Below are 121,896 nucleotides of genomic sequence, written 5' to 3' on the forward strand. Positions count from 1 at the left end.
CATCTTCATCCAGCTCAGAAATGGGCTCTTGATTCCTACCAGACAAGTCAGTTCTCAGCTTCAGGCAAGATTTGGTGGTGGTATCTCTACTGTTGTGATGAATGGTATGTAGCATTCAGTACAGAAGAAAAAGCTGCGAATGGAAAAGCCCACGCTTTTTCCCCATTCAACATCTTCAGTGGCTTCAAATCCCCCCCCCCACTCCCCATCTCAGGTATGCACCCCTCCCTCTTGTGTGAGTTAGTGTAAGCATGTGCAGCTGTCTCCAACACTCCTTGCAAATGACCTTGGGAGTCCAAGATAGTCCAAACAAAACGATTTCACACTCCAACAATGTTCCCCTCCCTTTCCTTTAACTTGCAAGAAGACGACACATGTTGACTGAAACACACGTGTGAGTCCAATCAAGTGTTCTGAGAACATTTGATCTGGGAGCATGACAACTGTAGAGATGCAGAATGGGATTGCCATGCCCAAGCTTCAGCTCTCTATGGTCTATAATGCAAAGAGAGATCAGAGGCACTAGCAAGGAGTCAGAATCCTGGAAACAATTCACCAAGCAGCCAAGCAGTGGGATGCGGAGAAGGAAAAAAATCAGCAACAACTAACCAACAGTCCCACAACAATGTTGCTTCAACATGGATTCACAACCAATCCACCCCTTAAACACAGCAGCAGCCCATTGACTACGCCCCATCTGCAAGCATTTGGGCCTTAAAAAGTTGGCATTTTTAGCTTGCAGGGAGACTGGCTGGGTGTGGGCAAAGTTTGGATTGGCTCGATTTCTGTTTTTCAATCTGAGTCTAGGAGGAAGGATGTCTCCATGCATTCTGGGGGTGGGAGGTTCTCCAGCAGGGAGTCATTGGCTCTGGGAAGGAAACCAGGGATCAGGACAGAGGTTATCCAAGGCAGTCCAAAACTGCTAGATGAATCCATTGGTAGTCTCCAATATGATAGGCATGACTTGAGGGACGTGTCTCTTACTGGACTGTAATCTCAGCCTTCTTTCCCCCTGTTTTTCTTTCTCTGTCTGGTCCTGGTTTTGCTGAAGCTTTGGGAGCAGGGAGGGAATTCACCTCCGGTGAGGACAGTAGCTGAGATGGGTTGTGTGAGGAGGCCAGTGGCTAGTTGTCTAGGCAATCACTAGCCACGTGGAAGATGGCTGCAGCAAAGAAAAGGAGGGGTCCCTGTGCTCATTAAACAGCAGGCAGTGGGCATGTATATGTATATGTATATGTATTTTTAAGCACAGAACGATGTAGTGGTTGGGGGGCATGGACAGAAGGTGCAAAATCCTTTCCCATCTCTGTATAATCTCTCCACTGAACAGCTAAATTCGGTATTTTTTCCCAACATGCAATACACAAGTTGCAAATATTCACATCCCATAGTGAAATCTTTTTTTTTTTATCTTGCCAAGAAAACCACAGGGAATAATCCAGGTACTCACCAGGAGTCAAGGCTGACTTGAAGGTGTGCGTGTGCGTGTGCACACACACACACACACACAATAAATAATTGGTTATGCTGTTATTTTCTATTGTTTTAATTTAAGTTTACAAACAGAATGGTATTCTATGTCTCTGTCTCTGTATAATGTTGTATTTTATACTCTGTTGGATTGTTTTTCACCCCCTAGTTTGTGGGACACCTTATAAATAAAAATATGTATGTATGCCAAAAAAAAAAAAAACCCAGCAGGCAGTGGGAAAAGAAAAGAAAAGCTGGGGTTGGGTGACCAGATACTATGCTGCATTCAACAAGAGAACGGGCTCTTTTTAGAAAGGACTCTCCTTTAATCAAAGCACAGCTTTGCTCTAATTCCTATTATTTAATCTGATCACACTGTATCGACAGCTCCCTTTTCTTTGGATTAGGCATCCATTACCAGTACTCTCCTCGCCCCCACCTCCACCCCCTCTGTCTCTGCGCATGGATTTCTCTCCTGTTTTCCCATCAAGTGCCATAAGCAGTCCTTGGGAAAGGGGGTGACCTAAAAGTCCTCCAGGCTGAGGCCTCCATTTCCCCTGGTTGCCCCACTCCTCCAGGGTGAAGGAGCTAGTCCCAGGGAGCATCAATAAGCAACCTTTATTGGGGGACTTATGGTGAGGCAGGGAAAAAACAAGACAGAGAGAAACCTTCAGACAAAGGAGCCTCTGTTTGGTCCTCCTTGTTTCTAGGACGTTCATGGGATGGTTCCAGCAAAGTCTAGAGTTTCCTCTGGAGAAGAGAGTGTCAGAAACTTAAGTTACCACCGCGTCACAATTTCCTGACTGTGAGCCACATGAAACACAGCAGGGCTTGCTTTTGACTAAGCGTGCCTCGCATTCGGCTGCTGAGAACTCCCACCAGTAATAAGCTCAAGGCAGGCATGCTGGCAGCAGAGCTGGTGAGAAGTTAGAGGGCGTGCTCATTCCAACGCATGGGAAGGGAAGGCAACACCGCCCAGGCTTAAAGAGGTGTAAAAATTCTGCTCCTCATTGTGGATTTGAGTTCTATATTCCACCCTTGGATGCCCTGGAGTTCCCAAGGCAGTTTAGAAGGTGTGGCCAAGCGGAATGGTCTTGGCCCAACCCTGCCTTGGGACAGGAATTCAAACTATAGTGCCCAGAGAAAGGCAACCACTGTTTCCTTTGCTTAATCAACTCCACAGTCAAATTGCCCACACTATTAGGATGTTCCTCCTAACATTCAACTGGAACCTGCTTTCCTGTAACTTAAGCCCATTATTCCATCTCCTGCGTTCCAGGACAATAGAGGACAGCCTGGGGATGTCTTCTAGGTTGCATTTCTTCAGGTACGGAAGTCCCTGCCCTAGTCCTCTCCTTTCTCATTCTCAAGACTATACATCTTCAGATCCAGTCTTCAAAGGAGTTAGCTCCCAGTGCTGTGGTCAAATGGATTATCCTTCTTTGCTCCTCTTCTGGTTTTAATGAGTCCTTCTTGAACGCTGATCCCCTGGGCCTGAGCAAGGAAATGGGGTCCAAAGCAGAAGAGGAAGTTTGAAGAGGCAGCTGGTCCACCAATGTTTCTGAATATCTCTGATGGGTAACAGAGAAGGGCTACTGACTTCCTGTCTTACTTGGCATCAGGTTAGCTGTTGGTTATTCTGAGAAGCAGGTCGCCTTTGATCTAATCCAGGACATTTCTTTTCCATCCTTTTCTGCCCTGATAGGAAAGATCAGCTTTATCTATCCTGGTATTTTTCTAGATCTTTTGTGCTACTGTAGACCATATCTGAAGGCTGGGTTTGAAAACTTCATTTAGCATAAGGTAAGAGTGATGTTCACAGATTGATAAAGATCCAGGAGACTGCAATGTAACCAGTCAGCTGAAAGCTTCTCTGTTATGAGCAAAGGGACCTGCCTTCACAGAAAGGTTGTTAGAAAGAAAATCAAGACGCCAACCCACCCATTTCAATAAATCTTGCTAAAGAGAACTCTGTGAGACAATGCTTGGAAAGCATCATGATGTTTTAGGGTGTAGCCAAACAGCCTGATGGGTATTTCACTCATTTTAGTTCAGTTCCACATTGAGGCTAAGAATGGATATAAGCTCAGGATTGGAGTAGTACTTCACAAGGCAAATCTTCTCAGATGCTCTTCTGGCTTCAAGAGTTCTCCATTCTGTGCCTTAAGAAGAACTGATTTGATCTGTCCCAATAAGACAAAGAATTAATAGATGCTCGGAGAGTTGTGGACTGTTTGATAAATACTTCATTAAGGAATTGTTGAAACACCGACTGTTCCTCCTACAGGGGCTGCTCGTCACTCAAGTATCAATGCTGTCCATTGAATGGAAGAGCTAAAATTTTCTGCTTAAAGCTGGGGGAGGTTTGCTTGCAAAGAGTTTTTGGCACCACAGCATCTTGCTGTGGGTATTTGTTTTTCCATCTGCCAAACTTGCCCGCCTGTGTTTTAAATCATGTTGTGCCAGCAAATAGGAAGCCTTGGGTGGCTGGTGCAATTTAACCATGATCTTTCTTTGGTCCTCCTTCCAGAGATGCTGAAGCATGGCTTCAAGACTGGACTGCGATGGGCAGTTGCTGCAGGAGGCAGACCAGGAGGCTGCAGAGGACTTGAACGTTGTCAACAAAATAGCCAACCTCACACTAGCACTCTTGGCTGCCTTGTCCATTATGGTGAGGCATATACCATTACATAAGTGGATTTTTGTTGTATAAAGGGTTGAGAGAACAGAACAGCATGGAAATTCCCTCTGCAAGCTTGCTTTTCAGGGCTTGCTTGAAGATGGATGAGATCAAAACCTTTATCTGAATCTACTTATCAGAGATCTGCCAAACACAGAAGGTAGCTTTTGCTACTCTAAGGCCCCCTACAGACTGATTAAAGAGCCAGTTTGCTGTAATGGTGAAGGCACCAGGCTAGAATCCGGGAGACCCTGAGTTCTAGTCCCGCCTTAGGCACAAAGCCAGCTGGGTGACCTTGGGCCAGTCACTCTCTCTAAGCCCTAGGAAGGAGGCAGTGGCAAACCACTTCCAAAAATCTTGCCAGGAAAACTACAGGGACTTCTCCGGGCAGTCTCTGGGAATCGGACACGATTGAACGGATTAAAAAAACAACAGATGGATTAGGACAACAACTGAAAAGTGGGAAATGGCTGATAGGGGACAACTTGGAAGCACAGGAATGCTGAAATCTGGACCTTCTAGAATTTGTGATACGCTCCACTGCTCTAAAAACGACAATGCGTAGAGGGAGGGAAGAAAAATGCACCAAGAGGAAGGTGTTAAAACATGCACAGAGGTGCATGCATTCAAGGTTAGGTGTCTTTGTACCAGGGGTGTCCACTGGATATGGTTAAGAAGGTCAGGAAGGTGCCCCTGACCATTTGAAGCAATGCAAACACACTGCAGACATGATGCACATAAAAACTGACGGAGCTTCAATCACCCCTTTGCAGCAACCACATTGACTTTTTGGACCATGCTGTGCAGACGCTCCTGGTTTGCAGCCATGATGTTTAATTCTTGTCCTGTTTCCGAGACGGAGTTACGAGGTTGGGGAAGGCAGTCGTTCTGCAGTAGTGAACAGGCCCACTGATGACAAACACGGCCATCCCTGCCTGCAGGCTTATAATCTAACCCACTTGGCAGAAAAAAGGAAAAAAAAGTGGGGGGAGGAGGAGAGGAAAGGAAAGAGGTTAAAAAACACGGATTGTTTCTGAGCCAGCAATATACCTACTTCGGGGTGCCGGCTGTTAAATCAGATCCCCTTGCTCTGTGCTGGAGGGGCACTAACAATTGGCTGGAAGATGAACAGATCATTTGCAAAGGTTATAGAGAGGGTGCATCGGAACATGTGCGCGCACCTTAACACATTGCTATATCTTGCAAATGATTGTGATGAATTTCCTCTCATAAAGGTAGGAGACAAAAGGGGCTCGCTGATTGGCTCGCAATGATGTCATGCCAGAAGAATAGAAGGGTATTAATTCTCTGCCCCCTCCTTTTCTTTTATGTGTACATGCACACACACACTCACACACACACACAGGTTGTTGTTAACTTATGCATAAGGAACCTTTTGCAGCCCTCGTTTCCAGCATTCAGTACAGGAAAGGATTTTGCCTCCCCCGAGTGAGTTTTTGGTTTCCTTTCTTTTGTGGGAACATAATATTCACTTTGGCACATCCACAGTCTTTTACAGACCAATTTCCAACAGGAGAGAAAGGTGCAGACTGTAATTTGGGGGTGGGAGGGGTCAGGGTAACTTGCAATAAGCTGCTGAGAGCATAGGAAAGGAAAACAGGCGTTTGCTTGTTGCCAAGTTTTCTAAAGCTGCAATCTGCTACTCACTTACCTGAGAGTAAGTCCCATTGAACTCAGTGAAGATGACTTCTGTGTAAAGGCAGGTATAAGAGTATAGTGTCCTTCTTACCAGCACATATGTGCATGTATGTTTGCATATGAACGTACATGGGCAGCAAAGTTTCTCTGGCACAATAGTTTCCCATTGTGGTCTTCCTTCATTGGGTATGGACATCCCATTTAAGGGGATGTTGTTTGCTTGCCTATTTGCCAATAGCTTGAAACCACTGGATGACTTTGCACAGGGAGGGAGTCTTTGGTCCTCCTTGAGCAGTTTAAATTGTTTGCAAGTCTTTTTTCTCCAAAATGGTTATGGCTAGTGTGGAACCCAGGACTGCACAAAGCTTGAGTTTGGACCCTGGAATCTAAGCAATGCAACAAAGTCATCTCTTTCTACACACTGAACCACTGAATAAGTCCCACGTATCAAATCAAGTGCCTTCAAATCAATTTGGTAAGCTGGTGGGCTTTTGCACATGTGTGCATATATGCTTTTATCCTTTCAGGTCTCCTTTAATTTGGGCAGAGCTGCGACTTGGCCTTTAAAATCTGGGACCCTGATCCTCCTCCTCCTCCTCCTCTTCCTCCCCTGATGTTTCCCCAGCAAGAATTCCACAAATCAGGATACACACGGCTTTTCATGCAAGCATGTTGTAGGGGTTGGTGCCCAAACTAATAAAGATTCAGAGGATTGTTACATGAACAGCTAGCTGCAAGCTTCTCCCATTGTCCATGATAAGGCCTGCCAAAGCAGAGGAAGCTGTTAGAAAAATCAAAAACTCTCAGCCCTTAGGTAAATGAGAATATATCAGTTGTAAATAGGAATTCTTGTAACACCATCTCTTTCATTTCAATAAATCTTGTTAAAGAAGACTCCGAAAATCTTGCTTGCAAAGCATCTATTTCCTTTTGAGGTAGCCTGACATGTGTAAGCAAGCAATCTGGACAGGCTTTCATAAAACATGGGACAACGTAAGATACTTCACTTGAAGATGGTAAGTCCTCCTATGACCATCCATCAAAACCCACCAAATAACTCTGCTATATTAGTTCTCAGTTTCTACCCCCCAGGATCTCTATTTAAAAGGACTGAGTCACCGTTAAGGTCTGGAAAGACTTCTGTCAAACTTGAAATGGACAAGAGTGAGGACCTTGGATCTGCAGCAGCCTTCCTGAACCCAGTCCCTTTTAGATGAATGGGCTGGGAAACTGGAGTCTATGGCTCCAACATTTCTGGTGGGCACCAGATTGGGCATAGGCCAAGCTCCTATGAATTTGAGAGCCTAGCTTAGGAATTCAAGGCTGGCTTCATGGATAACAAATCTCTCAACTAATTCCTTGATGCCACCTCCAACGTCTACCAGGTAAGGCCACTAGTTCACTCTGCCTCACTGGAGGGCTGACCTTGGCCAAGACAAGCGGGACCAAACAATCACGTTTGGTGGCCTCTTGACATCTCACTTCTCACCTTGACCATCTCTCGCCCTCTGCAACTTAATTGTTCTCAGAATGCAACTGGCTGTCTCTCCCCGACTTCCTGGCAGCGCTTAGCAATCTCGGGCCTCTAAAGAGGAGAGACTTGATCTCCCATTAATTCCAAGCTGCTGGAGTGGCTCCTCTCAATGCCAGGACAGATTGATTTGTCTTAAGGGGGCTCAGAGAAGGCACACGGGCTGTTAGGAAGATGGAGCGTGCCTAGCAGGCTCCCTTGATGGCTGCATGGAAGACTTCTGGCATCTGGGCTGTCAGAAGAGGCTAAAGGTGTGAGCGATCTCTCATCCTCTGAGTCTGGATTGGGATTTTTTTGACAAGTGTCTGTGAGGCTATTCCTAGCTGTTGCCTAGCACCATGTTGCCGCCGTGTGTGCCTGTGTGTGTGTGTGTGTGTGTGTTTGGGTATTATTCTCCAGTTTGCTTCCTCTGATTTTGCAGAAGCAGAATGGGATCTGATGCGAGCGGAAAAAAGTGCGGGGGGGCAGAATTCTCCCATCTGTCCAACACATTTTTTAAAAGCCTTCTTCCCATTTGCAGAATCCACAGGGCAGTTTTCAAGCAAATGACAAAAATGACAAACTGGCAAGCGGCAGTCCGCTGCAATATGTACTGGTGCCTGCTCAGTGGGGGTGGGGGTACAGATCCAATTCACACACGTGCGCACACATGCACACACAAAATAAGTTCTACACTCTGCATGAAAGGGTTGGATCGATCCACATCTCAGTTCCTCCGGTTGCACAGGGCAAAGAGGAGGAGAAAGCAAGTTGTATTTAAAACTAATTTTGCAGGCGAGAGAAATGAATGGGAGTAAGCTAGGAACAATGTGCAGGGATAAATTTCCATCACTCCACTCATGGCATAGGGCTCATATGTGCCTTTGGTTTGCTGGGCAATGGAATACAATTTTGGCACTACAGAATCTGTCCTTGTCTACATTTACCACTCTCTCTAAACATGGGAGTTCTTTAGATTCTTAATTAATTTGCGTTTCATGTGTCAGCCATCTTCCCCTTCACGTTGGAAGGCATTATGGGTTTATGATGCACAGTGGAGGCTGCTTGGAGAGTGAAATGAATCAATTCCCCAAGTGGAGGACTGCTTTTAATTAATCAGGGCTGTCAAAGGAGGACATTGATCCTCACCCCTCACTTAGAGGCCTTGCGCTGCGTGGAGAGGAGAAACAAGGAACGGTATCATTTCAGGGTGTTTTCAAATTCCGGTTGACACTGCAAGAAGAGGCGATGGAAGAGTAAATAGATGAAATTAAAATAGTTTCTCTCTGAGTATATGTGCAGGTGTGCTTGGGTATGTGATTACTTGGTCTGAATAATCGATCGCCCAGCAATCAAATAGTTCACCACCAGGCAGAAATCCAAATAACCCAAAGATTAAGGATGGGTGATCCTACCAATTCTGATTTCCCCCATCCTCTTGTTTTTATGAATATCAACATCAATTCATCAAAACATAAGAATTTATATTTGGGGCCCTTTCAAATGAACTTGAACACGCTTGAAACTATGGCTCTTGGTTTGGGTGTGTGTGTGTGCATCATTAACCACAGTTAAACAAATCAGTATGAATGCAGTGTAACTGATACACCTATTATCAGGTGTCTACTGAAGCCAATAGCCTTGTAAACAGGAGTCTGCTATCTGCTAATATATATCCTAAATACCTTCTAGAGTTGTATTTTAATGGTTTAGTTTTACTACCCTGGATAAAAAGGAATCCTCCTTTTCATTCACACACTGGCTCATGTTTTCAATGGGGCCGCACTCCATCCATGAGCACAGTCTGGTGCAAGTGACCCCTGTCTTCTAAAAAAAACTGGCTCTGATTTTTTTCTCCCATTTGTTTCCAACTAGCATGGTCTGTGATCAAAGCTGGTGGAGCTGGCCTCTAGAAGAAGGCACTGTCTGGACCCATCAGTGAAAGAGGCAGGATGACTACCCAGTGAAATCCTTGTGTGAACAGAACTTATCTCTGAATCGGTACCATTTCTTGCCCTAGGTTATTCTTGCCAATAGCCCCTGTTATCATGGCTCAGCTCTGTATTGTATCCAGCATGTAAAGCTTTCTGGAGTCTCTCCACTGCTAATCTTCCATGCCACCTCCTGTTATGCCAAAGACTTTGTTTTTAATCTTGCATTATATCATCACCACCACCACCACCACCAAGACCACCAGCATCATCCAAACACCCTTTCAGTTTACTGAACTTCATGATGAATCCTTCACTCCTAGTTTCTGCCTATTATTGCCTGGTTTATGTTGTGTGTTGTCCCTAATCCATGAAATATGTAATGTGGCAATAAATCTGCTAGAAAAACAGGATTTGCCATGCCATGAATACCAGAAAGGGAGTAAAAAAGGGAAAGGGCAGAGCGCCCTCTAGTGTTTGCCCAACACCCTGCAGGAGAGCTCTGAGAACGCACGGAATCTTCAAGAACCTGTACTTCCCATCCATGTTCTAAACACGCCTTAAATATGTTTGTTGTTTTGTGTAATCAGGCATAAAACTCCTTCCTTAAGCTGCTAGGTTTCCTCAGAAATGTATATGGAGAACTGAACAAACAATCCAAAGACATTTTTGTTGCTCTCATCAGGCAATACTTGCAAGAAGAAAGCTAGAGTTCATACAGTAGATGGTCCAGAACCCAACATAGTCTGGGATAATCCACCAAATCCCTTACATGTGCAGTTTATGGTGACATACTTCCCAAATCCATTTTTTCCTATAGTGAAGACCAGTGTTTTTGAAACTTAGCAACTTAAGACGTGTGGACTTCAACTCCCAGAATTCTGTAGACCAGGGGGGTTTGCAGTGACAGTCATTGGCATCCACACACTGCATGCTTGTAAAAATGAGTGGGGCTTGGATCACTTGGTCATGCCTGCCAATCTGAAGCCTGTGACCATTGCTGCAGACACCCATCATGTCAACAAACTAGCTATAAACTAGGGCTATGTAGTGCTTTGGGTTTAAAAAATGTGCTTCATAGTATACCTGGGCACACATGTTGTCCCCCACCCCATAATGCTGCAGATGTCAGTAGTAGCTGTGCAATCCCTGGAAAAGATACAGCTGCTTTAAGAGCTGTGGCTTGAATGCCTTCAGATGCTCCAGCTCATCATTTTCCCTTTGAATCCACCATCCTTCTATAAACACAGAGAAATTTGATTTTTGCTACTGGTCAATTAAAAGTAAGCGCACACTGTTTCTGGATCCAAATCCTAGCCTAATTAATTTCTGCTGGTCAGTTTCATTGAAACAGATCCAAATCCTAGCCTAATTAATTTCAGGCAAAGAAAGCATTTCCTAAGGTTGATCTCTAAGTCACTTCATGGACCTTTTCTCTGCAAGATGCTTTACTTCAGCACGTTGGAGAAAGCATGAGGGGACATTGATGGATCAATAGAGAAGTCGTATCCAAGGCAAGGTTGTCATCTAGCTGGATGGATCCAGTTCATGCAAACTAGTTATTCACTTTTTTCCAAGTAATGAGCAAGAGTTGAGTTATTTATAACTATTTCTACCTACTCAATAACTTGAGTTATTTATAAAAATAATAAAGGCAAGATAAAAAATTCTAAAAAAGAGAGAGCAACAATCTGGCACCTTTCAAGATCAGTGAGCAGGATCCAGCTGCAAGCAGACTCAGGCTCCCCATAAAAATTGGGGGGTCCCTCTGCTTGGTTTTGAATGGGAAGGGATGGGCAAAGGGGGAACAGCATTGCCCCATCCAAGGCAATGTAAGGGATCAATCTGAGTTTTCAGATTCAGAGGCTAGAGAGCTTGACCAGGCTGATCTTCAGCTTACACCACAGAAATCAGCTGAAGAAAGCATACTTGTCAGCCTTACCAGGTAGACCAGACAGGAAACACGACCAGATAAGCTAATTCTACTTTATTGTAAAGATATATTAACAGAATCTTGCAAGTCTGAAAGTACAATTCTCCCGCTGTCTCCTTTAGGGTTTCCCTCGACATAAAGTCCAGTCGTGTCCGACTCTAGGGGGCGGTGCTCATCTCCGTTTCTAAGCCTTGGAGCCGGCGTTGTCCGTAAGGACCCGTCCGTGGTCATGTGGCCGGCATGATGACACGGAACGCCGTTACCTTCCCGCCGAAGCGGTACCTATTAATCTACTCACATTTGCATGCTTTCAAACTGCTAGGTGAGCAGGAGCTGGGACTAGCAACGGGAGCTCACCCCGCCGCGCGGATTCGAACCGCCGACCTTCCGATCGGCAAGCTCAGCAGCGCAGCAGTTTAACCCGCAGCACCACCGCGTCCCGCTGTCTCCTTTACAGCCCAAGAAACTAAGGAGGGTCCCTTCTGAGTCTCTTTCTCCACCCATTATGCAGCTGTGGGCTAAGCTGTCTCTTATCTGACCATTCCCTTGGCAGCATCTCTTTGCCCCATCTCCCAAGGTCTTTCCCACATGCCATTACACTACCCGAAAAGATACATGTGGAGTCAGCGGATTCAGAATTAGGGTGAGATGCTTCACAGGGAAAATATTCTAAAAATGGATTCAATAATAATCAGTAAATTTCATTAAGTGGGGGAGAGATCTGAGGCAGACCAAATTGAGGAGTAAGAATATTGCTTATGATTTATTTATTAGTTTTAAAGCCACCTGACTCCAGGACAACCCTGGGGGGCTTACATTATAAGGGAATAAGAGATAAAAAATAGAAGGAGGAACCATGTATGTCCATACAAGAAAAACTCCATAAACGACACAAAATACAAGCAAAGGGGGCTCAGCAGCCAACCCACTCCAGGCCTTGGGAGAATAGCCAGGTTTTTAAAGACTTCTGGAATGCCATTGGGGTGAGAACTACATGGATTTGGGGGAGCTTATCCCAGAGATCCTGCGCCACAAGGAAACTCCTTCGACTGACAAGGGGAAACATTTGAAAGGATCAGTTCATCTGCACGCAGTTGGGATGATCAGCCCTTCCAAAGCAAGGGCGATTCCAATTTGTTGGCTGAGCTCACTCCCATTTTAGTCCTAAATTCTAAATTCTGTCAAGTGTTCAGTTACTTATTGCATTCATTTAAAAAAAGAGACATGCCTTGTCCTGTATGATATGAGTGACTGTGGAACTGTCATGCATTTCACAGTTGTAGCTGTCGGTGGCTCGGACGCGCGCTGCCATTAACACCTTGCCGTATAATTAGAAGCCCAGTAGGAAATAAAGAAAAGAGTTGTTCTTTGCAGCTGACAGCCCATTTGCAAAAGGAGGGTTGTGTATCCTGTTTAGGTGACAAGTGAAAATTAATCTGGCAATTCAAATAAAATAACTTGGCACCAGTTTCCTCTGGCTGGTGCTATCTGCTCAGCAAAGGCCAGGAACGAAATTCCTAGAAGTCAGTGCACAATATGGAAAAATGCTGGATGATTTTTGTATCCTGTGGAGCAGATACGCAAATGTGTACATCACTTACAAGTACTCTAAATTTTCCCCTTTGGCAGGCATTTATATATGAGAAAATCTTCCCAAAACAACAGTTCATCCCATTTGTCTTGGGGTTGGGGGAACCCCTTGATTGTTTTTGAAAATCCAAACTCTACTCCCCAATCCACTTTTGATGAAGAAGTTTCAAATCCTCCAAGGGTGATTAATATCCAAACCTGGGGAACCACTGGATTCTGCTGGGGAAGGGGTCCCTGTTCCAACTAAGCCTTGCTTGGGCAAGAAAGTTCTCCTGACACTTGATCTATTTATTTATTTACAGAACTTATATAGCTGCCTATCTCATATAATGATCCTAGGTGGCTCATAACAATCCATAAAAGCAAGATAAAAACCAAAATACCCTTCTCCCCAGGCGCCAGATCAGCCTCCCAGCTCAACCCTCATCCTAGCCAATGCTTAGGTGAAGAACCAGGTCTTCACGGCCTTCTGGAAGGCTAAAACGATAGAGATGAAGATGTCTTTGGTTATTCTTCTGCCTTCTGGTTCATCCTTTGATTCTGGCTTGCTCTGAAATGTTTGGTTCTGGCACCTACTTTTTCAGGTTGCCACAGGCATGAAACGCTGACATATTCATATGAACCAACAAATGAATAAATAAATAAATATTGATTATGGAGTCTTGCAGAGGGCTCCCCTCACTAGATAGCTTCTGTTTCTTCTATTCTTTATGAGTTTGTGTTGGTTTTTATGTTTCTTGTAAAGCTTTTAATACAATTTATATAAACTAGAACTCACAGTCTCCTGGCTTCTAGCCTGGTGCCTTAACCTCTAGACCAAACAGGCTTTCCAGATCTAACCTACCTTCATGCAAATGTTATTGTTATGCAATAAAAGTCCTAGCCTTTTATCTGCCCCAGTTAAGAGTGCTAGAAGGAGACAGGCTAATTGTTATGATTGCTGTCCAACATTACTGAGAATGGTTTGGTGACTGAGGAAGGACATTCCCTCTCCTGCAGCTGCTGGAAGAGAACACATGGCACGGTGCATTGCTGGGCATTCATTGGTGATATGCCCATGTATCACCTCTCTTCCACTTCCACCAGGAGGGCACCAGTAGTGGCAACCCTCCTCCCTGTCGCTTTCTAGCTCACAGCTGCCCTCCCTACCCTCAAGCACAGAGCTGTTCTCATCCACATTTACCACAATGGCCGATCGGATGCCTCTGAGAGTCACCCTCCTGGGATGTAAAGGCTGCAGCCCTCCTTCTTTATCGCTGGCATCCATTTGCCTTGACATTTGATTCAGCAGCCCTGTTTCTTTAAATTATGTATTCTTTTAAACACTGTGAGATGCCCAGAGTTGTGCAGCACCTGATATTTTGTGGTGCTGGTGTTCAGTGGAGCATTTGCTTGTAGGCTTCCTTGGCTGCTGTAAGAAGAGAATGTTGCCGTAGACTAGTGTTTCTCAACCTCAACAACATTAAGATGTGTGGACTTCAACTCCCAGAATTCCCCAGCCAGCATGTCTGGCTGGGGAATTCTGGGAGTTGGAGTCCACATGACTTAAAGTTGCTGAGGTTGAGAAACACTGCCCTACCCAAGCCATTGGGCCATTCCAGCAAATTTCCAGCCTTATCTGTGACAGTTGTTTATTCTCTGGGCTGGTGGCCATAGATAGGCAAGCCTCTGCTCCATGTCACTAATCTGCCACTTGTATATCTGGGGATAAAATGGTTATGCAAGAAATGCATTGAAAGAGCTCTGTTTTGCAGCAACAGTATAAAGCCCCTGTTTTTCCTCTTTAGGGACTTGGTTTTCCATCTTCGCCACTTCAGTGAAATTTACTGTAGCTTATACTAAAAAAGATTGTGAGCTTTATTAAGAGTTTCTCGAGGGCAATTTCCCTTCCCAGGTGTTATATATCTTTGATTTTCAGGAGCTGCAAAGGGGGGGGTGTGAGTCTTAGAAGAAAACCCAACAGCTAATAAAAAGCACCGGGATATTTCTTAACATGCCCTTTGCTTCATTTTTCTTTACAGCTATAAAGAAGAAACACAACAATTCAAGCCCCGAGTAGAAAACATCACAAAAGGGAAGGAAACGCTGAACCGAAAAGCAAGACTCTGCAAACAAAACAGAGGTGAAGCTTTTTGGATGACTGATCTTTGCAAACGTAAAAGCCCAAAATGGGGGTTTTACATTTGGAAGAACCCCCTTTTCCTTACACATGTGGCTTTTTTATAGGCCATGGTTCCTTTAACAAATGCTTATTGTATATAAACCATAATTGGCTGGGTTCATACAACATGATAGAACAGAAAGCCTATTACCCACAGTGGACAAGTTCACTAAAATATGGGAGAATGCGTGGGGAAATTATGGAGGAATGCAGCATGCACTGACTTATGAGGAACACGTGGCTCACAAGCGACCCCCCAGGGATCCCATTTGGAGAGACCAAGCTCATGGCACTAACATTTGGCCTTTGAATGGTTGAATATTGCCAGCACACTTTTAGGCTCCTTTCCCCAAGCCCAAATCACCGCTCAAAATTAGGAGAAAGTCTTCTCATGCCCCTTTTATGAGGAGGATGTATTATGTAGTCCCCAAGCAGAAAAACATGGCCACCCCTGGGCTAAACCCAACCAAGCAACATAGATGATGGCTTAAGTTGGAATGCAGCATTGAACCAATTGGTAGTCCCATTCTCCCCCCCGTTCCTCCCCTAAACACTTTTTTTTTTTTGGCCCTGCCAATTTCTGTTAAATAAATTCACATTCATTGTGGTGGTTTTATGGCTGGAGAAGATTTGAGGGAGTAGGTAGTTCGAAGGAGATGGACTTATGTAAAAAGGAGACTGGCTGTAAAGAGGATGTGTGTCTTCTTTAATATGCTGGCACCCAGACACCCCCTACACACAGGCTTTTAAAGGCTGATAGCATATGATATGGCATTCTGGGTTTTGTCCCCTTGCTGTACAGCAGAACAAATACCAGTATGCAGGATTATGGCATGCAGGACACTCTCTCACGACAAAGGGCTGGTTTTAAAGATGTCGGTTGGTTTCAAGATGTTGGCTGGGTTTAAAGATGAAGATGCCTAGCCTGGCAATGAAACACCTGCAAGAAAACAACAAGGCTCAGAGAGCACCAAGGACTCCACAGTTCAACCCTGAGCTATAAATTTTCACTGGTTTTATTGTCTATACCAGAGTTTCTCAACCTCGGCAACTTTAAGATGTGTGGACTTCAACTCCCGGAATTCCCCATCCAGCTGGCTGGGGAATTCCGGGAGTTGAAGTTCACACATCTTAAAGTTGCCGAGGTTGAGAAACACTGGTCTATTCAGTAATTGTACAAGCACTTCTACTGATCACTTTAAAAGACCGACAGATTGCCCTCTCCCCAAATTTCTAAGCATGGGAGAACAGAGAAATCAAGCTGAGCTGTATAGAATGCCTTGTAAGATGATGGAATATATAAAGAGAAGGTAAAGGCGCCCTTGAATTGTCTTCTCTAGGATGCCTAACTCTGCGATATTTTAACAAGTTTTTATTTAACAGTTGGGGAAAACAGGAATGCTTTTGCCCGGCTCCAAATTGAGATTTGACTGAAATATTACATGGGGCGAGTCAAGACGGGACGCAGGACTTGTGTCAGAATCCACGATCAGATTGTGTCAGATTCTTACAACTTATGAGAATTTGAGATGCTGAATTCTCTGGGTCAGAGGCAAAGAACGTCCCCCAAAATACGTACAAAGCGTGTTTCTATCATCGATGCAACCCAGTCGCAGGCTTTGGCTTCGGGATAAAAAGTGAGAAAGGGTTTTCAACCTGCTGCCTTCCAGATTTTGGACTACAATAACCCTCACCCTGAGCTCTGGTCCTCATTCATCGCTGTAACCCATTCTTCCCTTACCAGCTGGGTTGGCCACCTTGGCAAGGATGATGGGAACTGAGATCCAACTAGCAGACGGGTTGCTCCTGGCCGGGGAGGCTCCTGTAATCTCTGAATATTTTAAATTAAATTAAATTAAGAAATTAAACTAAATTATGAAATTAAATTAAATTAATTAAGCTTAAGCATATTTTAAGCCGCCCACAGCCCTTGTGACTGGGCGGGGCACAGAGGTGTATGACTCATGAATACATCATGCAAATATTGATCTTCCCACTAAGCTGCTTCATTCAGACCTAATTTTCACTGATTCCAAACTTCCACCGCTGCCTTTGGCTGAATGATATTCAACATCAGCAAACGCACGACGCACACACGTCCTAACTCTCGCTCCTTTGGACCGAGAGCGATAAGATCTGTGATAAAACCTATTTCGCACACGCAGGCCGGCAAGGAGCAAAAGACGATAAAAGCTGAACTCCGTCCGGCTGCTTCGCTCTTAATACATCCCACATTTTATCCCCCCCCCCGCCGCTTCCCAATGGTTTCTCCGAGAGAGGCGGGGCGGTGCTTCCCTTTATTCGGGGCATCCCATCGGCGCATCGTTCTTGCTTTGCTTTCGTATCGTTCCCCCCATTTCTGCCCAAGGTTGGTACGTTCCCTTCGAAGGCCGGCGCAGGCCGAACACTTTACGCTTCCGTTGCCGCATTCTGGAAAGGCCGCTGCGCCCTAGAAAGGCGCCGTGCGGAGCCAGCTACGCTGCCTCCGTAGCGGATTGCGCTTATTCGCTACCGAAACTTACGGCGGCGCGCGTCGGGCGGCGCGGCCGGGGGGACGTGGCGGCGGGCCTGACCGCGAGGCCGGGAGGGCGCCGGCAGCCCAGCCGAAAGCAGCCCCGGACGGTAACGCTGCCTGCGGCTCTCCTCCCGCCGCAGTCTCCCCGGATCGCTTGGCGGAGGGCGGCCGGGCCGGGGCGGCGGAAATCCGGGGTCCCTGATGGCAGCGGGGTGAGGCAGGGCCCTGTGATGGGCCTCGAATAGTACTCCAGCGCCCATTATCCCTGGCCCGCCCGGTGCCTTCCTCCTGCCCTTCCCCAGATGTGCTGGGGCCACCCCCATCATCCCCAGCCGCTGAGCATCTTAGAGCGCCCTCCAGATCCGTGGGGCTGTAACGCCCATCATCCCCAGCCAACCTGCTCCCTTCCCCTTGCTCCAAGGCATGCTGGACTACAGCCCCCATCATCTCGGGCCCCTTCCTTTCCCCATCACCTTTCAGGCCTGTGAAGCTACAGCTCCCATCATCCCCAGCCATCACAGCCTCTTAGCAGACCTGGCAAAATGCAGATGTGTTGGACTAAAAGACCCATCATCCACACGCCTCGCACCTGAATAATAACAACACTCATTCAGAGTCATGCTGTGTGTTTCTGTGCAGGGCACCAAAGCTAATGCAATAAAAAATAAAGCAGGAGCGAGAGGTGCTCTTAAATTTGGTACCTGCCATTCCAAACCTGGTGGGGATCAATCTTTGCTCTTTGAAGTTTTCTTCTGCTTTTTTTTTTTTCCTTTTTTGGGGTTGTTATTTTTCCACCAGCCCATTCCTCTGAGCCTCTCTCGCCCCGTAATGCGCTGCAGATTGTTCTGAAGTTGCCGGAGAGCCCAGCGAAGCCACGATGCTGCAGTTGGGAATAGAAAAATCTGGGAGGAATTGCCCCCCCCCCCAAGAAGGGGTGAACAACCCACCACGAAGTGGGCTTGCGGGAGGCTTCATCTGGGTCGCCGTACAGACTCCGCTATTCATGTTTGAATCTTTCTCTTTAGATTGTGGCCTGTTTTGAAGATGGTGATCCCTGACCCCTTTTCGGCAGCTGGCAGGCTTTGAGAAGTCACCATATAAGCCTCACCCACCCTCAGCCTTGGCACCAAGACCCCACCATGTGGCGCCAGGCCATGTGTGTGGCCTTGCTGGCCGTGGCTACCGGCTATGTCTTCTGGCTGGACCCTGCTCTGCCAGACCTCTTGTGGGAGTCTCTCTCGGGTTCATTCCTGTACCAACTCGGGGAGGATCCTGGGTCCCCAGAGGGCAGCATGGCAGCAGCATGGGATGCCCTCATCACCCGGCCAGCTAAGCAGTGGAACAAAGTTGCTGTGGGGTAAGGCTTGATCGACCGATCGTTCGTGTGACGTAGATTTGAAGAACGCACGACTCTTGACGACTCTTGAGCGTTTTATGTTTTTTAAAAAATCAGAACAGTGAAATGAGGAATGTGAGATATTGTTTGGATTATCCTGAGCTAACAGAAACATCCAGTGCTTGCTATAAAGGAACTCTACAGCAGTGTTTCTCAACCTTGGCAGCTTGAAGATGTGTGGACTTCAACTCCCAGAATTCCCATGGCTGGCTGGGGAATTCTGGGAGTTGAAGTCCACACATCTTCAAGCAGCCAGGGTTGAGAAACACTGCTCTACGGACAGGAAGCTTCCCATCTGGGTATCTTTGCTGGGGTGCGTCTCCCTGGCAGAATCCATCTGTGGCTGCCTGCTTCTGTGGCACATGGGATGTGGACTTTTTCCATGATGGAGAACTGTCTGGGGGGGGGGGAAATGCCCAGGCTTCATTTTTCCACAGCAAAATTGCCATCCCACGTCCCTCCTGATGCAGAAGGCCCTGTGCAAATGGAAGGGATTTGCACGGAGAATTGACGTGGGGTTCTCCCTCTCCCTTCGCTTGCTTGCTGTTCAGGGTCAACGCCTGCGTAGATGTGGTCCTGTCTGGGGTGAAGCTGCTGCAGGCCCTTGGCTTCCACGGCGAGGATGGCAAAGACCACCCCATCTTGCATTCCCCTGCGGCTTTGGAAGAAGCCTTTGTCCACTTTATGGGGAAGGGAGCTGCGGCAGAACGGTTCTTTAGTGACGCGGATGCCTTCCACCACATCGCGCAGACGGCTTCTGATTTTCCTGGTGCGCAGGTAGGTTCTTCAGTTGGAAAGGAGATACTGGTGGGTGTCTTCAGTTGGTATCAGGAATTGAACGCCTCTTCTAGAGGTGTGCCATATTTGTACCCGAAGCAGGCACACTAAGGATCCAAAGCCCTCTTGCCCTGCACGTTACTGGCACTTTACTAGCTTTTACTGCACATTGCTAGCTTTTTTGTATTACCAACAGTCATGTCCAAAATAACCAAGTCTTGGTCTCTGGTTAGATTATTGCTGTGTTTTTCAAACTTGGCCACTTTAAGAAGTGTGGGACTTCAACTCCCAGAATTCCCCACCCTGAATTCTGGGAGTTGAAGTCCACATACCCTAAAAGTATGAAAAACACTGAGGTAGATGATGAAGTGTTTTCTTACAAAGCTTACACTACACAAGCTAGTTTGTGTCTAGCATCCCCCAAGTTTTGTTTTGTCGTGGGCTTAAATGATGAAACTCTCCCATTTTCTAAAAAAGACCTGGTCTGCATACAGTACTGTATTTTTAAAAAGCATTTTTGGTCTCGGCAGGTGACAACACCTAGCTGACCTTGAAGGACAAGCAGGATCGAGGCTGGTCATTACTTGAATCACTGGGAAATCCAGACTGGGTTTCAACTGGGAAGTTGAAGAAATATTCCCAGATGCTTGCTTGCTTGCTTGCTTATGTGCCATCAAGTCGTTTTCGACTCCTAGTGACCACATATATAGTTTTTGTCCGTGTTGATCTGTCCCTAAGCTGGTCCTCAGCTCTTCCAAAGGTGCCCCCATTGCCACTGTAACTGAGTCCATCCCCCCTTGCTGCTGGTCATCCTCTTCTTTCCTTCCACCTTTCCCAGCATTATAGACTTTTCAAGAGAGCTGGGTCTTCACGTTGATAAACTGATTATGGGCCATCAAGCTGGTGTCAACCCTTAGCAACCACATAGATAGATTTTCTCCATGACAATCTGTCCCTGACCTGGTCCTTCAGCTCTTCCAATGTACTGAGCCTTGTTGCTGGTTGTCCTCTCCTCCTCTTTCCTTCCACCTTTCCCAGTGTCAGAGCGTTTTGCAGAGAGCTGGGCCTTCACATAATGTGTCTGAAGTAGGATAATTTGAGTCACAATCCCAAAAAGGCAGTGGCAAATCACTTCCAATATGACGCTGCCAAGGAAACTGCCTGGATGTGGTCAGCAGGAGTTGACTTCTGCGTTTTCCCCTTTTAATTTTCTTTTAATAAAGGCATTAGGGGATAGTTATAGATCTCTCTCTAACATGGGGATGAAATTGGTATCAGGCTGGCCTTGCAAATCAGTCTTTGTAATTAAACTTCCTACAGCAGTGTTTAGCTGGCTTAAAGAATGAAGACGTGCAACATTGCCCAATGCTACAGAACACACTGGTTTTCCAAAGCCATCTCAAGCCATTGTTTCTTGAATAACCTGTTTCAATAATTTCAGGTGGATAGTGAATCTTCTGGAATTTGTAGCTGTGTAAATTTCTGCAAAGTCACGCCAGTTCTTTGCTGCCAGCAATGCAAGAAGCTCTAAATGCACTGTGAGCTGACAGCTTATTTTATCCTTCATCAATCTCACTTTAATTTAGGAATTGATTAATAGCTTTAAAAGTCTTCACATTTGCAAGAGGTTTGAGAGGCCAGAGGGCTTTCTGAATGAGCTCAAGGAACTGTGGGTCAATTTTTCCGGTACAAACAAGCACAACCCTAAATTATTTGTACTGATTTTGGGAGGTATAGTAGCAGACTAGCACTTGCGATATCCGATGTTCAGAATGTGTCTGTGGAGGCAGAAAGACTGCTGGTTCTCCCTGGGAGGTGAAGTGTTGCTTATCAAGATTAGCTGTCATTTTTTATTGAGTTTGCATTCTGTTCTTCACTAAAAAAAAAAAAAAAATATGCCCAGCAGATGAGAGAACTAAAAACTGAAAGCAATGAAGAATTGAAAATGTCTGCAAGAGTCAGAAGCAAATATGTCAAGGAACCGAAAGCTTGGATAAAGAGAGATGTCCAGCAACTGAGAATCCATAATCAAGACAGCTCCACAGACTGCCTGTTCCCATCATCATCGCCATCTCTTTTTCCCCCCTCTCTCTCCAATTTTACGTACTTACAAAATTGCTCCCACAGAAACCTGCAGTGTTGGAAAATGCCATTGACCCATGACACCGTATGCTTGAACGTAATTGCTTGGGGCGGAGAGGGGAGTAGTTCCCCATGGGGATGGCTGGCATCTTAGACCGCTCCTCCCGCATACGGGCCGTATCAGATTCTTCTGCCACTTGGACTTTTTTACTTTTTTACCTTTATTGTTATATTTGTTTATTATGAGTCATTTTATATTTACATATTTTATTTATTGTTTTAATCGATTATTTTACTGTAAACTGCCCAGAGTCCCCCGATGGGAGGAGATGGGCAGGGACAACTTAAATAAATAAATAGATAGATAAGTTGGTTGGTTGGTCTGTAAAAGGCTACCTCTCCCTCCCTCCCTCCCTCCCTCCCATATTGGCAAAAGACTTAACAATGTTCCCTCATTGGAAAGTGGATTCAATGAATTCTTACTTCCTTGCAGTTATATGTTGGAGGAAATGCTGCTCTTATTGGCCAGAAAATTGCGTCTCATCCTGACCTGAAGGTAAAGCCTCAAGCCCTGAACTTTACAGGTAGTCCTTGCTTAACAACCACAATTGAAACCGGAATTTCGGTTGCTAAGCAAAGTGGCCATTAAGTGAATCTGACCTGACCTTTTTTGCGGCAGTTATTTTGCAGACGTTAAGCAAACCACACAGTCATTAAGTGAATCATGCGGTTCCCCATTGATTTTGCTTGCCGGAAGCTGGCCGGGAAGGTCAAAAATGGCGATCATGTGACCATGGGACACTGCGACGGTCATAAATGTGAACCTGTTGCCAAGCACCCAAATCATGATCATGTAACTGTGGGGATGCTGCAACGGTTGTAAGGGTGAGCACTGGTTGTAAGTTGGCTTTTTCAGCACCGTCGTAAGTCTGAACCTTCACTAAACGAATGGTCATTAAGTGAGGACTACCTGTATTCTTTGCCTGTAACTGGAAACTATATTGTCCCATTGGTTTTTGTGTTAAAAGCCTAGCCCATAATATCACATCGTTCTCTCTCTCTCATCAAATGCTCTTATAGCCGTAGCAAGAGGTGACTGATGTCCTGCAGCTCTCATAGAGGTACATGTGTTAATAGCTTAAAGCTACCCATCAGAAGCCTCCCATTTTTATTATGTTTTTGCAATCCATAAAGGACAGGTTGCAAAAGGGGAACAGTAGGTGAAATATATATTTTTAAAAGCATGAGTAAAAGCAGTTGCGCCCGTCCTTCTGTTTTTCTTCCACCATCTCTAGCCAAGAAAAGCCTGCTTGCTTCTTTATCTATTTTTATGGAATTTATACACTATCTTAATCCAACTGGACCCTAGGACTCCAGATGTGATGGATGCTACTCTAATGAAACATAAAAACAGCCCTCTGGCTACAGAAGGCAGTACGTGGTGAAAATAAACAGCAGGCCCTCATCGTAGTAAGGGGAAAATAATACGAGTAGGTGAATCGGGAAGTTAAAAAAAATAGAGGCAAACCCCTGATAACTTTGCAGTAATTATTTGTAAGAGGACTTATTTCTTCCCGTTTGCATTGTGTATTACGGTTCAAGATGCACTTGGCACATCCAAAGGGATTTATGGATTTCATCCTTAGTAACATAAACCAGGCTTAGTAGTAGTTTACTAACTGAATCAAACAACAGCATTTGTGTTCATAAATATGAGTGGGAGATGTTTGCTGTTCTTCAGGAATTCTGCATGCAGCTGCTGTCTGTACTGTGATGTCAGCATAATGCAGTTTAAGATAATATAAGCAAAGATACAGGTCTGTTCCTCAGAGCTTTCAGTCTAAATTTAGATCTTGAGCAACAGAGAGGCAAAAGTAATCAGGGACGAATATGAACAAATGTGGCTTCACAAACATGTCACGATCGACCTTTGCATCCTGTTTTGAATTTATCAATCAATATGGAAATGTGTTGCCTGCATAGGCTACGCATCTGTAAGTGACCAGGATCAAAAATGGAAAATTCATTGAGAATGTAGCTCATTTGAGAGAAGCTACTATCTGTCTGTTCGCTTGTAGGTTCTGCTTTGTGGCCCAATTGGCCCTAAACTCCATGAGTTGCTTGACGAGAATGTAATGGTCCCTCCAGAGTCTCTGCAAGAATTAGATGAATATCATCTTATTTTGGAATACCAGGCAGGTATGTGCCATATGAAGATACAAAAAGCTCATTGGTGAGTAGTGTAAAGGACTATCATCGTTAATACATTGTAACCACTAATAAGTCCAGTGATTAAGAAGGTCCTGGTTGTCAACCGGTCACCATCACAAACCCACTGGTTAGCCATTATAACTTAGTTTTAGATTTGTTGCAGGGGCATCACGAAGTTCTTTAAGAGTTGATTCATACGTTGAACTCCGATAGAGAAATGCCCAAATTGCAAAAATAGCAGAAATTAAAAAAAACATACTTGTCAACATTGTAGAAGTTTTTAAAATAGTTGCACTGCCCTGCTGCCTGTCTGGGAGCCATATGCAGGAAGCATCGCTGTCACTTGCAATTGATTGCAACCTGTAATGGATTTCCCTTTGAACTTGAGTTCAGAAGCTTAAGTGTGATCAAACTGGAGAATGGGAGGCAAGCAGTGAGCATGCTCAGTAGAAGTCTGACAAAGGTAAAAGATTTGGCAGTGAAACTAATTCACGAGACCTGTTCTTTCACAGGACTTTGATCTGCCACATATCGTTTTGGCTTCAGCAATATTTTGAGTCCACCAAGGCCTGAAATTTCCAGTAACGAATAGGCACAGGTCTGCTTTAAAAAGAGAAAGTACAGAAAACTAAAAATGATGATGATGATGATGATGATGATGATGTTGTTCTCTTGGTGTTGCCATGTTTATTTAGACGTTGGGAGCTGATCTCTGATTCATCCAGTTAAGAGTTTGAATTGAGGGAATTTGAAGGATAAACCCAGAAGTGTGTTTATTTTTTTTAAAAAAGGACTCGAATCTGTCAAGGTTATGACAAAGTGTGCAGCTAAAGGGACAGTGTCAAATGAACAGGGCAGTTCAGAATGTGAAGCAGCACATTCTTAAATAGCCTTTGGCAGAAATGGCTTGGTTTGCGCATTACCTGGTACCATTCTGCATGGGCGGAATGGCTTAAGAAGCAGACTTCTTCACCGCCTCTCCCCGATTTCGTCTGCCTGTCCTACCAGATCCGGCAGACAGGGCCTGTTACGGGTTCTGATGCCCAGGGAGCTACATTTGGTGGGCCCTAGGCGGCGGGCCTTTTCCACTGTAGCACCCACGCTGTGGAATCTTCTTCCCCCCAAGGAGAGGTTGGCCTCATGAGCTTCTGAAGATCCCTCCAGACCTGGTTGTGTCAGCAGGCCTGGGGACCCCAGGGGACAGGTGATCTCGTGAGGGGTCTCCTGTATTTTTAACATCCCTTCGTCTATTATTCTCTGTTTTAGTTGGGCTTTATATATTTCTTATACTTTTTAATGTATTTATTGATCGTTTTTTAACCCTGTGGTACGCTGCCTGGAATTGCTTGGAAAAGGGAGATGGGCGGCTAAATAAATAAGCTGTAGAAAGAGCCTTCTTCATTTCCCCCCCTTTGTCATATTCTACTTATTTTATCCTGCAGAGTAGCCCCTTTGACTAGCAGGGGTTCCAAAACGATGAGGTTACAGCCTGAATATTCTTAGAAGATGAGAGGCCTAAGGGCGCACTCTCTACAGGGGAAGTTTATTCCTCTCCTGATAACAAAAGATCAGGAGAAGCCGTAAGAGCTGTGATGAACGCAAAGATGTATCTGCACGAGCTCCATGTAATTGTGGGCTTTTGTGCGGGGGGTGGGATGTGCTTCTCAGGTGAAGAATGGGGAGAGCTGAGAGCCCCCAACGCCAATCGATTCATCTTCTCCCATGACCTGTCTAACGGGGCCATGAACATGCTAGAAGTATTTGTGTCCAGCCTGGAGGAATTTCGGCCAGACCTGGTGGTGCTTTCAGGGTTCCATATGATGGAAGGACAGGCCAGAGAGCTACGTCAGAAGAGACTCCTGCAGGTAAGATCCAAAGTGCTTTCATTCCCTTTAAAAACTTCCCTACCACTATTTTGTTATTTTAAAAGACTACAGATGTAGCTTTATTGTCAGGATGCTGGGCATGGGATACACTCTGGCCCGGAGGTTGGCAAAGCACAGTCCGCAGGCCAAATCTGGCCCACTGAGTTTTTGTACGGCCCATGAGATAAGAATGTGGGCAGGCAGCATATCGTCAATCCCAACCCTCGGCCAAGCTCCTAGGGTGAGGAGAGGGGCCAGAGGTGGGTCATCCTGGGCAGCGGCCTATCAGTGGCCTCCTTGCCAGTGGGCCAGTGCCATCCAATAGCTGCCTTGCTCCTTGGCCCACAGACCTGCCAGCCATGCCGGCAGAGGCAGAGGAGGGACTGGATCTGGCCCTTGACAGGTAAAGCTTGCTGACTCCTGGCCTACTCCATTATCCTCCATCTTGGAGCATCTCCCCAGATTGCTGGGCTAGTAATTCTGGAAGTTGGCATCCAGCATGATTGATGCAGAATTGTCTAGGAAGATGGAAGCAAACTCTCTCTTTCGCACTGCAAGGAGATACGCTTGGACGTCCACCAACCACTCATTTACACAGCAGCCATCCAATCAGAAAGACACTGGCTGAATTCAGTGGTTCCCCTCAGCTGTCTTCCTGTGCATTTGCTTCTCCTAATCTGTATTTTTTTGGGGGGTGGGGTGTTTCTGCAGGCTGTAACTTCCATTTCTGACATACCCATGGATGTCCCGATCCATCTGGAATTAGCCGGTATGACTGACCCAGATCTCATGAGGGAAATAATTCACCAGGTAATCACAATGGTGGAGTGTGTTATTGAATTCAGAATAAATGGGAGTTGTGAGATGCATTTAAATTATCCGGGATGCTGTAGACAAGGCAGAGCTAACTATTTAACGTGGAAGAAAGACCTTAGTCAGAGATTAGCACCTGCCTATTTTACATATTATGAGGCAGGAACAAGCATCTTCTGCTCCAGTTCAAGATCCAGATGCACCAAAATGCCGGTCCCTGCAGATTCCACAGGCCAAAAGTCAATTATTTGAGGTGGCAGGGATATCCAGCTGTCTTTGGTATGCTCAATTCAAAATTTCGCTTTAATTTCTGGTATAATTTATGCACATGAAAATCTAAAAAAATTAATTTGAGAAATTTTAATCTGAGAAATAATTTCAGTATTTCTGATACCAAAACTTCTGAAAGATTTGTTTACACAAGGTACAGGTTCTGTGTACAATGCTGAGCCAAATGTCCCTACAAGCAGATAGTCCAAATTCTATAGTTCTGCAGGGCTGAGAGAGAAGAGGTGTGTTTAGTATCCCTGATTTTTGAAACTGGGCTGCTGGTCATTAACAACCTAAGTCAGGATTTCTCAACCCTAGGGTTCCGCGAGAGGTCACTAGGGGTTCCCTGGGAGATCACGATTTATTTTTAAAAAATTATTTCAAATTCAGGCAACTTCACATTGAGGTCAGTTTCATTCTTTATTTTCACTTTAAGAACACTCTTAGCGCATACATACAGGCCTACACATGAAACTAATATAATAATTTTGTAACTTCTGGCCTAGATTTGAGCCTGAATGTGCAGGGGTTCCCCGAGGCCTGAAAAATATTTCAAGGGTTCCTCCAGGGTCAGAAGGTTGAGAAAGGCTGGTCTAAGTAATCTTTGAACATGGGCATACATTAAGTTAATCCTTACCTTACTTAAGAATGGAACAATCAACATCTAATCATGGTTTCTCATTTGGAGAAAACGATCTACCTTTTCCTAGTGATGTGTATGTTCCCCAGGAAGCTGTCAACATACAGTTGCAGTGGGGCTGCTGCTCCCTTGGTCTGAGTTGCACTACTCCGTGAGTTTTGCTATTTGCATATACTCACAGTATCTATCTGTTAGTGAAACCCTAATCTTTAGATATTGGGCTCCTCCAAAGCCAACCCATCACTTGGTCTGTCTGTTAGCAGATCTTCCTTCTTGTGAACTCCATCGGCTTGAATGAACAGGAGCTGCTCTTCCTTACCCAGGCAGCCTTGGGGCCTCATGCCTCATTAGCTTCCTGGGATGGCGTTCCAGATGTGGGTGTGGTCAGTGACATCATTTTCTGGATCTTGAAAGAACACGGGAGGACTTCAGCAAAGGCTTCAGGTCTCACCCGGATCCACTTTCATACTTTGGCCTATCACCTCCTGGCTACCGTGGATGGGTATTGGGCCAACCAGGTGGCAGCGGTGGCTGCCGGAGCACGGGTGGCAGGGACGCAAGCTTGTGCCACCCAGACCATTGATGTTAGCAAAGTCTTCCTGAAAGCACCCCTGGAGTTCGCCACTTCCAAAATGGAGGGGGCCCCAAGAGTCTCCTTAAATCCGAAGGAGCCTGTATCGGAATGGCACAGGAATGGCATCACTTTCCATTACACTCCTGTGCTGGTGTGTAAAAGTCCTCTGCGGACTGTTGGCCTCGGGGACGCCATTTCTGCCGAAGGACTCCTTTATTCAGAAATCCATCCTCATTAACCACTGAATTAAAAGATCACTCCAAAATTTATACCGAGCAGATACAGACTGGAAGTTAGGATTTGCTCAAGAACCAAAGGGGTGGGGGTGGGGGAAGGGTGCTATACAAAAGCTGGATTATTGCCACAGGAATGTTTATAGCACAATGTAAGGAATGAGTTGTTCATCAGAGGGGAAGCCTTTTGGTCAGAGCAAGAAAGCAACGTGGCCTGTGTTTTAATTAAGTCAATTGAATTTGCTGTAATTTCTAAAGGGGCATTGTAAGAGGAGGTGGTGGTGCCTGATTATCCCAGGTAGGATATATGGATCCTTGTCATAGTCATACCAGCCAGGCAGAAGTAAAAAAAATCATCTTCACATTCTTAGCAGGCAAGACCCAACCTTCTACTTGTTCTGTGGTGGGATGACCAGTGTATTCATCCTTCAGCTTTCCTACTTCCAAAGGTTCACCAGCCTATAAACAGGAGTCAGGGAAAGGGTTCTCCTCTCAGGCTCACGAAGTTACCAAGGCTGCTGTCAGAATATCAAGAGTATTTCCTTGGCTGTATAATGCTAATTTTTTCTTCCTTTTTCTTTCGTTGTTGCTACTTTCAAAGGCATTTTACTTCTCTTTTATCGGCAGGGTGATTCTTAAATGTGAGGCAGTTTATTTTATCTCCTAACAAAAAATGTAATGCGTATGCAAAGGCTGGGGGCTAGTACTAGAAAGGAGGGTGTACAGTACAGTGGCTGCTGTCTTCTTAGCATAACGCAGGACAAGTTGCAATAAATCTGTGCAAAATGCCGAAGTATCTCTTGCTTAAGCCTTAACGTGGCTCCTAATAAACCACCATAAACAACATTTTTAACAGAAGTTTGATTAGGAAAGCTGGGCTTCTGGCATTCTTGGCTTGCTACATTAGCATAAGGCCCTGGACTGTCATGAATATGGACTTTAATTGTTCATTCCACCTTTTTCTTTGCAGTACAGCAGAGCAACAGTCCCTGCTGTGAGAGAGTCAGCCATATGAGTCATTTACATAAATAAATAAAATACAAAATTTGCCAGTATCTAAAGCTGGGCAGAAGGTGAGGGCAAAAGCCAGTGGAGATGCGAGACATGACTGCAGAAATTCAGATCTAAATCTATGCTCAGTAATTCCCACTTAGACTTCAGTGATTATAATATATATGGTTGCTGTGAGATTAAGAGGTGGGTTTAAGTCCCGGAGAGGAAGGGCAAGGTAAAGGTACAACTAAAGATGGAGCTGAAATCTTCAGAATGGCATTTGATTGTGATAGAAGTAAACCAGAATGGGATTAACGCCAGTAGACCTTAACAAGGTCTGCTGTGTTCCAGGAACTTTAGCATTCCTTTTTTTTAGTATCATTGTAAACTTATTCAGACTCAAGGAACGTTAGAAAGATAGCACCTATTGAAACATTTACATGTTTTATTTATTCGTTTTTTAAAGTGGGGCACAATCTCTCCCCAGTTGGAGAAATCATTTTGCATTACTGTGATATTGACACATTTTAGACTTTTCCCATCCTTTGCGACAGAATAAATGTAATTTTAAATGCTTCTTTGGATCATATTCTGGAAAACTGCCCGTGTCTTTTCACCAAAAGCAACGATACGGCTTGTATCAGGCCTGTGGTGGGAAGAGGGATGCTTTAATTCCTCCCATTTCAGGATGCGCTTTTCTTTGGCTGAATGTAATTAGACACTTGGGTGGGCTTCTGACAGAAGACAGCTTGGAAGAGCGAGCAGCAGGATGGTGTCATTGATGAACTAGCAGCTAAACACTGTGAGACTTGAGTATCTTTTTGTACTTGCTCTTTTTATACGAGAAATCATGGCCGTTAAACGTGCAGCGTCATTCTACAGGTTTTGTACTGCTTACAATGCTGCACTGCTTTCATTCCACAGTGGCCACTGTGTCATGGCTATACAGGAAAAACACTTGATAGTTGTTGCTTTTATCCCTTATCTTAGTCCCTTTTAAATTTCAAGTTTATTTCATTTTGTTCAAGACTAGCAATCCTTTGAATTTTAAACAATTTAATCCCAGTTAGAGTCACACATGCTACATTACGAGATGCTAACCATGCTAATGTTCCATTCACATATTTCCTTATCAGTGGCCTTTCTATTTCATTGTGTTCCTTGGAATAGCCAAGTTTAGTTGAGATCTTCTAAAACGTATTGTTCGTATCCAAATTGGAAAAAAGTGCACATTTTTGGCAGATCCTTGATAGAAGCTTTCCCTACCCATTCCATTAGAACAGTGTTTCTCAACCATGTCAACTAAGATGTGTGGACTTCAACTCCCGGAATTCTGAGAATTGAAATTCACACATCTTAAAGTTGACAAGGTTGAGGAACACCGCACTAGAACAAAGCAGCAGCCTGAGCTGAAGGCTCACACACCTTACTTTGTCCTGCTTAATGTGATCTCCTTCAGGTGGGTGTGGGTTAAAACTCCCAGCTGACACATGGGGTAGAAATTCTGTAAGTAGTTGCCCAACTTTACTTGAAGGGGAGCCTGGTCAAGGTGACTGCTTCTTAAGGCTACTGCTAAAGAAATTAAAAACATGAACCTGTGTGCCTTTTGGTATCCCTGGAGGCTTCCTCCCGTTGCTCCTTGCACATAGTGTTTTCCTGATCTTTTTCATTTTTAAAAAAACAACTTTGGCCCCAGTTGTTCAACCTCCTTTAAGAACATAGCTGCTGAATTGGTCTGCTTTATCATAGGCCTTTCCCCATTTTTGCAAGGGTGGTGGGACTGCAGAGTACCAGGGCTTTTTAATCCCAAGAGAAATCTCCCTTGCAATTTGCCTTGCCTCCAGTTGTTTGGTTACAACCATCCTGTGTTGTAATCAAAAGCAAAATTAATTAATTGTAATCAAATTGCCAAAATTCTCAGGGAGTTGTTAGCTTGAGGACCGAATGCAGGATCCAGTGCTTTAAACTGCATGGTTTAAATGGGCAAAGCATCAGCATCCATTTTCTTGGTGCCAGGCAGTTGCAAAACATACAGTTGCAAAAGTCAATTGTGACATGCAACTTCCTTCCTTCCTTCCTTCCTTCCTTCCTCCCTCCCTCCTTCCCTCCCTCCCTCCCTCCTTCCCAAATAAAGGCAGGGATTGAGTGGACCATTTAAACAGCATTCTCTGAAGAGATTTCTTGAATTGCATTTCTTGCCAAAGTGTTCTGCCTGCATAGTTCCTATGAAATAAGTATTTTTAAAATCATGTATGATGTCTCAGTTGTATGGTTATAAAAATCCGATGCTATACAGAAGAGGTTTCAATAAATGTTGTTTTGCATTTAATATACAAAAGTGGCCTGTACTGTTTTTATACCTCACATGTTGGAATAACTGAAAAAGCTAAGAGAACAGGATGCCCCTTTTGCCAAAACGGATAGCTCCCTAGGGTTTCAAAGAAAGGGACTTTAGTTTTCTAACTTACCAAGAAATGCAACTGAAGCTGGGACCTTGTCCATGCAGCAAATGGCAGACTAGTGCCTTTCACAACTTCAGCTTTGTTCCTGCTTATATTGAAACTGCTGTTTAGTAAATGGAGGGCTACTATCCACTTCGGTGACACCGTATATAAAGGTCCACGTGGTTGCCTTGTCTTCAGTGTTCAAGCTTCCGTTTGCTCTACCTGAGCACAACTGTCATAAGCTGGACAATTTCTTCCTTGCTAATATGGGCAATTGGGCATGTGTGTTGAGGTCAAGCTTACTGCAACAAGATACATGTTCCTAGTTCAAGGCAGGACTTTCATGAAACTAAGACAGTCTGGTCCCTGTGTTCCCCTTCAAACAAGACACCCCAGATCTTCCAGGAAGGCTTTGCTCAAGGTAACCTACATGAAACTCTCTTTGTTGCTTTAGCGGTTGTAACTAACTTAGGTGGGTTGGTTCAAATGGGTTCATTTTCCAAGGGGAATTTCACTGTCTTATTCTGTTTGCTATCGAATTTAGTCTTCTGGCCCGTTTATATTCTTCTGAGAGAGTTGTGGACAGAGACATCCGCAGGATCCAGTCCTTTTGTCAAAATGACAAAACGAGTGTTGTGCCCTAACACTGCAAGTCCCACTCCTTTGGTACCTCCATGCAACATGATGTATGTACAAAAGGGGTGGGAATTATGGCACAACCCTTGTTTTCTCATTTGTCACACACAAACACTCCGCAACTGCCTCTGGTTGTGGACCAGCCTAACAACCATATTATATTCACAATATAAGAAAGTTCAATAACATGGGAAAAGTAATATATAGAAGGTATTTTAGTCAATTCTTTACTTGTTTATTTATACAAAAAAACTTAACCCATCCAACATATGAGCTTCTCTGCTATGTTGTCTGTAGTAGCAAATTCCACCACCAAGTGGTTGGTGAAGGAGGAAGGAATCTGCGCCTCAGGCGGTCCCACTGGGTCCCAAAGCAGTGGCAGCGAACATAGAAGTCCTGCAAAAGCATCTGCAGCAAAAGCAGCTGGATTCTACCCCAGTTCAACAATCCTAAACAAGTTACTCGTTTGAGGAATATACAAGTAGGTACCTCTGGTTACCATTCAACAGAACAGTTTGGTGATGGGTTCAGAAATGCTACCAAAAAGTAACTCAGCACCACTAGAAAAAACACTAGAATAGGAAGGGCTATAATCTCAAAATCTAGAGCAGTGTTTCTCAACCTCAGCAACTTTAAGATGTGTGGACTTCAACTCCCAGAATTCGCCAGCCAGTGAGTTGAAGTCGCTGAGGTTGAAAAACTGATCTAGAGACATCCCTCTGATAGTGCCTTCCTTAGTAGAAACTTAATATAACAAACTCACTCCTCTTCCTGTTGTGAAGGTCCAATTGCTTCCCAGGAAAGCTATTCAAACCTTGACCCTATCTTGACGGCATCTTTAATTAGCCTACGTGTGGAGTGTTAAGGAAACAACAACATTTCCAAGCATCTCATCAGCTAATTGTGTGTGAGAGGACTGTTGCACTCTGGCCGGGTGCAAAGTTTGTAGGATACTAAATGCACCTTGTGCCTATGCGTCCAATATGGTGAATGCGCCACTCTACAAGCTGTCCGAAATGGCCATCTCTTCAAGATTCCTTGGCTTGTTCAATGGGCTGAATTTGCTCCTGCCGTTTTATAGTAGATGTAAGTTCCTCAGGAGTAGGCTCATTGGGTTTAGGCTCCAATGGTAGGGAAGGAACCTTTGCCAGCTGAGTTGAACTTCCAATAGCTGAAGAAGGAAAGAGCACAAATTAGTGATACAACCTTTCTTCTCTTCCAGTTAAAAAGCAGTGAAATACACATTGACACTGATTATGTTTCAAGATTGCTTCCTTTATGGTGCTGGAAGTTCAACGCTTCTGTACTTCATTCTTCCCTTTATCTCCTCCACTTAGTTGATTTTGTTGATCTGTTTTGCTGTCTCCTTACCAAAGGATCTGAAGTGTTGCAAAGAACCTAAATATCCACAGATGGTTGAGGCTTCTGGAAGCTCCTTTAGGATGATAGTAGGGCTTAGTCAGTCAAGAATTTACCACTTTTCCATTCTCCCCCCAACCAATTGGGTTTTTTTTTTAACCCTTGTATGGTGTTGAGAAACACTTTTGTGAGAGGGGGCAATACTAATGGTTTAAACAGATAAATAAATATCTAGTACGAATGAGAAGACACAGCAACGGAATCAACATGATGCTCTACCTAAATCTAGTTATGGTCACCCTTCCTTTTAATCTGGACAGGTGCAACACTAGACATAAACATCTGGCTGAAGCCAACAAACTACTACCCAAGACATGTCAGGGGCCACTGAACTCAAGCTTTGTTGAGTAGTCCCAAGCTCTTTGAGTTCTTCCCCAATATTCTCCCAACAGAGAAGGCAGGCCTGATTCTGCTTATGCAAATGGGCACAAGGAAGCCTACCTTGACTCATGGTCTTTGCATACCCAGCTGCAGAAGACATTGCCTGCCCCAGAGCTTGATTAGAACCCAGTGGCTGGGTGCTGGATGCAGTCCCTCGTGGCTTTGATTTTGAGTCTTTACCAGGTTTAGCCCAGACTGCAACCTCTCCAAGCTGTAAGGCAGTGCCCAGTTTCTGGGCTATATCCACCATCTGGCCGTGCGAGAGAAAAAAGAAGGAAGAGTGAATGCCTGGTCAAATCCTGCAGCAGGTTTTGCCCAAGTCCCATACCAGGTTTGCCTTCACATGAAGAAAACAAGAGAACCTTGACAGAGAGAGAGAGAGATTTGGAAAAATGTCTCCTCAATCTGTCAGCTGTTTCCAGAAGCCATTTTTATATTTGAGAGTGACACAAATGGAATCCTCTGACTTGAGTAAGGTATAAGTTTAAGAAGCCTACTTTCAATCATACAGATATCTTCTCTCACAGAACACCTTTGATTAACTCAACCACTCGGATCCCCTGTGTGGAAGCTCCCATTAGTAATTTAAATCAACATACCTCAGGGTCAAATTCCAGTGTGCTCTCTTTTAATGCATGGACCTTCCTTTTCATCTCATAGTACTGAAGAACAGCCCCCTTTTTATCTCCTTGATTGTACAGCAGAATTGCATAATTCAGACTTATGAGAGGGTTGCACCTGTAACCCAGAAGACAAACAACGAGTGGTAGTCTTAACCTGGAAATACCAAACATGGTATTGGTCAGTTAGTGAAAAAGAACAGACAGATATGACTAGTGGTGTGTAGTCAACAAATTCTTTAATATAGAAATGATTACCAGAGGCTTGCTTTTGTGGTCAGGTTCAAGTCAGTGAATCAGGTTAAGGATAGGAACAGAGAGCATTTGTGACTTTCAAAAATCGATTTAATTGGATTGTTGTGCTTGACCTCTGCTTGATCCATGCTTCTAGAATGGGACAGAAACTCAGGTTGTTGGGGCTCAGGGTCCACTGCTAAAGGTCACTCTTTGGGAGTTTGCTCCCAGGCTGAAGTGGGGTGAATGGCACAGGAATGGGCCTTTTCAGTGGTAGCCCCCCCCCCTTCAACTTTTGGAATATCCCCCCCATTAAGGGCCACCAGGTGCTGGTCTTATTGTAATTTCAGCACCAGGCAAAGATATTCTCATTTTCCCAGGCCTTTTCATAATATGTTAAGTCTGCTGTGATTTTTAGCTTTTTATTGCTGCTTTTTTACTTTCTTACCCAATAGTTTTTAACTGCAACTGCTATTTTTAATGGTATAACCACTAAGATTTCTGTTACTAGGAAGCTGTATAGAAAAGCTTTAAATCAATCAATCAAATAATAGAGTCCTGTCACTTTTCCCCGCCTTAGCATGCTTTTGTGATTACCCGGGCTAATCATTCTGGGGCAGGGATGCTCCAGAATGATCTAACCCCAAGCCATAATGTTTACAGAGGAAATATCAATGGCAAGAAAGGCACAGATCTACTTTTTGATCAAGATCATGGTCACAGTCTTCTGGGCCTGCTTTTCATTTACAAATACGAGTTTAAAAAGTTGTATATCTAACACCAATACGTCCAGCCTCATGATCCAGCTTTTAGCTCTACAGCATTACTTTGCCTTGAGTACAGAGGACGCACTCCCTAAAATTAAGTAAGCAGACATACGTGTCCAGGGCTGAAGCTTTCTGATAGGCTAGCCTGGCATTTTCAGCATCTTCAAGATTTGTCAGGGCAACTAAAATAAGGAAAGAAAAAAACAGAAGGGTTTATCTTCCTAAGGTGGAGGAACACTGAATTAAATTTTACACTTGAACCGTTGTCATTTTCATTTTAAAGAATGAACGTCCTCATTCTTAAAGTGAAATCATCTTAGCCTAGGAAGGAGTGAGATCATTCTTAAGAATGGTAGGCCTAAAATGCTACATCAATTAATACTAGCTATCATAGCAAAGCAGATGTTTCTGGATGGCAGGAATCAGAATTTTCCCTGTGGTCGCCAGGGAAGCGTGGAGGGGATGTGCAGCACTGATACCTGCTAACAACATGTACAGTTCTGCCAACTTTGGCTGGAGATGGACAGCTGCGCTGATGAAGTGGAAGGCAGAAGCATACTGATGCATTGTCAGATGGACCAGCCCAAGATTGTGCAGGATCTTCCAATCGAAGGGTGCCAGGTAGTTTGCCCGTTTCAGGCAGCTGATGGCCTGTGGGGGAACATTATTCTGTCACTGAGGGAGAAGACGAGGATCTTCCGAGGCTACCTTCTTAAGGGTGGGGCTTTGCTACCCCTATGAAACAACAGTGCCTTTCTCCAAAAGAAATGCTACTCTTCACTTGCAAATCCTGGCTAAAGTGAATTTAAGGAGATGTAATTCAATCTACTCATTCTCTGATAAGGTGATAAATCAGTCAGTTCATTAGAACCCACTGAAATCCATCCTTTGGCAAAATGTATTTGCAAGGTAGGAGATATATTAACTGCTTTCACCGTAAGAGTCGCATGTGTGCTGACAGTAAATCCAGCTGCGTACATACGTTCATAAGTGCAAATGCACAGACGCACAGCTTTCTTTCTTGAACTGAACTGGGAAAGAGTGTAGGCAAGGAGAATTATCCTCTTCCCCAGCATGGTGCTCCCAACACCAGCAACAGGAATGGGGCAATGTGGGTCAGGTGCCACAGCAGACCTCTGAGGGTCGTGTGTGACATAGAGATCATTGATCATTTATGCTAGAGAAGAGCCAATAAAGTACAGAATGCTACTATATAGCTAATTCTGTACTTTATTCTGAAGTTCAGAATTAGTTCAGACAGATTAAAAAAAAAAAAAAAAGAGGTGCCAGATCCATTAATTGCTCAGTGGGGAACTGAATAGTCTTAAGACAGGCACACACACTTGGAACAGCTGCATATCAAACAGTGCACGTACCCTCCGAGGCACATGGCCCAAAACTATCCAGACAAGGCCAGAGGTTCAAAGGCTGAAAGGTACGGATGCCTGATCAAGCAGTCACAAATCCTCCAAGTCAGGATGCTCTGCTGAGAATGCCAGAGGCAGAACGCACCGGGAAATGGAGAAACAGCAGGAATCGCTTCCTAGCTGTTTCTTATTTCCTCCAAACGGGGCGAACAAGATACAACCCGCCCCCCTCCCCCTATGCGTGTGCAGCCCCCCTCCCCCAGCCAGAGGCTTTGAAAGGAAAGCATGGACTGGGAAACAACGTGAAAACACGGAAGGAAGGGCCTCCCATCCGAGCAGCAGAGCCACACGAGAAACATGTCCTCCCTGCTATGGAGGAGGAGGAGGGAAATGGGGACAGAGGCTCTGCTCTTCATCCGGTGGAAACACACAGGGAGAGCAAGAAATAGGAAGCAGACACACCCACCGCCACGTATTTCTTTTTGCCGAAAAAGCACATCCCAATGTTGTTCCAAAGCGGAGGACTCTCAGGAACGGCACAAGCAACTATCCGGTACTTGCTGAGAGCGACATCGAAGTCCCCGTGTGTTTGCATCATACTGCCGGCCGCCAAAATGGCCTTCAAAAGAAAGACAAGAAGCCCAACTGAAGCGGGCCAACGGAGGAAACTTTTCGCTAACGGGAACAAGTAGACACAGTACGAAGTCCAGGCGGGTTGTCTTAAGGATCAGGGATGCGTCCCAAGGCAAGAGAGACTCCAACACCTGGGGCCCAAACGGTGAGAGAAGGATTGACACTGCAAGCCAGAAGTACATACATAGTCTTTTGGGATAGGCAAGGATATACAAAGCAGTAAGAAACAGTAAGCCAAGGAAATCTAGGTATGAGGTAAAAAAAATAAAAGGAAATAGCTCAATCTGGTTGAGACCAACACCTTTCCATACCAATTATCCTTGCTTCTGCTATTACGATGCGCCGCTTCATACATTCCCTTTTCTCTCTCTCTCTCTCTCTTTTTTTGAAGATCTCAACTCCATTCACCCACAGGTTTCATGGGAACCATTCACTCTTCTTTTGTTTGTCTGTTTTGAGATTCAAACCGCATTTGTTCCTTCTCTGGACCAAACTACCCTCAATATGCTTCTTTCATGCTATTCACTCGCTTTTGCATTTGCTATCCATCCATTCTGGACCCTGCCTCTCGTTTTGTGACATACCCTTCTTAACTATCCCATTCTTGCTGTATCCAAGAATCCAACATACTCAACTCTCATTTCCATGGAACAGTGGACAGAAACCCATTTCATACCCAGCCATTTTTGCTTATTTCAAAAAACATTCATTACCTGCAACGTTTTTACCACCATTTGCCCACCTAAATAATTCTCTGTTCTCCTATTTTCCATAAACAGCCTATCAAGGTAAATTCATCTACTTGTCATTTACGTATAACTTGCCGTTGTTCATTTCTAATCTCTAACACCATCACATTTGTACATTTATTCATAAATACATTAAACCAGCAAGGGGATATCATACATCTTGCCTTATTTCTGTCTCAGCATCAAGCCATTTGCTAAGCAATGAAAATGCTTTACTTCCACATTATACTCACTGCATTCAACAATTAACTTTATACATGCACAAAACATAATTTAAGCTCAACTTCCTATTCTCCAAGTTACCTTATAGTTGCAGGGATCGTATGTGAGTGCATTCCCAAGGTATTCAAAGGCTTTCTGATAAACCTCAAGCTAAGAAAAGAAAAAGCATGAGCAGAACGTGACTTAACACATTTATCACTGTGGATTATTACACCGTCGCTGCATCCAAGAGAGGTCCTCCTATGCATTGTGCTCCAAGTCACACAGCAGCAAAGGATCCCAGCAGACTAGCAGAAGGGACATTCACGGCCTGCCCATCTTAAAATGGAAACTATGAAGGCAGCTGCACATAACATCCAATGGAAGTAGGGAGGCTGTCCCTTCCTGTCATTCTCTTCCTGTACTTTGCTCTTCCCAGAGACAACCCCATCTGAAATACCGCCTAGACCAGTCTTTCTCAACGCTGGCAGCCTCAAGCTGTGTGGACTTCAACTCCCAGAATTCCCCAGCCAGCTGGGAGTTGAAGTCCACACAGTTGAAGTTGCCAGGGTTGAGAAACACTGTCCTAGACATCCAAACTCAACCCATCAATCCTCCCCAGGGAAGAGTTGGCACCAAAGCTCCAGGAAAGTGTCCTGCCCACAGCACCAGGAATGGAACTTGAATACAGGCCCACATTCTATAAACTCATTTTAGAGAAAATCTAGGGATTTGATGGAGCAAAATAAGTGATTGCATCGCCAGCCTGTAAAATAGTGTCATTTTATGCTCAGGAAAAATGGAAACTCACATTTCTATAGCTCATATGTGAAAGTGAAAGGTCCCCTGTGCAAGCACCGAGTCATGTCTGACCCTTTGGGGGGACGCCGCTTTCACGACATTTTCTTGGCAGACTATATTGGGGTGGTTTGCCGTTGCCTTCCCCAGTTGTCACATACATACAGTAGCTCACATACAGCCAAGTATTTTCAACCACCCTTTTTTCAAGACTGTGTAGAGTGACCACAGAAGTAATGGCAATACATTTCGATCAAAGGACATCTGCCCAAGCTTCTTCTTGTCCAACTTATCATTACTGGATTCCTAGTTTGGTATAAGAGGAATGGGAGAGAGCCTTCAGTCTGCAAATCACAGGTAGTCCTCGCTTAACAACCACAATTGGGACTGGAATTTAGGTTGCTAAGCAATGCAGTCGTTAAGTGAATCCAGACCCAATTTTATGGCCATTTTTGCAGCAGTCATTAAGCGAACCACATGGTCATTAAGCGAATCATGCAGTTCCCTATTAATGTTGCTTATTGGAAGCCAGCTGGGAAGGTCGAAAATGGTGATCACATGACTGCAAGATGCTGCGACAGTCGTAAATGTGAACTGGTTGCCAAGTGCCCGAATCATGATCACGTGACTGTGGGGACACTGTGACGGTCGTAAGTGCAAGGACTAGTCATTAAGTCAAGTTTTTTTAATGCTGTTGTAAGTCTGAACCACCACTAAACGTTAAGCAAGGACTACCTGTAAATGCGGGGTGGAGGGGATAACATGGTGGGGGTTTACTTCCAATGCATAGACGTGAATGGAAAAGCCATCTACTGCCAACTATAACTATCTAATGAATTAATTACCAACTTCTCATACCTCAAGGTAAAGTAAGCCCAGAGTTGTAAGGAGCTCTGTGTTTTCAGGAGAGAATCTGAAACACACGGAAATAGAGGTCACGGGGCTTTAAGGCATCTATTGCCATCATTAATTCCAAGTGTTATTCATTCTTATACAGGGGAACGAACAAGCCTCACAACAGGTGGCCCAAAATATCGGGGTGCTTGAGGAAGAAAGTACCAACGTTTTCTTAGCAATGATTAAAAAATATATCCTCTTTTAACAGCAACCTTTAATTAACCAATCAAAATAGCCAGTCTCCAGTTTAAAGTCAATTTAATTGGTTTGGAATTAAAAGTTAAGGGGTTTACCAACCCATGCGCATGCCATAGGTTCTGCTGGGCTCTGCCTCTATGCCAGCAGTTGGATGAGGTCGTCGTCCAAACTATCACCAGAACCCCTGCCTCCTCCCCTCCCCTCTCAACAGAGACATTGCATTGGAAACGTAAGAAAAAGTTGTCCGTGATGTCATTTTTTGGCAGTTATATTCTAGTGTGCAAATTTTGATTAAAATTCAGTAGCAATTTGTTAGTTATTACGTGTACAGTGCAGCACCATATTATAGTAGGCACTGCCTTGCCACAGTTAACTCCATCCGGTTTGGACATCTCAAAAAGGCCTAAGAAAGTCTTTTTTTCCTTGTGAGGTTTTTGGGACTTGGACTAGGTGGCAGGTCTTCTCTGTGGTGGCCATTATATCTCTGCTACGAAATAGGGACATGAGGGAGAGCCTTCGATCTGCAAATTAGATGTGGGGCAAAAGGGATATCCCTGGAGGATGGGAAGGCCCTTTCTTGTATTCAGGAAAATTATGAAAAACGTCCTTTTTCAATAAGCTTTTGGCTCCAGCTATACAGCTATATTTTGATTGTATTATTATTTTATTAATTGTGTATCTTTGGTTTGCTTTCACTCTGTTGCACGCCATCCAGAGTCGTAAGACTGGAGTGGTTAACAAATATAGCGAGTAAATAACTAGGGATCATTGTTCATCAAGGAAGACATATTCAAACAGATTTTACATTGTGCAAAATACTATACTGAATTATCGTGTGTGGCAGATTCCAGTCAATTGTATCCCAATATGCAGATAGGTGTACATACATAATTGCCCCAGGCGTTTACAGTAAGTATTGATCTTGGACTCTGAGATGAGCTTTACCATAGGAAGGTATGCCATCTTTCCTGCCTACGCCTCCACCCCTAAAAAAAGAGAGGAAAGGAAGAAAATGTCTTACTCCACTGCTTTTTTATAGACTTCAATGGCTTTGTCTTTATCCCCCTCCATCAGGTAGATTTTCCCCAGCATCATGTATGTCAGGTCATGTCGGTTGAGCTGCAAGGCGTTGTTTAGTTGATCTTTTGCCTGAATACAATGGAGAGAACGGGCTTGGTATTGGTAATGTCACCCTCACCCTGAGCCAGCCTGAACATTGTTCTTACTGTGATGGCTTGAGCTGAAACAGACCTACCCCTCCCCAGCAATGTCAAGCAGTTGCTGGGGGGGGGAGGGGGAACATATAAATGCCAGGCTTTTTATTACTTCCAGTCTTCGTGGCTGCCAAAATTGAAAGCAGAAGGATGGTGTGTTGAAAGTTGGGCTACCCCTTCATTCTAGAACAGTGTTTCTCGACCTTGGCGACTTTAAGATGTGAGGACTTCAACTCCCAGAATTCCCCAGCCAGCCAGGCTCTGGAAGTTGAAGTCCACACATCTTCAAGTCGCCAAGGTCGAGAAATAATGTTCTAGAAAATAATAAGCAAGCCTAAACCTGAAACCAGTCTGATGTAGAGTTAGATCCTGGATCTGTCGGGCAGCCCACTGATCTTCCCAAATGAATAAGTGCTCCTTAAGGACCCAGGCTGGGAAAAGGGTTCCCTGCTGTCATTGGTGGACTTCTTTTATGTGGAGAAAAAAAATTGCATGCGAACATGTAACAATCTTCCACACTGTAGTATCGTCCAGGCTGGCACTACAATTCCAGCCATGTTCCAATACCCTCAGAAAGCTCCAGCTTGGGAAAATGTAGGAGATGGTAAGCTTTCTCCCCAATTATCTGGCCCGTTTAGGAGCTGTGCCCCCTTAACTTCAGCCTGCCTTGTTCCACATGGGCTGTGTTCCCACCATAGGCATCGGACTGGCTAATGGCCCAGGGAGTGGCTGATTGGGTCTACCCTGTTGTCCAAACAGAACCTGGCAAAGCAAGTGAAAAGGTAAAGTAACAACTTGTCACCCAGCTGTGATTTCTGAATCCCCTCCACTTCCAGCAATTATTTTTGGGAACAAGATTTTGAAATGTCACTTGGCTGTTTGTGACTTTTCCAGATTGAATTTGTCATCTATGGTGCTACTTCCCAGCCTTCTACCTTGGGTCCTTCATTCCCTCAACCCCCCCGTCGAACTGTAATTCATCACACAAAGCTTTGAGGATAGGCCATTTTCCTCTCTCTCATTCTCTCCCTTCTCCCCATCCCTGTTCCCCACCTCCCCTCCAAATTTTGCAATAAGTGAATTCTCATTTTCTCCCTCCTTCCTTAAAGGCCACCAGTCAAGCTGGGGAGTAAGCTCTGGGCTGAGACGAGACTTGCACTGGGTTTGAGGGAATATAGAGAGACTAAAGCCAGCAGGCCTAGGGGTACCAGGGCTTTATAGGTCACCCTGCCAAAAAGGGCTGATGCCAGCATGAACCTCGGAACTGACGAACTGTGCAGACAAAATGGTTTCTTCCAGCTAAACCACCTCTATCAAAAGGCATTGATCCGAAGGCTTTCTTTTCCTCTCTCACAGACCCAGCCACTGGGATGGAGGGGAAAGGTTGCAGGTTTTGATATTTCTCCCCCAGGCACATTTAAGGGGGTGGGAGAGAAGAGAGTGAGAGAGAGAGATGCACTTACCATTAAAAAAAAAAGAATTACTGTACGTAGCACAGCGTATTCATTACTAAAAGGTATAAATAGCACAACACTCTGTAGACTTCATTATATTTTATAGGCTGATGTAAGTTAAGGGGGATAGTGTGTGATGGGGGGGGAGGAAAAAAGAGAGGTAGTTCCTCAACCTAGCAGCAAAAAACCCTAAGCAAGCCTCCCATTTCAAAGCAGATGGGAGAGAAGGGAGAAGCCATTTTTCATGGCTTGAGAGAAGCAAGCCAAGAAATCTCCTTTAATCAGATCTGGGCTTGGTCTTAGCAACTAGAACAAAGCAAACAAGTTCTGACTGGGGGACTGCAACGTTCCTGGAAGTGGGAGGCAGAATCAGGACAAGGAACAAGCAGCAACATCGCTCCTAAATGTCTTAATCAGAAAGGTATGGGAACCGGCTTGACCTGCCCTTAAGAGGGTTGCGGGACAGAGCTAAAGCAGCAAGATGGCACAGTCTCAGCTGAAGATCCTTTTTCATGGGGAGCTTCAATGTGTCAAGTAAGGAAATGCAGATTCTGGCTTCCAAATCGGAATCAACCAACAGCTTCGGATTTCAGAGAGTTTCTGACTGAGCCAACAAAAGCTGGGACCTTGAGCCACCACGGCTTCCCCGGCAGGTAATACAGCCCCCTCAGATGGTCTTCCAGAGAACTGCACTGACCAAGTTTACCTTGTTGAGATACTTCAGCTGGAAGTAGCACACGCCCAAGTTGTGGAAGATCTCCTAGGTATGAAAAAAGGGGAAGTTTATAAAGCACACGAGGGAATGGAAACCATTTCTCATTGCATGTTGCAAAATGCTGGTGTCAAGCTTGTTATCTACCACAAAAAACAAGCAAGCAAACACATTGCAGATGATCTCAAAGACCAAGAATGATGCAATCTTTAGTAATTTCATCCCATTACAGGCAAGGATATTAAATCAGCCTTTCCCAACCCGCTGTTCTCCTGAAGGACATCCTAGAGGAGAATGGCAGGCATTGAAATCCAACACATCTGAAGGGCAGGCAGTTGGGAAAGATTACCAAGATACAAATGCAGTGAAAAGGGCACTGTGGTAAAGGTTTAGTCAAATATGCCAATTAAGCCTTCTTCTGAGGCTAACAGGCTTTGTTGTGTTGTGCAGTGGCTAGGATGCTGGACTAGGAGCAGAGAGACCCAGGTTTTGGTCTACTTTCAGACCCAGAAGCTCATGGGGACCAGGTCTCTTTCTGTCTCTCTGGTCAACCTAACTCACAAGGTGGTTATATGGAAAAATAGAAGGAAATCTATATATGCCGTGTTGAGCTCCTGAATCAGAGGAATCTAACTCAAAGGAACCTTGCACACAATTCCAATCTTAATCTAGGCCAGTGTTTCGCAACCTCAGCCACTTGAAGATGACTCGACTTCAACTCCCATGGCTGGGGAATTCTGGGAGCTGAAGTCCACACATCTTAAAGTGGCTGAGGTTGAGAAACACTGATATAGATAGTTGAATTTTAATGTATGGGTGCAGAAAATAAAATTTTGATTCAGTATCAGTATCATGCAATAAAAAGGTAGAACTGTTTAGCATATGACTGTGTCCCCCTGTTTGGGGGGAGATGGGCGGTGATAGAAATTTGAAAAAGGAACGAATGAATGAACGTCATTTCAACTTCCTAGGTTTGCTGCTGCAATATTAAAGTTCTAAATCCCACAACTGGCTAACATTTAATTGGGTCCAGAGAACAACCACAATGAACGAATTGCATGTTTAAACTTCTGGGCCTATCTTCTGAGAAAAACATTTCTTCCAGATGAGGAAAAATTAGAAGGTGGGATGTAAAACAGAGCAATCAAGGAACATAGATTACACACCAAAATTATGGCCAAATAATAGAATGTGTGTGGCAACTAAATGCTACACAATAAATATCTGATTATGGTAACCAAACCCCACTTCTGACTACAACTTAGGATTCCCACAAAAGGTAAAACGTGCTCTCCTGTAATTGTTCTGAGAAAGAAGAAAAGGCAGAAACTGCAATAAACAAGCAAAGTCCAGACAAGTATTTTTCTACATGAAAATGAGAAAATGAGTTATTAAATGAGGAAGTAACCCTTCCTCAGAAGAAGGCATGCTGAAAACCTTGATAAGATTGAGAAAACTGAGCAGTATTGCTTAGAATAACTACCTCTTAAAAAAATCATTAGGCAGGTCAGTGTAACCATTTTGGCCCTGACAAAGAACACTCAGAAAGTTATTTGGCTTGTAGGTTGCCGTCTATTCAACTCAGCCTGTTACCTGAACATAGCATTTCCCTCTGGGTGTGTCATCTTTCCAATCAATACTGAATTTAACACCAGCTCACAGCATGAAGAGACATACACATGACAAAATTTTATAGCAACCGGGTGGATTTAGCAAGGCAAAAGTGGGTTTGCTGTTTATTCAAACAGTGGGTTCGCTGTTACTGAGAGCCATAAAGTGCTACCATCTTTACTGTAAGAGAATGTCATCCACACAAAAGTTGTATTCAGTGAAGCCCGATTAGGAGAGCTATTTATGCATCCAAAGAGAAAGGTCTCCCCATGGGTGGAGATGGCATGAGTTGCAAAACATACACATTCTTTAATTATGGATTTTATGGAGTGTTGGAGGGAAGCTTGTTTGGGATTGCCTGGTTTGGAATTCTGGAGTTCTCTGGGGTGGGGGTGGGGGCAACATATAAGCTTAGATAATGAAATCTTTGGGGGCATCTGCAATTTTTTTTTTTAAAAACTTCCTCAGGCCTTGAACTTTTATGTCTATTGCAGTTGCAGGCAACCTGCCAACTTCAGCCTTTTGCAAGCATCAATTGCTATGTTTGGGAATAATATCTTCTCTTTGCAGCCTGATAGTTAGAGATGAGGGAAAGATGGTGCACCAGAAGAGGAAGGAGAGGTAGTGTCAACTACTTCTGGATCTGGCCCTGCCTAGCACTCAGATGTAGTTCCTAAGAGGTGGAGGGATGGTGTCCTTCATAATAATAATAATCTAAAAAAATTCCTCACTCCTGGTGCATTGATTCTTGATTTAACATGGCCTGGAACTGTTATGTTCCAGCAGTTCTGCTTACGCATATTTTAGCTGAAATTTTGGTTACCTACTCTAAGAACCCTGTAAGAAATATCCTAAATAAACAGCTATTAGGTTACCTGAGGGACCGCTTCACCCCCATTGCATCGACCCATCCCACCGAGTCAGGCAGAGAGGGTGTGTTACAGACCCCGCCCATGAGAGACTGTCGATCGGCAGGGTCCAGGAAGAGGGCCTTCTCTGCCGTGGCCCCCACCCCTTGGAATAAGCTATCCCCAGGGGTGAGGCAGGCCCCCACTCTCCCAGCCTTCAGAAAGGGCGTTAAGACCTGGCTATGCCACCTTGCTTGGGGCAAGAGGGGGGGCAGCTGATCGTGGAACTGGCTGGTGCCTTAATGCAGCCTCGGAAAATCCCATTAGACCGTCTCAGGCTTTATATTTTATTTATATTTTATATTTCACATTTTATATTCTTATATTTATGCACATTGTATTTTATATGAATCTTTTATTCTTTTGTTCATTGTAAACCAGAGTCGTCATTGCACGAGATGGGCGGGGGAGAAATATGATAAATAAATAGGTAAGTAAATAAACAGCTATTCTTTGGCAGAGGTATCTTTCAGCATCTGGAGCTGCAGCGTGTTCATCTCGGTTCATGATCTTTGGCCTCTGCTGATGAGCTACGAAGAAGTGATTGCCAAACACACAGCATTCAAGTGGCAGAGTCTACTAAACCAAATTTTTATTTTCCTGATCAGTATTGAGACAGGCAGCCAGCCTTGTGCATATCAATCAGAGACAGTCATGCTACTTCCATTTTGTTCTACCTCTGGAGATGGTTGGATATCCCATCTCAGACCTCATATCATGGGGCCTGAACCCTGCCTTAATCCTAACCAAAGAACAGTCTGTCCTTGCTCACATGTTCATTCCCATACAGCAAAGCCTTTTTCTCTACTAGAGCAGTGTGTCTCCTGCAAGCGGAGACAGTCCAACCAGCTTCATCTTAGATGTTTCTCCACCTAAGCCATGTTTTTAAGGAGTGGCTGCTATGCATACAAAGAAGAAAAAGATGGTATAAAGCTGGCCTGTGGTCCTTCACTGATTTGTCCATATCCAATCCTAACAACTCTATTTAGAAGTAAGAAGGAGAGCCTCACACATACCCAGTCCTTCTGGTTGTGCTGAGCCGCATCATTGTAGACTTCAATAGCTGCTTTGTGTTTGCCCAGAAGAAACCTGCAACAAATCCCCACTTCTTATTTTTCTCAGCTTGTTTACTGAGGAAGTCATGGTTGGTCAGCCATGGGATCAAAGGGAGCTTTAGGGATGCCACTTGTGTTCGCAGACATGACAGAGCAGCCAGGAGCTGCCTAAAGAAATATCATCTTTATCACCAGAGAGAGGCAGTAATCTCCTCTGAGCTGGGCAACATTTTATTGGAACTTGGATATCCCTTCACCCAGCTTTCCTGATTCAAGGCCAGAGGCAGTCATAGCATACGGCCAGGGCAGCCAACCTGTGCAAAAGGCAGGCTCTCTCAGGTGGCTCCAGAGATACTCAAAAGGCATCTAAACACAAGGAACTGCATGAGGGACGGGGGGGGAATTAAGATGGCTGTCTCAGCAGCACAATCAAAACCCTGCCTTTTTGTACATGGGTGGAATGTCACGGCATGTACAAAAGACATGAAGCTTCAAACCCCCATCTTGCTCTTTTTTACTTCCCGCCCCCAGCCCTCCTTTAAATAAACAGAGAAATGAATTACAGTTGGTTAACAGTTCCAAATGCAAGATGTGCTATGGTTGGGTTCACATAACATGTTAGGCTAGTATTGGGTAAAGGAGGGTAGGAGTGTTTATGGTTGAGCCTGTTTTTAGGAACTCAGCCCTTCCTCTTTGCAGGCCTTCAAGTAAGCTATCATTAGGCCTATTCTGAAAAATTAACACAGCAAAGAGCTTTGACATCTCTTAAAATGAAGGATAAACTTAATTCAATTTTGGTCAATACAAATACTGCTATGGTTATAAATACTGAATATGAATGTTCAAAATGCTTGCATTTCTCCTTAATATTACAAGTGTATTCATATACATCTGTGTGCATTCCCAAGTTTTTATTCTTTTCTCCATCATCTGCTTTTCACTTTAGCTTTTCTTTCAATTCTAATTTGCTGAGTTTTGCTTGCATTCTCCATTTTTTCAATTAAAGGAACTAAAGGAAATAAAAGAGCATAATATGAATTGCTTGGGTTTAGCATGATATAGAACTATAGCAATTGTATTTGGTTAACCTAGGTTTAGCGTTTGACATGTTGTGTGAACCCAGACTCTGTGACTTCTGGGGATGATGGTCACCAACTTCAAGGGTTTGAAGAAGGCTTTATAACGTATCTCCTTTGAGACCTGGCCTATATATGATATCTTCAAATTCAGAAGAAATATACCAGTGTTTGGGGCTTCACTTGTGTGAACAAAACTAACCGTGGTTTATTAAGCCACAATTAAAGAAACAAGGTCAGGACAATATGCCAACAGATAGAGGAGGGTTTTTTTGGAGAAGGAGAATAATAGAATGAGGTATTGTCTTCCTGCCCTGCTTGTGGGCTTCTTTGAAGCATCAGGATCGTTGGACTCCTGAATCATTGGTCTGATCCAGCTGGGTTCTGAAGCATGCAGTCAAGAAAAATATATGACAGAGGAGCTGGATTATGCACATATGGATGTGAATTGACACCATCTTGAGAAGCCCCACCCCACTCCATATGACATCTCAGATCTGAAGAATAAAATTACACTTACAGGGACCGGGCCACCTGCTTGAGGTTGTCTGCACACTGAGGCCTGAGAATAGCACAAGTCTGGAAAAGCTCCAGAGATTCATGGATTTTCCCTTCCAAGCGAAAGATCAAAGCTGAGAAGTAATATTGCCACAGCACATTAATCAGGAGGATCTCTTATTAATATTTTAATTTCTGCTAACTGCTTTACGGAAATGTTCTGCCCTAAAGAACACCCTAAACATATTTTAAATACATAAATAAACGAACAAGGAGGACAGCTATCCTCTTCTTGGTTATGCTTCTGTTCAAAACTGAACTTTCCAAAGCTATTTTTTATTTTAAAAACACACCGGAGTTGCGACACATGACCAGATGAGTAATATATAAATTGCCCTCATGCTGCATGAAGATATGATCCAGATTCTCCAAATCACCATACATAAATTACTTTACCCCCTCAGAGGAAGAGACTGGATTAAATTTCATGTCTGTCCCCTTAAATACCAAACAGCCAAAGACTGTGCAAATATTCCACTTTCAGATTTTTCTAGAAAACAGGATGTGCTGGATTATTAAAGCACCAAAAACTTGACAATCCCCAAAGAGGTGGCTGTGTGTTCTTACAGAACACATAAATGTAGCTTGAAGCCTGTTTTAACCACAGAGGAATCATTTTTGCTTACCTTGAACATAGACAGCGTACTCACACATTCCTTGGGTCTCCTGCAGTTGCTCTTTTATAGTAATCTGAACCACAAAGGAAGAGAGATTCAATAATGAGAATTTTTATTTTGGACAAGAGGCAGCATGTCATTAACAACCCAATTGCCTGGTCCTTTTACAAGAGGAACTCAACACTGAGCTAGTATTTGTTACGGAAGATAAGTCTTCGGGGAATGACGACATTGATGTTAGAAAATCTGTCCTAAGAATAAGAGATGATGCTAGGTTGTGTACAGTATGTGTTTTTATTACCATTACTTTTTATATTATAACAATGTTGCTTATTTTTAATCAAACTTTGTAAGCTGCTTAAAGTCAGTCTAATTGTTTATTTGTTAACTTCTATGCTGCTTCAAGCATTTAACCCAAACTCTTGTGAAATAGGCTTAGATAAATATTAGAAATTTCTTAGCACAGGAAATAAGTGCCAAGCCATATTCTAGGAAAACTGCTCCAGTTAGATGCAACGTGGGATTTAGGCAACAGGACGTGAATGGCCCGCTGAAGGCCAAATAACAGCGTTTGGCTGAGCAGAATAAACATTCTTGTTGATCAACCCAATGCAAGTTGAAGTCTAACACACTGAGAAGGAACTCAGTTGCAGAAGCAATGGCTAGTCCATGTCTAAGGCATATCTCTTTTGTATTTTGTAGTACCAATCAAGGATCATTTTAGCAAGTAAAAGGACTGCCTCTGAAATGTAGACCTAGAGACCCACTGTGACAGAAGAATGCAACTTTTGTTCATCCAGTCACTTTACAAAACCAGGCCTGTACAATCGGCAGACAAACTCCATCCCAGCTATTGCTGAGGTTGTATAAAGCCTGCCCCTCGTCACTGGTGTATCAACACAGTGACCGTTGTAAGATGTAGGAAGCTGCTCTAAATCACTAGGGAGGAAACATTGTTCTATACTTGGCTTTTTTATGCCTGATGGTGAAGCAAATAAGTTGTTCTGAGAAGAGAAGTCCCCTCCCAAAACATAAGCAGCTAGAAAAGTCGGTATTTGTGCAGGCTGAAGGGGGTGGGTGGGAACGACATAATAAAGCTGATGCTTCCACTGAATCAGAATGAACACATCAGAAGACCAACTGCAACCATGAGCTTGTTAAATCAGAGCAAAGAAGGAAGCAGACAGACACAGCTGTTCCTTAGGATGTGGGAAGAATGCTAAGAAGTGATTCTATGGTGTTGTAAGTAAAAAGAGGCCCTCCAAGTGAAGATGACTTATGTGTCACATATTTCTTCCCCTCTTCCATGACAGGTTTCATACTGTCACACAACACTCTACAACTTGGTGTAGATATCTCTGACCAACCACCAGCTGGGGAACACTACTTTCTACTGTTTGGCATCATCCCCAATTCAGAATTATCCCAAAGAGGTGCCCCAATCAACTTCAGATCGTATGTTGGATGGCAATCCTGGTTAGAACTAACCACAGCTAACTACAGCTAGTCACACTAATTAGGACGCTTGGAGGAGGAAAGGAATTTGCATAAAGAAAGGAGGGAAGCTAAACCCCAGCTTGGGGAGCCAGGGAAAACCGAACTGAACTTCCTCCTCCCTGAAATTGGCTTCTCTTGTTAAAATGGTTGTTCAGGGTATGACATGCTCTTATCTGGTTGGTGTGTGGGTGCCCCTGACTCAGTCTTAACTCCTGATGACTGCCTGGACAAGTCCCTGCAAGTTTCTTGGCAACATCTTTGCAGGTAACATCTTGGCCCTTTCCTTCTTCTTCCCAGGGCTGAGAAAGAGTGGCTGGCTCGAAGTCACCCAGCCGGCCTTGTGCCTAAGGCAGGACTAGCCCAGGGTATTTAGCCACTACACCAAACTGGCTCCTACCTTACATGCATCATAATCTTTGCGGACGTAGTACAAGTGGATCAGCCAGTTCCTTTTCTCCAGAATGGGAAGGTCAGGCACTGTGAAACAGGATGGCAGAACAGACGTTTAGAGAATAAGCCACAGACTCTGTTTTAAGACCCAGGCCTCTAAAGTTGTGCCCAGAACCAGGGCAACATGAGGCCATATCTGCTTTTCTCGCTCCAAGAGAGCAGAAAGCAGCAGCAGGAGAAGCTGTCGTGCTACACAATGAAGAAGATTTTTGAAAGATAACTGCAGGAGATCTAGGAATGCTGAAGATAACACCAAGCCATGGTAACCACTACCACTATTCATATCTAATGATCTTGCATTCCAATCTCATTTCTGAGTTGTTCAAAACAATTAATATCACACTGAAAACAACCTTGTAACAAAAACAAAGGTAAGACTGAAAGAAACAATCTCCTTTCTCCAAGCCCACAAATAGAAATTCAACTATATTTCAGGTCAGTGACAGACAAGAACTTCCATAAACTGAACGCTGTCACAAAAAAATCCATTTCCTGGTCCGTTCCAGCTGAGTTCTTGGAGGGAGGGAGTGCGTAGGAACAGATTATCCTTTATCCCAAGGTGTAAGGGTGGGGGTGTTTCACATCTGTCAATCCCCACTGCCCTTCCAAAACCAGCTGATGCATGGTAATTTTCCTATGAGAGATGGGGAAACAATATTACACACGTGGGCTGTAATTGTATTAACTAATTGATCTCCTCTTATTTTAATTACATACAGGTTAACCCAAATTTAGTTCTTATTCTGGTCCTGCTGCTTCACACTTTTTAGATTATAGCCTCTGGTTTGTAAAAGGCTGCTCGTTTCTGTCATGAGTACTGATGGCGAGCAGGAGGGGGCCTCTATCCAGGGGGGAAAACGCATGCGTAGTACTGAGGAATTAAGCAGCCATTCAAAGAGACACAGATCAGACCCGCCTTAGCTTTTGGGGTTTATCTGTCTGGGTTTTCCCACGCTTCTTCAGTTTGTTAGGATTCTGTCTTATGTAGCAATAATAAACACTAGAGACCTACACCTCGTCTCACCGTGACTCCTGACTGTTAGGACAGTTTCTGTTTAAAAGCAATGAAGTCTTTTGGAGATAATAACCAACACTTTAAAGTGGGCCCTGAACCAGACTACATTTCACTCCTTTTTTGAATTCTGTGGAGTATCAGGCTGGCTGTACTAGAAGGGCAGCGAGACTGAGATACCATTACAAATCTTTTCCTCTAACTTCTGGGAGAGGGGAGAGAAGGTCAATGTTAAGCTCTTCAGCAGCTCTGGCTCACAACATGATCCACAGGACGGAGCCCGCAGCAACTAATTCTGATCTGGTATTGCTTTTCCCAACCACCGCTATGCTGGATTGAAAGTTTTTAAGAACACGCCGCCATTCACATCATACCAACATGACTTGGAGTGTGCCAAACTCATTCCTGCAGCTGAAGGGTTGGTAAGCCAAGGTAACCATAGCAACTAATAGGGCAAAAGTGTTTGTAAGTGGATATTATGATAAAGGAGCTCAGCAGAAAACAAGGGGAAAAGGGCTACTGAGACAGCAAATGCAGAGGTGATGGTGAAGAACTTACAGGGAAAGTGTTGGAAGCAGGCAGCCCAGAAGGCAAAAGCTCTCCCTCTTGAATCAGGTAGTTCTTTATTCATATCAAGTAAAGTCTCCTTCCAGATTGCACTGGCTCAAATGGGACTTCAGACTGCCTCCACTGTGCCTCTCATTCACCCCTTCCTTGAGCGAAGGAGACTGTTTTGCAAAGAAGCGAGTAAACCATCTGAAATAGGTTGCTTGAGTGCTACAATGAATGCTAATCACAGAAACTATACCTCTAGAGCTTTTGCAATATGTTGGCCTAGCATACTCAATTCACCCAATTTATTTTCAAGGTGGCAGGAAGGACGAGCCCTCTATATATGGGGAATCACTGCAGTCACATTCAGGGGCTCCACTGTCAACCCATGGGCAAATTTAATGCTTTTAGCAGTTTCGCTGCAGGGTGGTGATCACCAGTGGACGTTCTAAGAATTGGTATTCAGGCATAATTTCCCTGAGCCTGGTGCAACCCATATTGCGTGCTCCCCTTTATTTGTAAGCCCATTAGTCAAGAAAAAACAGAGAGATAAAATTGTTGTACTGTAATTTCCTTCAGTTCTCTTTGTTTAAACTCACTGAGTTTTCTGAATGCCTAAACTGGATTTACGATCAGACATGGGGGAATGATACAGCAGATATGGCAGCATGGTGCTTCAACCCAGATTATCCAGGGATAGGGAACAGGATCAGCTCTTTGGTTTTTGGAGATCAGAAGCACAACTCACAGAGGCTATCCTAAACATATCTTCTCAGGAGGTGAGTTCAATGGGACTTACTCCCAAGTAAGCGAGCACAGGATTGTAGGCTCCTTTACTTATATCTGTTCTGTGGCCTGTAAATCATAGCCCCAATGTTGTTCCTGGGATCCAAAAGAGCTTGACTGTCTTTGGCCACCCCTAGAGGTGCTAGTTCACCTTCTTGTGTGCACAAATGCCTATGGGAGCTAAAGAACTCTGTATCTTGAAGTTAAGATACATACGGTATCCCACAGGGAGGCTTACTTCTTCTACCTCAATAATTATACGGTAACTATTAGGATTTTCTAGGCAAATATGCCTGCACAGTCACTATCTCTCAGAGGATGTGATCCAGCAATATTCCTCCAACTGTTCTAACTCTGCTTCAGGTTGGCTCCAGCTGAACTTGCAAGACCTTGACACCATCATTCAGTTCCAGTGAAACAAATTTGTAAAAATACCCTTCCCTGCCTCCTTCTTCCTCAAGCCCCTTTCTGTCCTGCAGACAGTCCAACAAATGCATCAATAGATTTCTTTAAAGCACAAAATTTTGGCAACCCCAGTCTTCAGTCACAGCAGGCCCAAATATGGAATGTTTGCTTTCCCAGTTTCAGATAAAGCCTACTGTCGCTGCTTCTCAAATTTTAGCTTTAACTTGTTACACTAAAAGTGTGAGGAAATAAAAATCATGAATGTTTTCCACTAAGGGGAGTGGAAAATTCAAATGGTGGCAGCATTTGAATTTTCTAGGCCAGTGGGGCTCGTGCTTCATCTTTAAAAGAAGCCAAGGAAACAGCAGGAACAAGGAAAGAGATGACAGCAACAGAAGAGCAAAGAGGAAGCATTCTGGCAAAAATTCAACAACCTGACATTAGTGTGAATTAGTCTTACATTGACAGCCAGGTGCCTTCGGTTCCCCTCAGCAAAGAACAAGGGAGAATTTGAAATATATGTCTTTTCTATTTCCTTTGCGGACCAACATTTTAAAATTATAACCCCTTTAAAACAAGAGAAGACGGAGAAATGACCGAGGTACCCAATATTATATCAGTCTTCCCCAATCTGGCTGCTCTAAAAGTTTGCCGCCCAAAGAGAACGCTGGCAAAGATCAGTGATAGGAATTGTAGTCCAACATTTCCGCAAAGTTCCAGTTGGTAAGGCTGATTTATATGCATCAGTTCCCTTTACCTAAGGCCAAGGTTAATCAGAGATGCATAATCAATTCTCTAATCAGAGGGGTCTTACTGCATCAACACCGTACATAATCCCAGTATCTGAAGGTGACAGACATATTTCTTCCCATACGCACACACAGCAGGTAGCTTTGCAATCTCTGTATTCCCAAACCACTGTTATTGTCTCAGTGCTTAATGTTCTCTTTGCTCACTTTTTCAAACAGCCACTGGAATCAACTCTAAATCAAACAATAAACCTGTATGGCTTACAGTTATTTACAGTCAACTGGGTTTAATAAAACCCATCATAAACAATTCTGATGCTTGCAACAAAGCTGTAATTCATCTCGCTATCCTGTATTAATAGTCCCTGTACACCAGAAAGGCAAAAGTTTGATTGAAATGGCAGGGAAAAAAAAGACCATTTAAGCAAACAAAGAAAAGGATCACATTTCTGACTCTGCATCTCCCCTTAGTGGAAAACAAGCAGTATGGCAACGTTTCTTTTTCTTCTTTCCAGATGCCGCCAAATGTCTGAAAGACGATGTTGTGCACGTGCATATGTCCAGCTGTGCAATGTTTGCCAACAAGTGCACATCCAGGGATAGTATGGCCCCGGAAACTGTTTCGCTTTGTTTCCCTGTATTTCAAATGCCTAGTTCAAATGCCTAATAAATCTCAATTTGATATATACAGTATATAAAAAAAGAAGTCTAAAAGATGGGATACAATGTGGGGCTTCTGCTGTTATTAGAAATAATTTGTCTCCTGATAGAGTTACACCAACAGCAGCATCTGCAGGTATCAGATTATTTAGAAACACCCACCACTGTTGAAACTGAACTACGCAGCGCCTTATCCCATTTGCCAGATGGATCACTTCAGGCTGACGGTGGCTCCATTCACACAACTCATTAGACCAAAGCCGATAAAACAGATGATGGCTTAGGGTGATATCTGAAGCCATTTTACTTTGGCAGAACATGGAGCATACAAATCATTTAGACAGTCTCAAAATGGAATGAGAAAAACAACGGGGTTTTCATGTAGGATTATTTATTTACCTACTTCTTAAGTTGGAGTATTCTTGAAATATTAAAACAGATTCTCTTCAGATCTTGAACAACGTTGGAAAAAAGGGTGAAATCATAAAACAGCGGTGCTTACCTATGCCATAGTAAAGGTAAAGGTTTCCCTTGACATTAAGTCCAGTCGTGTCCAACTCTAGGGGGCGGTGCTCATCTCCGTTTCAAAGCCGAAGAGCCGGCGTTTGTCTGTAGACAGTATTCTTAAGAAGTCTCCCAAAGTTAATCAGCTTTCCTAAGATTTGTGTGGCAACCTAACCCCCACTCAAAATACAATCCAGCCCATTAAGCATACAATACTTGTTTTCAGCTGGAATAAAGTCTGCACTGTCTTAATCTTTCCACTGAAATGGAGATGTAAAACAAGTATGCGCCACCCCTCAACGCTTTAAAAGGACTGGAGGGTCTTAAAACAGGAACTTTTGCTGTGGTGCAATTTCACAGACAAAAGCAGTGGCAGTTAAATTCCCCTATCACCGTTGGCCCTTTGGATGCTGTAGCTGGCATGTTTTAAGTCTCGGGGGGGCTACATGTTGGCTGTGGGAGGCGCTGCGCAACGCAGCTCTGGAAGCGTGTGACAAAAAAGCACTTACAGCCAAAAAAAGAAGAAGAAGAAGAAGAAGTGTTCCCATGAATAATTATCAATGTGCTCGCCATTCACCCAGCAGGAAATCCAATCTACCTCAACCTTATTCCATCAGAAGAGATTTACCATACTCCACTGTTCCGCATTTATTTCAACAAGAGGAAATTCAAATGAGCAATTCCATTTAGGGTTCTGCTTCTGTACAGGAAAAAGCCTGTGATGAATCTGCCTAAAAATCAGGAACCTTCCAGTTGGGTCTTTCACTGTACAATTGCTCGGAAATCGTTCGCGGAATTTCATGGCAGTCCGAATGGATGTCATTAGCTAATTGTATTAATCCCGTGTTCTCCTACCGCTCTGTTACATTCATCAGTTTCTTAACTGCAAAATATCCAGTAAAGAAATAAGGAGCAGACCTGCAGTGCCATTTTTAGCAGAGGCAAGCAGGAAAAGAGGCAACTGAGCCAAGACAGGAAAGGCTGTTGGTGTGCATGGCAGGTTGCAGATACTCATCCCTTTTCGATGTATTTGCTATGCACACACAGTAGCAATGATGCCATTCCTGTGGGCGCATGTGCAGAAGTCCAGAGCCACATGTCCAAGAGGCAGTGGTGAAATAAATGCAGCAGACTGTGCTCCTCAAGAACCAACATTTCGGTGTGAGGGGAAAGGTCTTTTCTCTAGCCCCCTCCAACTTGGATCTCCCATCCATTCCTTCTCCAAGGTTTTTCTGGGCTTACAAAGCAGACAGTGAATACCCCAGACACGTCAGAGTTTCCTTCTGGGTAATCATGAAGGCTATAATCTGACTGTAAGGTTGCAATCCACCTTCTGGTGTTCACTGAAATTAATATCCTAATTTAACATGAAGGGATACAGGAGGTTTCAAACTATCTTTACCGTTCCCATTACAGTATAGATACAGAGTTTGGGAACAATGAATCAAAGGAACATGTTCCATAAAATGGAAAGGGAGACAGGTAACTGAAGATGCAATGAAGCTTTTCTTTCCTTCCATCATTATCTGGAAATGGAACTGAATCGAGCTATATGATCCCCATGCCACGATATTTCTAAAATTGTCAACCCCAAATCAATCATTTTAAATAAAGAGCCTTTCCAATATTAATTAAACCTTTCTTGTTTGAGAGTGCTCCTTTTGATCACAGCTGAGGCATTAAGAGATGAATTGCCCCAGTGAAGTGCACATGCTCCCATGTCAATCTCATTTCCTGCAAAATGAGGGAAGGCTTTAATTACTGGGCTTCTTACATCATTTTTCTTTTTCTCTTTGAAGTGTGCGGCTAGAAAAAGCTCTCAGATCCAAGACAACATTTTGTAGAGCAAAGGCACTGGCTGACTGTGGCCGTTTGAAGTACAGGATGGCTTAAAGCAAGTAAAAATGGACTCCAAGTGATCAGGCACAGTCCGAAGCTTTACAGAAGTTGGTCCCAGTTAAATTCTAGGCCACAAATGCACAGAAGAGAGAGCGGATTAGTAAATTTCCTGAGTTTACTTCCAACAAGTACAGTTTCCAATAAACTGCTAAGCTGCAAAAAGTTATAACAGCAGGATCCATTTTTCCCCCTTCTACATCTGGTTTGAATTATTTCAAAGGGAGGAAGTTTACTCTTAATACTCAACTGCCTTTGCATTACTCATAAATTCCAGAAAGAGAGCTTTACTCTGTTCCTCTTTGCCTGCTTGGAAACAGAATACAAGTAAGCTATTGAGCTTCAAATTAAAGCTGACAACAGCCACCTCTTCTGACGTGATACATTATGAAGGGATAAAACAGGCACTATTGGATTATATCTCTCAATAAACCCATCTAATTAGGAGACTTAGTAAATTTCTCTTTTTTAAAAAAATAATTTTTAATATACTGGAAGAGCAATTAGGTAACATCACCATTGTGAATAATGCAAGACCTTTAAAGGAGTTAAGGACTTCAGTGGATAAATGGCCTTAAAACTGTACTAGCAATAATGACAACCAAAATACCACATATTAAGATTAATCAAAGCACCTACAAAAACAGGGGCTAAATAGTTCAGAATCACATGGCTGAGTATTCTGAGATTAAATCACCAACCACCAACCCCACCCCACTCATTTATACAAGCAACATTCTGAATAAGATACTAAAACCCAAATTACACATCTCTGTAAGTCTTGGAGGACCTATTCTCAGGGGCAGGGGAGGGGGCTATGTGGAAGCTCCCACATATCTTACTCCAAACCAACAGATTACCTCTCCTAGTGGCTTCATTTAAATAATAAGCAGCAGAAAGGAGAGAACCAAACCCTGGTATCACATCAGACTCTGCCCATAAAGAGTCAAGAGACTGGCAAATCTGAACAACTTCATTGGTAACACACTGTTCAAGCTGTTCAGAGCAGCCATGCAGGAAATCTACCTGTTGCCTTTTCCCAAAAGGGAGTGGACCATCCTAAACAAGGCTCTTGACTGACAGCTCACCAATATAATAAGGGAGGAGAAGTAATAACATTTTGCTCCCCTCATCAGCATCATAGAATCAAGCTTGAGTTAAGTACTCAACAGAATGCCCATCAGATGGCCAGGAAACTCCTCGAGTGCCCACCAGAATCTATCCAGATCCATAAGGTATATAAGGCAGACCATGTGAATTAGGCTATTCACCCACGGCTGGCAGTTAATCTCACCCGGACCAGGATGACAAATCAAGTCAAATCAAGACTCTTTATTTCAGTCCCTTACCAGCAAAACAAAGCTTTGAAAAATAGGATTATAGCTGTCCCGTTGAAATAACAGTGCAACCTATATAGTATAAAAATTGATTAATTTTTTTAACTGCTAACACAAACTGTGAAAATTATGATACCAATACAATTAAAATTGTAAATTTAAGATTTTAAACACAAGAGACCTTCAGATCACTAAACCACTGCTCTGAGGCAAACACAAAGTCAAGCATGTGGCCACCTACAGACGACAGGCCCAAGACAACCTCAGATAAGCACAGATGAAAGCCATCAACTCCTGAGCCCTTCCTGATCCAGCCCCCAAGCATAGAGGCTGAAGTTAACCAACACCAAAAGACAAGGGGACTCCAAAGCCAGCCAAAGACCAAGTTGAGCAGCTCAGGGAAGGATCCTATGGAACAGCAAGGGGGCCAGTACACCAACCAGGCTCCCAGTGTCTTCCTAACTGTAGATGAATTTAGCTCTGGCCTTTGGAAAGAGGTTGGGGAGATGAAACAGTTGCTTAGCCCTGGGAAAACAGAAAATATGAGAGACTCAAAATAGCCCCATCTTCATTTTGCAGTTCTTAAATGAGGTAATAAAGGTTTTGGACAGGCTTTCACAATTCTGTCAATATACCCCATAACAATAAAGCAGCATTCTCAGAATCCCTGCAGTGTCTGTTTTTTGACCTGGCCTACCTCAAAAGGCTAACACCAAGATCACATCCCACCACTTTAGAAAAAAAGTCCCTGGTCCCAGGTGTTTCTAAAGATCAGTGCCATCCCGCACTCCTTGGTTTTGGCATCTAGGTAACTGAAAGACCTGGAATCCAGGAGGGCAAATCTCAGAGAGGGTGCCACCATCACCCTCACCTAACCAGGTCTTCTTTAGGACACGGGATGAATGTTCTTGTTTAATGAAAGCACAGATGGCCGTTATAGCTGAACTGGGACAACTGCAGTTTAATATCAGTTAATAACTAGATTCAATTTGTTCCTTAAATAACCATTTTTGAGCTACTAACTGAAGTGTTTCCTACACATTCTGACAAGTGAATACATTAGGGACAGTAGTTAAAATGGCTAAAATAACTATAGAGATATAAATTAGAACAAACCTCTCCCTGATCTGGCTTTGGGAAGTTCTGTTGCTGTCGGCAGGGATGCAGTCTGAAATAATATAAAGAAAGTAGGAAAAGTATGTCAGAATTAAAAACTTAAAAGAAATATGAAACTATTATTTCATCTTGTCTATTAAGGGCTGCGGAGGCTCAGTGGTTAAGACGCTGAGTCAGAGGACCATTAAGGTTGGCAGCTCGGCAACTCAAAACCCGAGAGCGCGAGCCGTGTGACGGAGTGAGCTCCCGCCAACTTGTCCCAGCTCCTGCTAACCTAGCAGTTCGAAAGCATGCAAGTGCAAGTAGATCAGTAGGTACCACTTTGGTGGGAAAATAGCAGGGACATGAAAGGAGCCCCCTCGGGCGTCCCCTGGGCAACGGTGATGTAACTGGCAAATCCTTTCAACACAGAAGCGCCTTGGTAGGTGCTTCTGACATGAAAAAAAAATCTTGTCTATTCTCGATCTTTCCAATATTTGAATTCTGTTACTGGATGGGAAGTGAGAACTCTCTGAACTACAGTTATGGAATTATGCTGCAAATTGTATCCAACTTTGCCATCTCATCACATACTTGTTTTAAAAAAATAATAACCTCCCCCCAAACACAACTGTATTTTCTTAGAGGGAAGGTAACCTACAAGCTCAGTAATTCTGGATGCCCTTTCCAATGGTTTGCCAGTTCTACAGAATGGATATTATATGTGTCCTCACAAAATACACCTAGTTGATATACCTTGTGACCTCTTAACAAAAAAGTTGCTGGTAATCAGCTGAGCATTAGCAATATATGCTAATTATATACCAGTTTGGTCTAGTGGTTAAGGCACCAGGCTAGAAATCAGGAGACTGAGAGTTCTAGCCCCGCCTTAGGCATGAAAGCCGGCTGGGTGACCTTGGGCCAGTCACTCTCTCTCAGCCCAACCCACCTCACAGGGTTGCTGTTGTGAGGAAAACAGGAGGAAGAAGGAGTATTAGGTATGTTCCCCGCCTTGAGTTATTTATAAAAATAATGGCGGGATAAAAAAATCTAATAAATAATAATAAATAAAATAAAATAAATATTAGTTTAATAGTTTAATTCCATTTCCTTCCACTTGCTATCTTCCCTCCATTATTATTAATCCCAAAGATTATGAGGTCCGGAATTTTCAAATGTGAAATGACGTTCTCACTTGTTCTGGGTGGCTACAATTCCCAACAGCAGCAGCATGAAAGAAGCCAGAAGAGTTTTGGGGGTTTTTTCTTTGTGGAGAACAGAGGACGTGTGTGTGTGTGTGTGTGTGTACACATACACACAACCAAGCACCTTGTGGCATTTTAAAATTCATAAACGTAGAGCAGCTAAATCAACTGTCAACTACTTAATTAAATATATGAAGTGTCATTCTAGGTACCTATAAACACTCACGGAGGGAGATAAAGATGAGATCAGAGAAATGAAATGCGGAAAACACAGGGAGTGATAATTACCTAATTGTTAATAAGGTAATTGTCACAGCCAATATTTCCTGCATTTCATTCCCTTTGACTTCTTCAGTTACAGTCCTTCCTCTCTCTATCAACCATCTATGGTCAGAATAACATCTCCTATCTCTCATGGCATAATATAATCATTAGAAAATTAAGGTGCCTTCAGACACTTCCTTGTTTTTGCTGCAACAGCCTAATTTAGCTACCCTTTTGGAAACTGTGAATGTATACACACACCTTAAGAATGCAAGATGCTGAGCTGCACTTCTTTTTGGCAAACACACATTGCTTTTTAAACCAGCTCTGCTCTCCTCTGAAAGCTGAAGATACACCAGGGATAAGAAGGGGCAGAACTGCTGATTAGGTTCAAAGCAAAGCATACAAACAGTCCCTAATCTGTTCTTGAGCGAGTCTTCCTTTGTAGGCTCAGCATTCAGTGAAAACATGGCCATTTCAAGAGGAAATAGTGGCATTAATCATAGTCAGTGATGTCACTAAATCAGGAGAACAAAGCAAATATGAAAGCATTGTTTTCCTTTTTAACTTGACAGGTTTAGCCTTTGCCCTGAAGTTTGTCAAGTTTGTCATTCCAATAAATAACTCCCCACCCCCATCTCTAAGATCACAGGCTCCATCACCTAGGTATATAGGTGATTTTTTTTTTACCTAATAAAAATTGCATATTGCCACTATCAAATCTTTGAAAACCAGAGGGGGGTGGAGGGAGAGAGTGAATAATTAAAATAAATCAGTATCTCAGTGTTGGATTATAGCTCATTTATTTTAAATGAGCCAGATGTCCTTCAAGGAAAGCACTGTATATAAGTTTTGCCAAAAAAAGTCTCCCAAGGCCCTCTGAAAGCAGCAGCTGCAGAAGGAAATACAGTATTTTCAGTCTGGTAACAGGTCCTTAAACTCTTGCAGAAAGAAACATACTGACATTTCTAAAACCAGGTTGATTTAGGAGCGGAATCCAATCAGCTGGAGATTGGCTGCAAGACTGGCAAAGGGTCTACATTCATGCCAGTAACAGTAATGTTACTGTTGTCCTAACCCAGTAAGATCTCTCCCCACCCCCCCTTTTTAAGAGTAAACATCTTGTTGATCAAAAAAATCATCCAATAGCAGGAAGCAGTGAATGAACCTGGACCACAAAGTGTTGTAATTGTGCACACAAGCTTCTATTTCGGGCAAAGGAGCTGCTTTGTTGTCCCCCACACAGCCAACAGCGTTGGCCTTTTCGTTGGAGGTCTAGCAGCACAAAGCACTTTTTATCAGCAAGGGCCACCACATCAGCCAACTGCCACTAGTAGGGCATTTTTTTGTACTTTGGAATCAACTGGATCGTTATGCCGTGTTGTAAGTGGATCTGCCCTCGAGGACAGTCTGCAAAATATAGGTAGCATAGCCCTAAGGCCAGTGAACCCAGTTACATGGAGTACACCTTGTCAACCACAAAATAACTTCACCGACTCCAAAGACAGTCATGGTCTCCGTTCAAAGATTGGGTTGTAGCAAAATCCTGTTTTGCTGGAGACCACATTACCTTAAGGCAGTCTTAAAGGCAGGTAGTTGAGGGAGTGGGTGAATCGCCTCCAAAGAAAAGAAAACTTCATCCTTGCATATGAATGCAAAAAGGAAATGGATTTATTTATAATCTGCTTTTGGGACTCCTTCTCTCACACAAAGCTGTTGGGTGACTGAGGTTCTGTTTAGATGGTTTCCTTTGGACTCCTTGTCACTGACCCCATAGCAGGGCTGTTTCAGTTGGGTTTCACTGCTTATGATTTTTTTTTTCTGGGCAATTTTAGCTGGCAGCAACTCCATCCTTCTTTTAAGACCTTTTGGAGAGCCCAGCTGGTATAGTGGTGCAGGTGCTGGCCCAGAAACCAAGAGACTGTGAGTTCTAGGCCTCCCTTAGGCATGAAACCCACCTGGGTCACATTGGGCCAGTCACTTAAGTCTCAACCCACCCCACAGGGTTGTTGTTCTGGGGAAGAGGCAGGAGTATTATGAATGTTTGCCACCTTGAATTATATTTTTAAAAGGTGGGATAAAAATCTAACAACAATAAGAGTAATAATTTAAGATAATAATTTAATAATTAATTTAAGCAACAATTAATTTAATAATTAATTTAAGTAATAAGTAATTTAATAATTAATTTAAGTAATAAGTAATTTAATAATTAATTTAAGTAATAAGTAATTTAATAATTAATTTAAGTAATAATTAATTTAAGTAATAATTTAATTTGCCCAGATTATTCTAAAAAGTGGAGTTTCGTAAGGCTTTATCTGCTGCTGTGGTTTGATGCTGTTTTACAGGATGTGTTCCTTGGTGATTAATTTTGCTTGGCTTAATTTTGATTTATGAAGAGATGTTTACTTGAAAATAGCTTAGAACTAGTTCAGTCCAATCCTGTGCCATCAGACAAAAGGGCTCATATCTAGGGCAGAACACTGGAAACCAAAGTTTACCTAAACAAAAATAAGTTTTGTTTAGGTAAACCTGTTGCTTTGATTTCTTATAGCCCATGTGCTTTACTGCTCACAGGGGAACCTTTATATTTAAATCTCAAGTTTTTTAGAATCACTGCTGTTAAGCACTTTTGACTTCAATAGCACCTTAAGATAATACAGAAGAAGTGAACAGAGAGATTTTTTAAAAATAGCTTGATGCTTTCTCCATAATATATTGAGACACAGAGTTAACTGTGCTGGACGAGAATGGTGCTGTAGAGAAAAATTCAGTCTAAAAATCTTACCCTAATTAAAATGTCAAAACTTTCCTATTGTAGTACCAAATATAGTCAAGCAGAATAGATAATCAGTTGGCTCCTAGATTGCAATTCTTTTGCCAAATGTAGCATGCTGAGCTAAAGCTTTTATTAAAAGAGCTATTAAAAATCCTGGAATGTGTTCATAAAGAACCAAGATTCTAAGTACACTCTCCAGCTGTGACCATCAAAAGAAAAAAAGGTACATCCATGAGTCATGTCTTTTGACGAGAAATACCGAAGAATATTGTAACAAATTCAGTATTAGACCAGGTTGCCATAAACAGAGAGCACAGTTTAAAATCTGCAAAGGTACTGATGACATTTTTGTGTGTGATCTTCTCTTTGCTAAGGCCTGGTTTATATTCACAGCAGTGTGAGATGTAAAAGTTCTGAAGTTGTAGAATGGACTACAGTATTATAATTTTTGAAACACCACTGGGGGATGGGGGGATGAAGATTTTTTTTTAAATTCTCTTTTATAATACTGAGCAGAGAGAAACAATAAAAAGATTATCAACAGCCTTCTGGGAAACTGGATTTTTTTTACCACTTTCTAGTGATTATCCAGCAATCATTCATCAGAGCCTTTTAAACCACAAGCTTAGGCCATGGCTTTTTAATAAAGGAAACTGTTTGGCCAAACATGAACTAGCGAAAAATCTCAGATGTGGAAAACCAATATAGCATCCCAATCTAAAGCACAGTGAGTTACAAAATTCTGCTCAGATGGCCAATGGGCTTTAGGAAAAGACAAAAGTTGCCTTGCAGAACGTCTATGGAATGCAATCTCCTACTTCTTTTCAGATATCTGCCCCAAAGTCCGCCTTTTCTATGAAGGCTCTGGCACAATTTTCCAGAGTTACCACATCTGATTGTAACTAAACCTAATAATGTATAAGCAAACTAACCCCAAATTTGCCACCATGGACATCTGGCTCTTTTTCTCTCCCCTCCATTATTTTCACTGTATCAAAATTTAGATGGAAAGTCCCTCAAGGGAGGGATCTTGTCCATGTGGAGAGCTACCAGCTGGTTAGAATGCTAGCAACCAAAGCATATTGTCCAGTCATTATTATTATTATATTTTCATCCCACCTCTTTTTATATACAATTCAAGGCAGCGAACATTTGTAATATGCCTGCCTCCTGTGTTTCCCACAACAACAGCCCTGTGAGGTGGGTTGGGCTAAGAGTGTGGCTCTGGCCCAACATCACACAGCCAGCTTGCATGACTGAGGGAGGCTTAGAACTAACCGCCTCTTGGTTTCTGGGCCAGCACCTTAACCACTATACCACCTGGCTCTCTAAAAGAAAGATGGAGCTGCTGCCAGCTAAAATTGCCCAGAAAAAAAAAAATCATAAGCAGTGAAACCCAACTGAAACAGCCCTGCTATGGGGTCAGTGACAAGGAGTCCAAAGGAAACCATCTAAACAGAACCTCAGTCACCCAACAGCTTTGTGTGAGAGAAGGAGTCCCAAAAGCAGATTATAAATAAGTCCATTTCCTTTTTGCATTCATATGCAAGGATGAAGTTTTCTTTTCTTTGGAGGCGATTCACTCACTCCCTCAACTACCTGCCTTTAAGACTGCCTTAAGGTAATGTGGTCTCCAGCAAAACAGGATTTTGCTACAACCCAATCTTTGAACGGAGACCATGACTGTCTTTGGAGTCGGTGAAGTTATTTTGTGGTTGACAAGGTGTACTCCATGTAACTGGGTTCACTGGCCTTAGGGCTGTTGTTGTTTATTCGTTTAGTCGCTTCCGACTCTTCGTGACTTCATGGACCAGCCCACGCCAGAGCTTCCTGTCGGTCGTCAACACCCCCAGCTCCCCCAGGGACGAGTCCGTCACCTCTAGAATATCATCCATCCATCTTGCCCTTGGTCGGCCCCTCTTCCTTTTGCCCTCCACTCTCCCTACCATCAGCATCTTCTCCAGGGTGTCCTGTCTTCTCATTATGTGGCCAAAGTATTTCAGTTTTGCCTTTAATATCATTTAATATCAGGCCTTAGGGCTATGCTACCTATATTTTGCAGACTGTCCTCGAGGGCAGATCCACTTACAACACGGCATAACGATCCAGTTGATTCCAAAGTACAAAAAAATGCCCTACTAGTGGCAGTTGGCTGATGTGGCGGTCCTTGCTGATAAAAGGTGCTCTGCTGAGACAGAGGGGCTGACTCAACGTCGCCCAGCCGGCTTTTATGCCTAAGGGAGGCCTAGAACTCACCATCTCCTGGTTTCTAGGCTGGCCCCTTCACCACGCCACCAAACTGGTTCTCAATACGCCAATATCTTGACGATAGTTCCTCTTTAATAGATGTACCGCCACCGAAAAAGTCAGACGAAATAGAAGGTAGGGTTAAAGAGCGAGATCCAAGCTGCCCTGGGGCCCAGAGTTATCGGGAGTTGGGTGGAACAGAAATGGAATAAATACGTGATGAAAACCCTACTTTTAAAAAGTAGTAGGTGCTTGGCAGGGAGACGAGGCAAAGACTAAGTGTGTCTTTGCAGGCGCTACGGAAGGATGAGCAGGGGAAAGAGAACAGAGGAGGCAGCCATAAAATCCCCCCCAGGCTCTGACTGCGCTCCTGCACCCCATAGTACGCCGCAGTCTGCCTAGCCACGGTTTGCTGAACAAGCCACAATTGGCTGATCTGGCACAAGACGCTCAGCCGTGGTCCGCAGCTAAGAAACCAGAGCTAGTCGTGTTCCCACCGACCCAGAACCACTCCGACCACAGCAGGGCAGGGCCTGCTGGCTGAGCCAGCCCAGGAAGACGGTGGGAGAAAGGGCAAGCGGAATTAGGCCCCGCAAGCACTGGGAAAAAAGGGCCCCGGCCCCTCCCCGGCCCTCCCTTGCCCCCCAGGAGGGGAAAGCGGAGCAACAGGCGAGAACGGGGACTCCCGCTCACCGGCCGGGCTGTCACGTCCGCCATGGCGCCTCAGCATCTAGCAAGCCTCCACCAGCTGCCCGTTGCCTAGGTGACCAGCCAGCCCGGAAGTAATCGGTCCGCGGGGTATCTTGTTGCCACGGTAACCAGAACTTCCGGTCTCTCTGCGTCGCACCTCTCCGGGAACGTTCCGAATCCTGAGGCGGGCTGCGACGTCAAGGCGCAGGAGAGAACGGAAGTGACGTCACAGCCCTCGGCCGGGAAAGGGGAGGGCTGGAGGAAGCGATGGACTGCCCGCGCAAGGGAGGTTCCAATGTTTTGCTTGCTGCTTCAGGTTCCCCCCATTTTTGTGAATTGAACTCGCCCATTGGGACTGGTGGCCCCCGACAATAATAGGGAGCGAACTATTTGAGATAGTCAGCGGGGGAGGAAAAATAAAAAGATTAAAAAAAACCCTGCAGATAGAAAACATACATGTTGGGCTTGCGCTTTTCGGGTTCCAGAGACTGAATTCGTATTTTTGCAAGAGCACAGGTTCCCATATCGCTTCTACAAAAATGTGCTTGTAGGGAACATGGGTGCCAGGTGGTCGCCCCTTTTGAAGCGGGAATTTGAGACGGGGGTAACCTTAAAATCCAAGTCTTCATTAGTTACGCCCTGCTAGTTCGAAGAGCTGAGTTTTCCTCTTTGGATTGTTTTGCATTTTTATGACTAAGCGCCCTCCGTCGATTAGGGCGATCTAAAAACGTTGCAAATTCCAACGGTGTTGGTTTTTTGCTATTGCATAGAGATTTCTCCGTTCTGCAAAAGTTGCTGTAGCCACAAATATTGGGATGCCCTCACATCAGTCTTTCTCAAACTTGGCAACTTTGAGAGGTATGGATTTCAACTCCCAGAATTCCCCAGCCAGCATGCTGGCTGGGGAATTCTGGGAGTTGAAATCCACATACCTTAAAGTTGTTACTGTTGAGAAATATCGCTATAGCATATCTCAGTAAAGTTTAATTCTAATCTTTCTGGAGCCAGTTTCCTTCTCTGGAAAAGTTGGAAGTCTTTTCACCCTGAAAGTCTTGGAGTAACCCTTTTTAGGGATCACTCCATCTAGAGCGCTATTTTGTTATTAGGTCAGTGTTTCTCAACCTCACCAACTTTAAGGATGGACTTAGTCCATCTTAAAGTTATCAAATTTGCGTGTGGCCCTTGTTGGTTTGCACCAACAAAGAGAGAAACTTCAGCGAAGCTCAACAAGCCATTCAGGTTTTGTTTTCTTTGATGCTCTGCCATTCTAGATTCTGGGGCATCCCAGGCAGCAGGATGAAGATTTATAACCCTCATCTGTTGGAGGAAAAATATATTGACTTCATTCAAGCTTTAAATAGGGCATAGTTCAAAGCAGAGCTGCATAACTATGGATGTACAAGCGCTCACCCACTTCCTTCATACTTAACCTTTGTTCTCCTAGGTTGAATTTTAAAAACCCATTATTAAACAGCGTTTAATGAAACCTGTTTACCCAGGATGCAGTGAAAACACTCTCCTGACACAGGGTTGGCAAGCCTGGTTGTGTTGTTTAGCAAGGCCCATGTTCAACTCACCCACCGCAAAATTGCACTTGAATCCAAAATTTAATAAAGTGATAAAAAATTCTGAGGGGAAAAGATGGATGGAAACACTTTGATCAGCACGAGGAAGAAAATGCTGTTTCTATGGAAACAGACCTGGACAATATTAAACACGGCAGGGTTAAATTTGCTAGCTACCGAATTAAAAATAACAAGGAAAGTGCAGGCCCTCAAATTCAACACTATTACAACAGGTTACAAAGTAAGTTCAGAAACAAGGTCTTTTTTTCATTGAACACATCAACATGATTCACTGATATCTTCAGATTTTTTCAGTGCTGGTGAAAGAGATTTTATGAGCCTTGAGAATTCCTCTGACTGGTGCTACTTAGAAAACACAGGTTTTGTGAATTTGCAGGCTTTGCTGAACAGAGATTTTAGACAGGGATAAATAAGTCAGTTACTGGCTGCATCACTCAAGAGGCAAAATCTTAAGAGCAGGAAATCCTAATGTATGAATGGTATGAAGCAGCTAGGTGTGCTGTGCAGGTAGTCCTCGCTTAAAGACCACAATCAGGACTGGAATTTCAGTTACTAAGCAAAGCGGTCATTAAGCAAATCTGACCCAATTTTACCTTTTTTGTGGCGGTCCAAAGATGTTTTTCCCAGTGTGGATAAAGATGAAAAGTTACTGCAAGTCAACACACTTTAAAAAAATAACAAATGAAATAACAAAATAAAAGTTTATTAGAATTAGGAACGCAGTTTCTCCCTCTGATTAGCCTTAACATGGAACAATCCGCCAGTTACAATGAAGCCTAAGAACAGTTAATTCCACAGCATGAGGTGCTCTTTAGATTGGGGGGGGGGGAAGAAACTTACAAGCCTTCAGTTATAGCCCAGTTCAGTCCAAGTCTTCCCATCTCTTGAATGCTGGATTACAGGAGCTTTCTATACATGGAAATGTTTGCCAAAGAACGCCACTCTTGTCCCACACAGTAACTAATTTCTAATACAGCAGTGGTACTACGACACTTGAGTTAAATGGTTCAGAAAACTTAAGACTGTTTTGATACACACACTAGCAATAAAACGCAGCGCAGTTGATTCAATGGAGTACCGCAGAAGAGGGTGGGCGTCAGATAAAGGCCGTGTTCTTCCCCGTCTTGTGTGGCTAGAGGCCCCTCATTCAATCAGCCCGTGGTGAGGCAACACAAACCATAACTTCAGCAGATTCCACCAACCAAGGTTTGAAAGTAGCCAAGAATTTGCTTTAAAAAAAAAAAAAGAAACGTACTATTTGCTTTATTTTCTAAAGGACAGGAAAAGCAAGGAGGGAGGGGGGCATAAGTCTAGGAGCAAGCCTATAGAAGAACTTCGGTTCAAAGGATCTCCAAATCCCAATTTTAGGAAGCTCCCCTCCCAGCCCCATGTGAACACACACATTGTATGAACTCCTGAAGTAGAAGATACAGTGTAACGATGCATTTATATACAGTTTGTTAAAAATATAGTAGTAGTAGTAGTAGTAGTAGTAATAATAATAATAATAATGGGACAATGGCAAAGTATTCAGAAAAGAGCTTAAAATGAGACAAATGTGGGGAACACAACAGACTTATTCAGTGTGGCACTCAAAGAATGACCACTTGTTCCATCAAGCTAGTTCCAAGCAAGGATGGTGGTGGTGGTGGTGGTGATTGAAACACACACACACAAACACACACACACTGACTTCATGGATTGGAAGCACTCTGTCATAACTTGATTGGGAGCGTGCAAAGATGAAGCCAGAGCCACAGCAGGAATGCTAAACATTCAATCAACTGGCGCACTGCAGTTTAATGCAGAATTTCTCGAAGAAATAGTCGCTCCAAAAGGAACTTTTCTTCCAGGTAGAAATTCACAAAGGTAAAACTGAGCCCTCCTCTCCCCCCCCCCCCAATAGAGATGTTCTTCGTTTTGTTTCAATAACTCCGCAGGGAAGCCAAAAACAGGTCTTAAATCTCATCAAACGCAAAGCTCAACTCCAAAACAGGGCAATTAAGAGCATCTCAAAGTTTGCAGGCAACCCCTTAAAATCTGATAGAAGACAGTGCAAAAGAGGGACCCTCGACTTCCTGCAATTACAGAAGTATTTGCCAGGGTGGGGAGCGGGCTGTTCCTAATACACAATCACAAGCATCACTGGCACATACGGAACTAGCTGACCAGATCTTCAGAAACTTAGAAGAGTTTCTACCCACCCCCTCAAAAAAAAAAAGGGGCAGCAGAAGTAGCCCTTTGGGAAATAGGCTAAGTTTTCAGGTAGACCCAGCTCTTTTCCCTGAATTTGAAAGTAGAAATACTGCCATAGTGGGCTGGGAAAACTCACAAGAAGCTCCCATACAGGAGCAGATGTAATAAACAGCTTCCAAGTGGTGCTTGAATGTAACTTTTATTACAAAAGAAAAAAAAATGAGACTATAAATGACTGTATAGCTTGAAATTCATGATTTCCTCCCAATTCAGGGCAAAAAAAAAAAAAAAAGAACCACCCACCGGCTTCAGAAACCATTGACACTTGCAGCTAGATGGAGTGTTTGCTGTATCAGACACGTTTCCCCCCCCAACAACCAAACTCTACAATTATTCCCAGCCGCTCCATCGTTTTCAAGGTCAGCCAGGTAACAAGGAATGTTCCACACCAACACCTTAACCCGCAGAGAACATTCCCAACACTTCCTATGAATGAATGAGGAGCCAGGCGCAAAGCAGGTACTGGATTTCTGCGTGGGCGATGGCCCAGGTAAGGGATGGGCCGCTCTAAGCAAAGCGAAAAGGCAGCTGCAATTACAACACTTTGATTTCCAAATGGGAAACGCGCACCAAGAAAGCTGGAAGTGCTGAAGGGACGGTGTCCGTTGCCAGCAATGAACACACCCAAACAGTGGAATAGTTGCAAAGGAGTTGTGGAAGGAAGAAGAGAAAACCAAAATCTATCTTTTTTGAGTGAGAGGAGGAGAAAGAGTCGTTACAGCAGCGCACACTGCCCGCCCCATCCCCATCCCCATCCCCATCCCCAGGTAAAAAGCAAACTGAAAGAAAAATGCACGGCAAATAGACATCTTGAAGGTTTTTAAAGAATAAATATTTTTGTAATTAAACATTATGCAAACACGTGCCACGCTTGCTCTTTGTCCATGCATATGCGCTATTTACAATTTTGAAAAATACTGTGTTGTCCTCTTTTGTTTTTGTTTTTTTTTTTAAAAGTCATATACAAAGTTTTTCCTTGTTTGTGCCCTTCCTCCCCCCTCCCCAAATCTTCTTTACAATAAGCCAAACAACATTCACCCATGAACCGGTGTATGTGTACGGGGAGCAGGAGGGAAGGGGGGGCGGGTGTGGGGAAATCTCATACCAAAGTACATCAAAATGGCTGGTCGGACATGAAAAGCAGTGTCAAGAAACTGTTTTAAATTTCATCTGTCATATGCACAGGAGGAGGAGAAAAAAAGTCAGCTTGGAGAATGAAGCTACGTTACAAGTTAAAGTTGGGAGGGCGGTTTGGTTTTTAGTGCGTCTGTCACACTTACTGGCCACCTAGAATACTGTTGTACAATGGTTTATCTACCTTTTTTTTATTACAATATAATTTACTTAAATTTTTCCATTAACAAAAAAACAGAATTCCGGTACTACAGACCAGCGGTGTAATAGGCGTCGTGCCCTTTTGTGTGTGGGGGGGGTTGTTTTAATTGTATGAGCACTCTAGATGGGAAAAGATTTTCAGAGTCCGTTTTATGCAGGCCACTTTCAGTCCTCAATATACTCCCACAGGTCCTTCTCATAGCCTTCATGCACATGTTGCAATAACACCCTTCGTCGACTCTCGCAGTATCTGCAAGGGAAAAGTCATACAAGCACCTTTAGATGCCAACGGCCTAGCCACTTCAAGTGCAACGCATTTAAAAGCCACAAGGTTTTACCCTTTGCCGGAGTTGAGAAACATGGCATGGAAAAGCAGGGGGCAGTCGTGTCCAGGAGAGACTTTGCGCAACTGCATGTTGTGCGCCAGCTGCACCCACTCCTGGACCAACGTGCCCTTCTCACAACATGCCCTAGTCACCTCCCATTTGGACTATTTTAATGCACTCCAAACGAGGCTGCCCTTAAAGAGCATCCGGAAGCTTCAGTTGGTTCAAAATGCGGCAGCCCGCATAGTTTTGTGCAAGCCTAGATTTGAGCATGTGTCACCTCTCTTGCAGGAGCTGCACTGGGGTCCAATTCAAGGTGCTGGCTATCACCTTTAAAGCCCTACATGGCTTGGGGCCAGGTTATTTGCAGGACCGCCTTTCCCTAGTCACATCCACCCGGCCCACCAGAGCGGGGAGGCGGGGTATGTTCCGGGTCCCTTCAGTTAGGGAAGCACATCCAGTGGGGCCGAGGAAAAGGGCCTTCTCCAAGGTGGCTCCCTCCCTGTGGAGCATCATTCCCCAGAGTTAAGATTGGCCGCCTCCCTGCTCCTTTTCCAGAAGGCCCTGAAGATGTGGTTGGGTCAGCGGGCCTGGGGGCCCCAGGGCACTTCGGAGCCAATCTGGTGGCTGATATGAATGTGTTTGCTGCCCCCATGGGGTCTGTGTTGTGTTTTTACAGTTTTTAATTCTGTAAGCTGCCCAGAGTCGTCATGTGTGAGAGCTGGGTGGTCCCATAAATAAATAATGGTCTTGCCGGCCATGTGCAAACCATTCTTCTCCTTGTTCAATTAAGAGGTGCTGAGAGATGCCCTCTTGCCTTACAAATCCATCTAGCGATTAAGATCTGCAGGAGAGATCCTTCAGCAGATGCTCCCACTATGTGTTTATGCAGCCCAAGGGAGAAGGCACTCTCACGAACTGCTTCCAGGCTACAGAATACAATTCTTCAGGAGCTGAATTGGGCCCCCAATCTCTCAGTAGAGGAACGTGCACCTTTTTCATCAGTTTTTTTAACTGTTAATTCCTATTTTACATTGTTTGGATTTTCCTTTCTTTTCTATCAGCCTTAAACGTTGGCTTGATCAAAAGTGGGCACCAACGGAATGCATACATTTCCTGCCAATCAACCATTATTGAGAGAGTTCTAGTCCCGCCTTAGGCGTGAAAGCCGGCTGGGCGACCTTGGGCCAGTCCCTCTCCCTCAGCCCAAGAGCCAATCAGGCGTAGTAGGAGAGTTCTAGTCCCGCCTCAGGCGCGAAAGCCAGCTGGTTGAGCTTGGACTGGTCCCTCTTTCACAGCCCAACTCACCTCACAGGGTTGTTGTTGTGGGGAAAGTAGGAGAAGGAAGGAGTATTAGGTATGTTCACCGCCTTGAGTTATTTATAAAAATAATAAAGGCGGGATAATTAATTAATTAATTCACTTAATTCAAGATTGGTCATAAATATTTTGAGCCGCACTGTCTGAAACAAGGTGTACCTGTATTTATCTTGCACTTTCTGCTTTATATCCTGCAGTGAATCTTGAGATATATCTCGTTCCAGATACCCAGAAAGGACCTCGGTTGCATTTTCCAAATCTGCTTGATTATTCTAAAAATGCAAAACACTCTGGTAAAACTCAGAGCAATTCTTTGGGTAGAAAATCCTCAGAACACCAGCCTAAAACAGACAAGCCTCTTGTCAGGTTCGTGTTTCCATCAGCAGGCAATGATTAGAGCTCTTCTGGAACATCTTCAGAGCTTAAGTGTTTCTTTTGTATGGACTTTCCTTAGAGAAATCAGGAAGCATCTGCCTGCCTAAATCACCAATTGATTAGGATACTTAGCACTTCTGGATGGACTGGAAGAGAACTGGGTTGACATTTTTCAACTATTCACCAAGCAGGTAAAATCCTGCCTAATTCTAAGTGGCCAATGATCGATTTCTTCAGCTAAAATGGTCACTGTTTTCCAATACAAGTAGCTCTTTTTACTGGTCTAAGGGGCATATTCATTCAAAGAATAAAAAGAAAACAAGATCTTTGCCTATCTGAGGGTTATCGGTGAAACAATCCAGATCTCACAAGCAGATTGGCGGGAAGTCAGTGTACAGATATGGTGCAGTAAAGAATCATTTACATTAAAAAATCCCAAGAATCTCTACTATTGTTTCAAGTTTACTGAACCTGCATAGATGTCCTAATAGAGAAAATACTAAGTGCCACAGAAGAGGCTAACAAATCAAAGCCACAGAGGGAAAAAGAAAATGTCAAGGGGCTGCCTTGGAGAACTCCATTTTTTATTTTCGTCTTTGCTGAAAATATAGGGCCTGGTTATTTCAGGAATCGCCTATGTCCAACAGTGTCTGTCTGTCCAGTAAAATCAGGCAGCCTGGGTGCACTTCGAGTCCTTTTGATTAAACCATGTCATCTATCAGGACCATGCCATCTCTGCCAAGGTGCCTCCCATCTGGAACCCCTCCCCCTCAAAATCCGTATGGCTCCTGCCGTGATGACATTCAGAAAATCGAGTTTGTTATGGAGTTGCTTTCTGAACATGTATGATCTGCATCTTTATTCTCCAGCCAAGTCCAGGGCAGCAGACAGCAGGATGGTCAAGCATCCTGGGAGACCCTACCCCTCCCCACTCTTAAAGGGAACTGACCTACCCTCTTACCTCAAAGATAATGGACTGATTATTCTTTTTGAGGTAGAAGGCAAAGACGTAGGTGTACATGAGCGTGGCACGGCACTGGCAGAGGACATCGACCGCTTTCTTTAGGAACTGGACTTCGATCCATGACATGTTGTGCTGCTGCATCTCCTCCATCTTTTGCTTGACTTGGGCGTAGAGTTTGTGCTCAAAGCGCAGGCTCTGCATGTGGTTCATGTAACGGTTGCAGTAGAAGAGGTACCTCTGCAGGGCGGCTCTAGATCGCTGTGTTAATTCCCATTAGGTGAAATGGGAAAGCAAGAATTAAAACAGAGCAGTCGTAAGGGGCTCCCTGTGGAAGGGGGGGATCCCAAGGCCAACGGGGTCAAAAGTGGGCAAAAGCCTTTGCCTCCTCCAGCAAGTTCCCCAGGCGAAGGTCTGAATCTGATCCCAAGCACCACCTGACACACACAACCTCCCAACGACAGCAAAGATCCAAATTAACTTAAAGTGGCCCAAATTTCTAAGATCATCAAGACTCAAAAGGCGTTCAAGTTTGCTTGCTTGATTTATCAGAGGCTAAATTTATATGGATACATATATGGATGTATTTAGTTATGGGGGGCTGAAAAACAGTTGACCCCTTAACAGAAGGTGCTCAAGAGGATGGGGAAGAGAAAAGGCAATCCCCGCAAAGCCCAACCCATATGAGAAGGCACTTCCTCTGGGCTGTCCATATCCTTGAGGAACAGCTACCACAATTAAGATCTGTAAACTGCCAAGGGACCTTAGAGATTTGGTGGTCTGTAAATGGGAATAACAACAACAACAACAATAGACTTCTTCACAGCACTGAAGACCCTACAGGTTGATTTTTCCATGAAGACCCATGAAAGAAAGGTCTTCCAGGTGGAAGGGAAGGTGTGCAGCCAGAACGTAAAGTAATAAAGGAAACCACATAAAGAGCAACAACATCCTATGTAGCGAGTCCATCTGTGCACAATATCTCAAGAAGAGCTGCTCCAAGGAAGGAGAGGGTGGAACGCATTAAAGCTCAAGTGTCCTCATTTTACAAGTAAGTCAGAACTCTGACAACAGGAAGAAATCAATCGATCAGCCACTTGTGTGCATTTAAGGCTGGAAGCTAACACCACCCCGCCATGTTCACCATGTGATCACCATGTGATCAATGAGAGGGAGGTTAGCAAACAGTCAACTGCTTCCTGATGCAGATGGTTGCCAAGAGTTATGGACTCACCTCTTGGGCATCTCTTGCTGCCTTGGCATCATCCTCATTGTAGCGATTGCAGTTGTACCTGAAAGATGTTTATGGACATGTAGATTTCTAAAAAAGCCCCTCTCATTTGTTTCTGTCACTCCAAGTTCTGAAACAGCATTCATTCACCAGCACATTACTGTAAACGTGACAAAAACTCTTGTGGTACCTTTGCTAGCCTCCAGGGCCTACAACTGACTAGAGGTTCACTGCAGAACTGACCTTCTCACCCTAAGTAACATACAGTAAAAAACAAACAAACAAAAACCCTTTCATCCATAACCATCAATTACGATGAGGTTATGAGACTCTCTCCTTCCACAGAAAAACCCTCCTAACCATCAAACCGTCCAGAAAGCCCAATAAGCATTCATTTAAACATACCAGGCAGATCCATGCGGCTCCCATGGGCCAAGACACACCCAGCAAAACTCTGCTTTACAATTCTGGTTCCGACAGACCATGTGGTTGCAGCCACCATCTTTTTCTATGGTCACGTGGCATTTGGGGCATTCCTGAAAATGATATGAAGGGTGGTGAGATCAAAAACCAGCTGGCCATTATTATTATTATTATTATTAAAATCATTACTATTACCCCTATTATTTTAAAAAAATAAGAGTTAAGGGAGAAGCAGGCAATCACTTGATGGCGGATGAATTTAAAAGAGTTCTTCTGACTGCACATTTAGCTATCAAGTGGCTTCCAGCTGCAGCCTGAAACAACACAGAAGTTGATCTTGTATCAACAGGGACATCAGACAACAAGAATAGTACAAACAGGAATTCCACTACTTCCAGCTCAAGGGCAGCTTTTATAGAAACAAATGTACATGTAGTACAGTCCCTCTCTGTGTAGATTAATCTACCACTACTAGATAACTTTTCTTTATTTATAACTAGGGCTTACAACATTAAATACATTCTGAACGCACTAACAAGCCCTCTGGGAAGGGTGGTGAAAATACCTGGCACCCATCTATTAATGTAAGGAACACATGGGAATGCACAAATTGTCACATCGTGGACAGAAGGGCAGGCTGCTGGATCAAGGCAAGGATGACCGTAGTCCAGTATTCTGTTTGTCACACTGGCCAACCAGATGCCACTATGATGCTCCCCAGAAGAAGACAGAAACAATCTCCTCTCCCACCTTCATTCCTCTACTATTGTATCTGGATTGTAAGACTGAGTCTACAAAGCCTCTGGTCGACCTGTCCTGCATGAATTTATCCAGTTTCCTCTCAAAGCTATCCACGTTAATGGCCATCTCCATGTCTTGAAGTCATAAAGTCCACAGGTGACTTATGTGCTGTGTAGAGAACGGCTTGAATCAGTTTCACTAGATGGCCCTGATCCCAGTATTTGGAGAGGACAAAGAATGTCTCCTGCTACTTTCTCCATGCCATGCATCCTTTTATTATACACCTTCACCATTTCCTCTTCTCAGTCACTGACACTGGCAGATCGTACAGGGTTTTCTGAAAACGGCTTGTTTTCTAGAAAGCGTGAAACAGGCCACCAGTTTTGAGATTGGACCCATTTCCAGAGATCTCAGGTCAGCCAATTCTGAGGTTAGAAAGGGCTGTGTATCTCTAGAAGCAAGACACCACACTTTGCAATTTGCACAGAAGGGCCCAGATCTAGAATCACCAAAAGGGCTCAGAAAATATTTGCCGAAGCCTGGGAAAGCTACTGTATATCAATATGGCGAGGGATCAATAGTCTGACTGAAGGAGAAGGCACCATCCTGCGTTCCTAGAAACAGCAAACATAGAAATACTCCTGAGCTGCACTGCATCCAAATAATTGCAAATTTGTTAGTTCTCCTCAGTTAGACAACAACTCCTGACTTTGCAGCAATTAAAAAAAAAACAGAGGCAAAACAGACTGGTACTTTCTGGCTCTCCAGCTATTGAGCTGGAAAGAGAGGAAACTGCAGAGCCATTGTTTACATGCAAAAATTATCACTCACTATATGCAAAAGGAGCTATCAGATTTCAACAGAATGTTCTTGTAAGAGAGAAAGGAGGCTCTGCACCTGAGAGTGTCAAGCCAGAGAAATAAACCACCAAACCTTTGTGTTTGCAGCAATCCAGTTAGAAGTTTCACTGTCATCATCACACTTCTTAATCCATTTCTTTAACCACTGTTCAGAAGGGGGAGAGAGAGAGAGAAAAAAGAATTGTTCTGATGGAATCATAGCAGGGTCCCTAAATCAATAGTCAGCATCAGATGTGAGGGAGGGAGTGCCGACAGAAATACGGACATGCCCTTCAAATTCTCTACAATAAGCAGCTTTCTAAAAGTATTTAATTAATTAATTCATTCATTCATTTTAAAACATTTAAGGGATAAATGATCATGTCAAAGAAAAAGAAGAAAGAAAGAAAGGACATAGAGGATGGAAAATAAAATATCACTAAAAAGAATTTACGATTGTCATAAAATTTAAAATCCATCCTTTCACTGATTAATTAATTAGCTGAATATATGAAAACTAGACTCATATCATCTTGAGAAATAACTATAAAGTTTTCTTCAGTCATTCAAGCCATTTCAAGGGCACTGTGCATCCAAGGCATCCTTCTCGGGATGCCAAAAACCGCTGGGAAATAGAAGTGAAATTCGAATCACACCATGCTGAGTTGACCACACATTTCTTCAGTTTATATAAAACGCTTCCTAAGCAGAGAACTGTTCGTTTGCTTAAACTGATTTTGAGTTATTCATTCCAACTTCTGTGGCAAAGGATCTGGGTGGATCATACGAACTATGAAATGGGTGGGCAACCTGGAGCCTCCCACACCCTCTCTGCACAGCCCTCCATCTCTTCACCTATCTGAGACTTCTTCAAAAGCCATCTTTCTATCTTGCCCTAAGGCCTTTTCATGTACTGCTGCTGCTATGTCTAATCCCTGAAGCTGTATTATTTTTCTACACCCCCCATACATTACAGGCAGCCCAAAAAACTTAAAAATCTCACCTTGCACTTAACAGGATCATGCCAGTTCTCCCCGCAGTTAAAACTGCAACAAACATTTACAACATTTTTACATGGTTTTCCAGTTAAGCAATGCCAGAACAATGGAACTTTAAGGCACAGCGCTTTGCAATAACCCACAAGCTTAACTTATTACTGGCAGTCAGCAAACGTTCCCCTGCCCCCAAAGACAAGACATTTAGCAGCCCATGTTCATGTTGAGCTTGCCGTCACAGGAGGTGAAGGCTGACTTCCACATGGCTACCCCACCAAGACAATGGATCATTTTGAGAGGGCCAAAATCTCGCCTGTTGATCATTTAACCTGCTTACCAAAACTGACGGCCACATTTACAGCGAACGGGCTTAGCATCAGGATACTGTACTTTAACAACATGGTGGCAATCTGGAGCAGGACACCATTTTAACAGTCGATTGCACTGGAGAGAAAGAAACAAACCCGCCCATTGTTAACACAGGGAAAGTCAAGAACAAAAGTTGCACAGCCTTGCTGCTTTCAGTGTGGGTTGACTGCAGAAAAGGCATGTACAGGACTGTTCTGAAAGATGGCTTGTAACAGTCCATCTCTTTCCCTTTCCTTCCCAGAAATCTTTTATCTAAAGCTTCATCTCAATAGAGCCTACCCTGCTGTTGTCATCTGACCTTCTCTTCATATTCAAAGACAATTCCACCGCTTTAGTTTATACAGTTTGAAGCAAGTCCTAAAATTATTAAATCTATTTTCCCCATTCAGGTGTGTTGGGACCATTACCCCAGAATCTTCAAGAATTCTGGAAGCATTAATCTGGGCACATCTGGAGGGCACTCAGTTGAGAAAGACGGGACTAATCATTTAATTTCTCCAGAAGCATTCCAACTTCTACCTGATGTAGTTTGCAAATAAACAAATTATTATTTTATCATTTGCTGGAACAAATTGACAGTTGGAACAAATGCGTGAATGTTAAAAAAAAAAAGTGAGGGCTAACTACAATTCCTCCAAAAGACTTCCAGCCACACATCTTAATGCTTTCTTACTTAAGATTTAAATAAACAAATTCTGAACTCCAAGCAAGCATGCAGGGTTGGCTGAAGAATTGCTACATCCAGGACTGGCCCATTCCTGTCTGCCTTTTCAGTTCAATGACACCCTGTTGAGATTGTGGGTTCAGCATCACACAATAGAGCAGACATTTCACAAAGCCTGTATTGAAGGCTGTTCGATGTGGGCTGTTGAGATTTGGCAGTAGCTGATTAAGCATCACTGACATTTCACAAGTGCATAGCTGCATACACACTTTTTGACAGTTAAGATCTGAAGACTGCATGGTTGCTTGTACATCTTCTAGAGTTTTGAAGCAACCTAGTTTTAGCAGATCTTATTAGCTACCATCGAGCTCTAATACTGAATTCAATTCATAGTCATTTCAAGTTATTATGAAGATATAAGCAGCTAGTTAAGTGGTTTCTCTCCAACAGCTGACTGAAGCAAGTAGATAAAATACTCTTTTGGTAAAATCCTGGCCGTCGCATGGGCAGGAATTTCAGATGTTGAGCCAAAGCAGTATTACAGCTTTTTAAAGAGTCCCCCTTTTGGGAGAGATGGGCGGTAATAGAAATTTGAAAAATAAATAAATAAATGCTTCCTCGTTAGAGCGGCAGTTTAGCTAAAGACAACTGCACCTATTATGAGTACATCAGCATCAAAAGCTGGGAATGGGACCACAAGCTGAGTCTGGAAAACTGCTGATCAACCAACAACTCTCCACTTATTCAAATGTCGACTTCTAACATATCAAGGCTCCCTAAAGCAAATGAAGGAAATTCTCCTGTATCAGTCCCATCAGCATATAGTTTTATACTGAACACTCACCTCTACAAAACTATTCGTTATTAAATGCTGGTACTTTAATTTAACTTTTGAATCTGTGATCAGGCGCCTACAAAGAAAGAGAATATTCCATTCAGAAAAACTGGTTAGCTTTATCGCTCAGAAGTCCAACCTTTTAACCAATTAATGTTTTTTTTCAAGGAAAACAATACTCTTACTTTAGCTGTCCTATTCAAAAGCAGGGAGGAATGTTATGTTTTCCTTATTTTTACTCAGCGAGCCCACCACTTCTTCCACAGAATGCAAAAGAGTACTTGAAAGTGTTTACTCTGCATTTAGTTTCCACTGTAAGTCAGTGGATGGACAGCCAACATATTTGTTCAGACATTTGCATTGAGAAAACTGTTCAAGGTGAGGTATCATCATTAGGCTGATAATACCCTGCCATTTCCTCTGCAAAATCAGAATAAGATGAAGCTATGGAGGGGCTGATACACTTTTGGGACACTGGGCGGTTCCTTGATCCAACACGATCAGCAGAGACTCAAGCACTTTTCATGGCTGAGAGCATCTAGCACCACCGTCAGCTTTTCTTGATCATGAAGGCCATACCTTGGCAGTATGTTCATACACAGGACAACTAGAAAATATTATGAAGCCTCAACTGGTAGCAAACTCAACTGCTAGAATTCCGTCCAATTTTCTTAGGTTGAACTAAATTAAACTTATTTGAAATAATTATACTAGCTCCCTACCTGCAACTGAGCTCAGTTCAAGGTGCTGGGATTTTAGAGAGGGTGGGGCCCAAATATTTGGAGGAGTGGTTCTTTCCCACACTATCTTGCCTGTGCATTCTTTTTGTTCTACCACAGAAAAATTCAAATTAAATCTTTACAGAAAAGTGGGCCTTTCTGAAGGTGAAGCTCTGACTTCAGAATGCCCCATCCCTGAGCGGTGCCAGCAATGTACTCCTTCAAAATGCCAGGCCAAAATGACTTCATTTGCCAGAGCAGTCTAAGCTCACCGGGTTTTAGTTGGACTATTTCAGACTTATAAAACATGAAACGAATTGCTAAACTTTTCACATGAGTTACACACGGGAACACCAAACTCCCCTGGATGTAGAGCAATAATATAATCCCCCCCACCCTCAGTTTAATATGCCAACAGTAGGAAAGACTGTTGAGAAAAGACCTCTGCACTCATTTCAGCAGTACTACAACAGCAGCCTCAAAAGGGCCAAATGGATTAATTCAAACCCGACATTTTATTCCTGGAAAGGATTATGCAAGAGCCCAACATGTAATGCAAGGCTGTGAGATCATGAACTTGATTTATTAGATGACCTAATTTGGGCTTCAGAGTCACTTGCTTTGCTTTAAAGCTGTGGAAACAGCAATGAAAAGTTCAGGCACAATTTTTTTGTGACTTAAGAGAAACACGTCTTAACAACCTCAACCAAAACCTTTAAAGTTCTAAGCAATTTCCAAGTTTACACCACCGTTCTTCAGCCCTTTTCCCCTTTATTTGCTTCCATTCAGCTCTACTCCCAGAATGACCCTACTGCAAACATATGTCCTGCCATCTTTCTTCCCAAGCTTTAAAAACCTATTAGCTAGTTCAAGTACAGGAAAAAAAGTACCCGATGCTGCATGTTCTTTCTTGGCCAAAAAGTGGAGCAAATAAGCCTAACCACCCTCCACAATACATGCCATTTTTCTTTAAGAATGATCCAACAGACCCTCTTAACATGGTTTCTGTAAAAGGATTCACTGAAAGTCCTCGACAGATGAACACAATGTACTTGTAGAAGTAATCGTTTGCATTGCATATCCTGCCCTCAATATTATCAGGCCCCATTCCCTGAACGCCTGCTATTTTGCTTTAAAGCAAGCTAAGAGAGGAAGGAGCAGGCAACAAAAGCCAAGATTCTACGGGAAAAGTTCACTGTTCCTGAGAGGCCCACAGGGACAAGTGCCTTTAGACCTACCGGTGTGACTGACTCATCCTTCCATACAACGTGGAGCCAATCAACAGGTCTAAATCAATGGCAAAGCTTAAGAAAACGCAAGCATTACTGAAATTGCGTCAACCATAATACTTACATAACTGTATTGTCATCAACCAAGATATCACAGCCGTGAGCTGGGCATGAAATTGTCTGGCAAGGGCAGCAAAGGGGCCATGGGAATAAAGAGAAGACAGAGAAGAACACATCTGATTAGCTTAGGTGTTGGTGCCTCCAAAAAACTCTACAAAGGAGCACTTCTTCAATTCTAGACCACTGCAAGACTGTGCCTATTTATTTATATCCCTCAACTTCATCAGGAGTTCAAGGCGGCTTACATAGGGATCGCCTCTCATTTAATCCTCCACAACAGCCACCTGTGAGGTGGGTTGGATTGAAAGACAGAGAGTAGTCAAAAGTCACCCAGGGAGTTTCCAGGGCTGAGTCCTGGTCTCCCCAAGCATTATTCAAACTGAAAGGACCAGGCAGGTCCACCGCCAAATTGCAAACCCCCTTTTTGCATGGAATTAGTTCAAATTGCTCACAAGAGCTCTGGCATGCTACTAAGCAGTAAGGGAAAAGAGGAGGGGGAAACAGTAGTGAAGAAAGAAAGAAGGGGGGCCCTGCCACAAAATTTTCTCAAGTTCAGACATAATAGCCTTCCTCTTTCCTAGCTTCCAAGGGGTAGGAGGGCTGAAATGTGCTTTGGTTCCATGCTTCCACACCCTCCCCACAGGTCTTGAAAGGAGAGGGCCAAGACACACCAACAAGATCCCTCCCAACTTTTCTCAGTAGCAAGCTTCTCAGTTTCTACTGCTTGTACTTCTGTAAAGTACAAACAGTGCAAATTCTCATCTTCTTCCCGATTTGGGGGGCTCAGCAAAGGAACAACTGGAACATAAAGTAGACCTTTCCTTAAAATCATTATTTCAATACAAACACAAGAGGGAAGAATTTTACCTGTCCCATGCCCTCCTCCATTATTTTGGTAGTTAAATATTCGCTCCAGCACTGCATGCAAAACTTATGTCCACACTCCAAGCCAGTAAAATACTGTAAAGACAAATTATTATTATTATTATTATTAATGCATTTATTTATTTACTATCCCGCCTTTGTTATTTTTATAAATAACTCAAGGCAGGGAACACACCTAATACTCCTTCCTCTTATTTTCCCCACAACAACCACCCTGTGAGGTGAGTTGGGCTGAGAGAGAGGGACCGGTCCAAGGTCACCCAGCCGGCTTTCATGCCTAAGGTGGGACTAGAACTCACAGCTTCCTGGTTTCTAGCCTGTTGCCTTAACCACTAGACCATTTACTCATTTTCACTTGACTTGACTGTGCCATCTTTCGCAGGTACAGAAGAACAGGGCACAACATCTGAACCCACAGGATGTGCACTGAGGGATCTCTACTGAAAGTCTAGATTTCTCCCACCCCCCTAGGTTCTGCCACAAGCATTCATCCCAGCAGCCACTGACCAAAGTACCAGGAAATGCACTCAGACTTACTGACACCACTGTCCCAATCGTGCTACCACACTTCCTGAAGTTCACACGCTAAAGCAATGTAATTAAAATGGCAAAGTGAGCAAGCTGGTATATTCACCAAAATCTTCCATCAATGCAACATGTACAGAACTGGTGGAGCCACAGGCCATCTATGGCTACTTGTCAAGGCCACTGGGCAATCAAACACTGACCTCCAGTACTCTGAGGAACCTTGATCTGATCCTGAAAGGCCACTTTAAATATTTCTGTGTTCAAAATATGTAACTGTGGGAGACACCAGTTCTGATTTTTTACAATTCTCCTCCTTTGATTGAAGTACCAGCATTGTACCAGCGCTGTACTTTCCAATTCTGCTGCTCCAGAAGCCGTACGCTGATTTTGATAATCATGAATTTCTACCATCCTAGCCTTGTATGGAGAGCATATTCAAAGATCTCTAACAAGCAGAAGTCTGGTCACAAGACAGTCATAATAAGCAGAGACAGGAGAGGGAAATGAAATTAGGAGATAAGGAGGGGAAAAAACCAGAATCACTGGTATCTAATGATAACGTCTTCTCTACTGAAGAAAAAGGAGTTCCGATATCTCAATTAACTGATAGCCTCTTGCTGCCTTTTTCGTCTTTCTTCCTCAAGATTTTAGATATATTGGATAATAAAAATTGCTAGTGGGTTTTCATTATCCATTATTAATAGCAATAACCACTACTGAGGTTAACTTTCAACTAAAGAAATGGAACAGCATAATTCACCCTCCGACTGAGATTAATGAAACTTAGGTTGCAGTGACTTACACAGTTGCTTGCAAGTAATCCTCTCTCCCACCCCTGAGAACTATAACAATTGCATTATTGGATTATGAAAACACGTACTTGAATTTTATTCTACGCTAAATGCAAAATCCTGGAAAAAACAGACTTGGGATGTCTGAAATCTCCGAACAATAGGCCAGAACCGTCAAAATTACAAGAATTGTGAGACACACACCACCTTCCCCCCAACCGCACCCTGAACACTGCTTTTTGTGTTTTTAATAAAATTTACAATTTTAATCTATTGAAAGGTGCCAATTATCCCTCCTCCCTTTCCGCAAACATGGAGAAACCCTTCGAAGGGCCTGTACGTTGCTCCCTTTTTATTTTAACTTTGACGGGTTGACAGTCTGCCTTTTCTCTAGGAATGCATTACGGCTTGGGCAGAGAAAGAGAGTGACTGGCCCAACGTCATCCAAAGCGCTTTTTGCGGCTGAGGGTGGATCTGAAGCTGGGACTCACCGGTTCCGTCCAACAACGTAACAATTACAGTTCCCTGAGTACAGAAGAGGCTTCAGAGCACAGGTAAAGATCAACATCAGGTGATGGTGATCAGACGTAAGTTCTAACTCCTGAAAAGAAGCCACAAGTATCCAGACGAAGAAATAATATTTTGCCTTTGTCCAGGCCACGAACGCTTTCCTTGGCCCTCAGCTGCACTGGGCCGTTCAAGTGCTCACAGGGACAAGAGAGCTGTATGATAGCCCAATACTTCAGTTGGACCGAAAACTGCAGCTGAATTTCAGGGAGCAACATACAGCTCTGGAGACAAAAGCTCGCCCACCACTGCTCTGTGGATTGAATTAAACGGATAAGCTTATGGAAGGAGTGCTAGCAGACAGTGCATTCTTCTTAAAGGTTAGATTAAAATAGCAAATCAAATATCATGTACTGATAGGCACAGTATTTATTTGGCGCTTGGAGTATTTTTACAATTTTAGGTCTCACCACTTATCTATAAGTAGCCTATACCTGCAGATTACACAAACAGTTAAGGAATAAAGTGAATTTCGGACCGATCAACAGCCTAGGTCTTACACCGAGGATCACAGAAACCTTCCTGACTGCTTTTCAAAGTCATCTAAAACCAAAAGCCCCAACCTTTGGAATATTAGGTTTGGCTGGAGGATTGAAAATTCCAAGCTTAAAATCAACATAAAAAATATATATTCAAGTTACAGATGGCACAATTCTGAAGGCACTCACCGAATTAGGATAGTTGAGATAGCAGATCTGACATGGCATGTCCTGCGCAGATGATCTTGTGTTCATTTGACGTGTTCGAGACTTTTTACTAGGATTTATGACGTGACATTCTGCAAACAGCTTCTCCAGGTTGCCATCAAAGTACCTGCACAAACAAAAATGAAGCCTAATGAATAAAACGCCTCTGGAAAATTCACCTGTGTTTTACCTGAGAATAATTCCAGCAAGCATGCAGAAGCTCTGGAGTCTGTATATAATGACTAAGGGTCTACTTCCTAATTCACCTCTTAGCTAAAACAAGTAGATTGTCTTAGTTCTGTAAATGTACAAACCTATTGCACATAGCTCTGTTTAAAAGCAAAGCAAAACACATCAGCAGTGATGTACCATGAAAAGTAGTGGGCCACCCTGCTTCAGAATCTCGTGCTTCAAAGGGTCAGGCCAGGGCACAAATCCCTCCTCTCCCTTGCTGGATAAGCATCAAATATGCATGCATGCTCTCCCTCCCTCCCTCTACTAACATATTAAAAAAAATAATTTTACAACTTTTTCTCTTTATCAGGTTTTCTGCTTATCAAGGAAGCCACCATGAGGAGAGAATATGGCAAAACAAACTGGCTCCACATTGGCAAAGGAGTGGGACAGGTCTATATACTGTTTATTCACCCTTTATGTTGAATATATATTGAGGGATACTAGATTAAAAGATGATGAACATGGTTTTAATCAACGTTAAATATTGAGTTACAAACCTCAATAACCTGCTCTATGCTGATGACATTATTCTGACAGCTGAAAACACAAATGATCTGGAAGGTCTAGTAATGAAAGTCAAGGAGCACAGTGAAAAAATGGGACTAAGATTCAATATAAAGAAAACCAAATAAATGACAAGAGGTACAGTAATCAGCCTTAGAACTGACAATAAAGACACTGCAATGGTGGATAGTTTCTCCTTTGACCATCAACAACACAGGAATAATCAGCAGTGAAGAAATACATCACAGACTAACAACAGCCATGAAAGCCTTGGAAAAGCCATTCAGATGCCATGGTAGGCCTATACCTACAAAGATCAGAATCATGAAGGCAATTATTTTCTATCTGACACTCTATGGAAGTGAAAGTTGGGGTTTGAAGAAGCAGGATAGAAAGAGTACTGATGCTTTCGACATTTGATATTGGAGAAGACTACTGAGAATATCATGGAAAGCTAAGGGAAAAAAAATGGATCACAGAACAAATCATTCCAGAATTCTCCGTGGTACAAATGACCAGGCTCAAATTACGGTATTTTAGACACATTATGTGAAGACCCAGCTCTCTTGAGAAGTCCACAATACTCAAAAATATGGAAGGAAAGTGAAGAAGAGGACAGTCAACAGCAAACGTAGATGAACTTGATTACAATGGCAGCGGGTACATTGTTGGGAGACGTGAAGGGCCAGGTTAGGGACAGGTCATCCTAGAGAAGGTCTATCTATATAATCACTAAGAGTTGACATCAATTAGATGACCCATAACCAATCCATATACACATTTAAAAAATGCAACTATACAACCACAGCCCCATGTTCTAACCTTTCAAAATAACCCTGCATTTAGCAATTAGACATCAAATTAAGACTGTTATAGACAACACAAAATGTCCCTTCTCGCCACAGAAATACTGTTGGTTCAGCAACCCAAGTTTTGCTTCTGAAAAATGTCAAATTGATGTATTCTCTTAAACCATCTGTGGCATCCCTTGTCATGAATAAACATTTTCTAGCCACCCACTTTGTCATAAAAGTTATTTGAAATTGTGAATCAAAAACCAAAAGTGAAAGCCATTGCTTGAGCAGATTGATATTTGTAGATAACCTCTCCAACATGCAAAGTTTGTAAAATGTCTGCAAAGCCCTAATATTTCAAGAGATGTTGAACAGGCCATCCTGTCAGTTCTGGGTGCAACTCCAAGATTTCTAGGGAAGGCTGAGAAAGATGCCAGTGTGATTAATTGCATGTCAGTGACTAGATAAAGCCACTGAATTAACTATAATGATAAGAAGGGCTTCTGACTATAGCTGCTAGTTAAGTGTTTAAGTCATAAAGCCATTTTAGAAGCTGTTCCAAGTTTGGATTTATATATCACACTAACCCAAGGTGCATCTCACCAGTCACTAAGCAACAATGCCTTGGTTCACCCAACACAAGAAGCCGAAACCATGTTATAACCTTACTAAGCTAGTTCCAATACTAAGACAGCTTCCTATAGCCCAGATGCTTATGCCTCAATACCAGCTGCTTCTATTGCCTTAGTAAAAAAAGCTATTTATCTCATGTTACAGTTTTCTTAACTTTATTCCACAACAAATTCCAAATGTTAACATCTTTGGTAATGATGGGCAGCATAATGGCACCACAGGCTTTTTAAGCATGTTGTGAGAGATATGGCATATACCACCCAGGCTGAATTTATGAGTTGTCTTCTTCCTGCAAAGAATTTTGCAAAAGCCAAGGCCATGCAATTTTCCAATTAACTGATCCAAGCGAGGAAACTTTGTTTTCTCCTCCTCTCCTCCCAAGAGAACTCAATGGGCCTCTTTGATTTCTAAGTAGCCTCAAATGCCAAGCTACGATGGGCCCGGATCACAAACATGGCCCATTTTCTACTCATATTTGTTTAAAGAAAGTAGGAATCACAATACAGTAGCTATTCCTTGCTATTCTGGCTACCCAGAAGATGTACTGAGAAGGTATTGAACTGTTATTTTTTCTGCTTGTGTTTCTTTAGCTCTATTATTAGTGTACATTGTCTTGTCACTGCAAGATGAAGATCCAATTTTAGGAATAAATTTCTAACCCAATATTGCATATACTTTTATCTATAATGAAGCTTTCTTGACTCATGATGGCTGCCTTGCTGAGGATAAACCACCCAGGCTCCCCCGTGTGGGGAGATGGGCAGTGATAAAAATGTGATAGATAGACAGACAGACAGACAGACAACTCTCTCTGAGGAAGCAAGTAAATACCCTCCATGCATATAATCTCTTGAGAACAGCAAGCTTCTCCTATCCAACTCTTGCCCTCCAATGGAAGAGAATATATGTAGCTCAGGGTTGAACTGTGGAGTCCTTGGTACTCCCTCCAAAGGGAAAACCAGACCCCACCAACACTGGCAGAGCAAGCCACTGTATATAAACAGGGAGCAAACCCCACCCTCCCTCACACTGTTGGTGTTACCTAGTCAGGTAATGAAACGTCTGCAAGCCAACAACCAAGCTCAGAGAGCACCAAGGACTCCACATCTCTTGCCCTCTCTGCCCGCCCAGTTACCAAGACGAACATCCAGTCAATGTACACACAAAGAAACCATGTCACTTACCTCTCCATCAGCTTTTCTTTATCCCAGTTGAAATGACTAAGGAGTATCCTGGTGATGGTTGCTGGATTCTAGAAGAGGGGGAAAAGTCATTGTAAGAAGTATGAGTCGCAGGCCCACCCTTCTTCCTAAAACTTCAACCCCCCTCCCAATTGTATCTTCCCCAAAATTGTGATGATTATTTCAAAGGCAATTCAAGTTGCGCAGTCCGTGCCGGTCAATTCTGAGTAAAATCTAAAATTGTGGAATTTGAAATTTCCTTATGACACCTCTCTTCTCATTGGTAAATGTGTCCCAGATAGTTCCCTGGTCCTCTAAAGCACACTAGAGAGTGCGTGGGGCCTGCAAAGGAATGGGGAATCACCCCACCTCCCAAATACACTAGGTCTAGAGCTGCTTGGCTTTAATTCAATTTCTGTTTTAATACCTTCAGGCAATGTTAAGACCAGGCTCCAATAGGCTAACTCAAATACAGAGTAAGACTAGCCTTAAAAAAAAAATAAATCCAGATTTTAAAGTTATTCTGAATGTTGAATGTTATTTACACATTCCACAGATCCCAATGAAACTAAAAAGGATTATTAGTGCAGATTTCCACTAATAATAAGGCAGTTAAGACATATACTGTACGCATAATCCTGTTAGCTATTAAATGTCAGTTTAATGTTTCATTGCGCTACTGGACTTATTGTTGCGTAAGAAAAGGATCCCTCATCAGGCACATGAAATGGCTAAGCCTGGTCGGCAAATACTGGGAACATTCACTTCTCGTAATAAACAAAATATCTGGGAATTTAGGGTTAGAACATGCAGAGCAAGCTCATGCATGCAGCATAGGAGCTCCCACTTGATTCCTCCTGCAAGAGGGAACTGCAGAATTAACCAGAGACACCTTCTCTAGTTTACCTTGACATATGAACCAGGATCCCTGCTTTGTCTCTCCCAAACAAGCCAGGAATCATAAACCAAGACCAACCATGGCTTCTGGCTTGCTTGTTAGAAGAATAAACCAGAGCTCTGGGTTTGCATGCAAGGGGCTTCCATGTTTCTGCTTGGTTAGACCTACAGGCCGAAGAAATCAAATGGATCAAAGAAGGGTGCACCAGAAAACCAGCCTTGGTCATTCTACCTTACCATGATCTGAGAAGCAACCACAATATTTGGGGGGATAGGCAGAGGGCTGAAAGATAAGCAGTATACCTTTTGTCTTCATGATTTTTGGCTTTGTTTCACATTAAATAAGGTTTGCATTTTGACTATTTGATAAAGCAAATTTCTTTCACATCAAGACTAGCAATCTTTCAGGGTGCTACAGCACTTTGGGGATATGCTGTCACTGAATTCCGGAGAATGTAAAAGAAACTGGAATGCAATATATCGGAGAACTACAGAATGTTCTATTCCCCATCCAGGCTATACCATTCCTACCAAACACAGAACACCCTTATACATTTGCTGGTCAAGCAACTATGTTTACTGCAACCAGATCAGTCAAGTGGGCAATCCAGCTTAGGACAGCACTCTATCCTGTCTCCTTTCCCTACCAGCCAACTAGCACAACCTTGTTTCTTTCCTTACCTTTTTCTTTTCTTAAAAATATACCAATGAGTAACTTTTACTATGGACACATCATTCCAGAATCTTGCACTCAAGCTAAAAAGTGGGCACTTAAATAGAGCAATTTTAGCCTTTCAATCTGGTTATTTCAAAGAGGATAATGAGTTTGAAGCAGGGTGCTGCAATTTAATTTTTCCCTCAGAAGAAACACAGAGACAGCTCCAAAGGACAGAACTGCTTGTAAAGCAAGTTTTATTTGGCTGTCAATCCCATACACACATTATCCGGCAACATGTCCATTAAGGCCTCATATATTAACTCCCCAATTCTGCCTCACAAGTGGTACACAACAAAGGGTCACGTTCTTGCCTGTATTTATTTTAGTGCTAATGTTTACCTCTTTGTGCTGTTCATTAAAGCTAGAATTCTTATTACAGCTAGGAACAAAAGGGGAAGAATGAGCAGAAATGGCTTAGGGACTTATGTTCAACAAAGTTAAACCATCACTACCAATCAAGTTTTTTAGCAGTTCTGAAGCAGCACTGAATTTTGTCTTTCAAGAATTCAGACTTTTAAAAAATATATATTATCTACATTCACAGATGTTCCTTGAAAATGGGACTACAGCTCTGCAGCATAGTACGTGCCTTACATGGAGAAAATCCCAGGTTCAACCCACATTTGCAAACAGAGCTGGCGAAGACTCCTGTCTGAAACCCTAGAAACTCTAAGTCCAAGCAAACAAGGCTGAGCCAGACAGATGAGCAATGTAATGTGCTCTAAGTTAGTCTCTTAGGTTGAATTTTATATACCACCAGGTTGAGGAAGGCTTTCATTTGCATATATCTGACAAATTATAGGATTATTGCCTTTCATAGAGAAAAGAGTATCTTTCCAGGAAATATTGTTCATATAATGTGAAGCCTACCAATCTTGGATTTACCCTCTGCAATTTTTGAACTTACGCAGAGATTAAGTATGTAAAAACCACTAAATGCATCAACATAACATCTATACAATGGGTGGGAATGTCAATACCTTTGAATACCAGAGAATGGAAAAGAAACTGGAATGGAACATAGTACGACCTCATTACAATTCAAGTCTCGTTTTAGGATATGTAAGATAAACGCTTCTACAGAAATCAACTCTGGTGAACACATGGACGTATCCATGCAATTTTCTTGGCAATAATGCAGAAATGTTTTGCCAATGCCTTCTTCTGGGATTTTTTTTTTTACTTCTCAAAACAATGAATTAACCAAACCATCCTGTATCAAGGTTACATGAAAGATAAAAGATGTTTGTTTGATGTTAGCAACACAAACACTTTTTAAAACAGACTCACCCTACAAGTACCTTTACAGAATTGAGAACAAATGTTGCAGGCATTCTCAAAATACAGCTAAAAGATCTGGTATCTCCAATCATTAGTCACGATGTACATATTTGAAAATATTTGCAGCCTACAAAACATGCAAGCTCAGTCATCTTATGCTAAGACAACATGTTATATAATATCTCTTTTCTAATGAGATCTGTACTAGCATGATAATCTATGTACTCTGTTGCTCTAAGACTGCAAGTGATTAAAAAATCAGCTGTCCAACTCCCGCAGACAACCCATCTGAAGTTAAAAATATATCCAGGATCTGCAAGACGCTTTAAACATTACAAGTGACAGCTTCAGTAACAGTCTTAATTTCTGGAATGGCTGCCATAATTAGTTCAGGGTCTATTTTACAGCCACAGACACTAAGAAATATTTTAGAATATACCAGAATCTACAGTGCTGATAAATAAGTAAGATATAATACAGAATTTACCATGTCACTAAAATATTACACGCATATAATTATGTTCGTGCAAACATGAAAGTTGGTTGGCAAACGGCTAACTGCTGTGGTAGTGTTTTCAACTTAGCTACAAATTTCTCCATTGTTCCAAGATTGCTCTTCCTCCCAAGGAACATCCAGCGTCTCACATTATTCTCAAAATGATGAGAAAGAATGGCTAGCTCAAGGTCAGCCAGACACATCATGGCTCAATGAGGTTCCTACAGTTGAAGCTCAACAGACAAACCACTCTTCTCCAGCATCAAACTATTGCTTCCCTATTCACTAGGTAAAAGGTAAAGGTTTCCCTTGACTTTAAGTCCAGTCGTGTCCGACTCTAGGGGGCGGTGCTCATCTCCGTTTCAAAGCCGAAGAGCCGGCGTTTGTCCGAAGACACTTCCTCCGTGGTCATGTGGCCGGCTTGACTACACGGAACGCCGTTACCTGCCTGCCGAAGCGGTGCCTATTAATCTACTCACATTTCATGTTTTCCAACTGCTAGGTTGGCAGGAGCTGGGACTAGCAACGGGAGCTCACCCCGTCACGCAAATTTGAACTGCTGACCTTCCGATCGGCAAGCTCAGCAGCTCAGCGGTTTAACCCGCAGCGCCACCACATCCCTTCCCTATTCACTACAAAGTATAAATTAGTTATTCTCACAGTCACCACTATCAACAGAAGTATTAATCCACTTTCAAGAAAAATAGTTATATAAAAGTAAACAAGCTGAATATCGGCTTTCACACAGGTGGCAATAGGTTGATACATACTTAAACAGCTCGCTCTAGTGTTGCACAATTTGCACGATCAGATAATCCTTTCAAATGTTCAACCTAAATATCACTAACATCTGAAGGATATCACAGCAATAATGAAGCACCTTGTCGTAGCCCTCTTTAAGGCACCTTTTCATTTATTTGAGCACTTACTGTCTGTTCTTCATCAAATAAGCCACCACTTCCCCTCAGACTGTTTGACTGCAATGTGTAAATTGGTCTCCTTTCTTTTTTCAATATACACAAATACATCAGATGGCCCCAATACTTCCCATTCATATGCACAACCATTCCACAGTTGCTTTCATAGTCATCCCTGAATGCCAAACGGAAAAAGCTTTTGCATCTTTCACAGGGAAGAATACAGTCAGATTCTGACAAGCTTCTAGAAAAAAGGAGTCCCACAACTGCTGGGTAAATACAAAAAACATTTCTACTGTTGGCGCTGCTGCTTGATCTTGGAACAACAACACCAGTCGTTTCCCATCTGGGATAAGCGTGCATTAGGAAGAAATACACGGGAGCGCAAAAATATTGGGCACAGTAATAAACTTGGTTAAAAATCCAAATTCCAAAAGCACTACTAAGAGGTCTCTGTAAGAGCTTTCAGCTGAAGATATGTTGACATACATATATCACCAGCATGAATTAGTTCCCTGCAGGATGAAATATTCTTCACTGAGGGTCATGAACCACAATCAACTTCCCTGGTCCAGAGCAGGTTGGCAGACAGATGTTTTTCAGCTCTGCAGTCTAGCTGAAAGACAGTGACAGGCCCAGCCAGCTTCCTTGCCTAAGGGAAGATTAGAGTCTGGGTCTCCCCATCCCCTGCCTAGCACTATGCCCCACTGGCTCTCACAGACAGAGCTTTGCTTATGGTTGAAACAAGGTCCATCTTCTTGCTCTCAAGCGACAAGTCAAGTAAGGTACTTGCCCCAAAAGAAACTAGGTTGTTTGCTGCAGCCCCACCACTTCTCTCTCGAGGACATACAAGGGACTGGAATGTAATGGCAAGATTTCTTTTTTTCTTCTTGTCCTGCTTGAGACGTGCTTAAAGACAAGCCTACCTGTCAACAGGCTAGAGGCAGCAGTAAACTGGGCTGGGCTGACTGCAGGCCAGAATTCACTCGACTGAACAATCATCTCTTTAAAAAGTCACACTGGACAGAACACCTGACGTCAAGAAGCTATCAAGCTCAACCTTCTCTATGACATGCTAGGTTTCCATATGCAGAATAACATGAGCTACTTTCTACATCCTGAAATTGTGTATCCAGATGGGATTACCACCTCTGATGCAGTTTATAATTAGGCCAATTCTTCCCACCAGCCCCCCATGGAGGTTCTGATTTCTTACTTGTCACAAGATGCCTATTTCTCAGCTGACCAAGTAAGTCACCCTAGAGTCTATTAGGAAAACCTGCAAGATCAGACTGGTTGGAGAAAGGATGGAAAATGTGATAGCTAGCACAGGCTTGGCTGCTTCATAAGGAGAATCTCTCACCCAGAATGAGGGATGCATACCTTTTTGCATTGGAATGGCTCAAGAAGAAGAAAGAATATGGAAAGGCTCACAGTTGCTTAAATTTGTTTTAGTTCTTTCTCTCTCTCTCTGTTCCAGGTTTAAGCAACTGCAAGCTGAGGCAGTTGACCTGGAGAAGAAAACCCAAAGTCTGGGAACTACGACTCCCAGAATTCCCTAGCCAGCATGAAAGGCAAAAACCCAGAACTATTTTCTTCCTAAGACATTTGCCATCCTCAGTCTGATCTGCCAGTTGAGACAGGCCAAAAAAGTTCAGGAGTAGATATGGAACACGTAAATAGCATCCTACTCCACAACTGTGGAGGCCTACATTGCATACTACAATACTATAGCTGTAAAGTTCTGAATGGCAAAGACTCAGAAGTATTTTGGAGTTTTAAAAAACCTCCTTCCTTGCACAGTCTGATATAAGACTGGGGGAAAACCCCAACAACTCCCATGAGAATGTGACAGAAAAACAATGCTAGTTGCTTTATACGGCAGAATTGCAAAATAAATCTAGAGAGATTACACATCTAAGTGGCAACAAATGGTTCATATCAGAAATTGGTTCACATCAGTGTCACACTAATAGCTTTAAGTGTTGTTGTTGTAAATTAAGTTGGAAGAATTCCAAATGTCAAAACATACTCCTGGCCACTTGTTGACAGTCCCTTCCTTTACAAAGTAGCTATGTGCAAATCTGTAATATCATCAGTAATTAATACTCTGTTGACTTCATACACAAAGCAAAGAAAATCACAAGGCAGGTGGTTTTTACTTTCAAAAATTCACAATCCTGTTGTAGGTAGCAGAATTTCTGATGTATAGTGGGACACCTTGAAGCACTCCTCACACACCAAGGATGTATGCAACAATTTGAATCAGGCACCAGGCCATAATAATTGTGCATACTAAATGTAACACATTTCATGTTCCATTTTCTTCTTCTTCTCTGAAGTCTTGAAAAATAATGAAAATAAAATGTTCGGAGGCTTCAATTTTCCAAAAATATTAAAACATGTTTTTGAATATAGGAAGGAATCTGGTCCCCTTACATTTAAGAAGGACCAAAACACACAGACCTGTAGTGTAGTCTGTACTCTGGAAGACCTTAAATACCAACTATTTAAAAAAATGCATATAAAGAGATAAAACAACCCAACAATATTCAGTTTTCAGGGTTTCCAGACAATATTTTAAGACTTCCCAAACAATTACATTTGCAATTTGACGACCTAAACTCCACATGTTAAAATTATGACATTATGGTAACTAGTTGAAAAATCCTCCGCACATTATGTCCTTCTGACATAGCTCTTGAAATTGGGCTAGTAACAGCCATTTCATTTTGCCACACAAGAGTGGCAACTTGCTCCTCTGTCAATCACAAAAAAAGGAAGAGAGAGAGAGAAAAAGAGAGAAAAACAAAGAGACAAACCATGAATGGCATTAATCTGTTTTCTTTCATGGATAAAATTCAACTGACAATTCAGCAACCTGCAGGAAGGGGCAAAAGTTGAGAGACTCATTCATATAACCAAACACTGTAACTCTAAGATAAGACAGTCAGTTGACCAGTTGTCTTAATAACTCGGTCTTAAATTTGACCTTGGACACGCCAGACACAAAGACATCCTTCACTGTCAATCTTTACATTGCCTCCGCATTAAAGATTAGAGCAAGATAAGCTTGGGATTTGGATCTGTTCAATTAGAACTGGAAGGAGGAAGGAATACAGTCCATCCACACCCACTATTACTCACCCAGCTTTAACTACCACTCAGCTCTTGCAATTTGGCACTAGGGTCAAGCTGTTCTTCCTTTTCCTTTAGCGAATCTTTATAGAGGATTAGCATACCTTGTATACAGCACTCAACGTGAGTTCTCATGACAAAAGTAAACCACAGCTGAATGTTTAGTGCAGATATTTTCCACTTTCCTAAACTCAGAATCTAGGGCGAATCTCCACGTAAGCACAAGGTTGTAAGTACTACAGACCACATTGACAAAAAGTGGGGCAGGGGGAAAAGGAAGAAGAACAGATAATCTCACAGGAGAGCTCTAATCTATAGGCTAAAGTTCACTACCTCTCTCATTCTTGCCTAACACATTGTGAATCACCCTTGGAAGTCAAAAAACTGTATAGTTTCAGGGACATCAACTGAAATGTCTGGGCCCATCAAGCCAACCCTAGAGAAGCTTGGGACAAAAACGGGGATTGCATCTCAGGCTATGTCAACAGCACCACCACAAGGTCTTATGTACCCCTTTTTCGCAGTGTTACAGGTACACCATGCAACATTTACACAGAAAAGGATAGGAACCCTTGTGGACTGCCTGAATGCTCATTCAATAGAAGACCAGGATCCTATGGCTCTTCAAGAATACCTACCTGAATAGCTCTTCCAGTTAAAAGAAACAGATTGATGTTCTCCTTCCCTATAGCCTTCTCATCTGCTGCACATATCTCTCTTATCTGAATTGGGCATACTTGCAGAGACAAGATTACAGATCACCACTCCTCTTGCCCACAGGAAAACACAGCATGGTTATGTCATCGCTAGATGATATGGACACCTATCCCACTCATCTCTTTCTAGCAACTATTTCTTCTCTGATTACATCCTGAAAGTATTGCTAAAACAGGAAAATGTGTAAATGTTTCTATATATACCTCTGACTCAAAAGAGAGCAATTATTTATGCTAAAACCAGGAGAAACAGTTTCCAGAAACAAAAATCAATTCAACCAAGCCTATCATCATTAGCACTGAACAATTTTCAGTAGTTCAACTAAAATTAGAGGCCAAACTTTTGCAGCTTAAAACTTTCCTTAGTAATTAAAGCCCATCTCATTCATAAACTTATTCATCTAATCTGCATTGTCCTGAATGCTAGGAGCGCCTTGCACCCTACCAATCAACCTGACCATTACAACTGCAGGTAACAAGACTGACTTAGAGCAAACTCTTAGTAGATTCAATTACTACTTTTATGCTAGCAACAGGAAATGCAATTACATGCCTGTCCTAACTATTTTAATGTCTCCAACTTGTGCAACTTTGGATACCCATTTCAGCTCGAAGGCAAGGTATAAAATGCCTAGATTAGGATTATCTCAAACCTAAACCTGGGATTTTCCTAGCCTTGTTTTATGAGCAACTGTCAAGTACAATGTGTGAATTGTATGTAACCCCAACGTGAAAGACTATTTTTAACTTCTAAAAATGTTTAGCCCCCATTTACATCAGTGACATTAACAGCAAGCTTTACAGTCTCAATACACAGCCAACCTGGGCAAAATTGCCTACTGTAAAGGGTTGTTAAGTTCCAAGAAATAAGAAGGACCATCTCTCTTATCAGAGTTCCAGAATATTTTTGGTACCAATGGAAATGTCAATATTTTGTAGACTTAACTGGTACACAAAACGAGTCAATCCTTTCCAACAAGTGGGTACACACAGACCAAGTTCTGTAAAACAGTTCTGCCTCTCAAGAATGCCAGGGCACTGAGATATGTACACATTCCTCGGCCCTGCCCTGTTGTTGTCACTTTGCCACCCTGAGCAGCTGCACGGGGTAACCCAAAAAGATTCATGCCATTATCACCCAACTGCAGGGCCGCCAAACCTTCCTATCACAGAAACCTTCTGGAAATTACGTGAGATCATCGGTGCTGCAGCTCCAGCCTGGGGTTCTCCTTTGGGCAAATGACCGTATTAGGGCAATCATCCTACCTTCACCCCATCCTGGCTGTGGTCACCATTCACTGCTTACCTGGCATACATTGAAACGTGAACCACCTAGGCTTTACCTTCCTGGATTTCTGGTGCCACCCAGCAGCAAGATTACCGCTTCTCTCTGCCAAGGGAGGACCCCATTTCACCTCTCCGTCTCCAGCAGGGGGGCCACATTAGTGACCACAAAGCATGGGGGGGGGGCACATTAACCCTTTCCTCGGTGTTTCCTACAGCGCCCCCTCTCTTCCCGCACTCCGGCTGCAAGGCTGGAGCTCCCCAAGCCACAGGATCCCCTCCTCTCCACCCGCGGCTGCAGAAGAGCTCAGCGCTAGCGGCGGGGGCTGCCCTCGGCCAGGCACCCCGGGCAAGGCATCCTGCGGCTTCCCTTCGCCCTCTTCTCCCCGGGGACGAGGGGGGCGTCCGGCTGCAGCAGCTGCAGCAGCAGCGCCCCAAGGCGCGGCCGCTTCTCGCAGCGCCCCCGCCCGCGCCCGCCGGGCCTGCTTCTGCTCCGGCCCGCGCTGCCCTTTTCCTCCGCCGCCGCGGCCGCGCGCGCCGAGCACGCGCACCTGGATGACCTCGTTGACCTCTCGGATGCACTCCACCATGTGCTGCAGGATCTGCTCGGCCGTCAGCACCTCGTAGCGGTAATCCTCCTCCTGTTCGTGGCCCAGCCCGCCGCCGCCGCCGCCGCCGCCGCCCGGGCCTGGCCCGCCCAGCCCGCTGCCGCCCAGGCCGCCGCCGCCGGGCCCCAGGCCGCCCGTCTCGCCGCCCAGCAGCCCGTCGCGCTCGCCGCCCACGCCCAGCCCGGGCTCGACCAGCTCCACCTCGCCCAGGTCGAGGTTGTCGTCGTCGGGCTCGTCCTCGTCGTCGTCGGGCTCGTCGTCGTCCTCCTCGGCGCCGCTGTCCTCGCTGCACTCCTCGTCCTCGTCGAACTCATAGTTGTAGCCTTCGTCCGAGTCCATGGCGGCGCGGGCTGGAGCACGCGAGGCGGCGAGACGGGCCGCGAGCGGGGCGGCCCCACCGGGATCCGAAGGCTTCGGCCTGGCCGCCTCCCTTCGGCGGACCGATCACAAGCACCCGCCGCCGCCGCCGCTCCTCACAGGCGCCGCTGAGCCAACAAAGGGACGCGTCCGGCCCGCTCCGTCACCTCGACGCACGCCACCACGCACGCAGGCACGCACGCGCGCGGCGGGACGCAACCCCGCGCGGCGCGGGGGCGGGACAAACCCGCGCCCCGCCCCTGTCCGCGCCGGCCCTCTCGCTTGGCCTTCGCGGGCGGGCGGGGTCCGGCGGAGGAGAGTCACTCGGCGCCGTCCATCTTGAGTGTGGCTGGAGGGATTGTCTCGCGGGAGCCATCTTCGGACCGCGCGTTCCTCTTTCCTCGCGGAAAGAACGGGGGGGGGGGCGCCCGCCATCTTGGGTGTGGCTAACGCTGGAAGTCTGGGTAATCACGACACACGAATCTAAACGCGAGCCAGTCTACTTTCCGGACCCTGGTTGTGCTTGAACCTTGCTTTTTTGACCCACTGAAATCCTAAACTGCCTTGCAAGCCCAGGAAGCTGAGTTATGGAGTAATCATGGGCAACAATCTGAGTTTTCATTGTGCCCCTGGAAGATTGGGCTAAACAAACCATGGTTAAGTGTGCTAGACAACCCCACTCTATCTTGTTTTTTTTCCCCCTGCATTTATTCCTGGAGTCATTTTGCAGTTTTAATCTTTAAGGGGCTCCACAGATTCTTTATAGATCTTTCTTCCATGCCAATTCTCTTTTTATTTCCTGATGACAGTGACTTGTAAATTCACAAGAACTAAGCTGAGAACGTCCAGGATAAATCTTTGTTTACAAACTATGATGGCTGGTTTCCGACAAAGGCCTAAGCCAGCGTTTCTTAAACTTTTCACTCACAGGACCCCTTCCCACTTTTAAAAAGAACCTCAAAAGAGCTTTTGTTTGCATGGGTTCTATTTATCAATATTTACCATATGAAAAATTAAAATTGACACATTTGTAGAATATTTATTTATTGAATCTTGTAAAAACAACAGTGTTAAACTCATGAGATACTAACATAAATAAAATAAAATATTTTTCATGAAAAAACATTTTTTTATTAGAAATAAAAAATAATGTGAAGAGAGACATTGTTTTAAGTTTTTGCAAATACTTTCAACATCTGGCAAATAGTTTTGATTTTGCTGACCCCTGGGAGGGTCTCGGGGGACCCTCAGGGGTCCTCAGACCACCCTTTAAGAAACACTGTCCTAAACCAAAAACTAATCAAACCACATTATAGCTTAGCATAATATGTGCCCCAGCCTCTTCCATGACCCGTAAGTTTCCATAACAGGAACGATGCAACCAGGCTCACAGATCTAGCCTGTTTCCAAGCGCTCTCATGGCTATCATTTCTGCCCTGCAAATGCCCACTAGCAGGCAGCAAAGAAAAATGCTCAGTATCCCTTTGCTGCCCACTAATGGGCATTCAAATTTTTGCAGCCGAGACGAGGTTGCATGTCATTTGACAGTTTGTTGTTTATTCGTTTAGTCGCTTCCGACTCTTCGTGACTTCATGGACCAGCCCACGCCAGAGCTTCCTGTCGGTCATCAACACCCCCAGCTCCCCCAGGGACGAGTCCGTCACCTCTAGAATATCATCCATCCATCTTGCCCTTGGTCGGCCCCTCTTCCTTTTGCCTTCCACTCTCCCTAGCATCAGCATCTTCTCCAGGGTGTCCTGTCTTCTCATTATGTGGCCAAAGTATTTCAGTTTTGCCTTTACATTTGACAGTAGCAAACGTCTAAAAACAGCAAATGCAATTCACATGCCCATTGAGAAATGGGTGACCTGATGCCTGGTTGAAGTGCTCTCTGATCTGAAAAGGTAATGGGATGGCTTTTGCTTGGTCCTTGGAGAGAAATGTTCATCGTCTTAACAATGGCTTGAGAAGCTCCAGAGGTGTCCCCCCCAAGTTAGAACTTGTCCAGGATCGAGCATTTGGAGCTCATATTAAAACAGCATGTTCTTCAGCAGGGTCATAAAAATGTCAGCAAAAAGTCTATCTAGGCCAGTATCCTTTTTCCACAGGAGCCAAATAAAAGTTTATCAAAAGCCACCATGGAGAACAGGGGTGCCACAGCTTTCTCCTGCTTCAGATGTGCAGAAACTGATACTGAGAACTGTACAGCCTTCATAATTAAGAGTAGTAGCAACTTCTCCTCCATGACTTTATGTTACTTCTCCCATTCTCATTCAGTGCTGTTGAACGGATCACCATCTCTGATTTGGCTTCACACGCTGCCCTACATCAAATTGTGCAGTTTGTTTGAGGCTTAGCGCTGCTGTGCAAATGTAGTTTGTAAATCATGTTCATGGCTTAGAGCAGTGTTTCTCAAGCTTGACAACTTTAGGATGCGTGGACTTCAACTCCCACCAGATCACCTAGCTAGGGGATTCTGGGAAGTTGCTGAGGTTGAGAAACACTGGCTTAGAGGGTTGTATGGGCCCAACCAGTGGTGGCTTTGCAACACGCCATAATGAAGCAAACTGTGTCTCAGGGTGATGCATGAATCAGGTCTTCTTGTGTTTGTAAATTCCAAACCTTAACTATGAACATCAGAGTACTTTTTTTCTGTCTTGAATTTAATGCCTTCAAAAATCAAATGATCTTGGGGTTCTAATATACAATTTCACTCCATCTTAATATTATTCATCACATCACAGAAGATGTTGAACAGAAGAGACTACTTAAGGCCATCAAGTCCAGCCCCAACTCAGTGAAGGAATCCAAAAATGGCAAGACAGCAATGGCTAAAAGTCTGTTTGAATACATATGGCAAAGGGAAGCTTAGCATCTCTTCCCTTAGTAAGCGGTTCTACTCTCAAATTATCTTACTGCTAGGCATTATTCAGTCAGAATCTGTTTTTCTGTCCCTTAACACCATTATTCAGTGTTCTGGACTCTTGGTCAATAGAAAACAATTTGACTTTCTTTTGTATAACACCACTTCGGATACCTGAAAAGTGGTATCTAACCCCGGGTCTTCAGTTGCCTGTTCTCAAAGCTGATCACAACTGTCCTGTCAATTACCTCTTTTAAGACTACAGGTAGCCTCAGTTAACAATCATTCATTTAGTTACAGTTCAGACTTACAACAGTGCTGAAAAAAACGACTTATGTCCGGCCTTCACACTTATGACCGTAGTCACATAATCACGATTTGGGCGCTTGGCAACCAGTTCGCATTTATGACTGTCACAACATTCTGTGGTCACATGATCACAATTTTCAACTTTCCCAGCTGGCTTCTGGCAAGCAAAATCAACGGAACCACATGATTCACTTAACGACCATGTGGTTCCCTTAACAACCATGGTGATTCACTTAATGCCTCCTGCAAAAATGGTTGTAGAATCAGGTCAGATTTGATTAGCAACCGAAATTCCAGTCCCAATTGTGGTTTTTAAGAGAGGACTACCTATAAGTTTTCTGTTTGCTTGATCCCCTTCACTTCCATTCCCTGAACTCATTCCAGTTTCTGCAAATCTTTCTTAAAATATGATGTCCAGAACCTTTGCAGCTGTACCTGTCTGTTGCAGACCCAATTACTTCCTACTAATGCACTCATGTTTTTTCAAACTAGAACAGGGTTTCCTAAGCTGGAGTCCATGGACCTCTTGGGGTCAGTGAATTTAAAATTAGACATCAACACTCATAAAAAGCAGGCAGAGCTTTGATTACATTATTGCACCCGCCAACTTGACTTTTCTTACCACATCCGGCAGACGCCCCTGCCAAAAAGTTAGCCTGCAGTTCTTAAAGCAGTGTTTCTCAACCTTGGCAACTTGAAGATGTGTGGCCTTCAACTCCCAAGGTTGAGAAACACTAACCTTAAAGGAAGGGGTGTTCACAGCAGTTCCACAAAACCCAACAGCCGCTGGCTCATCTTTGAAAAGTGAAGGAGAGTTGACCCTGGCAAACGCGCGGATGGGAGACCACCAGGACATAGAGCTGCAAGCGAGAGTGGGACGTCCAAAGCGCTTCCTGGAAAAAGGCGCTAGCCGCCCCCTTGCACGCTGCTGCTAAGAAAACCACACCGATGTGCATCCAAGCCAGCCCGCCAGGGCGCAGCAGGAGCTCAGAGACCCCGCCTTGACCCGCGCCCTGCTACGCTGACTTCTTGCTGGCAGGGATCGAGCGCGGTTTCACCTGCGGGGCCAGCGTCCCGCGAAAGCGCAGGCAGCCAGAGGGGCCGCGGCTCCGCCAGCCCCGGAGCTTCGCCCCACTGGGCGCGCCCGGTCCGACCGGCGGCCTCTCACGTGATCTGGGTGGGTCACGTGATCGCGGAAGCTCTGTGCTTGCCGTCGGAGCGGTCGCGCCGGCAGCCGCGTCTCTCGCAGGGATGGCGGGCATCGCGGGCGCGCTGATCTTCCTCCTGGCGGCCGGCTTCGGCGCTGCCGTGTGGCCGCAGCCGCAGGAGCTCGTCGTAGCCCCCCAAGGCCGCTGCCGGCTCAGCTCCCAGCGCTTCCGATTCGCCTATGCCAACGCCTCGGCGGTGGCGCCCGGGTGCGAAGTGCTGGACCAGGCGTTCCGGCGCTACTGGCCGCTGCTCTTCCCTCCCTGGCACAAGGACCCAGCAGGTGCGGGTGGCAGCGGGGGAGGGAGCGGGGAGGGTCGGCGGACGGGCCCCTGCTCGCGCCCCTCTCTTTGCACGTCCCCCGCGGCATGTTTTGCAATCCAAGACGCGCCACAGCCCCGTTCACATGACGCGACGCGCTTCCTCGCGGGCTCACCCTCCGCGGAGCTTGGTTAGCGTTCGCTTGGAGGGCTTTGGTTTGGGTTTCCCCTGCAGCTGAATGAGTTGCAGAAACTGGGCTAAGTTAAGGTGCTAGGCAGTCAGGTACTTCAGTAATCAGGATAAGGGGGTTGTCTGGACTATGCCTTTATGCCACCCCTGGCACGCCTTTTCCTTATTTTCTCCTGCCCAAAGGCGGAGCTTAAAAAAAGTTCATGCTTAGGTGTCCAGGCCCCTTGGCTGAAACCCCTTTAATCTAGGTCGGCAGGGCAGCCTGGCAAACTTCTAAATAAGGTAGGGAGACGTAGTTTCCGGAAGGGAACCTGGGGCAGCAGACGTGGGGCAAAGCATGAGGATATCAAGCTGACACCCTGCGCCCAGAGACATCATCACACAGAGACCTCCCTTATGTGCTTGCGTCCTGGTGTCGGAAACAAATACCTAAGTTGCGGCATTTGCCTGGTGCCAAGTCATACATTTCCTTCACTGCCACCCCCACCCCCCGCTCTCTTCCGAGAAATCCTTGCATTTTTCCTGAATATGGAAAAATAAGGCTGGATTCCAGCGTCTGCTTGCTTGGAAGTAAGCCTCTTTGAAGTTACAGTGGTAAAAATCTGCCTCAAAGAGATGCAAGATTGTATCTCCTGGTTGCAATTTTGTGCATATTTCTCAAGGAAGAAACTGTCAGCCACACCAGGTAAACCAGGCCAAGGAATCCACTCCACAGAAAAGCTAAAACCAGTTTTGTTGAGAGTGGCTCTAAAAAAAGAACCTTGCAAGCCTGATTGTGCTGCACCTTCCACTTATACTCCCATGAATGAGGGAGGTGTCTGCCTGAGCTGTTTCCATGTTACCTCTTTGCTCTGGATGTTAAAAAATGTTTGAGCCCCTTTCACCTAGGTAATGGATCTTGCATACTTCCATCAAGGTCATCTTCCTTACTCTCTACAGAAGCCCCCTTGAATTCTTCAGTTACTTTGCTGACTCAGTAGGCATAGCAATTAAAAAGACCTGAATGTGCTCTTTGCTTAAGGCCATCCACTTGTTTTCTTTTTTATTATAGCTTCTTTTAACTTCGTACTGTTTTCTTTTGGGGATGGGAAGCCTGTTTATTAACTTTTGTTCAGCACCTGAAGTATAGAGCAGTATTTTTCAACCTTGGCCCCTTTAAGATGTGTGGATTTCAACTCCCAGAATTCCCCAGCCAGCATGAGAAATCCACACATCTTAAAGCTGCCAAGGTTGAAAAACACGGGTATGGAGGGACCAAAGTTGCAATTATTCCGGATGGCCAGTAGATGGCAGCCAGTTGTGAAAGCTTTCAGTGTCTCTTTGCTACCAACAAATGGTTAACCTGGATTTTTGCATTCCAAATCTGGTTGCCCAAAATGTCTCTGACTTTAGCTGGTTTTGTAGGCAAAGAATTTCCTGGCGCTGATGGAGGAAGTGAAAAGAATGAGCAGTCACAAATAGGTTATAGCTAAACATAGTTCCTCATTCCTCCATTTTCTACTTAAAGGCTATATATCTCTTCTAGGATATGCAGTCTCAAAAATCCATCTGAATCTGCTGTCAGATCTCACACCCATACTCTGTCTCCAGACTCTTAACTGTTAGTTCGGTTTCTCGATTTGACTTGGCAGTAGCCTCACAGATCCTGCTCGGCTAAATTAGAGGCTTGGTTGCATTTGAGAATGGAACCTCACAACAGTGATTGCCCACTGCACTGCAGAAAAGTCACAGGCTTGTAGGTGTAATGGTATGTGGGAAAGACCTTGGGAGACAGGGCAAAGTGATGCTGCCTAGGGAATGGTCAGATAAGAGATGGCATAGCTGGATAGTGGACGGGGCAAGAGGCTCAGAAGGGACCGTCCCTAGTTTCTCCGGCTGTAAAGGAGACAGGGGGAGAATTGTACTTTCAGACTTGCAAGATTGATGTCAGCCTTACCAGGTAGACCAGACAGGATACATGACCAGATGAGCTAATTCTACTTCATTGTAAAGCTGCATTAACAGAATCTTGCAAGAGATTTTTTTGTTTTCTTTTTTTGTTTTCCTTCTTAGTTTGGTTTGTATGTTTGGTTTGTACTTTTATTTTATTTTTTTTAATTCTCGTTTTCTTTAAGATTCAAGATTGCTTTGTGAAAAAATATAAAGATAAATTATTGGGGGGAAAAAACTTGATGTAACTAGAACTCGGAGAGCTTCCCCGTGCCTTACTTCCAATTGTGTATTGCAGAGTGCAACTTGGAGGACCTGTGTCCCAATCTTCTTGTCTCCATCACCCAAGCAGGATGCGATGGCTATCCCTCCCTGGAATCCCTGGAGAACTGTAAGAGAATGGTGTCTGTCTCAGAGCTGATGGCAGGATTGGCAATGTTGAGGTCATGAGCAGCAGGGTGCCCCTAAGACATCCTTGGTCCCTCCCTGGCTGCCATCTCCATTTTTATTTTCAAAGATGGTCTATGTGGGAGCCAGGAATATTCTTATCTACTAGGAGTGGTCAACTTTGGTTGGTTGGAGAAGACATATTTAATATTGGGGGAAGAAAAAGAGTGGCCATGGGTGGGGTTGACCCATTTGGGGAAGATCCATGATTTCTCTCTTTTCCCCCAGACTACTTTAACAATAACAATAATAATAATTTATTAAGCTTGTATCCTGCCCAACTCCCAACCACTCTGGGCGGCTGACAACAATCAAAGAAATTACAATAAGATCAATGACAGATAAAGTATGGCAAGTGCGATGAAGTAAGTGGTCTCAGTCTCTCTCATCAAAGGCCTGGGTGAAAGGCCAGGTCTTCACCGCTCTTCTGAACCCCAGTAGAGGTAGGAGGCAATCCAGATCTTGGGGGGAACCTAGTTCCAGAAGGCAGGCACTGCAACAGAGAAGGCATGCTTCCAGGGTCCCGATAGATGGCATTGTTTAATCAAGGAACCCAGAGCATGCCAACCCTGCAACATTGAAGTGGCCAGGCAGATACTAGGGTGTTCCCTCGAGCAACTGAGGTTAAATCAGAACTTTAGGCTTTATACTGCAGTTTTCATCTTTTTCCTGCTTCATCTTGGCGAGAAACCAAGCTTCCCATTTTTAGTCTGTGATGGCTCTGCAGGCTGCCTGTTCCAGAAACAATCCTTGAAATTGTAGGTTGCCTGTCCTAATAAAAAGATGATGCCAGCCCTTTTCTTTGCAGGATGCCAACTTTTAGGTTGGTTTTAAATGATACGTACATACAAACATTTCTTAAATCATGGAAGTATCTACAGACAGGTCAGTTCCAAGGGCAGTGTGTCTGAATTGTGACCCCTTAGCAACATCATTTCTGGAGTCCTGGTGCTCTCTGAGCTTGGTTGTTGGCTTGCAGACGTTTCATTGCCTGACTAGATAACATCATCAGTGTGAGGGGGTGTGGGGTTTGCTCCCTGTTTATCTACAGTAGCTTGCCTTGCCAGTGTTGGTGGGGTGTGGCTTTTTCCTTGGTAGTTCCTTCAATACCCCAATCAAGGAATTACTGAGGAGACAAACAATCAAGCGGACAAACAATCAAGCAGAAAACAATACCCCAGTCAAGGAACTACCAAGGAGAAAACCACACCCCCACCAACATGGGCAGGGCAAGCTACTGTAGATAAACAGGGAGCAAACCCCACCCTCCCTTGCACTGATGGTGTTACCTAGTTGGGTAATGAAACATCTGCAAGCCAACAACCAAGCTCAGGGAGCACCAAGGACTCCACAGTTTAACCCTGAGCCACAGAGATTCTCTTCTGTTGGGACATCATTTGTCTCAGGCTGAGAAAAGGAGTCTTTAAAAGTTCTAACTCCACTGCTTTTTTTCCCCCCCAAATGAACTTTCAGATAAGCTCAGCATTTCGAAGGAGCTGATGCTTCTCACAGCAACCAACATCTGGGGTGCTCTCAGAGGTAAGATGGGGGGCAATTTTCCATCGCTGTCTTACTGGCTTCATACTCTTGACTTGCTCCAACTGATGTGGTTCTGCCTTGTTGCCCAGGGTTGGAGACCTTCAGCCAGCTTGCCTGGAGGGATGATGATGGGACCGTGAGTACTGCCCTTTTTAAGCAGGGAATATTAGGGTGGGGTTTACACTTTCTGTTAAGTTGTTAAGTGCTTTGTTTGGGTGTGACTTTGTGGGTTGAGTGAGAGCAGGTATTGCGGTCTATAAATGGAGCATGTGGTGTAAACCCCAACAGTTGGGGCTTATTCAGCAAGCCAGGTTTATCCAAAGTCATGGATTAGTGCAATCATGTCGAGGCTGAAGAAGACCCAACTAACTGGATTCACCCAATTTGCTGAGGCAGAAAATCCAAACAAGTTGTATGATTTAATGTGATATATGAGAATAGAGAGCCAGTTTGGTCTAGTGGTGAAGGCACCAGGCTAGAAACCAGGCGACTGTGAGTTCTAGTCCTGCCTTAGGCATGAAATCTGGCTGGTGACCTTGGGTCGGTCTCTCCCTCTCAGCCCTAGAAAGGAGACAATGGCAAAGCACTTCTGAAAAACCTGCCAAGAAAACTGCAAGGACTAGTCCAGGAAGTTGCCAACCATTAAGAATGACTCAGACACACACACACACACATACAAATGAGCATAGTTGACAAATCTATTCCATTTCTTCCCTTCCCATCTGAAGCTTGATCTAATTCAAGCTGTCACTTGCAACTCACTTTGCTAGCTGCTACTTTGTTCTCCTAAGGACTTTCCAGCTTAGCAGCATGAGTCAGGGAAGAGCGTGTGGCAGCTAAGTGCCTCCTAGGTCCTAGACTGGAACTCTTGAAGAGCCTGTTTAGTCCTCCAAACACATGGCCTGATTTTCAGTCCTTTTGGAGAAGGCAGGATTGGCCCCTGGGAGAACTCTGTGCTGGACATTGGGTCAACTGTGCTGTCTTCTCCCCTGTATAGTTCTACGTCAACAAGACAGAAGTCGTTGATTTCCCCCGCTTCCCTCACCGAGGTCTGCTACTTGACACATCTCGCCATTATCTACCTTTGAGAGCCATCCTGGAGACTCTGGTAGGTGCATCTACATCTGGAAGCAATGGGCTAGAAGATCCTGAGAGATCTTGTGCCATCTTGGCCACTCTGCAGAAACTCTTGGCATGGCTCAGGTCAGATGATTCCTCACTGACCATGCTGTTATATTGGCTGACTTCATTCATTTTCTTTATCACCACCATCATCATGCCTCCACAAACTTTGGGATCTTCTGGTGTTTCCCTCTTATGCTTGGGTGGCACCGTGTTGTCTATGCGAGGAAGTGCGATCATGTCTGCACTTGAAGTGGAAGGATTGGTAGGACAGACAGTGTGGTGCAGTTCTTTAGGGCTGGACTCCCCCAAGGGAGACCCAGGTATAGGCCACATTCAGCCATAGAAGTGCTGGCTTTGTGCCAGTCACATTCTCTTAGCCCAATCAATCTCCCAGAGTTGTGGGAGAAAATGGGAGGAGGGGGTGCTGTCTATACTGCCATGTGCTCTTGAAAGGTGGAATATGAAGCTAACAAACAAATTCAAGCTATCTGGTCTAGGTTGCTTTCATGTGTGATCACCATAATCCTGCTTCAGCATTATTCTGCTTTTCATAAGGACGTGAAAAGCTGTGTGAAAACCACCATTCCTATATTTGTGTATAATTTGAGGGTTTGTCTATGGCAGTGTTTCTCAACCTTGGCAACTTTAAGATGTGTGGACTTCAACTCCCAGAGTTCCCCAGCCAGCCAAGTCCACACATCTTAAAGTTGCCAAGGTTGAGAAACGCTGGTGTGTGGTATAAGAAGGAAAGCTGTGGGGATTCAGGGCAAGATTTAATGGGTGGGGAAGACTTCTTACGGGTAACCACTTTCAGAATATCTTAATGGTCTCTGTGGGTTTTCTGAGCCATAGGTGAACTCTTGATCCATCTCACAACTGTTACTAATGAATGTCCCACTGGGCATGGGACCAGGGAGCCTTTCTAACCTCCCATTTCCTCAGGATGCCATGGCGTACAACAAGCTTAATGTGTTCCACTGGCACATTGTGGATGACCCATCGTTTCCGTTTGAAAGTATGGTATTCCCTGATCTCAGCTGGAAGGTGAGCTGTCCCATCTCCCTTTGAACCTCTGCCGTTGAGCTGGCAATGTGAGTCCTTGCAGGAATGCCTTGTGTCCCATGGAGTTTGGAGGCCTCTGGGCCTCCACCCCCCAATTTGACACAAGGACAGTGGGCGAAAAAAAGCATTTTTGCTGAAATGGAGTGTTTTCACTTTGCAGCATTCTTTTCCCAAAGGAAGCTTTAGAGTAATTTGTTGGGGGCATTTCATCTGGATTTCTGTCTGTGGGGTCTCAGTGGTCTGTTATAGGTGTGTTAGATAGCATGGATGTGGCATGCAAGTGATATTGCCCTTACTTTCTAGAAAAGATTTCTAGAGCAGGGCAAGAAGTTGATCCCAGAGTAAGATCTTCTTGCATTATCCTGCATGCTAGTTGAAACCACCTAGGTTTATTTAACCCTTTGAGAGGCAGCAAGACCTCTGCCAAGTGATACAGTCCTAGGTATAAAATTTGAAGGATGCAGCTCTTTCACTCCACCAGGACTTTGCATTCAACAGGAACCTACTGAGAGAGCCAGTTTGGTGTAGAGCTTAAACCAGGAGGCTGTGAGTTCTAGTTCCGCCTTAGGCATGAAGGCCTGCTGGGTGCCCTTGGGCCAGTCCCTCTCTCTCAGCCCAAGAGCCAATCAGGCGTGGTATGAGAGTTCTAGTCCCGCCTTAGGCATGAAAGCTGGCTGGGTGACCTTGGGCCAGTCACTTTCACTCAGCCCAACCCATCTCACAGGGTTGTTGTTGGGAAAAGAGGAGGAGGAAGGAGTATTAGGTACATTCACTGCCTTGAGTTATTTAAAAACATAATAAAGCTGGGATAAAAAATAAAATAACTAAATAAAACCTGTGACAGTGATTTTTTTTTAAGGGATCCTATAACTCGGCCACCCATGTGTACACAGCCAGCGATGTAAAGACAGTGATTGAATATGCCCGGCTGCGTGGGATTCGCGTGATTGCAGAATTCGATACTCCTGGACACACACTCTCTTGGGGAGCAGGTAGGAACTGTCTTGCGAGCAGAGAAACGTGAACGCAGTTTCTTTGAACCCACGTCAGTGCTGAGAATCTGAATCGACACGTGTGTAACCTGAAGGGTTGTGCTGAAGGATTTTCAGAACACCCTGCTTCCCAGGAGGGAATATTCAACAGCTCAAGGCAAGATGTTTGCCCACTTCATTGGTTGGAAAGGAGGGAGAGAACAAAACTGTGCCTCATTTAAATGTTTATTTATTTTATTTATTTATTATTCAAATTTAGTTACCATCTGGATCAGCCATCCCCAGCCTCCAAATGTGCTGGGCTGAAGATGCCCCGAGAAATGGTTAAGCTAGGGATTCTGGGAGCGGTTTTTGCACTTCCACTTCTTCCCCAAAGCATTAGGACTCTGATCAGCCTGAGCCAAGTTGTCGTCAATCAGGGCTTAATTCTTATGAGTTTGGGTTTTCTCAAACGTGTCACGTGCCTGAGCAGAATGTGTCACTTAAATGCACTTGATCAGAAGGAATCTGGCAGCACCTTTGCAGGCGAGCAAATTTTATTAAAAGGCAGAAGCTCTTGTGAACTGTAGCTCAGGAAAGCTTATGCCTTTTAATAAAATTTATTTGTTTGAAAAGGTGCTACCTTTTTATTGTTGGTTACCATAGACCTACACAGCTCTCCTCCTATAATATATAATTGCACTTGGTGGCTTTGTGTGTTTTTTGTTCCTTCCTTCCTTCCTTCCTTCCTTCCTTCCTTCCTTCCTTCCTTCCTTCCTTCCTTCCTTCCTTCCTTCCTTCCTTCCTTCCTTCCTTCCTAATCCCAGGTGCCCCAGGCTTGTTGACTCCATGTTACACGCTCTCAAAACCCTCCGGGATCTATGGGCCAGTCAATCCCATTCTCAACTCCACTTACCAATTCATGACCGCGTTTTTTGCTGAAGTTAGTGCCGTCTTTCCAGATTCCTACATTCACCTGGGAGGAGATGAGGTGGACTTCACCTGCTGGTGGGTTTTGTTTCCCTTGAGGGATCTGGAAGGGGAAGGCTGGAGAGAAGGCAGGTGTATGGCAGGGTGAAGGGAAGTGTGTTGTGGCGGTGGTGGTTGATGACATCCTGGGATGAGACCAGCTAAGAGATAGGTGGCCATAAACCATACATTGAAAAACCTGCCATGTTCACACATAATGTTACACTAAGATGGATCCTGATGTGGAAATAAAAACATGTCCCACACAGGGACATAGATATCCATGCTTCAGAGACACCAGGACATGTCAGCAATTAACTTAGATACATTCATCAGCAGCCCTAACTGTCTGGTGGCAAATTTTACTCCAGTGAATCACTGGAGACAGCTGGGATGAGCACAGGCCAAGTAGAAACCACAGGAGTGGTGGTGAATTAGATACCTTCTGGATTCACACTTTGCACCAAGCCCTAATTTGTTCTAACCTTGGTTTACTTGAGTAACCTTGGTTTGTTGAGTAAGCCACAGTTGGTGGTGGTTACACATCAGACTGTGTCACAAATCACAATAGCTGAGTTCAAAAACATGTTAAGCTAAATCTTGTGGGCTGGAATCATGACTGGTCCAAACGATAGCATGATTGATTCTGCCTTGTGTAGTTGATGTATTTATAAAGCGTGAGGATGCTTCCATTTTTATTCTTGCTGGCCTGCAAAAGAGTCCTTTGTGGCACCAGGGTTTGGAGATCTTGAAGATCCAACTTCGATCCAACCCCTCTATTTCCACACAGGAAGTCTAACCCAGATATCCAAGCTTTCATGCAGAAAATGCAATTTGGCCAAGACTATGCCAAGTTAGAATCCTTCTACATTCAAAGGTAAAGTGATCCTTCCTCTCCATTGCTAAGAATTTGTTTAGGGCAAGAATGTAGGGCCACCCTCCCCCAAGCTGAGGCCCTCCCTGTAGATTGTGCCACATCTCCCATCATTCTCGGCCAAGCCGGGCTGCAGATCATGTCAGTTCTCCGGACAGGGCTTCTGAGTAAATAAGGGTAAGAATTGTGCTGGGAGGCTGCCTGGGCTGAACCTTCCCTTTTTCCTTGTTCCTCTTTCCTTGTCCTCAAATGTACTTCCCATCCCATGTCAGGAGACACTCCTGACTTACCTGATCATTGCCAAATGGAGGCAGAAACAAAGAAAAAGTCTGATGTGGGAAATTGGAATGGGCTTGCAAGATGCTCTCTCCTTTGACTGGTTCTTCTTTTTGCTCCAGACTGCTGGCTATAGTCTCATCCTATCACAAAGGGTACGTGGTGTGGCAAGAAGTATTTGATAATGGTGTGAAGGTAAGGATCGTACTAGGAGAACTCAGGATGCTCTACGGCAGTGTTTCTCAACCTTGGCGGCTTGAAGATGTGTGGACTTCAACTCCCAGAATTCCCCAGCCAGCTATGCTGGGAATTCTGGGAGTTGAACCACACATCTTCAAGCCGCCAAGGTTGGGAAACACTGCTCTATGACCTTAGGCTACTTCTCCCTGCTCCCTCCCTTCCCTCCACAACTTTGCAGAACTGCTTCCAGCCTGTTGAAGTGGAAGTGCATTTTCTTCTCCTCCCTCTCCACTAACATCCACCCCAAGTTAGAAACTACAAGTAGAGTAGAAGCTGTGCAGTGGTTCTACTCAAAGGCTGTGACATTTGCACACACTGCATGCACAGCCTTGCTTCACACACTTCTCCCAGCCTACACATACCGCTCCTCTTCATTTCCTCTTTTGTCGTCTTAAAGTCTTAGATCAGATGATTTTCATCCATTTTTGTTGCAGAATACCATTGTAATATAATTTGGGGAGCAATCTGGCTGTTCTTAGGTAGTTCTTGATCATGGAAGTTCTTGTCCTGACTCAGTCATGCTTTGATCTTCTGATCTTTGGCACATCGTTGTTTTAGCCCACCTCAGCTTGCTATGGCCTCTCCGTGCACCTGTGCATTCAGATGGACTGTGTGAACCTCACTGGGCTGAGTATTCATCATATACTTCATTAAGCTCATTAGCAATCACGATGACTAGAAAAGGCATCTACTGGGCAGGCCTGCAAAGAGGTGACGTTCCAGTCAAACAAGGATTGATTTTGGTTCAGCTAATCCTTGGATAATTTTGTATCCAAAGTGCCTTCCCAACACCAGGGTTGAAATAATGTGATGGATGTACCTTGAATGAATGGAACAAGATGGCTTGGAACATCTGCTCCATCCAGAAATACATTGATTATTCATTTGTTGCATTCTTAAAATGCTCAAGGAGGCATACATGGGTGTCTCCCCTCCTTTTCTCCCCACCATAACAATCCTTTGAGATGGGTTGGGTATAGAGAAAGTGAACACATTTAGATCACCCCATGATGTTTGTAGTCAATTGAGATTTGGGCCTCCTCCTAGTAACGTCAATATTGGAGCCCACTCACACGCACATCCTTTCTTATGCACCTCCTATAGATTGCCTCTTCCTGGACCTCAGTCCTTGTTCCATTCTCTGTTTTGGCCAGGTGAACCCTAATACAATCATACATGTGTGGAAAGGGAGCCCGATCTCCTTTCAAGAGGAGATGTCTCGTGTCACCGAGGCTGGTTTCCGGACCCTGCTCTCCTCCCCTTGGTATTTAAATTGTATCTCTTATGGACAGGATTGGTTGCCAGCATATCGGGTGGAACCTCTGGACTTCAAAGGTGAGTTTTCCCCCAATATAGCCCCATCTCCATGGAAGTGTGATTGGCACCAACCTAATATTCTACATATGAGAGCCAGTTTGATGCAGTGGTGAAGGCACCAGGCTAGAATCCAGGAGACCATGAGTTCCAGTCCTACCTTAGGTACAAAGCCAGCTGGGTGACCTTGGGCCAGTCACTCTCTCTCAGCCCTAGGAAGCAGGCAATGGCAAACCATTTCTGAAATACCTTGCCAAGAAAACTGCAGGGACTTGTGCAGGCAGTCCCCGAGAATCGGACCCAATTGAATGGACTATCTATCTATCTATCTATCTATCTATCTATCTATCTAGGTTTCAGGTCAAACCCCATTTGCATTTACTGATTTGTTTATTCAGTTGTAGTCACTTATTTTACATAACATCTGCTTTTAATGTGTTATATTTGCCAAGGTTTTGTTGGAGTTTTATTACCTTTTTTGCAACCTGCTCTAAGTTTGGAAAAGAGTTTGTTTTGTTTTTTCTTCTTGAACTTTACTCTGACTGTTGTACTGAATCCAGGAGAGATCTTTCATGTCGTTGTTGAGGGGCATGTATAGTATTTTCCAACTTAATTAAAAAAAAAAATGCTGACAAGGAAAGCACATTGCATTTTCAGTGATAAATTGTGCTAAATTCAAAATACATTTGAGAACAGTTTCCTACAACAAATACAATGAATCCTCTTAAAGATAATTTAATAAAACTAGATTAAGACAGGTTTTAAGGCCTGCTTTGTGAAGGTTTCAATTTCCTTTTTACTTTGGATAAAGCGCTGTGTTTATTTTTTATCTTTGCTTTTTTAAATAAGTGTAATGCTAAATGAGTTTTCAAATTTTAAACACTTAATTTTTTTTAACAATTTTAAATTTAAAAACAAGTTTTTAAATGGTTTTTAGATGAGTGTGGTGCCCAGGCCTTCGGCAAGGGAGAGCGAGACCCCTTGCTTCATGACGCTTACCATCATTTATCTTTATTTTATAGGTTTTATTGATTTTATTGTAATTTCTTTGATTGTTAAGAGAATCAGGTGACATACAAGTTCAATTAATTATTATTAAAGGAACTCTTCAGATAACCGAATTGGTTAAACAAGAAATAATCAAGCCATTCTTCCAACAGGCAGTGCAGAACAAAAAAAGCTGGTCATTGGTGGGGAAGCCTGTATGTGGGGCGAATACGTGGATGCCACAAATTTGACCCCTAGATTGTGGTAAGACCTGCATCTGCCATGCTAAGCTGTATCTTGCCTTGTGAAAGTATCACCCCTTCGAGGTAGGCCGACTAGGAAACCAAAGTTACGAACGCTATTACAACTGTTATTATAGGGTTCTAGTAACAGAATCTTGCAAGACTCCATGTGATTCCCCACTCCCTGCCTTTACCTTTTAAGAAAACCAGGAAGGGTCAAGTCTGAGATGTTTCCTCAAATTACATCTCTGCTTCAGCCTCAAGTTCCTTTTATCTGACTGTGGTGTTGGTTGCGGTGCTTCCTCTGTTCCTCAGGGTTATTCTTACAGCCCATTACAGAAAGCAAACCAGTCCAGTTGTACAAAAGAAATGTTTCTGCAGAAATGTTAGCCTGCTCCCCCAAGCTTTGTGCACTTCCTGCCTCGTCAGGGGATCTGTTCTTCTTCGGAAGCCCACAGGTGTTAGCCCCAGATGGAAACATTTTCAGTGGTTCTGTGTCGGAACACAAGCATGGCTGTCCTACAATGGATGTTGATCCCAGGACATCTGTGGGAGGGGCGGCAAACGGCAAATGAGGTAGTACATTTGACATCCTCATGCAAACAATTCAAATGATGCCATAATCTGCACCCTTTGTGCAACCATGCCATGACCTGTGGGCCACTATTTTGATGTCCTCTTGGCTTTTCCTGGACATCAGTATGTGATCGTTGACTTAGCAGGAGTACAATTGGATGTTGCAAACAACAGCATTAGTTATGGTACAACTCTTAGTTACAGTACAAGGCCCTTCGAACAGTCACTCATGCCCTTGTTATCTCTCACATAGACTGTTGCAATGTAATAGGGGCTACCTTTGAAGAATATCTGGAAGCTCCAGCTGGTTCAGAATGCAGCCAAGCGGGTTATTTTTGGTGCCCCTAGAAGGGCGCACATAACACCTTTGCTGCGCGAGCTGCATTGGATACCAGTCTGCTTCTGGGTCCAATTCAAGGTGTTGGTTATCACCTATGAAGCCCTACATGGCATGGGGCCAGGTTACCTGTGGGACCACCTCTTCCCCATTATATCAGCCCACCCCACCTGATCATGCAGAAAGGGCATGCTATGGACCCCTTCCGTAAGAGAATTTCATCTGGCGGGGTCCAGGAAACGGGCCTTCTCTGCAGTAGCTCCCACCCTGTGGAACACGCTGCCCCCGGAGGCGAGGTTGGCCCCATCGCTCCTGGCCTTCGGGAGGAGCCTGAAGACTTGGCTCTGCAGTCTTCCTTGGGGCAGAGAAGGGAGCAGCTCCCCTTGGGGATGGCTGGTACCCTAGAGCACTCCTCACATACATGGACTGTGTCAGATCTTGCCACTTGAGCTTTATTTTAATTCCTATCTTCACAGTTCTTTATTAATGGTGTTTATGTTTTTATATATTGTATTGTATTGTATATTTATTCTTCTGTTGGATTACTTTTGTTGTAAACCGCCCAGAGCCCCTCTGGTGGGAGGAGATGGGCAGTGACAAATTTGATAGATAGATAAATAAACGAACCCTAAGCTTTGTTATTGGACAGATGTTTACACCGTTTTGTGAGCTTCTTGGGAAGGGCCTGTGTCCTATAAAGCAGCCTTGGAATCCTCCAGATCAAACTTTTTATCTCCTCCAGGCCCCGAGCTGGAGCTGTTGCTGAGCGTTTATGGAGCAATGAGACGGTTCGAAGTCAGCAAGATGCCTATGCCCGGTTGTCAGATTTCCGGTGCACCTTGCTCAAGTAATGCCCCTCTTCTTGATTTCTCCCAGCTTTGTGAGGCCACACAAACCACTGCAATGTGGTTGTGTTTATTCCAGCACCCCATTGCCCAGAACTGGATACCCCTGGAAAATCCACCTTCCTTGGCTGTTGCCATGCATCAACTGTTCTCTATTCCATTTGCTGTTGTACCAAAGAAGCTTGCTAAACTAGGAACTTCTGATATCATCCTTCCCCAATCTGGGAATAGCTTAACTCTAAAATGTTGGATGAGAATTAACGGGGATTTCAGACCGGAGGTACATCATCTTTTCCAAGCTAAGGACTGCAGTTGGGCTTCCGGTAGCATGCCAGGGATCAGACCCCGAGAAGTACTGGGTAGAATCAGAAGAGGAACTAAGTCTTTCAGTTGTTTACATTTAAAATTAACTAAAATGAAATACAGATGACATAATTTTTCTGCAGTAGTTTGGCCCTTCAATTGTTTTCACCATGCAATTGGGTAACACATCTGGAAATCTGTGTGGATGAATCTGTCACTCTTTGAGGATCAGAAAACTAGAGGTAGAAGTGCCTTGGAGAAGGTTAATTTTTGATAAAACTTCCATTTCTGGTCTTCTGTGAGCTTTGAGCTTGGCTGGCCTTCTAAAAAGGCACAGGTGATTTTTTAAAAAACATTGTTAAGAGGAGGTCTCTACTGTTTGCATAGATGCTTTTTTTTTTAAGCCACTAAACCCTTCCCTAAGTATGATCTTCTAACAACATTTCTTTTCTTTTTTTTGCAGACGAGGGATCCGGGCTGAACCCCTTTTTACAGGATACTGTGAATATGATGGACTTTGACTTTACAGTCACCCCATCCCCCCCACCCCCCATATCTGCACTGTTTTAATAAGTGCAGGGAGAACAGGTTTTTAAAAAAACCAAATATTTCAGTAAATCAATTTGCTATTATTTGGGGGCCTTCTTTTATATGAAGCACATTTAAAACTGTAATTCAGGTTTTTTATTAAAGGGACAAATCAGTTCTCCAGACAGAAAATTTGTTGTTGTTGTTGTTGTTGTTGTTGTGTGCTTGTGGTTTGCCTCTTGCCCCACAACTGCTAGAGGGGCTGTATTAAAAGAATTACACGACACAGGTCACCCTGCAGTGGCATAAGGCACTTAACCATTTCTCTGAGCTATTTTTTCTGATCTATTTTGTATAATAATAGCAAGGTCAGTTTTTTGTATGTTGGATCTTATGTAACAAAAATGACATCCAGGAGGGATGCAAATCTTGGGGTTTTCCTAAAGCTGCTGATTGCTGAAATACAAAGGGGAAGAAAAAGCTCTTCAAAAGAAACCTCAACATGGAGAAGAATCCCTGGATATGTTCAGTGGCCATGGAATGATGAATGACAAGAGGGACCTTGGCAGGCTTAGAACTTGAGGTGGATGGACTAGAATGAAATGAGGTCCCAGGATGTTTTTTGCTCAACCCGTGGCCATGATCTATTAGCTTCAGCAGAGAAGAGCATTCTTTCTACCACCCACTGTAAGTTCCTACCCCAGTGTGGACCTTTTTGCAACAGGTAGGTTAGCCCCACCAACCTGGAACTCCAAGCTCTTCTCCATATGATCTGGGTTACCTTATCAGCTGCTGGGATCTGGAAGAGCAATGGCATTGGCTTTGCTGGAATTGTCCAAGGCCCGCAATCCCATAAGAGGTCCCATCTGACAACGCTTTCTGCTACCAAGTCCTGCCAATCTACTTGTCATGAATGAAATCCTGGTTATCAGCAGTAGGAAAGGCGTCTTCCCTTGAACTTGTCTTCTCCTTCTGCGTA

At 43.9% G+C, this 121,896-nt stretch overlaps 4 protein-coding genes across 8 annotated transcripts; 2 read left to right on the top strand and 2 right to left on the bottom strand.

Moving 5' to 3' along the window:
- Positions 1–17,360: 17,360 nt before the first annotated feature.
- ADPGK (ADP dependent glucokinase) lies at positions 17,361–29,156 on the top strand. 2 transcript variants are annotated; one of them, XM_063314570.1, is made up of 8 exons: positions 17,361–17,556; positions 18,475–18,806; positions 19,397–19,622; positions 22,198–22,260; positions 23,783–23,903; positions 25,584–25,780; positions 26,492–26,590; positions 27,767–29,156. In XM_063314570.1, the coding sequence occupies exons 2-8, from the start codon at positions 18,589–18,591 to the stop codon at positions 28,313–28,315; spliced, it is 1,473 nt and encodes a 490-aa protein (XP_063170640.1). In that variant the 5' UTR covers positions 17,361–17,556; positions 18,475–18,588; the 3' UTR covers positions 28,316–29,156. The 2 variants fall into 2 exon arrangements, with proteins under 2 accessions (XP_063170640.1, XP_063170638.1); XM_063314568.1 differs by having other exon boundaries at positions 17,362–17,556; positions 27,764–29,156.
- Positions 29,157–32,596: 3,440 nt separating this feature from the next.
- BBS4 (Bardet-Biedl syndrome 4) lies at positions 32,597–68,196 on the bottom strand. 3 transcript variants are annotated; one of them, XM_063314565.1, is made up of 16 exons: positions 67,987–68,196; positions 60,817–60,868; positions 51,747–51,826; positions 49,862–49,925; positions 49,198–49,309; positions 47,563–47,635; positions 44,022–44,075; positions 41,669–41,796; positions 40,411–40,465; positions 38,857–38,925; positions 37,638–37,790; positions 36,284–36,455; positions 35,917–35,986; positions 34,783–34,921; positions 34,244–34,433; positions 32,597–33,554 (listed from the first exon to the last, which is right to left on the bottom strand). In XM_063314565.1, exons 1-16 carry the CDS (start codon positions 68,008–68,010, stop codon positions 33,412–33,414), a joined length of 1,578 nt encoding a protein of 525 aa, XP_063170635.1. In that variant the 5' UTR covers positions 68,011–68,196; the 3' UTR covers positions 32,597–33,411. The 3 variants fall into 3 exon arrangements, with proteins under 3 accessions (XP_063170635.1, XP_063170636.1, XP_063170637.1); XM_063314566.1 differs by lacking the exon at positions 67,987–68,196 and adding an exon at positions 67,303–67,409; XM_063314567.1 differs by lacking the exon at positions 67,987–68,196 and having other exon boundaries at positions 51,752–51,826; positions 60,817–60,869.
- A 4,431-nt stretch (positions 68,197–72,627) lies between these two features.
- On the bottom strand, positions 72,628–101,708 carry ARIH1 (ariadne RBR E3 ubiquitin protein ligase 1). Of its 2 annotated transcripts, none has more exons than XM_063314563.1 (14): positions 101,112–101,708; positions 91,117–91,184; positions 87,747–87,891; positions 85,175–85,267; positions 84,312–84,367; positions 82,249–82,315; positions 80,709–80,815; positions 80,380–80,422; positions 79,471–79,542; positions 77,779–77,909; positions 77,377–77,434; positions 76,143–76,403; positions 74,966–75,078; positions 72,628–73,410 (listed from the first exon to the last, which is right to left on the bottom strand). In XM_063314563.1, exons 1-14 carry the CDS (start codon positions 101,505–101,507, stop codon positions 73,326–73,328), a joined length of 1,695 nt encoding a protein of 564 aa, XP_063170633.1. In that variant the 5' UTR covers positions 101,508–101,708; the 3' UTR covers positions 72,628–73,325. The 2 variants fall into 2 exon arrangements, with proteins under 2 accessions (XP_063170633.1, XP_063170634.1); XM_063314564.1 differs by having other exon boundaries at positions 101,370–101,705.
- A 4,209-nt stretch (positions 101,709–105,917) lies between these two features.
- Positions 105,918–118,354, top strand: HEXA (hexosaminidase subunit alpha). The gene is made up of 12 exons (XM_063314571.1): positions 105,918–106,186; positions 108,581–108,673; positions 110,203–110,268; positions 110,358–110,404; positions 111,266–111,376; positions 112,336–112,437; positions 113,315–113,447; positions 114,254–114,434; positions 115,186–115,272; positions 115,668–115,740; positions 116,940–117,120; positions 118,260–118,354. Exons 1-12 carry the CDS (start codon positions 105,949–105,951, stop codon positions 118,352–118,354), a joined length of 1,407 nt encoding a protein of 468 aa, XP_063170641.1. The 5' UTR covers positions 105,918–105,948.
- Positions 118,355–121,896: the final 3,542 nt, after the last annotated feature.

This window comes from Candoia aspera, chromosome 13, assembly GCF_035149785.1.
Source record: "Candoia aspera isolate rCanAsp1 chromosome 13, rCanAsp1.hap2, whole genome shotgun sequence".
In the NCBI taxonomy this organism is placed as follows: Eukaryota; Metazoa; Chordata; class Lepidosauria; order Squamata; family Boidae; genus Candoia; species Candoia aspera.

What these genes read in the sequence shown, in the direction of transcription:
- ADPGK (XM_063314568.1), top strand. Translation starts at nt 18,589, where the DNA reads ATGTGGCGCCAGGCCATGTGTGTGGCCTTGCTGGCCGTGGCTACCGGC. An exon ending in CTGATTTTCCTGGTGCGCAG is followed by an intron (nt 19,623 to 22,197) that starts GTAGGTTCTTCA and finishes ACTTCCTTGCAG; the next exon opens with TTATATGTTGGAGGAAATGC. An exon ending in TGAGGGAAATAATTCACCAG is followed by an intron (nt 26,591 to 27,763) that starts GTAATCACAATG and finishes TCTGTCTGTTAG; the next exon opens with CAGATCTTCCTTCTTGTGAA.
- BBS4 (XM_063314565.1), bottom strand. Translation starts at nt 68,010, where the DNA reads ATGGCGGACGTGACAGCCCGGCCG. An exon ending in AAGATTATGATGCATGTAAG is followed by an intron (nt 49,926 to 51,746) that starts GTAGGAGCCAGT and finishes TTTGTGGTTCAG; the next exon opens with ATTACTATAAAAGAGCAACT. An exon ending in AGCTGAAGTATCTCAACAAG is followed by an intron (nt 41,797 to 44,021) that starts GTAAACTTGGTC and finishes CATTGTATTCAG; the next exon opens with GCAAAAGATCAACTAAACAA.
- HEXA (XM_063314571.1), top strand. Translation starts at nt 105,949, where the DNA reads ATGGCGGGCATCGCGGGCGCGCTGATCTTCCTCCTGGCGGCCGGCTTC. An exon ending in CATCTGGGGTGCTCTCAGAG is followed by an intron (nt 110,269 to 110,357) that starts GTAAGATGGGGG and finishes CTTGTTGCCCAG; the next exon opens with GGTTGGAGACCTTCAGCCAG. An exon ending in GAATCCTTCTACATTCAAAG is followed by an intron (nt 115,273 to 115,667) that starts GTAAAGTGATCC and finishes TTTTTGCTCCAG; the next exon opens with ACTGCTGGCTATAGTCTCAT.
- ARIH1 (XM_063314563.1), bottom strand. Translation starts at nt 101,507, where the DNA reads ATGGACTCGGACGAAGGCTACAACTATGAGTTCGACGAGGACGAGGAG. An exon ending in ATCTCAACTATCCTAATTCG is followed by an intron (nt 85,268 to 87,746) that starts GTGAGTGCCTTC and finishes TTGTCTTTACAG; the next exon opens with TATTTTACTGGCTTGGAGTG. An exon ending in ATGATCCTGTTAAGTGCAAG is followed by an intron (nt 79,543 to 80,379) that starts GTGAGATTTTTA and finishes CCTTCTGAACAG; the next exon opens with TGGTTAAAGAAATGGATTAA.